This window comes from Mytilus galloprovincialis, chromosome 7 (genome assembly GCF_965363235.1).
Source record: "Mytilus galloprovincialis chromosome 7, xbMytGall1.hap1.1, whole genome shotgun sequence".
Classification (NCBI taxonomy): Eukaryota; Metazoa; Mollusca; class Bivalvia; order Mytilida; family Mytilidae; genus Mytilus; species Mytilus galloprovincialis.
The window spans coordinates 67,383,788-67,510,044 of NC_134844.1; the positions used below are offsets into that span (position 1 = coordinate 67,383,788).

Consider the following 126,257-nt stretch of genomic DNA (forward strand, 5'->3'; position numbering starts at 1 on the left):
CCAATGAACTATGTTTTTACATAAATGATATTAAAATTAGCGGGTTTATAAATACACGTGTGCTTTTAACTGCATAGTGTAGTAAATTGGTTGTCGTGCAGGACAGAAATAAGAAGGTATGTTTTTATTTGTATATTGCACTATTTGTTTGAAGTTTAGTTCAGCTGCACGAATCTAATAAAGATGTATATGCCCACTACACGATTGAAGCCTTACATGCATGTACATGGCTACACACAAAAAAAGATAGTGGTCGTTCAAATGATTGACACTTGTATGCTGATCAGGTTGTAAACATAAGCAACCAGTAGCTGTGGAACATGCATTCATTATAGTTTCAGTTGAAGGGGCGGCTTCACAGGTGGAATGGAAGGGTGATTGTGTAAATGGTTTCATGCCATACAAATTTATTTTGACCAGTTCCTTTTCGGAAGCCATAGAATCCCAAAAGGCGCGCAATGAAACTTTATGTGGAAATCACGATTTCTACAGAGCAGAAAACGACCAAAAATCATATAAATAGTATTTAATGTTACAAGTGGGTTTATGATTATACTGAATGACCAGAGAATAATTATAATAACATTGTATTCTTTTGATGCAGTCGGTTTTTACTATCTTAAGTATTCAAAGTACCTAAAGACTATACCACTGCCCACTGATCTTGCCTGGCTTATTGAACTACTGATGTTTATAAAAATATGGTAGTTCTCATTTTAATAGTGATTCGTGATATTAAAACCTATGAGTTTAATTAGGTATTTGAAATCTGTTACTGCTTACAGATCGAAATAACAAGAACGACATCATGTGTTGGTCATCTTTTTTAAGGGAATGTATCCTGAAAATAATTTTAAAAAATATTTTTTGGAGATGAATTATCTCCATTTTGATTTTTTAATCGAAAAGAATTATTAGTTTTCTTATTCGAAGGGTTGTCTTTTTTTCGGGCTTCTTCCGCTAATAATAACTTACCGCCACGAAATAGCATACCAGTGGCGCTCAAAAGTGGCGTTAAAAACCTGGCTAAACCGTATTCTGCACAAACCGAAAAACTTGATTGTATCATACTATTTATATATAAATGTTTCTTTTTTTTTAAGCAGTTAATGTACTATTATACTGCAATCAGCTATTTTACTATACAGATAAAGCTATACGTATAAGCGTTTGCTTTATATGTCAATGACCTCAACTAAACTATAAGCCCCACCTTCTTACTGGAACTTCTGTATTTCATCAACAACGTCACGTCACAATCATGACAACGTGTAGTAACAATGGTCAAACTTTTATGAATTTAAACTTGTTATGTCTTCAAATTATATACCATGTTTATTAAATGATTAATTATTAAGTTCATTTTTCTAATTCCTTAAAATGTCAATGTCCTACCGCCTTGACTACGGTCATAGGGTAATACCCCAAAATGGTACCCAAAGTGGGAAATTCCAAACACTTTTTTTTACAATATTTGTTACATATTTTTTTTATTCTTTTAAAATTTTATCGATTCAGTATAAAAACAATATACGTCACTGATGAGTCTTATGTAGACGAAACGCGCGTCTGGCGTTCTAAATTATAATTCTGGTACCTTTGATAACTATTTACACCACTGGGTCGATGCCACTGCACTGCCACGTATGACTAGGTTGTTGATAGGAAAAAGTCAATGAAATAAATAAATAAATGAATAAATAATATATAAAAGCTGTTTCTCATACAATTTGAAATGATATTTTGTGTACGACAAAAGATACAGGATGAAAAGTCGAGATAGTCCAAACTTTCATAAAACACTCTTTCAATGACAATATCGAATAATGATAAGGTAAATGTCAGCTTGCATATGGAGTGTATATCTCCAAGTTGATAAGAAATTCCAAGGCTTGTATTTCCTATCATGATTTCCTTGATAGAAGGTTGCTACTCTAAAGAAAGCTATTACACCAAAAGAATTTCCAAGTGGTGAATTTCAAATAATCCCTTCGTAAGTTTTACGGACGCCATCACGAAGTGAAAGACCGTTATGGAATGATATCGGATATGCTCCAAATGTCGTAACTACAATCCCGTCTGTTGTTCCCAAAATACGACCTATTACTATAGATATTGATTTAGTTATCAGTAAGTTAAAATAAAACTAAATATTATTGCTGTATATATATATACGAAAGCTTAGAAGGATGATGCGAGATCCGATATTCGAAATTCGAGATTCAATATCTGAAGTTTGAAATTCGAAATTCGAAATTCGAGATTCGATATTCGAAACTCTATATCCAGCGTCACCAATCAGAAAAATGCTTCTAACTTGGCAATTATTTTAGACTAATGAACTATGTTTTTACATAAATGATATTAAAATTAGCGGGTTTATAAATACACGTGTGCTTTTAACTGCATAGTGTAGTAAATTGGTTGTCGTGGAGGACAGAAATAAGAAGGTATGTTTTTATTTGTATATTGCACTATTTGTTTGAAGTTTAGTTCAGCTGCACGAATCTAATAAAGATGTATATGCCCACTACACGATTGAAGCCTTACATGCATGTACATGGCTACACACAAAAAAGATAGTGGTCGTTCAAATGATTGACACTTGTATGCTGATCAGGTTGTAAACATAAGCAACCAGTAGCTGTGGAACATGCAGTCATTATAGTTTCAGTTGAAGGGGCGGCTTCACAGGTGGAATGGAAGGGTGATTGTGTAAATGGTGTCATGCCATACAAATTTATTTTGACCAGTTCCTTTTCGGAAGCCATAGAATCCCAAAAGGCGCGCAATGAAACTTTTTGTGGAAATCACGATTTCGAAAATTGGTATGCATTTAGTTTTTGTCTGAGGCATTTATACGGTATAGGTAGACTTGTTACATGTCCCATCCTAATTTTCTTTTTCTTTTTCTCCAATTTTACCCCTTTAACAATTTTATTGTGATATAAAGAGATTTACAGTATATTGCATTTAACACATGCATAGGAACCTTTCTCCAAAGCCGATCAGTTTACTGGCAGTTTTCAGTAAACATACATTAAATAAATTAGTAAGAAAAAAAGAAATAAAAGAAAGGGAATTGTAGCAAGTCTATATGTTATACGTAACTTTTTCGCGTCTGACGTACTAAATTATAATCCTGGTACCTTTGATAACTATTAACTGGTGTGTTTAATAAACCATTATCTAACATATTTCACCAATTTACATATAATACACCAGTATGTCATGTCTTATCGAAAGAATGCGAGAAGTGCGTTTAAATCTAATTTCGATTTCATGCGGAATAAAAAATGGAAACGGGATATGTATCAAAGAGGCAACTACCCGACTACAGAGCAGAAAACGACCAAAAATCATATAAATAGTATTTAATGTTACAAGTGGGTTTATGATTATACTGAATGACCATAGAATAATTAAAATAACATTGTATTCTTTTGATGCAGTCGGTTTTTACTATCTTAAGTATTCAAAGTACCTAAAGACTATACCACTGCCCACTGATCTTGCCTGGCTTATTGAACTACTGATGTTTATAAAAATCTGGTAGTTCTCATTTTAATAGTGATTCGTGATGTTAAAACCTATGAGTTTAATTAGGTATTTGAAATCTGTTACTGCTTACAGATCGAAATAACAAGAACGACATCATGTGTTGGTCATCTTTTGAAGGAAATGTATCCAGAAAATAATTTAAAAAAATATTTTTTGGAGATGAATTATCTCCATTTTGATATTTTAATTGAAAAGAATTATTAGTTTTCTTATTCGAAGGGTTGTCTTTTTTTTCGGGCTTCCTCCGCTAATAATAACTTACCGCCACGAAAAAGCATACCAGTGGCGCTCAAAAGTGGCGTTAAAAACCTGGCTAAACCGTATTCTGCACAAACCGAAAAACTTGATTGTATCATACTATTTATATATAAATGTTTCTTTTTTTTAAGCAGTTAATGTACTATTATACTGCAATCAGCTATTTTACTATACAGATAAAGCTATACGTATAAGCGTTTGCTTTATATGTCAATGACCTCAACTAAACTATAAGCCCCACCTTCTTACTGGAACTTCTGTATTTCATCAACAACGTCACGTCACAATCATGACAACGTGTAGTAACAATGGTCAAACTTTTATGAATTTAAACTTGTTATGTCTTCAAATTATATACCATGTTTATTAAATGATTAATTATTAAGTTCATTTTTCTAATTCCTTAAAATGTCAATGTCCTACCGCCTTGACTACGGTCATAGGGTAATACCCCAAAATGGTACCCAAAGTGGGAAATTCCAAACACTTTTTTTTACAATATTTGTTACATATTTTTTTTATTCTTTTAAAATTTTATCGATTCAGTATAAAAACAATATACGTCACTGATGAGTCTTATGTAGACGAAACGCGCGTCTGGCGTTCTAAATTATAATTCTGGTACCTTTGATAACTATTTACACCACTGGGTCGATGCCACTGCACTGCCACGTATGACTAGGTTGTTGATAGGAAAAAAGTCAATGAAATAAATAAATAAATGAATAAATAATATATAAAAGCTGTTTCTCATACAATTGGAAATGATATTTTGTGTACGACAAAAGATACAGGATGAAAAGTCGAGATAGTCCAAACTTTCATAAAACACTCTTTCAATGACAATATCGAATAATGATAAGGTAAATGTCAGCTTGCATATGGAGTGTATATCTCCAAGTTGATAAGAAATTCCAAGGCTTGTATTTCCTATCATGATTTCCTTGATAGAAGGTTGCTACTCTAAAGAAAGCTATTACACCAAAAGAATTTCCAAGTGGTGAATTTCAAATAATCCCTTCGTAAGTTTTACGGACGCCATCACGAAGTGAAAGACCGTTATGGAATGATATCGGATATGCTCCAAATGTCGTAACTACAATCCCGTCTGTTGTTCCCAAAATACGACATATTACTATAGATATTGATTTTGTTATCAGTAAGTTAAAATAAAACTAAATATTATTGCTGTATATATATATACGAAAGCTTAGAAGGATGATGCGAGATCCGATATTCGAAATTCGAGATTCAATATCTGAAGTTTGAAATTCGAAATTCGAAATTCGAGATTCGATATTCGAAACTCTATATCCAGCGTCACCAATCAGAAAAATGCTTCTAACTTGGGAATTATTTTAGACTAATGAACTATGTTTTTACATAAATGATATTAAAATTAGCGGGTTTATAAATACACGTGTGCTTTTAACTGCATAGTGTAGTAAATTGGTTGTCGTGGAGGACAGAAATAAGAAGGTATGTTTTTATTTGTATATTGCACTATTTGTTTGAAGTTTAGTTCAGCTGCACGAATCTAATAAAGATGTATATGCCCACTACACGATTGAAGCCTTACATGCATGTACATGGCTACACACAAAAAAGATAGTGGTCGTTCAAATGATTGACACTTGTATGCTGATCAGGTTGTAAACATAAGCAACCAGTAGCTGTGGAACATGCAGTCATTATAGTTTCAGTTGAAGGGGCGGCTTCACAGGTGGAATGGAAGGGTGATTGTGTAAATGGTGTCATGCCATACAAATTTATTTTGACCAGTTCCTTTTCGGAAGCCATAGAATCCCAAAAGGCGCGCAATGAAACTTTTTGTGGAAATCACGATTTCGAAAATTGGTATGCATTTAGTTTTTGTCTGAGGCATTTATACGGTATAGGTAGACTTGTTACATGTCCCATCCTAATTTTCTTTTTCTTTTTCTCCAATTTTACCCCTTTAACAATTTTATTGTGATATAAAGAGATTTACAGTATATTGCATTTAACACATGCATAGGAACCTTTCTCCAAAGCCGATCAGTTTACTGGCAGTTTTCAGTAAACATACATTAAATAAATTAGTAAGAAAAAAAGAAATAAAAGAAAGGGAATTGTAGCAAGTCTATATGTTATACGTAACTTTTTCGCGTCTGGCGTACTAAATTATAATCCTGGTACCTTTGATAACTATTAACTGGTATTTTTAATAAACCATTATCTAACATATTTCACCAATTTACATATAATACACCAGTATGTCATGTCTTATCGAAAGAATGCGAGAAGTGCGTTTAAATCTAATTTCGATTTCATGCGGAATAAAAAATGGAAACGGGATATGTATCAAAGAGGCAACTACCCGACTACAGAGCAGAAAACGACCAAAAATCATATAAATAGTATTTAATGTTACAAGTGGGTTTATGATTATACTGAATGACCATAGAATAATTAAAATAACATTGTATTCTTTTGATGCAGTCGGTTTTTACTATCTTAAGTATTCAAAGTACCTAAAGACTATACCACTGCCCACTGATCTTGCCTGGCTTATTGAACTACTGATGTTTATAAAAATATGGTAGTTCTCATTTTAATAGTGATTCGTGATATTAAAACCTATGAGTTTAATTAGGTATTTGAAATCTGTTACTGCTTACAGATCGAAATAACAAGAACGACATCATGTGTTGGTCATCTTTTGAAGGAAATGTATCCAGAAAATAATTTAAAAAAATATTTTTTGGAGATGAATTATCTCCATTTTGATATTTTAATTGAAAAGAATTATTAGTTTTCTTATTCGAAGGGTTGTCTTTTTTTTTCGGGCTTCCTCCGCTAATAATAACTTACCGCCACGAAAAAGCATACCAGTGGCGCTCAAAAGTGGCGTTAAAAACCTGGCTAAACCGTATTCTGCACAAACCGAAAAACTTGATTGTATCATACTATTTATATATAAATGTTTCTTTTTTTTTAAGCAGTTTATGTACTATTATACTGCAATCAGCTATTTTACTATACAGATAAAGCTATACGTATAAGCGTTTGCTTTATATGTCAATGACCTCAACTAAACTATAAGCCCCACCTTCTTACTGGAACTTCTGTATTTCATCAACAACGTCACGTCACAATCATGACAACGTGTAGTAACAATGGTCAAACTTTTATGAATTTAAACTTGTTATGTCTTCAAATTATATACCATGTTTATTAAATGATTAATTATTAAGTTCATTTTTCTAATTCCTTAAAATGTCAATGTCCTACCGCCTTGACTACGGTCATAGGGTAATACCCCAAAATGGTACCCAAAGTGGGAAATTCCAAACACTTTTTTTTACAATATTTGTTACATATTTTTTTTATTCTTTTAAAATTTTATCGATTCAGTATAAAAACAATATACGTCACTGATGAGTCTTATGTAGACGAAACGCGCGTCTGGCGTTCTAAATTATAATTCTGGTACCTTTGATAACTATTTACACCACTGGGTCGATGCCACTGCACTGCCACGTATGACTAGGTTGTTGATAGGAAAAAAGTCAATGAAATAAATAAATAAATGAATAAATAATATATAAAAGCTGTTTCTCATACAATTGGAAATGATATTTTGTGTACGACAAAAGATACAGGATGAAAAGTCGAGATAGTCCAAACTTTCATAAAACACTCTTTCAATGACAATATCGAATAATGATAAGGTAAATGTCAGCTTGCATATGGAGTGTATATCTCCAAGTTGATAAGAAATTCCAATGCTTGTATTTCCTATCATGATTTCCTTGATAGAAGGTTGCTACTCTAAAGAAAGCTATTACACCAAAAGAATTTCCAAGTGGTGAATTTCAAATAATCCCTTCGTAAGTTTTACGGACGCCATCACGAAGTGAAAGACCGTTATGGAATGATATCGGATATGCTCCAAATGTCGTAACTACAATCCCGTCTGTTTTTCCCAAAATACGACCTATTACTATAGATATTGATTTTGTTATCAGTAAGTTAAAATAAAACTAAATATTATTGCTGTATATATATATACGAAAGCTTAGAAGGATGATGCGAGATCCGATATTCGAAATTCGAGATTCAATATCTGAAGTTTGAAATTCGAAATTCGAAATTCGAGATTCGATATTCGAAACTCTATATCCAGCGTCACCAATCAGAAAAATGCTTCTAACTTGGGAATTATTTTAGACCAATGAACTATGTTTTTACATAAATGATATTAAAATTAGCGGGTTTATAAATACACGTGTGCTTTTAACTGCATAGTGTAGTAAATTGGTTGTCGTGGAGGACAGAAATAAGAAGGTATGTTTTTATTTGTATATTGCACTATTTGTTTGAAGTTTAGTTCAGCTGCACGTATCTAATAAAGATGTATATGCCCACTACACGATTGAAGCCTTACATGCATGTACATGGCTACACACAAAAAAGATAGTGGTCGTTCAAATGATTGACACTTGTATGCTGATCAGGTTGTAAACATAAGCAACCAGTAGCTGTGGAACATGCAGTCATTATAGTTTCAGTTGAAGGGGCGGCTTCACAGGTGGAATGGAAGGGTGATTGTGTAAATGGTGTCATGCCATACAAATTTATTTTGACCAGTTCCTTTTCGGAAGCCATAGAATCCCAAAAGGCGCGCAATGAAACTTTTTGTGGAAATCACGATTTCGAAAATTGGTATGCATTTAGTTTTTGTCTGAGGCATTTATACGGTATAGGTAGACTTGTTACATGTCCCATCCTAATTTTCTTTTTCTTTTTCTCCAATTTTACCCCTTTAACAATTTTATTGTGATATAAAGAGATTTACAGTATATTGCATTTAACACATGCATAGGAACCTTTCTCCAAAGCCGATCAGTTTACTGGCAGTTTTCAGTAAACATACATTAAATAAATTAGTAAGAAAAAAAGAAATAAAAGAAAGGGAATTGTAGCAAGTCTATATGTTATACGTAACTTTTTCGCGTCTGGCGTACTAAATTATAATCCTGGTACCTTTGATAACTATTAACTGGTATTTTTAATAAACCATTATCTAACATATTTCACCAATTTACATATAATACACCAGTATGTCATGTCTTATCGAAAGAATGCGAGAAGTGCGTTTAAATCTAATTTCGATTTCATGCGGAATAAAAAATGGAAACGGGGTATGTATCAAAGAGGCAACTACCCGACTACAGAGCAGAAAACGACCAAAAATCATATAAATAGTATTTAATGTTACAAGTGGGTTTATGATTATACTGAATGACCATAGAATAACTAAAATAACATTGTATTCTTTTGATGCAGTCGGTTTTTACTATCTTAAGTATTCAAAGTACCTAAAGACTATACCACTGCCCACTGATCTTGCCTGGCTTATTGAACTACTGATGTTTATAAAAATATGGTAGTTCTCATTTTAATAGTGATTCGTGATATTAAAACCTATGAGTTTAATTAGGTATTTGAAATCTGTTACTGCTTACAGATCGAAATAACAAGAACGACATCATGTGTTGGTCATCTTTTGAAGGAAATGTATCCAGAAAATAATTAAAAAAAATATTTTTTGGAGATGAATTATCTCCATTTTGATATTTTAATTGAAAAGAATTATTAGTTTTCTTATTCGAAGGGTTGTCTTTTTTCGGGCTTCCTCCGCTAATAATAACTTACCGCCACGAAAAAGCATACCAGTGGCGCTCAAAAGTGGCGTTAAAAACCTGGCTAAACCGTATTCTGCACAAACCGAAAAACTTGATTGTATCATACTATTTATATATAAATGTTTCTTTTTTTTAAGCAGTTAATGTACTATTATACTGCAATCAGCTATTTTACTATACAGATAAAGCTATACGTATAAGCGTTTGCTTTATATGTCAATGACCTCAACTAAACTATAAGCCCCACCTTCTTACTGGAACTTCTGTATTTCATCAACAACGTCACGTCACAATCATGACAACGTGTAGTAACAATGGTCAAACTTTTATGAATTTAAACTTGTTATGTCTTCAAATTATATACCATGTTTATTAAATGATTAATTATTAAGTTCATTTTTCTAATTCCTTAAAATGTCAATGTCCTACCGCCTTGACTACGGTCATAGGGTAATACCCCAAAATGGTACCCAAAGTGGGAAATTCCAAACACTTTTTTTTACAATATTTGTTACATATTTTTTTTATTCTTTTAAAATTTTATCGATTCAGTATAAAAACAATATACGTCACTGATGAGTCTTATGTAGACGAAACGCGCGTCTGGCGTTCTAAATTATAATTCTGGTACCTTTGATAACTATTTACACCACTGGGTCGATGCCACTGCTGGTAAACGTTTCGTCCCCGAGGGTATCACCTGCCCAGTAGTCGACACTTCGGTGTTGACATGAATATCAACAATGTGGTAATTTTTTTTTATAAATTTCCTGTTTACAAAACTTTGAATTTTTCTAAAAACTAAGGATTTTCTTAACCCAGGCTTAGATTACCTTAGCCGTATTTGGCACAAGTTTTTGGAATTTCGGATCCTCTATGCTCTTTTGTACTTGTTTGGCTTTATAAATATTTTGATATGAGCGTCACTAATGAGTCTTATGTACAATTGAAAATAAAACGAAATTCATCTTCGATGACTTTACTAGTTTTACACAGTCTGTGTTCTCGAGGAATTTAATGTAACGATCATTTTCTATTTCAAGGTCATGGTCACTTGTATGACATTTAGCAAAACAATATTCTTGATAGAAAAAACATTAAACAATAAGTACAGATTTGCTTCAAGTGAAAGTTTTAAGTTTTTCTTTCTTCATTCTATTTCTATTTAACTTTTATATAAATCCTTATAATAGTCATTTATTTCATTTTTAATTTCTGATTGTAAATGGCTCACATCTGTAATGTTCTTACAATTGGCCGCTTTGTCTTTGAGGCTATAATATGTTAAGACATATATGTATACCGAGAATATACACCTTGTCAATCAAGGGACTTTGAAAGTTCAAATGCCTCTTTCAATAATGGGTTCAACATATCAATATTTAGTCTAGCAAAGTATAACATAGATTGGGTTGGAATAAAATTTTCAACTGGAAGGTAATCATACCTCATCTCTTCAATGGGCATTAAGAAACCCCAAAATAATCGGGAGTAATTGTAGGTGCTTCTGGAGGATTACCTGCTCAAAATACACAACTGGTCATGTTGCCTCTATAAACAAAGTTGTTATTTTACAAGGAGATATATATAAATAAAGTTGAGAATGGAAATGGGGAATGTGTCAAAGAGACAACAACCCGACCAAATAAAAAAACAACAGCAGAGGGTCACCAACAGGTCTTCAATGTAGCGAGAAATTCCCGCACCCGGAGGCGTCCTTCAGCTGGCCCCTAAACAAATATATACTAGTCCAGTGATAATGAACGCCATACTAATTTCCAAATTGTACACAAGAAACTAAAATTAAAATAATACAAGACTGAAGTCGTCATTATTGAGAGCCAAAATATCATCCAAATATCTAAAAGTATTATTAAATTCGTTTATCAGATGTTGTTTCGATGGGTCTTTGCTTATTTTTGTCATAAATTGTAACTCATAACAATACAAAAACAGGTCCGCAATAAGTGGTGCACAGTTAGTCCCCATTGGAATTCCGATAATCTGGCGATATACGGAATCCCCAAAGCGAACAAAAATGTTATCTAGTAAAAATTCAAGGGCATATATAGTATCAAAGCATGTCCAATTAACATAGTTTTTTTGTTTATTGCTACTAAAAAATGTCCTAAAAGAGTTTGAACATATATTCACATTCTGATTTTTTGAATGCCCATTTAATTAGGTGTGTGAATTTTTTCTTAATGAGAATGTGAGGCAATGTGGTATACAGGGTAGAAAAATCAAAACTTTGAACAGATTCAGTTTTCTATTTCGTAAATATTTAATAGGCTTACCCTAAAGTAAAAAAAAAATATACGTTCAATTTTTTTTAGTAAAAATATGTAGTGCAATTCCCTAATACATTTAAGAAAATATGTGAAAAAAAAACCGAATCATTTGAGTCACATTTATCAGTTAATTCACACGTAAACTAAACACAATTATGTTCACATTAATAAAACTAAATGCGTATATGTAGTTTAAATCATGTTTTGTCTAAATGCAGTCGGTAGTGAATGTGAGCCTTGTATGGGTAAGTGTACACACATCTAGATATTTAAAACATGAGTTTTACCATGTAAATTGAAAGAAGAAAGTTTTTTTTGATATTTATAACAATTATTAATGAAGTTCATTACTTAATTTTACAATTATCTTAACTTTATATATTGCTTTGTTATATCACAAACAAACTGTATGTAAATTTATAAACCCCTTATCAAGACACAAAACATAATGACTGGCAAACACATAATTCATTTGATAATGTCTTCCCGAATCGACTAAACGTAAATACAAATACTTGTCACTGGTCTTTACTCAATCAACAATTTTCTCATCAATGTATTATTTAAAACTGATAAAATGTATTGTTTGACTTGTATTTAGGATCTGGTAAACTGCACTTACAATCAAACATGCGTCAATTTGCAATATACGAACTGTTAAGAAGCCATGAAATATACACATTAAATTATGGTCACATTTAATGCGGTAAATTTACTTTAAAATGCTTGTTTTTCCGAAACATAAATAATAACCCTTTAATAATGGCATGCAACTTGGAATAAGAACCAACTTTTTGAATCCTTAATTTATTCACATATATATATTATGGTCATGAATTAACCACATAATGGACGTTTCATTTTACCACGGAAACCAAATATAATAGTCATTAAGTTATATTTAATTCCGGTTAATGGGCATGCATTCTGTTTATCTCCAATGCCAAACCCTTATAGTTAAATAGAAAAGGTCTTGTCATAGCAATCAAGCATAATATATGATCTTTGGTGTTTTTTTAAATAATTTATTTGTCAATGGTTATGGTCAGAGATAGTCTTCTATGGTAAACGACACATCGTCTTGAGATGTCGCCCCCATTGGCAAATATAAAAAAAGATCTATCTAAAAGTTATATTCTGGACATGGAAATTAAAAAAAAAATAATCCTGTATTTTGATATCGAGGTCAAAGGTCAAACAAAGTCACATGAAGACCATGATGATAGGCAACAATTCGTCTTAGGATATACTACACGTTCAGGCAAAATATTATGGTTAAAGATAACAAAAAAGTGCCTTGCCGGACATGGTTGTACAAATGAACCAGCAGAAAGACAAACAAACTTTTGAATAATACGAAAGCGCGAAAATAATAATTTTTCTAAAAACTGTTACCCAAAACCACATCATCGTCTTAAATATTAATGTTATATTTGCCACTGGACCTTCAACTAATCACCCAAACCATTCCATCGTCTTAAATATGAATGTTATATTTGCCACTGAACCTTCAACCAATCACCAAAACCATTCTAGCGTCTTAAACATATATGTAATATTTGCCACTAAACCTTCAACCAATCACACAAACCACTCCATCGTCCCAAATATAAATGTCATATTTGCCACCGATTTTCAGCCAATCACCCAAATCACTTCAATCTGAAGAATAATGGGGTAACATTAAATTTTTTAGTTGTCAACACCATGAACGTTCAAAGAGTTTTCGTTGTGTTTGCCAATAGTGTGTCGTTGATTTGAAAGAAAAACACTGGTCAATGAGTAGAAACTCTTTGAATACAACGTAAGAGTTTTTATGGAGACTTTTCGTTGAAAAGTTTTATCTTTCGCTTAAATAAGCTTTGAATATTTGTCACGCAGTGGTAACATTCATGCTCCTATCATATAAATATGCAATAGTCAAAACGACTAGTTCACAAATTTGACCAGTATTAAAACAAACAACGAAGTTAAGACAACGAACAGTAGTTATTGAAATTCACAGGTCAACCTTTCAACATCTGTAAATGAAATACAACAACGGGTTATTCATTGGTGTATTACCATCTTAAATACAACAACGGGTTTATCATTGGTGTATTACCATCTTAAATATAACAACGGGTTTATCATTGGTTGTTACCATCTTAAATACAACAACGGGTTTATCTTTCGTTGTTACCATCTTAAATACAACAACGGGTGTATCATTCGTTGTTACCATCTTACATACAACAACGGGTTTATCATTCGTTGTTACCATCTTAAATACAACAACGGTTTATCATTCATTGGTTGTTACCATCTTAAATACAACAACGGGTTTATCATTGGTTGTTACCATCTTAAATACAACAACGGGTTTATCATTGGTTGTTACCATCTTAAATACAACAAAGGGTTTATCTTTCGTTGTTATCATCTTAAATACAACAACGGGTTTTAATATCTTTCGTTGTTACCATTTTAAATACAACAACGGGTTTATCATTGATTGTTACCATCTTAAATACAACAACGGGTTTATCATTGGTTGTTACCATCTTAAATACAACAACGGGTTTACCATTCGTTGTTACCATCTTAAATACAACAACGGGTTTATCATTGGTTGTTACCATCTTAAATACAACAACGGGTTTACCATTCGTTGTTACCATCTTAAATACAACAACGGGTTTATCATTAGTTGTTACCATCTTAAATACAACAACGGGTTTATCTTTCGTTGTTATCATCTTAAATACAACAACGGGTTTTAATATCTTTCGTTGTTACCATTTTAAATACAACAACGGGTTTATCATTGGTTGTTACCATCTTAAATACAACAACGGGTTTATCATTGGTTGTTACCATCTTAAATACAACAACGGGTTTATCATTGGTTGTTACCATCTCTAATACAACAACGGGTTTATCTTTCGTTGTTATCATCTTAAATACAACAACGGGTTTATCATTGGTTGTTACCATCTTAAATACAACAACGGGTTTATCATTCGTTGTTACCATCTTAAATACAACAACGGGTTTATCATTGGTTGTTACCATCTTAAATACAACAACGGGTTTATCATTGGTTGTTACCTTCTTAAATACAACAACGGGTTTATCTTTTGTTGTTACCATCTTAAATACAACAACGGGTTTATCATTCGTTGTTAACATCTGAAATACAACAACGGGTTTATCATTGGTTGTTACCATCTTAAATACAACAACGGGTTTATCATTGGTTGTTACCATCTTAAATACAACAACGGGTTTATCTTTCGTTGTTACCATCTTAAATACAACAACGGGTTTATTATTCGTTGTTAACATCTTAAATACAACAACGGGTTTATCATTTGTTGTTACCATCTTAAATAGACAGGAGAGTGAATTACTTGTAAACATCGCGAAACAAGGACTCTTTATAACACAAACTTGATTTAATCATAGATGTATAAACCTAAACTTACACACGCGACCACAGATCTTACGAAGTTAAGTATACCTACACGGACGACACATGCATATATCATATCAAAGTATACTTACACGAGCGACCAGCAAATCTAACTGAGCAAAGTGTACTTCTACGATCGACAACAAATCTAACGGAGCAAAGTGTTTGTTGCTCTTGTAAGTACACTTTGCTCTGTTAGTTTTGTGTGTTGTTCGTGTAAGTTTACCTTGCTCTGTTAGATTTGTTTGTCTTTAGAGCAAGTACACTTTGCTTATTTGTGTCGTTAGGTTGCTGTCTAATTGACGTATTTCGTGTTGATGAATTTTTGTTCTTTGTGTCGTCATGTTTCTGTCTTGTTGATGTATTTCGTATGTTGTTGCATTTTTTTTTTGTCGTCAGGTTGCTGTCTAATGACGTATATCGTATTTTGATGTATGTTTGTTCTCTGTGTCGTCAGGTTTCTGTCGCATTGACGTATTTCGTATGTTGATGAACTTTGCTTATTTGTGTCGTAAGTCTGCTCTCTACTTGACGTATTTCGTATGTCGATGTACTTTGGTTATTTGTGTTGTCAGGTTGTTGTCTACTTGACGTATTTCGTATGATGATGTTTTTAAGTTATGTGTGTCGTGAGGTTGCTGTCTAATTGACGTAATATGTATGTTGATGTATTTTGGTTATTTATGTCGTCAGCCTAATGTAAAATTTATGTCTTTCGTATATTTTTGTTATCTGTGTCGTCAGGTTGCTGTCTAATAGACATATTACATATAAACGACCAGAAACTGATTAAACAAAAAAGTACATATTTTGATTTTCAAGTGTTAGTTTTTCTTGCTTAAAAAAAGTGCAACGTAACAAAACTAACTGAATGCTAAACTTATTTGTATGAAAACTAGAGGATCTAAAGAGCCTGTGTCGCTCACCTTGGTCTATGTGAATATTAAACAAAGGACACAGATGGATTCATGACAAAATTGTGTTTTAGTGATGTGTTTGTAGATCTTACTTTACTGAACATTATTGCTGCTTACAATTATCTCTATCTATAATGAACTTGGCCCAGTAGTTACAGTGGAAAATGTTAGTAAAAATTTACAAATTTTATGAAAATTGTTAAAAATTACTATAAAAGTCAATAACTCCTTAGGGCGTCAATTGATCATTTTGGTCATGCTGAATTATTTTTAGGTCTAACTTTGCTGTACATTATTGCAGTTTACAGTTTATCTATATCTATAATAATATTCAAGATAATAACCAAAAAACGGCAAAATTTCCTTAAAATTACCAATTCAGGGGCAGCAACCTAACAGTGGGTTGTCCGATTCATCTATAAATTTCAGGGCGGATAGATCTGGACCTGATAAACTATTTTTAGCCATAGTGGCCATCTTGATTTACGAAAAATGTTAGTAAAAATTTACAAATTTTATGAAAATTGTTAAAAAATGACTATAAAGGGCAATAACTCCTTAGTGGGTCAATTGACCATTTTGGACATGTTGAATTATTTTTAGGTCTTACTTTGCTGTACATTATTGCAGTTTACAGTTTATCTCTATCTATAATATTATTCAAGATAATAACCAAAAACGGCAAAATGTTCTTCAAATTATCAATTCAGGGGAAGCAACCTAACAATGGGTTGTTCGATTCATCTATAAATTTCAGGGCGGATAGATCTTGACCTGTTAAACAATTTAACCCATTGTCAGATTTGCTCTAAATGCTTTGGTTTTTGAGATATAAGCCAAAAACTGCATTTTACCCCTATGTTCTATATTTAACCATGGCGGTCATCTTGGTTGGTTGGCCGGGTCACTGGACATATTTTTAAACTAGATACCCCAATGATGATTGTGGCTAACTTTGGTTTAATTTGGCCAAGTAGAAAGTAAAATCACAAAAATACTGAACCTAGAGGAAGATCAATTGGGAAAGTCCACAATCACATGGCAAAATCAAACAAAACGCATCAAAAACGAATGGACAAGAACTGTCATATTCCTGACTTGGTACAGGCATTTTCAAATGTAGAAAATGGTGGATTAAACCTGGTTCTATAGCGCTAACCCTCTCACTTTAATGACAGTCTCATCAATTTCCGATATTTTTACGTTGATGCGTTAAATAAACAGACACAATAAATAAAATAGTCAAAATATGGGTACATCAGTCATCATCGTTTAACAATTTTAAAAGGAACAATTTAACAGAACACAAAAACATCTACTATCTACGAACACATTTATTGATTTGAGTGTCTGACGTCAGAAAATTTTATACGTCACATAAATTTGTCGTTCAATGTGCGTACAAACAATTTTAAAATTTTCATGGGAATGTTACATGTAGCATACAGGGTTAAAAAATCAAAAGTATGTAAGAATAAATTTAAGAAATAGACCGAGATTTAAACTAGTCCAAAAGTTATATATAGAATTTATAAGAATCCAAAAATAGTTAATTCCACTACGCGATTGAATGATTTTGACGTTTGTGGTTCAACGTATATTGTAATTCATAATAGAAATATATCGTAATGCCATATAATAGAACAATATCATATTGACTGGATCTTTTAAAGAACAGAGTCACGTTATAAGAACAAAAGAAATACAAAAAGTCGCAAATACAAAACAAACCACAAAAAAAAAGAAAGCCAATACAAACACATTGACGAGATGTATAAGTACCGAGCCACGTGAAACGGATATCACATGAAACCATTCAACAGTAAAAGTAATATTAATAATAGAACAAAGACAAATGAAAGAACTATAAAACACGTTGTTAAGATGATAAACAACATCAGTACGCCGAATCTATACATCAAGACCATCGTGTATTATTTGAGAAGTTGATACGGAATATTTATCAACAAGGTCTTGGTACCTTCCGATGAACTTTTTTAGAAAAAGAACGAGACGTTCTTTGACATACCCCTGTTTCATTAACTTACTACTCAGACACTGATGACGTTTTACAAAGTCTGAGTAGGAGCTGCAAGCTCTTGAATATCGAATAAGTTGGGAAATATATATCCCATATGCAGGTGAAGTTGGTATATTGCTACTAAGGTGGGGGAAATTTATAATTTCAAAATTAAAATCGTCTCGTTTGTCATAGATTATGGTACTGAGATGACTGTGTAAGTCAAATTCGAGATATAAGTCTAAAAATGAGGCGGAGGAAGCCGTGTCTGTTGTTTCTTTAATCTCTAGTTCTGGGGGATATATTAATGGAACCCAATCAGAAAAGTTCGGATTGTTTATGGAAAGAACATCATCAATATATCTGAAAGTGAAATTAAATAATCTGGCTTCTTTGGTTCTCTTGTTTTTTACAAGAGTCTGCAGGAACTCCGATTCATATGAAAATAAGAAGAGGTCGACAAGAAGAGGCGCACAGTTTGTTCCCATAGGAATGCCGACAATTTGTTGGAAAAGTCTACCTCCAAACTCAACAAATATGTTGTCGATAAGAAACTCCAGCATACTGACCACTTGTTCTTCTGTGTAGCATATTTTACCTTTTTGTTTGTCGCTATTTACGAAATATGCCTTATCAAATCCCAAAGTAATGAATTTATAGCGTATGCTACCATTTTTATGTTGAAAGGCATTGTGGATTATTTCTTTTAGGCGATTCAGAGGAGAAGATTTTTTGTAAAAGTTAACGACGACGGACGACGACGATGACGGACGCCGGGCGCCAAGTGATGAGAAAGCTCACTTGGCCGTTCGGGCCAGGTGAGCTTAAAAGACATATAGTACTAAATTGAAGTCAAATATACTATCGTGATATATGTACCTGACTTGCTAAAAGAACAAATTACAAAAAGGAAAATTTGGGTTAAAAATGGATAATAAATAAAAGATCAAATGAGTTTTGGTTGGATAATACATTTAAGTTGTATATTTTCACCCCAAACTGGATGCATATTGTTTTAACATTAAAGTTCTTTATTGTCAATACAGTTCTTTCATGGTTTTACAGACAAAAACACATCAGTATGAATAAGAATGCAATGATAGTTGTTGTTATTTCGTCATGTTGATGGGATATCGATACAATGTCTTGGTCTTCTCATCCTATCGGACCATATTTTTTAATAAGTGGTACCATTTGTTTGTAACTTTACTGGTGATCAACTCCGTCGATCGAATATCATTACTCGATATTATTTGGTGTCATTGATAAAATCTTTGTGTCAATAATGAAACGTGACTCTCTGGTCTTTGATGTTAAAATGTTAACATCTTCTCGTCCCTTTTCACACATAAAAATGTCGTTTTCAGAGGGCAAAAAATATAGCGAGTTCAACATTTCGTGACTGGACTAGACGGATTAAGAAAAAATAATACCGCTCAACTGTATCAAGGATTTGATATTTATAAATATGTGCAACTTAACTTTTTTGTCAAGATGTATTTCCCGCCGAGATATTCATTCGGCATCCAACTTAACGTTGAAGTTAGTTTTTCAGACTATTATTAAAAAAAAAAATAACTTCCGTAAGTTTCAAACGGCAGTTTGTGATCAATTCCCAGTCAAATGTAAAAAAAAACCTCATCATAGATACCAGCAGCCAGATGAGTTAAGCAATAATAGAGACAAGTGCATTAAAAAACACAAAATCAGGAATAGATAAATACATTTAGATAGATTAGTTTTATTTTATATAGGGGACCCTTCATAGGCTTAGTCAGTATATTAATTTTTATATCAAACAATTACAAAAGACAATACACAAGAATAGAAAAAAAAAAAAACATGAAATATGAATTGAGTAAATAAGATATGGAGTCACGTAAACCATTATGTTTTGTGTTTATTGACCATGCACCAGAAGCAGCATCATATCCTTTATAAAAATAGTTTTTTAGTCCAGTCCTTTCTTGTGGCTGATGCATCTGAACAAATAGTATTGGTGTTCATATGCAGGAGTTACCAAGATGAGATGCTTAAAGGATAAAAATGATTTCCGATTGATCTCGAGAACACGATCACCAGGTATTAATTGATACAGTAGATTGACGATTGATCTGGAGGACAAAAAGTCAAGCTAACAATAAATTGTCTGATAATGGTGATTTCCGATTGATCCCTAAAACATGATAACCAAGCATTGTCTGATAATAGTGATTTCCGATTGATCTCTAGAACATAACAATCAGATATTGTCTGATAATTGTTATTTTCAATTGATCCCAAGCACATGATGACCAGACATTGTCTTCTACTGGTTAATTCTGATTGCATACTTTGGCAATTGTTATATTATAGTTCGTTTCAGCGTGTGTTACATTTTAGTGTTGTGTTTCTGTTGTGTCGTAGTTTTTCTGTTATATTTGATGTGTTTCCTACAGTTTAAGTTTGTAAAACCGTTTTTTTTTTTTTCTCTCAATTAATTTATGACTTTCGAACAGCGGTATACTACTGTTGCCTTTATTTAACTCAATATTCAGACAATGTCTGAAAAAGTCGATTGCTTTTTCTTCTGCAAACAACAACGAACATCATTTGAAAAACACAGTTCACTATATCCATGGTAATGTAAAAAGAGGTCCAACCGATTAAAAGTATCTGTGTAATATCATATGTGTTATCATAAACTTATACTCAAAAGGTCAACACGCACACATTGCAATAGATTTGTCTCTTCATGGTTTATTGTTTGTTTTCATTTTGGTAAAACAAAAAAACAAAAAAAACAAGAATGTGTCCTCAGTACACGAATGCCCCACTCGCACTATCATTTTCTATGTTCAGTGGACCGTGAAATTGGGGTAAAATCTCTAATTTGGCATTAAAATTAGAAAGATCATATCATAGGGAACATGTGTACCAAGTTTGAAGTCGATTGGACTTCAACTTCATCAAAAACTACCTCGACCAAAAACTTTAACCTGAAGCGGGACAGACGGACGAACGGACGAACGAACGAACGAACGGACGGACGGACGGACGCACAGACCAGAAAACATAATGCCCCTCTACTATCGTAGGTGGGGGCATAAAAACTGGCAAATATTTCAAGCAATACATTGAATTATTAAGACTATCAAACAACTACCTATATTTTTTTAATTTTCCTTTTATTATGAATGAAATAAGATGGTGGATATATGTAAAAAATCTGGGATAGACACATGACAAAACAATATTTCAGCCATAAAGGGGTGCCGAGATAATAAAGCTGTGAATATATATATAGCATCAACACCTGATGCCTTTATGGACAAATATTTCTTATATCTTTCTCATGAAAAACAAAAAGAAAATGCTTTCCTGTTTTGTCTTATGTTTCTCACGGCACTATACAAGTTTTCTTGATTTCACTGTAAGAATACTTATAGATACAAGTTTATAAAGTTTAACACATTTTATTAAAGTATGTTATTAGCTAGAACAGTTCTAACCTAGAACTGACTAAAAGGTGTCAGGCTGACAGTTCTACATACTGTTCTAGAACAGTTCTCCTGACAGATTCTGACAGAATTTATGAGAGGTTAGAACTGATGTCCACTGTACTTATAGATACAAGTTTATAAAGTTTCACACATATTTATTAAAGTTATGTAAATAGCGATTATATGAGTAGTTTGTTATAAGCAATATTAATATTACAGTATTTGCTGCATGTGAATATTTTTGAAAAACCCAGTAATTATACAGTCACATATTGGTCAAATCTTTAACATAAGTCCAATATTTTCCACTTGGTTCACATTCTTCATCTTGCTGTCTATAGTTTTATAAATAGATAGTTTCAAACTGAATTTGACAGATTTATGTTTCTATTATACATGTTATAGATGATCGACTTCAAATCTGTTACTTTGGTAGGCTGTGTTCTTCTTATGATAGGTTTCTCTATTGTGGTTGAACTTTGATTTAGTGCTCAATTTCAACTTCAATCGTCATCCCTAAAATAAAATTATAAGCTACTAATTGAACGATTGTTGTTATTTAATGTCCAGTGGCATTTGTATAATGCACATTTACTGATTAGGACAAGAATAATTTACCAAAGTGCAATTGGTATGTCATTTAATAGGTGCTCCATTTTTTACTGTCGGTTTAAAGAAGACTAAACATGATAATATTTATATTCCTGAGTTACCCTTGTTATAACTGTTTCAAATTATACTTCAAATATTTATCAATGGCAAAATCAGTAGGCGAAGTTAGAATGACTACTCATATCAGGTAACGGAACGCATAAAATATATCGCAACAGGGTCTTAGCAAATCTCAACTTTAATAAATTGTTAAGTCTACATACACTTATATTTTAATACAAACAAGTCTTCATTTACCCGTATTCTTTTACAAACAAGTCTAGTTATGGTCATTGTCATTTCTAGGAAATCACGAAAATAGCCCAGATTATATTACATGTATTAATGGATATTAAACAGTACATTACAGGAAAAACGAAAAAGGCTAAGAAATACACAAAAAAAAAGAACGGTTAAAAACATATGTACCTGATATTTCATTTTCAATTGATTTCACTTCCTCTTTAGAAATAGATTTAGCCAGAATTTCCTTCAGACGATCTGTATACAGCTTTGTTGGTGTGTTATGGCGATCAAATCTTTTTAAAAGGTCACTTGATATATTACTTAATTCATTGAAACGCATGTCGTCAAGTTTAAATAACTGAGAATGTTGTAATTCGTTTCTTGTAAGTCTTATGCGCTCAATATCATCTCCAATAGCTATGTCCGTATTCTTAAAATCTTGCCAACCTCCTCCCCATGGTGCAGGATGACATCGTGGGTGGTTTGAATTACTTGGAACATGTTTATTAAGTTTCCTGTGTTCACTGTATAAGTATGTTATATCACAATCACACCTTGGTCGTAGATGTGGTTTATCTGGTTTTAATAGATCATATAAAACATCAGCAAAAATATTCAATGCTATCATTCCCATCTTTGTAAAATTAATTTCCTCTTCTGTGAACTGGAAAGAATATAAGAGTTAAGAATTGTGATGTAAAACAAGAACAAGATAATCTACAATAAGACTTCACATAAGTTTTGACTGAATCAATTGACAGTCAACTTGGTCAAGTACTCACAGAAGTTTTAGCAAGAAAACAAAAACATAAACAGTCTATATAAATAAGTAAAACTAAGGAGCTGGCACCAAAGCCGAAACTAACTTTTGCTCAATTGGAGAAATCTGTGATTAAAGTTTCAAAATAATTATTGACAAAATCTTGTCGATAACAAATTCAGAAATAGTTTGTTTTAGTATCAATGATAAGGAAACAGTGTCAAATTTATGTTTTTTTTCTTACATAGGAAACCCATAATAATTAAACACATGTATCATTTATTGATATTTGTTAGCATCTGGTCTAACAATTTAAAACATTCATGATAATATGATTGCTTCAACTTAACTAACAGCAGTTTGATGACTATCAAAGGTTCCACAAAGGCAAATGTTGAACCGAAAATAATGCCATTATTTAATGAGAAAAAGGATTTGTGTTGATGAAAAAAAAGTAAAATCACAAAAATACTTAACTTCGAGGAAAATTCAATCGTAAAGTCCATAATCAAATGGCAAAATCAAATGACAAAACATATAAAAAACGAATGGACAACAACTGTAATATTCCTGACTTGGTACAGGCATTTTCAAATGTAGAAAATGGTGGATTGAACCTGGTTTTATAGACATGTAAAAATTCAACAATTCTATTTCAAGCGTTTGAATTTACATTCTTAAATTAATTCACATTAATTTTTGTGGAAGTCAACATTTGTTCAACTTCAACCATCGATAAAAGAACACTTACATTTAATTTTTTAACATTTTTTTTTCTTCTTTTATATATCATGTATATATCTAGTCATCATGGTCATTGTTCAATCTTTAATTTATTATGATATTGAATGAAAAAATGAACTTCTCCTGTTTTATCATTTCGATTTTTAGGAAATGAATATAGCACGAAAATACAAGGTGGTGTTACATACCCCTGCCGAAATCGCTGTTCCCGTTGCTCTTTCATTGACATTCGAAAACACCCTCTCACCAGCTTGGATACGGACACGTACCTCAAAATAAAAACAAGTATGTCATTCATTTTCAATAGAAAATAGTTGGTAATAATCATGAAAAGTTTACGCAGACAATTTGTCCATGTAGGTGGCACCTATTCTTTTATTCTATTTTGATAAAGATAGGTTGAATAATCAACATAGCCAAGCATGCAAGTATGTCTTAAGATAAAGACAGGTTGAATAATCGACATAGCCAAGCATGCAAGTATGTCTTAAGATAAAGATAGGTTGAATAATCGACATAGCCAAGCATGCAAGTATGTCTTAAGATAAAGATAGGTTGAATAATCGACATAGCCATGCATGTAAGTATGTCTTAAGATAAAGATAAGTTGAATAATCGACATAGCCCAGCATGCAAGTATGTCTTAAGATAAAGATAGGTTGAATAATCGACATAGCCCAGCATGCAAGTATGTCTTAAGATAAAGATAGGTTGAATAATCGACATAGCCCAGCATGCATGTATGTCTTAAGATAAAGATAGGTTGAATAATCGACATAGCCAAGCATGCAAGTATGTCTTAAGATAAAGATAGGTTGAATAATCGACATAGCCAAGCATGTAAGTATGTCTTAAGATAAAGATAGGTTGAATAATCGACATAGCCAAGCATGCAAGTATGTCTTAAGATAAAGATAGGTTGAATAATCAACATAGCCAAGCATGCAAGTATGTCTTAAGATAAAGATAGGTTGAATAATCGACATAGCCAAGCATGTAAGTATGTCTTAAGATAAAGATAGGTTGAATAATCGACATAGCCAAGCATGCAAGTATGTCTTAAGATAAAGATAGGTTGATTAATCGACATAGCCAAGCATGCAAGTATGTCTTAACTCATTGGCTATGTATGCATATTAGTAAAACAAGTTAGATTTCTCTTCAGAGATGAGTTACCTCATAAAACTGGAAATTAGTGTACAATTTGGAGTTTAGTATGGGGTTCATTATCACTGAACCAGTATATATTTGTTTAGGGGCCAGTTGAAGGACGTCTCCGGGTGCGAGAATTTCTCGTTGCATTGAAGACCTGTTGGTGACCTTCTGCTGTTGTCTGCTCTATGGTCGGGTTGTTGTCTCTTTGGCACATTCCCCATTTCCATCGTGTTCCCGGACCAGTACTAACAACACAATTCATAAACAAAAATAAGATAATCCGATCAATTTTGTTGATTCAGGGACTTTCCTGCTTGGTTGGATAATTCACGGCTCAGTAATTGGTGTCATTTTTTCAAAAGAATTAACAAATCTATCTTAGTTCGATTTCAAATTCTACCAAAATTTAACTCTTAGATAAGCAGCGTGTAACGAATATATGCATCCATCCTGCAAATACGATGAATATGAAGGATCCTGAGTGCACATTGTATGTCCTGAGTGCACTCAGGAGGTCATTAGCGGTATTCAGACGTACCCCAAATAAAAGATTGGATTTTTTTTCAAACTTAGCGCACATGCAATGCACCACCTCTTTGGAGTCCTCCAAAAAGGTAAAATTCACCTGTATTTGTATATCTGGTGTATGAAATTCATTGTGTATATGTTCCAGACCATGCTGCATCACCATACTGAATATTATTAGTTACACAGTGTGCTAGTGACCTAATACGGTATATATGGGGTCAGTAAATTTCATATGGGGTGCCAGTCCTCTAAATGCTTATTTGTCCTTCTGTCTGGTGGTGGTTCCAAGTTGGTTGTGGGTATCTGCCATCTCTTCATATCACAATTATACGTTAACTTGGTGCATGCATTAGTTTGTGGTGCGTTGGTTAAGTATTCGGTAAACGTGATTGCAGTTTTGTCTGATAGAGTACTAATCTCCTGCTTTCGAATACCATGACTTATAATAGTGTGGTTTTGGTCTTTCACGCTGTCAGACCTTTTGTGTAGACACCTGTTTCTTGTTGAAGACTAAACATGCGCTCTTGATTCATTTATGATGTTTTGTCGTTTGGTTGCTGTCAAATTGAAACATATCCCACATCTCCTATAGTATGTGTTCCGTTTGATTAAAAAAGGTAATTATAAAGAGATAGATTATTTAAATTCCAACGATCACAAATCTAATCTAAATCCGATTTCAATTATTTCGTAAAATACGTTTTTTGACAGACATTACCTTTATCTGATTATCATAATATTCCCAGTTTAAGGAAAAGAAAAGACATTTTTCTATATATGTTTTTACAAAGTTGCTAATGGTTTAATTATGTCGTAATTTGCTAGGTCAGTGTCGGATTCCGGGCGACATAGCGTACACTTTCCTTTTAATTTTTAGCTTTATTAATATCGTAATTTTTGTATCCTTGCTATCCTTGCTAAATCTTCTACTGTATATCACAGCTAGTGAATAAGTCTAAATGTCCGTACAGTGTATAGTAAGATCTTTTTTCCACACATGGACATTTCATTAGTATAGAAAGTTCGCTATAGTGTTCCATCATGGTCTTAGTGCAGTTTCGAGAGCTTATAGTGCACCGAGGCGGCCTAGGTTATTTTTAGACGCACCGTAAAGTCCCAGTCATACCATTGCAACAACGTCCTGTTTTGATAAATTTGTTAAAATGCTGGGACCATGATACTAATAGTATAATATTTCCCTTTTAAATAGTAATTGTTATGAATGATAATATTTTATATGTATGCTGTCTTAGTTTTTAAATAGTTATTTGGTTAATATGGTGTCTCGTAAGTCATTTTTGGACAGGATATTTTTGTTTTATAGTGTATGTATATTCTGCACGAATAATTTTTATCGCTATCATTATAAAAAAAACTAGACTATGTGAACCGTATGAGATCGCACACAAAGACAGCTGATTGGATAAATGGGATGAATTGTTACGCCTACATAAAACTGATATCCAATCGAATGCCAGCAGACACCTGTCAGTAAAAACAAATTGTAAGCGTGGATGGTTAGAGATTTATTTGTGTATTCGATATTTGAAAAATAAGTTAGATAGTCACTATTCGTTTTCCCTTTTTTCAGCCGGATTTCAATAACTGTTTTTACACTTTCTTAATTAACAGAAAGGTATTTAAATAGAAGCGCACCACATGTAACAGAGATTTACAAGCATTTAATATAGCGACTTGTGTTTTCCGGAACGTCCTATTTTCAATTATTCACAGACTTTTGCAATTATATTAAACCTTTATTTTTTACCTTCAAAAACTGCTCAAACTTTTATTCTCAGACTAGACAGCATGAAAGACATAAACACTTTTATAAGTCAGTGTACACACGGTGTTTTCCAAACTTGGTAATTTCTTCGCCCAGGGATATGAATTTGACATTAAAAGTCCCTCAAAGCTTTACAATACCCGGTCGTGTCATTTCCGTATATTGTAGATGGAACGAGTGATATACATACACCAGACATACATGTTCCCTTACAGGTAAATTTTACCTTTTAGGAGGACTCCTAAGTGGGGATGCGTTGCATGTGTGCTAATCTAAAAAAAAATCCAATCTTTTATTTTTCTAAACTGCGTTACATGCAAATGCGAAATAATAAGTGTTGTTTGTTCAGTCCAATTTATTTATAAATATTAATTTATTCTTTTGAATAAAAAAAAACTACGCATGTAAACTTCAATGAATACAATAGTATTTAATACTAGTAGCCTAAATGTAAAACAATTGCAGCAAGATTTGAGGTTGAAGCGGCTCGATCAAAGCGTGAATAGATGAGAAATTGTCATCATTCTTCTAATCAATTACAAAGTATTTTGTGAGAACAAATACTTATATTTTAGTGATGGTGATTCATTGTTGTTTGCCTCAGTCACCTCCAGTGGCAAATATTTCATTCGTGTTCATAACGAGAACACAAGTTTTAAATATAATAGGAAGCACTTCAAATAGTCGTTCGACAATAAGATTAAAAGTAAACTTGAAATACCACTGAATAATGAGAGAAGATTTAATAAGGATAGAAATATAGCCTTGCAACAGCTCGCTACAGTGGGACCACTAACATCATCGAGGAAGAGTTTCAATTTGCAGAGAGCGATGGTCCTCTCAATCTACTCTGATGTCGGCCAGCTCTATTCATACGTGTAGATACCAACATCACATAACGGTATCTAATTTAGATAAGATCATGACTTTAAAATCGCATTAGTAACGGTGATAATTCTGTTAAACTGTATTGTTTATTATGCTCGAGTTTTTGGCATGACTATGCGACCTCTCTCTTGGTTGGTCTCGTGAGAATAAGTTCACCTCGACAGCGAGAGGACTTTAGTCCGAATCCCAAACGGGTCTAACAAAGAGTTTTTTTCTTTCTTTCGAACTGTTAGCTTGTGAACTTACACGTTAAAAATCCATCTCAGTGTGTCGGTCTAGTACAAAGCAGGCTTAATTTTCATATTATATTTCCATATTATAGTTTTGTCCTAAATCTACTGATTTATATCACACCTGCTATAAGTTTCAACGATCGAAATAAAAAAAAAAATGGTACGTGAAATATTTCTACGGAACACTTGCATTTTTGTCTTGAAAAAATCACTGCTCCCGTATTATTTAGTCTTGTTGCGGTTTAGGCTTTTTATTCTGTATAGGTTTCTTTCTATAACAAAAATCTGTGTGTTGACTCTTAATGTTTTGATTGATATGTGTCGTTGGGTTGATGTCGTATTAATGTATACCTTTAAAATTGTTTTCAAAACCAAATGATTGATTGGGTATAGAAATATTCACATCTCCCGTTCGACAGTATATCTGAATATCTTTGCTAAAATTGGGTGCGGACGTTTGGTTGTTCAGTTGTATAAATAAGCAGCCGCATTTGGTCGAAAAAAAAAATAGTCTATGCATGGTGTAGTGAGAGTTTCGTGCTATCTATACGTTAAAAAAAATTGAATAAATCGTTGAAGGGATATACGAACTTTGATTGAAATTTCTAAAAAACGAAAAAGGTCACCTGAATCTCCAAGTAAGCCAGTCGCATGGTTGAATTTAACACTTTAGAAGAAACGAAACGGCCAAAATAAGTTTAGTCTTATTATAAATTGTTGCCAACTTTTTCGTCCGTTTTTGCTTTTATGACAACTTTACCAGATATATATATATAAAGATTTGACAGTAATTGTTTCACCAAAACGAGCTCAACTACATGTCGTTGTTTTACGCTTCAACATAAATGCATATGTATGTATACAATGGAGAATGTTTTCTGTTCTACTGCCCTGGTCCTAGATTGGCTGTATACAATCTAACCCCAGACATGGACTACTTTATTAAATGTTTACAAACAAATAAATGCAAAGTGAAAGATTCGGAAAGAAATTCTAAAATTTACGCTAAAAAATAAAATACACAAAAATGGAAACAGTTTTAGACAATTATCATTTGAGAACTATATATAATTAGCATGCATCACTAAATGAAACTGATAAATTGATTGCTCCCTTAATGTCCAGTGGCAAATATATCACGCATATTCATGACGAGATGCGAAATGGATCGACCTGAAGCAAATGATTGATACATCACCAAGACAGTGAGTTCGCTGAGGTAAAATGTATGCCGTACTAGAATGCTGTATGGATTTTGCTCATTGTTAAAGGCCGTACAGTGACCTTTGAACGACTTTGACCCCCCCCCCTGCAGAGCTATAGAAAAACAGTACATTAAGGGGTGTTACACAGACTCTTTTTCGATGATACACAGACTCTTCTTAATTGTTACAAGGACACTTTTTATGAATAGAATCACTCGTGCATGATCAGTGAGTTCATGGGCACTTTCATTTTCAATTAGATTTGAACTTTTTGGTTCACCGACTTATTTCCTGTCTTTTTATTGGATAAAATATTTACGTTAGCATCAATATCTATTTTCCGAAACATTTCCAGTAAAATACTATTCATATCAGTACACCAAGGGATTAGACATTTAACTGCAAGGGAGGGGGGGGGGAGGGTATGGTATAATAAATCAAATTGTCATCACTGTTGGGTTTCTCGTCTGAATATTTTACATTAACTGTGTCAGATGCCTCATTACAGGCTGAACCTTTTATAGGGTGCTCATTATAAAGTTTTAGTTGGTCATTGTTGAAGGGTGTGCAGTGACCTATTATATAGTGACTAACAAGTAAATCACTTGGTCTACATGGTTTAAATGGTTGATAGTCGTCTCACCATATCTCCTTAGGCCAAAATAAAAATTGTTTGTTTCCCCTCCCCACACCCAGGTAAAAAATAAACCCCTGGGATGGGAAACAGACATTCTTTTAAATGTGGCCTTATTCATGATATTTTTATTGAAATTCTGTAATAAGAAGATTTTACTAGTCTATAAGTATCACATAAACTTTACATTATCAATAATCCATTAAAATGAAGTCCAGTCAAAATAACCATGCCAGACAGATATATGACAGATAATTTCATGAATTTCATGAATTTTTGAATTTCACAGTTCTTCCATACCCCAAATTTATGGTTAAACGTTTATAGTAACCATAGAAACAGAGAAAAAGACTAAACATAAAAACCATGAAAATGGTGTCATTGTCAGATGAAATAAGCCATTCAAAAATGTCAAACATGTACAACTTACATTTATTCCATAATTATGCCAAAAGTAGTGATCCTATACATGTACAATGTAGCTTATAGCTTATGAGAAACATTGATGACCTTCGGCTATTGTCTGCTCTGAAGTTGGGTTGTTGTCTTTTTTGGCACATTCCCCGTTTCCAGTGTCAATTTTATTAGGAAGTATAAACTGAGAAACAAACCTAACCATGTTAACATTGTATCAAACTGAAATAACCTTAATCACTTAAATTATCCATGAAGGTCAAGGTCAGGTCAACCCAACCTGATAGACAAGTAGATCTTTCAAGATACTCATATACAATAAAATGTATCCAATTACATATATAAAATTTAGTATAAAAGAGCATTTCATTGATTAAGTAACAGTATATTTTACATGCAGTCATTGAACCATGAAAATGGGGTCAGGTGCAATGTACATATAATGGCAAACTGAAACATCATAACATATTAATTAGCTACTAGCATCTGAATACAAGACAAGAAACATCCAGCTCTTTTAGCTTTTAAAATGTAAAGCTCTATAAAATAGCTTACATCATCACCCCAAGACTGTAATACATATTTCTTGTATACAACCAACTTTCATGACTTTTGTGTAAGGCGAGACAAAATAAAATGATACTTTGAAGTACATGTATTGTTTAATATGTTTGACTACTATTATAAAATGCCAGTTTCAGAATGAACAGTAATTTAGAAGATTTTTAAAATACATGTAGATACATTCAGACTATTATAACTATACAGCAAGCTGTCATTCGACTCTAACCAACAACCATGCCAGGGCTGTAAAGCTTGTCTAGGTTGGTAAAAACTTCCATCATCATGCATATATATGACACTAACCAATAGTGATGGACCGTGACAGACCCTCATGGAAAGTAAAGGAGGTTTAACACTCCCTGGTGGTACATGTAGCCAACAATAGCAATGGCAGCATAGAAACCCTTATTATATCCAAATTCTTATTTCAAATGAATAATTATCCAAGGTGAATCAGATGATGTATGATCATGATGCTGCACTTTTAGTATTGACAATGATTGATATTCACTGAAACTAGAAATTTCCATTATTCCAATTTTCTATTCTTAATGATATAACTATCCAAGATAATCATGAAATTAAGATATGATGCACTACTAATATTCCTAGAAAACTTTAAATTCTCTTTATTTCAAATTGTTAATATTACTTATTTCAAATATATATATATATATATATATATATATATCAAAGGTATGCTCTGTCACCAAGTAATGTAGTACATTGTATTTCCTACATTTTTTCTATGAATTGTAAGTTTGCTATTTGTTCAATTCACAATTCTCTTTTTGTCCAATCAGATCATCCCATCAACTGTACATCATGACATAATGCTGTTAGCTCTATCAACGTTATTTCCAAACCAATAAGTAACACAAACTTATGAATGAATCCACCATTTCACAATTTATAGCTACAGGTACAAATGAGGTACCATATGAGAGTAACTTAGTGACACTATATATTTCCTATATATACATTGATATACATGATATATATGCCGCTTCATAATCTGGCTGGGAATCATGCTCAAACCAATGTGATATCTTATCTACAAAAAAAATATACATTAAGAATAAAGTATTTATTATATATAAACTTGTATTTATCTACAAGAAAAACTAGCAATCATAATTTGCTTGACAACAAAGTTTAATGATGTAAAGAAATGAATTTATGACTTATACAATTTAATTGATAAGTCCCTTATGAGAAGAAGAATAAAACCCTTTTTTGAGGTTCTATTTCTAAAACAAAATTTTCTCTCTTTCTACATCAATGTTTTCTTAGGTGTATACTTCATTGAAGGGTTACTGTCTAATAGAGGCTATAGCACTATACTTGTTGTGATCAATTTATAATACTTTTTTATTTTAAAATAGAATTTGTTGAATATTACTACCAACGTGACATGGTGACAAAGCAAATAGTATTTATAAGATTCTTCTTCTTCTTCTTTATAATCCATCAACATACTGATGATAACGTGTCGGGCACTTATTTAACTATGCCGCGCATGCGTGGGATCTAATTTTTATTTAGTCATGACAGTCATGACAGTGAATAATATACAAAAGATAAAAATAAAAATTTCAACATAATTTTCTTTTTCTTGTTATAACATATATTTAAGTTCTACAAAATTTAGAGCATAACAAATCATTTATAACAAAATAATGAATCATACCCGGTAAAATCTTAAATTTCTTATCACAAAAGATGAAGTGTTAAAAATTATTGTTAAGGACGCAATGCCGTCTCATCATTTGGAATCAGGCATGTCAGGGCACAATATCAATATACTCTTTTTTTTTTTGCCCTGGGCAATTTTGAGGTTATTGCATATATACAAACCCAAGCCTTGAACATGTTGAAGGTATTCATAACACATATGTGACAAATTATAATTATTGTACATCACCCACCAGTGGCTATATAAATAAAAAATGTAGGTATATCATCGTCGTAACTAGTCCGAGATTACTCTGACGTCCAAACGGCTGTTTTGCCAGACAAGCTTGTCTCGGACTACATCATAACATGTGAAGATTGGTTGGTTATTTATTGGTTAATAAAAAAAAGTGACAAATATTTCATGCAAATTTAGGACGTGACAGTTATCAATACATTAACATACAATATGTAGGATTACTCGATCAGGGGTTTAGGTCTTGTAACTGTTGTATAGGCCATCCCGCACAACCATACCATTGTGAATACCCCACATGTCAATGCATGTTAGGCAATAAACAGGGGTGAATCCAGCCATTTTTAAAAGGGGTTTAAACCATACTAGTTTATATGTAACTTTTTAAATCATGCATTGATCTTCCAAAAAACATGAAAAGGGGGGGGGGGTCCAATCACAGGAACAATTTTTTAACAAGCCCAAATTCTTACTTTGCCTTTGAACAGGCTACTATCCAAGAGTGTGGAGTATTGGAACGTCGATTCATACCTGTATGCACAAATTTAACAAATGTGAACATTTTTCCTTCAAACTCTTGGGTGATGATCCATGATCAATGATTATTCTGATAGACATGTATTAAAATATTCATTTCTACTCACCAATTGCAATTTCCAGCTCAGCTTATATTGTACTATAGTTTCCTTCTACCATGTCAACGATTTTGTGTAAAATAAGTTAGCTATTAGAAGCGCTGACACTGCCGACACACATGCGACATGAATGCAACAAAAATAAAGAGGGTACGGTAACGTTAAATCGTTTACGGGCGAAGAATTATTTTCCGTTTTTAATTAAACTTGTCAGATTTGATTAATTATCGTCGAAAAATGTCCCTAATGGATAGTCATTCAAATTAAACCAGCTTTATTATGCTGTATGCATGTAAAATATATGTAACCTGGTCTTTAAATGTACTTTAAGTACAGTGTCTGACGTATTTATAAACATTTTCTTGATTATTTATCCTATTTCAAATATAAATTTGAATGAATTTATAAGCCTTTTTCTGCTATAATATTCAAACTTTATTTTTTAACGAAGGCTTCTGGTATGTATTTTTTTTACAAAAGGCTCTCGAATTATAGACACATTAAGAAATAAAGATGGAAAGTCAAACGCATGAGTCTGGCAAAAATAAAGTTAACGGACAATGTCACGACAATAAACGGAAAACGAGTTATATCTATATATTTTTTTCCCTGCCTCAAATTTACTCAAATGCAATTTATATAGGTAACATAAAAAGATAAATGATAATGCATTCATTTACAATATTTAAAAATAGTTACATCTTAAATTTAATTTAACATATTAAGATCACGTTTTCAAGTGTTCACGGCCGACATCCGTTATTATTAAATAAGGGTGTAAAAATGAATGACAAATTCGTCACCACGTACGGCAGTCTGTAATTGCATATAAAACGTATTGCAATCACTTGTAAACCATTAAATATAAAGGTTCAGGTGCTTATATTCAATAATCAAATATTATTTCGGCAATCTGTTGATTTTTTTTAGTCAATTCGCGGCGATTTGTGCAGCAGTATGACTTTGAGCTACTTTTTTATTTATATAATTATAAAACAGTGTTAAATAATTAAATAGGAAGAAGTTAGAATTCAAATTGAATATTTGTTTTATTTAAATAACATGATTAAGGGGACGTGGTAGACTTTCAGTTAAAAAAATCGTCTTCTTTCACAGTTTTATTTTATTCTTGAAAGGGGAGCAACCCCTGATAAATAATAGGAAAGTTTCACTCGTTTTGTGTCCAAATTATTAAAATCTGAACACGACTGGACACGGTCTGACAACATCTTGACGTCAGTTTGTATCCATGGTCTGTTTTGGTCTGACACGGTCTTAACGGATCTAAACAGCTCGCTAGAAGATACAGTCTTAAATATCTTGACATGCCTTAACGGGACTAATTTACCTAATGAGACTATCGATCCGAATGGAGACTTAACGATCTGACAAATCTTGACATTTTCCTCTAGCGGTAAATCCAGTCAATTAAGATACGATCAGACCAAAATGACCGTTTCAGACTGAAATCGTGCTACTAGTGGTTTGAACCAAAACTCCCAAAATCAATCCCAACCTTCCTTTTGGGGTCATAAACCTTGTGTCAAAATTTCATAGCTTTCTATTTACTTAAACTAAAGTTATAGTGCGAAAACCAAGGAATTGCTTATTTGGGCCCATTGTGGCCCCTAATTCCTAACATGTTGGGACCAAAACTCCCAATATCAATCCCAACCTTCCTGTTTGTGGCCATAAACCTTGTGTTAAAATTTCATAGATTTCTATTCACTTTTACTAAAGTTAGAGTGCGAAAACTAAAAGTATTCGGACGACGATGACGACGACGACGACGACGACGCAGACGACGACGACGACGCAGACGACGACGCCAACGTGATACCAATATACGACTAAAACATTTTCAATTTTTGCGGTCGTATAAAAATATTCATTGATTATGTTTCTTTTAATTGAAAGTAACATTGGACTTATTGTCTTATGTCCATTAATATTAGTATTTACTCTCCTTGTGTATTCATTTATAAAAATTCTGAATACGTCTATGTTTTTTTTTTGTTTTCTGCTCAGATACATAGTACGACTTATATTGAAAAACTAATAATTGTAATCAAAAAATTTATTGGGTAATACTTGCTGTCTGTAATTTTGAAAAATCTAAATTACTCTTATTTAAGAGATCGTTTATTTGTTGCCAAAATCTTGTTAAATAAGAGCAACTGAAAAAATAATGAGCATAGTCTTCTTCTATGTTACACAAATTACACAAACTGTTATTAGTTATTTTCCATTGTAATAAATGCTTTTTGGTTGGTGCAATAAACTGTAGTAGTTTCCATCTGTATATTTCTAATTTCTTTTAAAGTATTTGAAAATAAAGTTACATGATGAATTCATATTTGAAGCTTTTTACAATGGTAAAATTTTGAGCCACCTGTTTATCCCTACTGACGTTTCTTTTTTACTATTCACTAGAGAGTCATATAATTTTTATTAAAAAAAAGTGTAGTCTCAAAATAACGATCTTTCCATGTGAACTTATTTCTCTGGATATTTACTTAACTTTGGACAGAATTTTCTTGTTTAACTATGTCAATCCAATTTTGTGGAATGGATTGTTTCAATTTATGAAATTCAGCAGTCCAGTTTACTTTACACTTTAATTTGTTCAAAATATAATTTTCTGGTAGTGACATAGTGTCAATTAGAATGTCATTCAAGTATATTATATCACTGTTAATCCAGTTTCTAAAGATATATATGAAAAGCAATAAATTTATTCCCCCGAATTGTTTATTTTCTTATATCAGCATAATATATTATGTCACTGCTTGTTTTGTTTGCCCAACCCCTGTCAAAATCCAAGACTGTATTACTTCTCTATAATATATAATATAACTTAAATATTATTAGACACTTTTAAGTACATTGTATTTAAAAGGTATAACCTTCCAGTGGGCAAATTAACCATTAACTAGTCTATATACCCATGATGTTTTAAGCGATATCAAATAACTTTTAAAATCAACCATTTGTAGGCCTCCTTTTTCATAAGGAAGTGTTATCAGGTTTCTTTTTACTTTGTCTGGCTTCCCATCCCAAATATATTTAATGCTTCTTGTTTCTATTTCTTTGAGATAATTTTCAGGAGTTAAGCAGACACTTCCCAAAAATGTAAATAATGGCAAAATTAATGCTTTAATAATTATTATTGTTCCTAAAATTGATAGATTCCTTTTTTCTCATGTCTTGAACAATTTCATCATTTTCTCTATTTGACAATTCCAATTTAATATTTTGCATTCATCTTTATCATGTCCAAAAAATACCCCTAATAATATGATGGGTTTATCTCCCCAATCAATCCCCGCAATTTTATCTTTACATGATTTCAATTTCCCGATCCATAATCCTTCTGTTTTATTTCTATTTACCAATAGTCCTGAAAATGAGCCAAAAATTTCGAAAATATTTATTGCAGATATTACATCGTCTTTATCTTTACAAAATACTGTTGTGTCATCTGCTAGTTGTGAAATTTTAATGCTGTGACTTTTCCCATCTAACTTGATAGTGATTCCTTTTACTTCGTTGCTGTTCCTCAACTTAAGAGCCATAATTTCAACAGCCAAAACAAACAATAAAGCTGATAAAGGACAGCCTTGTCGGATTCCCGTGAATTTTTGAAATTTTCTGATACCCACCCAATGTTCATAACACATGTTTGAATATCTGTATACATAGTTTTAACCCACTTAATGAATGATTCATTAAACCCAAAATGTTTCAAAATTCTAAGCATAAAATCCCATTCTTAAGAATTAAATCAGATATACTATTACTACTTAAAGCATTATATTCTGTTATTTATAAGTGGATATAATATATATATATTTTTTTTTCCATCTTTTTACTAAACATACTGTGATACTTAAGACATACCTGTATATGTAAAACAATAAGATAAACACGTTTTATCAATTTTACAACAATTTTAGAACTAAAATAGGGTTGTAATATTACGGTAAATGTTGCTCTGTGCCATACTATATTTTTCCAAGTGTAACTCTAATATTTATATTTTGGTAAATATTTTTTAACTGCTGTAACAACATTATAACAGCATAGACATATATCCTAGACATAAAGACAAGGGGTATCCAAAATATTAATGAATACTTGATCTAAACTGGATTAAAATAACCACTAACAGGAATTCCTTTACAATACTGATATGTGTATACATGGAAAAGAAATAATAATCAAAGTATTCTCAATGTGAATTCTTCATAATTTAAAATAAAACGAAATAGATTTGCAATATCCTTGTATGAATAAACTTAATTTAACTATAAGTTTTGTCTCATTGATTCCATTCAAATTCTAATTAATAGACTCAAATTATAAAAACAAATTAACCAATTCATAATTATTCAAATGATTTATAATCATTAACTTGCGAACAAATAAGAACGATCGAGTAAGATTCGATCTCATATTTTCCCTCTATTTTGATAAAATATAAATGACTATGTATATTAAAAGTATGTCAGCAGTTTCAAAGTGCTAAGTCAACACTTATGTTTTAGATCACAAGTCATGAGTAAGTCAAACTTCATGAAAATGCTTTGAATAAGAGTGATTAAAAGGAAGTCTGATCTAAGTTCAAAGGACAACCCATTTGCATTTATTTTTGCACGATTCCTTCATCACAAAATAATATGATGTTAACAATGAATGAGTTTTTTCAGTCATCTAAAGGTTGTGCACAGACAGTATAAAATTCCTTACCTTGTTTGTTTAGTTAACGTCAAACATGTCATTTACAGAGAATAATTAATCTAGTCAAATTCACAGCTGAACTCGCCATTTATTTTTCATTGTGTCATTCTGTTCAGATGCATGTTGACATCGATGTGTAAGACCGAAAAACGTTTTGAAATACAGTTCAAACGGGGTAGGAAGGCACACCTATTTAATTTTGATGTGTTTTTTCTTAAATAGCATGAGCAATTAAAGGAAATATCCAATTACAAATATATGCTTTAATTAGGTGTATAAGTACATTCCTCCTCGACTTGCAATGTTCACCAACACCTTCAAGCATTTCATCGTCTTCTGTGTAATGGATGCTCATTATTCACTATTATTATACTTCCTGTAAGAATGTCCTTCTTAATGTCTTTTTAAAGAAATATATAGCGTTAACTGCACTATGCGAAATTAGTATGCCTTGCTGTTGCAACAGACTATTATTTCACTTCAATCATTGTCAATTTTACTTGAAAAGGCGGAGCTAAGTTGTTTTGGAAGGGAAATGGGTTGGATTTATTAGCCTGACAATGAATCAACTATTACAATTGAACAATAAGAGGAAAATGTAAATGTCATTTACATTTTTCTAATAATTTATGAGACTTTAATGTACTGTAGTTTCTGTTAAAACGATTTTATTATTTGTTAGCTTCTGTTTACTGCCGCTGAAGCCGAAATTGTTTGAATACTTAAATATCACCACATCACAGTATTTTAGTTATTGAGTACTTCGAAAATTGTTAAGGAGAAGAAAGGGGACGGTTATGAAGTAAACATTGTTTAGACAAAATAAAAATAATACCGGACGATATAGTAAAGCTATAACACAATGTACATCATAGCAAGTTTAAGACAACATCTAGCACCACCATAATTCTACTTGTTTAACTAGTCAATAATGATTTATATTCAGATAGAGTTAAAATCAATTATTTCATCTCAAAACACATACTTTTGAAGCTATTTTTTTGTAACGCTTTCTAACAGTCAAGTAGACAAAAATAAAATTTCTGTACGACAGCATATATATATATGCAGAGTTACATAAAGGGCTTCTTATTATAAAGCCTTTTTTACATAGAACTACACAATTAGCACTATTTGAAATAGTAAACAGTCAGTATACTAATGATATTAATGTTGTGTTTAAAATTGACTGTGGAAAAAAGAAGCCAGGGGTTGAGACGATGGACCCTTTCGGGTCGTGCACTATTGTCTATCACCCTGGCTACTATTTTCGCATAGTCAATGTTAAACACAACCTTATTAGATAAATAGTGATCATTGTTGTTCAGTTTGAAACATTATAATATTCAGTATTATATTCAAACTATGTGTCGGAGTGTTCATTACCCCAAACTCCACAGTGTGAAGGGATCCACTGAATTACTGTTGTCAAACATATTTGAATTCATAACATATTCGATATATTAGTTTGTTTAGAACAAAAGTTGTATTTCGCATGAATTATTTTAGATGAGTGATTTTCCCCCCATTTAACATTTATTTTTTGCAAAAAATCCCTTTGATTGTTATAGATTTATTTGTTGTTAGATTTTAAAATGTAAAGACTACCTACTTTCATTTTATCTGCACCAAATGACTCATGAAGAGTAATTTCTGGTTCTTTCCTTGTATATATCATATTGCTTTCTTCTCTTTCTGCCTAGAAATAAAAAAGAAAGAAAAAATTGCTAGATTGGATTATGTTTGATTTTAAGCGTTTTTAGGGATTCTGTGTAATGAATAACTAAACCAACTTAATCCCATTTTCCCCTTTACATTTAATTTATCTGCACTTAATGACTCATGCAATCTCATGAAAAACTAAACCAACTTAATCCATTGTTTACCCTTTACATTGAACTACAAACATAATTTCATTTTCGAAGTAATCGTTTGTTTAGACTAAAAAGTGTATGTGCATGAATACTGTCCGATGAATGATTGTTTTCTTTTTCAATATTTAACTTTTGCAACATATCCATTTGATTGTTATGGATTCATTTGTTGTGAGATATTTTCAAATGTAAAGACGACCTACGTTTACTTTATCTGCACCTAATGACTCCTGAAGAGCTATTTCTGGTTCTTTCCTGATTATATTTCTTTCCTCTCCTTCTGCCTAGAAATACAAAAAAGATGATAAGTTAGATAAAATTGTGTATGGTTTTAATGCGTTTTTAGCAATTCGGTGTAATGAATAACTAGACACAACCTATTGTATTCTTTACATAGAATAACAAACATATTTTTTTCGATATATTCCTTTATTTAGATCAAACTTTGTATTTGCATGAATAATTGTAGACGAGTGATTGTTTCCCACTTCAACATTTGATTTTTACAACAAATCCCTTTGATTTTTATGAAATTATTTGTTGTGAGATATATTCAAATGTAAAGACGACCTACTTTCACTGTATCTGCAGCTAATGTTTCCTGCAGAGCTATTACTGGTTCTTTTCTAATTATATTTCTTTCTGCTTTGTGTTCTGCCTAAAAATTAAAAAAATGATAATTTCTTAGATTTGATTACGTTTGGTTTTAAGCGTTTGTAAGGATTCTGTGTCGAATAACCACACCAATTAAATCCCTGTTTTCCCTTTCAGTGAATTACAAACATAATCTTATTTTCTATGTACATGTATTCGTTTGTTCAGATTAAAAAAGATATATGTGCATTAATACTTAAAGATGAGTGATTGTTTACCTTTTCAATATTTAGGTTGTGTAACATATCCTTTGATTGGTATGGAATTATTCGTTTTGCGATATTTTCAAATGCAAAGACGACTTACTTTTACTTGATCTGCACCTAATGACTCCTGAAGAGCTATTTCTGGTTCTTTCCTGATTATATTTCTTTCTTCTCCTTCTGCCTAAAAATACAAAAAGATGATTAGTTAGATATAATTGTGTATGGTTTTAAAGAGTTTTTAGCAATTCAGTGTAATGAATAACTAGACACAACCTCTTGTATTCTTTACATAGAATAACAAACATATTTTTTTCGATATATTCCTTTATTTAGACCAAACATTGTATTTGCATGAATATCTGAGACGAGTGATTGTTTCCCACTTCAACATTTGATTTTTACAAGAAATCCCTTTGATTTTTATGAAATTATTTGTTGTGAGATATATTCAAATGTAAAGACGACCTACTTTCACTGTATCTGCAGCTAATGTTTCCTGTAGAGCTATTTCTGGTTCTTTTCTAATTATATTTCTTTCTTCTCTCTCTACCTATAAAAAAAATCGATTCTTTTTACATTTGATAACGAACAGCTTTGAAAAGTAAGGTAAACCAGGTGAAAAATAATTATTAAAACAATGATTGTTGTCCCTACTATATTTATTAAGTTATTAATCACATGAGGTTTAACGATCAAACGTAGACTAATTGTCAAATTAATGCTACTATGAACTTGTGCCGTTTGTGTTTGTAATAAGCACATGGCTTGTGATTATGCTTGTTATGATTGGATTGCCTATACCTGACATGCGGTTCTACACTTATATGCAGCTCAAGAATAAGGAGGGTACTTCAAATTACCAACAAGAAAGTTGAAGTACACTAACTATAAGGATCAATGAATAATATTGGATTGGTTTCGTGTGTAGTCTTATTGATTATTTTTGGACTCGCTCGACTGCTTGGACCTTAATTATGAATAATTTGTATTGTTTTCGAGCAGTATTTACTTTATGACACTAACGCATGATGGATATATATTGGTATGCATATTGCTGGTATATACATGTAAAGCGTATTTTTTTTAACAAGGTAATGAATCACTAACCAATCTAGGTAAACATGTAAAAATCGTTCTTAAAAACTAAACAACTCTAAGAGATGATTATCATATATTTTGTTTTACATTTTGACCATAAGGCACAGGTCTGTATGTCAATTTAACGATTTCGAAATCTAAGAATAATTTACAAATATATGTGTGCATTAAAAAATTAGATGTGTACCTGAAATTCTCATTTTTGTTAAATGAATATTATTTAACAATTTTAATAGTGATATAATTTCTTATCATTACAACCATAACAGTACATGAAATTGGAATGCAATTGAAAAGTAGTTTAACATTAACTAAATTACCATAGTATGTTATTTAAAAAAAAATGCTCAATTAAACAGAACAATTACATGGAAAATTAAAAAAACATTTGTTCAGAGAACAATTGAAGGTCTTTCAACATGTAAGAAATTATGAAAAGAAGCTAGTACTGATGCAATACATAAGATATTTCAATATACTTTTGAGTGAAATAAGGGAGATACTTTGCTACTTATTGTGAGGTAAATGTCTACTCCGGTCTGATATGATAGCTTCTTTCACACTGATTCCAAAAATATATATTCTAAATGTAAGATGGCGAAATCTCCCATTTATTGCAATTGTCTATGCACCCTTTCAACCAAAATTTATAAGTTACGACATGTCGCAACTAACAATTTAATAAAACAGTTTGTCGATATGTTATATATAAGCGAAAATAAGCCAACATCAAAATTTATAATATAATCTTGACCTTTGACCTTGACCTAATTATCATTTTTTGGACCAAGGACCTTAAATCAAAATACCATAGGTCTCTATCACTTATTGTTTACTAGTTAGAAATGCATATTACTAATAGAAAATGCATAAGGGGAAATAACCCTCATATGGAGTGTTCATTGCTTCGGTTAAAATAGGACAAATCATGCAAAGGATATAACGAGCAAGTTAATGAAATAAATTTGACGCTTTCTTCAGCGGTTACGGAGGAGATCTACACACAAGGAAAACAGTGTTCTGGGAAATAACTCTTAGAAAGGAAATTGTTCGTCCTAGCAGGGTGAAATTTAAAAACGCATGAACTATACGATACCTTATGAGAAATATCTAAGCGACATATTGCGATACAAATATTTATCGGAAGACCAAATAAGGCGGAAGAAAAAAAATAATCAAAAGAAATACACAGAAAAGTGGATAAACCTGATAATAATCAGAACAAATACATCATTGTACAATAGGTCTTTCCACAGAAAAGTGGAAAGACCTAATAATAATCAGAACATAATTTATACAATAGGTCTTTCCACAGAAAAGTAGAAAGACCTAATAATCAGAACAAATACAATGGGGATTTCCACAGAATAGTGGTGGAAAGACCTAATTATAATGAATTACACATCAATACTATTAAATTTTCAATTAACTCAACTTGACCTTTGAAATGTTCATTCAGTTACCACAAATTATTCATTCTTTCTAAAATTGAAAAGACAATAAAAAAGATAGAATTTAAATTGGTAAATTTATCATGTTTATGTTATATTTTTCAACTACAATAAAAAGAAATGTAGATATGTGGAGTGAACAATTTAAACCGAAAACCATTGGGTTTCCAGTTTGAATGGTTTTACATTATTAATTTTGGGGCCCTTTATAGCTTGTTGTTCGGTGTGAGCCAAGGCTCCGTGTTGAAGGCCGTACATTGACCCATAATGGTTTACTTTTATAAATTGTTATTCATGTTATTTGGATGGAGAGTTGTCTCATTGGCACTCACACCACATCTTCCTTTATCCAATGAATAAAAAATTGGACAAAAATGACAAATGTAATGCAAAATAAAGACGCTTGTTTCTATATCTAATGCAGCAATGTCCATAATGTTAGTCGTGTTAGTTTTAATTTATAACTGTTCGAATAATCGTTCATACAACTGTTTCAAACAGTTCTGGAACAGTTCTACCTAATAGGAATTCTAGCGTAGTAGATCTGTTCTGGGTAGAACTATCACGTCAGGTTCTAAACATCAGATTCAGTTCTAGTTTATAACTTTCTAAATCTGAATTAGTGTTAATCTGCAAGAGTCTGTTATATGGTATAACTCATATGATTTATTTAAGAATGTGATTTTCAAGTGACACAAAGAAGTAATATATGATTTGCTATTAAGGAGACGACAGCTAGCTAGATTTGACCTTTAATGTCATGCTATAGAAAATAACATTACATATTTTAAGTAATTATAGTTAATGAAATACGTTTTTATTCTGTGATTCACGAATGTTTATATTTATTCTAACCAACCAAAGGTACTTTTGTATAGTATTATGAATAAGCAGTGGGACAATGAGGATATTAACTTGTTATATTTTACTTATTTCTGTTCTGAAGAAAGGCAATTGTAGAGGTTCATGATACATGTGACTGTCCCTCTTGTATTACGTTGCAAACATTTGAATAAACAGTGATCATATCGTGTTCTTACACAAAAGTTAACCTGACATTATCAGATCTTAGTTAAGGATACAAGTTAGGTTAAGGTAATGTAACTTTAGATTCCCGAAAAAATACTATCAATATTCATTATCTGTTCTACATGTTTAATGGTAGAACTGTCCAAAAACGATACAAGTTTAAAACTGTAATGATATGTGTTGTTATCAGAATTGTCCCAAAAAAATGGACGAAAGATATCAAATTTATAAATTGAAAATAAACTGACAACGCCATGGCTTAAAAAGAAAAAGACAAATAGACAAAATAGCACAAAAAACACAACATAAAAAACTATAGACTAAGCAACACGAACCCCACCAAAACTGGTGGTAATATCATGTGCTTCAAAACTTTAAAGAGATCCTGCTCCATATGTGGCACTCGTGTAGCTCATGTTATTACATACCTGGTAAATGGTCTAATTCGGAAGGTCACATTTGTGAAAAGGGAAAAGGATTGTAGTTGCGACATAAGGAACATATCTGATATCATCTGTGAAACAGTTATTCTATAACGGTCAACCAACCAAGTCTATACAACCAAGGAAGAACAGTAAAAATCTTTAAGGGTTAGACATATTTTTCCACAAACTGCTCTAAAGGTGATCGAAGAGTAGTTTTTAAGTGTATATTTTATATACATTGAATAGCTTGTTGACTTTTACATCTTTTTATCTTTTGATTTCTAGATAAATTTTCAGGAACAAAATCTAGACGAAAAGTGCTTCCTTTAGTTTAGGTTAGTTACTCTAAAAACAGTTTGTAAAATTTGTTTAAATAAGTTCTGACGTCAATGAAGTTAGATCTGCAAAATAAAATTTAATATTCCGTAGGTACATTCTTGATACAATGTATTAAAATCTTGAACCTTGATCCTTTTAACATGTTTAAGATATCACTCTTGGATTTTTGAAGAATTCTACTATTTAACTGTCTTAAATTTCAATATCAATACTTACAGCATGTTTTAACCATGTGTTAGTCATGTCTTACATGTTGTGGGGGCATCTATGTTCTTTACAAAAGTATTTGTCTTTTGAAATGAAGTCTGTTAAGGTGATTCTACCGTTTGTCTTAGTATAATCGCCAGTACTACATTTTGCTTTCATACTATAATATATATTCTGCCTTAATTTTTCTTGTATGCTTTCAATGTTATCACACAGTTCGTTCAAAATTGTCCGATATACATTATCCTCTACAAAACCCCATTTCCATATCTGCAGGGATATACAATTATGTGAAAAGCAGATAATAAATCTACTAAGTTCGTCTAAGTAAAATACTGCTTTCCCTCTATATATAGATTCAACTTTACAAACTTTATATTTTCGAATGAAATGGAACAAAATGTGATTGAAAAATGCAAAAGGAAGAAATATAAATTCAAGAACCAACCAAGGTGTCATTACGTCATTAGAGTTATTTGGAATAAATTCATTCCTGATAGATTTGATTGAAGGTGAATTTGCAATCATGCACGGCAAGTAGTAAGAATCTGACTTCTGACTATTGTCGATGCTTTTATCTTGAACTTGTAGTCTTATGATGATGTCAAACTTTTCCATGACATTTAGTACATGCGCCTTATGGTCCTCGAACTTCAATTCTGGCTCTTTTTGAAATAGCTGATTGATTAATAAATCTGATAATTCTCCTGAATTTTTCAGCTCATTCCAAGCAGTTGGACAAATTAAATTATGATTTCTTTTCTCAGTATGACAATCACATACAAGGCATCTAAAACATTGCACTAACCAATCTGGCTGCAGAATTATGTATTCACTGATCTCTGTAAAAAAGATTAAATTTCCGATTTGATGCTGGTAATTAAGGAAAGAAACGAGATCATTTTCGTCTATCGAATTCTTTTGAGCTAATTTCTCCATATTATCCCACGAATAAACATGTATGTTTGCATCTTTTAAAACTGCAAGCGCAGTTTCTAGTTGAATCCACTTTGTAGGAAGTTTTTCAGCAAAGTAATTCATATCCAATGCAATGTCTGAAATACGCTTTCTCAATTTCTCAATTTCCATTTTATCTTCTTCTGTAAACTGTGTATTCGAAATAAAAAAGATGCCTCTGTTGTGATTAAACTTTCTTTCTTTGCCAAAATTTTGATAAAGTTTATCTGTATATTTTTTCCTATCTTCAACCTGTTGAAAACAATATGTATAGTATGTTAATTTGCCCAAAACAAAGGAAATAGTTGATGTTTTGGAAATTTATCTATGACGTCATTTTATAACAATAATCCAGTCGTGTGATAGACAATGCGTGGTTCTGTTGTGCTGTTTTTATGTACTGCCCTAAATTGTTTTACGTTTTCTTTTTTATTCTGTGCTTATTCAGCATTTCGGTGTTGACATGGGTATCAATTATAGTGTCATTGTTTTAATAAATGCACTGTTTGCAAAAGTATGAATTATTCTAAATACTAAGGATTTTCCTATCCCAGGCAGAGATAACCTTAGCCGTATTTCCTCAACTTAATTTAGAATTTTGGGTCATCAATGCTCTTAAAACTTGTTTGGCTTTCTGACTTCTTTTATCTGAGCGTCACTGATGAGTCTTGTGTAGATGAAACGCGCGTCTGGCGTATTGATTGATCAGCCTGGTACCATTGATAACAATTAGCATGTCGAAAACTATTATAATTGTATTGTTTATTTGTGTATTATCTGTCCTGAATGTTCTTGAATATGTTTGTACTGTAGTCCTGTCATGTATTAAATTTCCAGTATCAAGCCAGGAACATGACGGGTGTTTTTTTAATGTTACATTTAAAATGTTCTTTTCTCTGTGTGTAACATTATTGTTTGTTTGTCTTGTTAAACTTTAGTATGTCTATTGTTTTGTTGTTTTCATTTTATAGATTTTCCCTCGACTTTACTTTGTAACCCGACGGTATAGTGTTGCCCTTATTCATTAAACATGTTAAAATGAAGTTCATGTGTGTGCATATATTAATAATACGGAGCATGCAATGTGCGTATTAAATATTCAGCAAATCGACTTATATATGACAACAGTTTAATTTACCTGCATCAATGTGAACTAAATAATAAATGTTCTTGAATATAAGATTAACAGTAAAAACACAGAGGAGCCACAAACTCAAACCTTTTGTTACCAAAGTATATAGCTTATAATGCATTTGAGTGAAATCAAATCAATTCACGTTTGCAGTGCAAGGAATACATAACATACAAGTCGTTTCTCTCTTCAAAATGTTCAAGCGTCTTACAACATACGACTTATGAGTTTGAATATCCCAGTGCTGTCATTATCCTTTCATTAACTAGAATATATCCACATCCTTTTGCAACCCACTTGATAAAGTAATTACTCAAATTACACAAACAATGAGTTAACCTTGGCAATGTATAAAAAATGGAATAACATGTGTAACCCCGCTGCATGTTTGCGCCTGTCCAAAGTCAGGAGCCTCTGGCCTTTGATAATCTTGTATGGTTTTTTAATTTTTGTTTCTTATGTTTTATTCGGATTTTAGTATGACGTCCATTATCACTGAACTAGTATACATATTGGTTAAGGGACCAGCGGACGGACTCCTCAGGGTGCAGAAGTTTTTCGCTGCATTGGTGACATTCGGCTGTTGTCTGCTCTATGGTCGGATTGTTGTCACTGTGACACGTTCCCCATTTTCATTCTCAATTTTAACTATAAAGACTCTGCTCTCCTTGTATTTTCACCATTTATTCTGTTTACATTATCTTTATTTTCTATCATACGTTTTATAGTGTTTAACTTGCATATTTCAGCCGGTGTCTTATGAAAAAAACATTCCTTACCTGACCCAAGTATATCCTTCAAATGAAGAGCTATAACTGTTTAAATGTGTAAAATATTAAGGTGTTTTTTTAAATGAAAGCCTTAAGACTTGAAAACAATGATCATGTATGTTCGTCTGAACGACAAACAAACCAATTAAAGGAAAAAGGGTTGAAAAGGGTGAGCGGGATGGACTATGTTGCCCAGATGAGAATTTGTCTTTTGTTTAAGACCTTTTTTTATACAACTGAACCTTTAGAAACACGTGCGATCATGTATGGAATAAAAAGTATGCTCAATGATACATCAATACGGATAGAGTATAGTGTTAACTTGATACATTTTTCACGTTTTATTATAATAGTAATTTCTTTCCAAATATGTAAATGCTCGATATTACAGAACCGAGCATTTAAAAGAAATGGGGGTATGCTTTAGTCGAATTATTGCTATTATTAAAAACCATTCTAAATCAAGTTCAAGTAATCACATCCATTTCAATCAAAGATGATCACGTGTAATGAAAAGAGAGGCGAAGGGAACATTCAAATAAATTTGTAAACAGTTATATTGCAGATAATGCAATGAAAATTAAGTCATGGATAACTGATATATGCTATAAAACTTCATTTACCTTAACATCATGAAAAAATCAATACAAAATATTGATTATCCAACACTTCTCGGTTCTGAAATGCATAGCTTTTTGAAATATATTACACTTTTTTCTTACTTACTATAATATTTCAATGTCTACGACATTCGTCTCAAATCATCAAATGACACAAGAAGTAAAGAAAACGTCTTTCAGACAAAAACCTACAGTATTATAATTTACGTGTACGGTTGTTTAAAAAAGATATACATTTAAGTTGCATTATGATATACATGTATTTACCTTTTCAAACTTGTCGGTACCAGTACAAACCATTATAACAGGTGGACACAATTTGTCTGCTGAATGATCTTTACAAAAACAATGAACACTGTCAAACCAAAAGTCAATATAGTCTGAAAATAAAATCGAAGTAATGTTTGTTATTCCCTGTCTGTTATATAGCACAAGTGTGTTGTAATCCTTGGGCTATACATTGTGACTACAACAAAGACGTTTTCAGAGCCATTTAAGTTTTTGGGTTTTTTTTCTTTGAAATTGTTGATCGATTTTGACAGATGCAACAAACTAGAGGCACCTGAATCGTCACAATGGAAATGCAATTGTATATTGAAAAAACAACTCCCATCATACCTCTTATAATACGTACATCTCAATTTGTTCTTTAATCAAGTCTTCTTTATTCTGTTCTAATTACATTCATCTTCGTTTTACTAAAGGCCCTGTAAGGATCACACACCCTTAATCATTCATTCAGCAAGACATGGCCGTCTTAATTTTTACATTGCACTTGTTTCTCTTTATAACAAGTCCTAATGCATTCAACTCGAGACTATGTTATTTATCTTTTTTATGTCAGGATAACACTAGTTATTCGTTTACCAAATATACAAAATAAACAATTGGCAAAATATTTAATCTCCTTACTTGTGGTTTTGGTCATATGGATACTTGTTTAGATATTGTACTTGTTTTCTGTTTCAACATGTTTATTACATATTTTTAGATAATAATCAAATAGTGTACCTTTTACCCTTAGAACATTTAGCAAAATCTTGTTTGGAAAGGTTTTAAATGTCAAAGAGTAGAAAGATTGCGAAAAATACGGAGACCTTAATGTTCATGATTGTAGGCAACAATAAAATAGAAAATACAAGAACACTTTTTATATGACGACAAAAAATGCTGTGAATTGATAAGACGACCATTGGTTTCGATTTTTTTTTCTTACTTGTCATTATATATGTTACATTTTGTATAGTTAACTTGATCAATAAACCTTTTTACATTTTCCTGTCCAGTAGCTTAAAAAACCATATACTACAGCTTTTCGGGGGACCGGCAACAACATTGACCAACGATTTATATGATCGGTGTGCGCAGTTGTTTTGTTAACAATTGACAATGGTATATACTAAACATCTATATATATTGAGAAATAAAACGCAATCAGTTGGAAACAGGAATGTGAGGCAATACGTAGCCATGACCCAAATCAATTATTTTTAGTGTATATTAAGCTCTTCAACGGTTTCGGTACTTATACATTTTCTTTATGTCTCTTCAACGGTTTCGGTCTTATACATCTTCGGATTTCAAATGTTTGGCTTTGAGCGTTTCTGATGAAGGTAAATCCTGAAAAGCGCTTCTGACGCAAGAAATTATTAAACGTGTTGTTTTCAATTTTTTTTAATTTGTTGAGAAAAACTAGTAGTTTGGAGAATTATTTCAAAAGGAAATATCATAAAGAATTTGTCAACCAAGTTAAATGGTGCGAAGACATTAACTTCATACTTCCATATACTAGTATCTACAATGTGCAAAATATGAGGTAAATGGCCAAAGAAAAAGAGATAGTTCATGCAATTGTCCATATATTTGCAAGACCTTATAACCCCTTTCTTGTAAAAAAATACCAAATATCAAAATATTTAAGATTTATTGGATCCTTCCGTCTAGAAAAAAAAGCAGTCACATAATTTTCAAACACAAATCTTTTAAATATATTTAAATATTTGTTGTACCATGAATGACTCCGTACATGGCGAAATTAAAAGGCTCGTAATTTGTCTATGACGTTTCAATGGTCTGTATTGAAAACAGAAAGAGTTTTTATCACAATGTTATATTTCTGTAAAGTGTACAGGATGACATTGCAGATACATTTACGATGCTAGTACTAAATTTGTAATATTAGTAGATCATCTAACAAAAGGCAAAGGTTTCAGAACTAGAAAACAGCTGAGGATAACTTGTAAACTAGAGCAAAAGAAAAAGAGAATATTGATACATGTAACTGCAACGTACAAGATGCATGTTAAACATTGACGTAACAGTCATAGGTTTAATGTTGAAAAGCGTAAAATTTAATTATTCCAAATCAGTGCTGTTTCTTCTGAATTATGAAGTCTCAACTCATCAGATCATTGAATAAGTCTGGTTATAACTGGAAATTTAAAGATATATATAACTGACCATTTAAGATATTTACATACTATGACTGTATGTATCTATCAAAACACTATTCGTCTAGATTGGCTACGTTTGGTAAGAAATTGTCATACAATGACAAACATGTTCAGTAAAACTCAATTAAACAATTACCATAATTTTTATATTGTAATACTCTGTTTAAAACAAAACATGTCTGTTTACTTAAGTCAGATACTTCACTGCAGATATGTGCAAATAAAACAGTCTACAACAAATAACATCTCTATACGAAAGAAACAGTGGACAATCAGGTTCATGAATCAATATAATGATTTATCAATAAAAAGCTATACAATGCTATAGGGGCATACGCTAGAAACACAATCGTTTGATTATTTTGTAATGCATGATATACATTGGTTATAAATTTACCTTCAATACAGTAACAATCATCTTCATTGTGTGTTATAGGTTTAATATCGTCCTCAATATCTGCAACAAGAAGATAGATTGCATGTTGCGTAAAGAATGTCTGGTGTGTGGCATAATAGTCTTGTTGGCCGGCAAAATCCCAAATACCACATTCTACTAAATCATCGGCCTCCCTTCTTTCTTTTTGTGTCCTTGCACTGGACAGAATTTCATCCATTTTATGAATCATCATTTCAGTAATTTGGTCAACAGACATTGTATGAACATCAGGTACTTCATGATTAATCAAATTAATATTTTCTTGTTTTTCACGTTTGTTTGCATTGCGTAATATATTGACGTCTGCGTTGTTGGTTGCTAAAGAGATTCCTAACTTTTCGGTGTCAATGTCCTTCTTATTAGATAGAAGCGGTTTCTGGCCGTTTTGTTTCTTTTCTATTCCCGATAAATATTCCTGAGAGGTAGTTGGTATCTCTTTATTATGCCTCGTTTCTAATACATATGGTACAGATGCATTCCCTAAATGTTTACATGACCCATGCAAAACTGGTTGTTCCGTATAAAGAGCCAGCTGCATCCTTTTTAATATTTCTTTATTTTGTGTGTCAACTACAATGATATTATATGAAAACACATACATTATAAGTGAATACGCAACAAAAGTACTTTTAACGTAAATAAATTCTTAATTCAATGTTATGACTTTCGGCCTCATTTTACCTTTTCATAACCCTTGAATTAATCATGATTTTACGAAATGGAAAGAAAACACTAAACACCAATCCTTCAAGGATATTCACGTGCTCTAGAAACTTATTCCAAATATTAATTCAACCGCCGTCAATCGAAATTCCCCATCTAAAAGCACTTGTTATAATTGTGTTTAAGGTGGCAATGCTGCTGCAGCCAGATTACTAAATGAAAATGCACGTGGATATCCAAAAATATTTCCGTGCAATGCCAGAAAATGACAATATAAAAAAGAAGAAGTGGTATGATTGCCAATGAGACAACTATCCACAAAAGACCAAAATGACACAGATATTAACAAGTATAGGTCATCGGTCGGCTTTCAACAATGAGCAAAGCCCAGTCAAATATGTAATTCCCTGTTTAAAGTTTACACTTGATAAACTGTAGCGATTGTCCTATATGGAAAAGCAAGTATTCCAATGAAACAAATGCATGCAAAAGACATGCATGTACAGTATGTGTATGACACAAGCCATAGTCGGTATCATAATTTCGAAAATTTTAAATCTTTATTAAAATCATTTTGGTTCTGGATAAAGGATCTAAGAGTCTTTTCTTTTGGCAGTTACCCCAGTATTTGTAGACAACTGTTGTTCTGTGAAAACATAATTTTTAATCAACTATTAAAATTAATATAAAAAAGCATGTACAAAGGGAATGTGTACGCGAAGTGTTTACACTTTATGTTCCTTCAAATGCATCTTTCTCAAGTTTATAAATTGAATGAATACACCTATGTGTCTTCTTAAATGTGTCAATAATGCAACTAAATTAATATTTGATTTGCATCTAGGGAATACAAAGGTTGCTTACCCTCACCAACAAACCATTTGCCATCATTTCTTCTAATTTGGCATCTTCTGTTTATTTCAATTCCATCGGTGCTTTTTCCATCATATGCGCCGTTTTCTAAGAATAGTAGTCTACGTACAAGACTTGTCTTTCCAACACGATCTTTGCCAATGACCTGAATTCTGACATATTGTCTGGTCTCTTGTCTTGATCTAATTGCATCCATATACGTTTCTATGCTAATTGGAGGTTCTAACAACAGGAAAATTACAAATGGACATAATAAAGATTGATGCATACATAACAATAGGTAGTTCAAGTAAAGATATTATAATTATTTTAACGACTGTCAATGATCTACTTGGAAATGAAGACAAAATTCCGACTTTATTGAACAGTTAAATCAATTGTAAATGTATATACGCTGAAATATTTGTTATGATTCAACATCAATATAACTCACTGAAAACTAATCCATAAATGACCTTATATGGTTTCATATGTATTTATCATGCATGTGTTGTATTTGTCAAAAAGTTATCACGTCAATAACTTATGTAATTATTCTTAATTGGTGGAATCTTTGTATTTATGAACAAATAATTCAGAAAACTAATGTTTTCAAATGAGCCCTCATACCGTCATCATGGTTTGTGATTTAATGTTTTAGTTGTCAATCGATCAAATATGATTTGCAAGTAATTGTTTGATATTAAGATTAACCATAGATGCATACTGTCATTAGAGGACAATAACCCATAAATGCAGTGAATTGATTGTATCAGTTTTATGTAGACGAAACGCGCGTCTGGCGTATAAAATTATAATCCTGGTACTATTTACTTACATTTTTGTTGATGTTTTACGTGCCGTAATGAGGATTATTTCTTGTACCTTTACAGTTTCGGTATTCTATTATAGTTTTTGCAATCATAAGTAAATTCAAGTCGTCAAAGTCGTTAATCATCTGTCAATAATACACAACTCAAATCTTTATTTTGTTAGAAACAGATCGAATGTAGATCTTGACATACATTGAATTTTGACCAGACAGGTAATGTCGATATATCAGAGTTTTCAGGTTAACAGACCTGACTTGAATTTTCTCTAATGTTTACCTTAGGATACAACGATAATGTCTGTTAATTGACAGGATCACATACACTGATAAACAGAAGTGCCATGAGCGATTCATACGTCCTTGAAGTTTAAGCATTTAAATGCAACAAGGATAAGAAAAATGTTATGGTATGGTAGTAAACGGTATGATTGAATTGCTATTATGTTTTGAAGAGTAAATTGACAAGTTCGGCCAGAAATACTTATTTGGGCATTATGGTTCACTGACCACATTTTCCGCGTAAATTTCCCCTATTTGTTATACTTAGAAAGATCATTGTCAAACACGCAAATTGGTAAATAAAGGCGATATAATATTTTCAATCGGGACAAAAAAAATGTCATTTGAGGACAATCACTCATTTAAGGACTACATTGAATGTGATAGGCTTGGTGGAATGGAAAAATGGTAGATCCAGACATTAATATGTTTTGATGGTACACTATTGTTTTAGATAAGGGTTAAGGTTAGTTACTAATAAAATGTTTAAACCCGCTGTATTTGTGTACACCTGTCTTAAGTCAGTAGATGAGACAGCTGTTTTTCCCTTTGAATGGTCTTACACTTGTAATTTTTAGGGCCCTTTATAGCTTGCTGTTCGATGTGAGCCAGGCTACAAAGAGTCATTCAAGTCATAAACTACTTCATAGGCTAACCTCTTGCATATTTTGCATAAGTGATTATTGAACAGACATTTCATGAATACTTTGACCTAAATCTATTAAAACAATATCTCCAAAATCAATAGAACACTGCATCTCTTATGATATATTACAAACTCGAGTTAGGAAACGTTTTCATCAATTTAAAGGCCAACAATATTGTGTACCTTGTCACACATTATAAAGTTAAGACTCATAATGGCTTTGGTTTCTGTGGATTCATTTATTTTCGTGGGTATCAATTTTCGTGTATTGCTGAAAACTTGCATATTAGTGGATATTTGATTTCGTGGTTTTGCCAATCTCAGTAGACAAAGCCTATTGAAAATATGATATTCGTTGAACATTTGAATTCGTGGTTCAGCTGTTCCAACGAAACACATGAAAATTGGTATCTAAAGAATAATAATGAATCCACAGTATACTACTAACCAAGTTTAACTTTGACGAGCTCAATAAGTTTCTAAACGGTAAAACAAATATCAAAACTTTCAAAGAAACAACAACCCGACGAAAACTCTACATAGCCGAAGGCCATCAATGGGTCATCAACAAGGCGATACAAATCCCGCACCCGAAGGCGAGCTTCAGCTTGCCCCTAAACAAAAAATGTACCAGTTCAGTGTATTTATATATAAATACTTCTAATTTCCAACAAAGGAAATGGAATAATGTTAAAAAATTATTTGCAAACAAGAAAGGCGTATGAGAGTAATTACTAATGAATCATAACACATCAATGTTTTACTTATAAATATAATTACTTACCTATTAAAGGTACATCTTCACTTGAACCTGAAAATTAAGTTGGAAATAGCTGTTTATTGAATGATAAAACTGATAAACAGCAGGACTTAACATCATCTGCCAGATATTTTTTAAATGTTTCTGGTAGATAAATCGTACTTGTACATAGTTTGAGTGCTTTGTTAATATAGTTTAGTCAAATAAACGCATGAAATACATTCAATAAAAAACAAAACATAACATAACAAAACAAAACAAAACAAAACAAAACAAAACAAAACAAAACAAAACCAAGGCAAAAACTGCCAACACTAGAATCGCAAAATGGTATCCATAATATTTTCATTTTCGTAAATCTATTGATACTGAAAATTATGTTATGGTATGGTTCTAAAACATGAGCAAATATAATTTGTATCTTGATATTTTTTTGTTCCAATAAATTTTTCTTCTAACTTGTATGTTTTCAACTATATGCAAGGCAAACACTGTTCTTGTCTTTAATAAATTTATTGCAGAGAATTTGTGATTTTATAATGGCAGTATTTCGTTGTTTGAAACTAATATATTGGTTTTGATGATATCAGCTAAATCGTTTCTAGAATCAAACGGGTAATCAAGTTTTTTTTGGAATAAACTCATCAAGCAAACAAAAACCTTTTGAAACCAAGAATGTGTTAAATATCAAATTACCTTCAATACTGTTCCTTGTATTTCTGTGTCTTTCTTTCCTACGTTTCCAAAAACAAATTATGAAAATAGCAACTAACACTGCTGTGGAAACTCCAAGTATAATACCAGCACTAGAATCAATAAAATATACTAGAGTCAATGCATAATGACAATAGCTTGTATACGTTAATTGATAATGATAATAATACTCCAAACTTAGTAAACAGTTGGCACGCCATGCATATGAATAACAACTTTCATATTCCTGACATTTTCTAAACATTTATAGATATAGCCTGGTTTTGTAGCAATATTAATCTCTCAGTTGTATGACAATCGTACTCTTAAATTATAACACCTCTAGAACATAAAATTGAGAATGGAAATGGGGAATGTGCCAAGGAGACACAACCCGACCACAGAGCAAACAACAGCAGAAGGTTACCAACAGGTCTTTAATGCAACGAGAAATTCCTGCACCCGGAATTGTATGTTTGCTCCTTAGACACCATCAGGTTTGAGGGCACATAGCAATAAGTTTTTCTTTAAAACTTGACCATTACCAAATTGAGTTAATAACTTATTGAAGAAGCAAGTACTTTATTACTGAGATAATACAAACACAAAATCTATTTGAGGTATTCAAATTTCTTCACTGTGGTTTTATGCACTTCTATCCCTTAGGTAGAGACCCCCTTGCTAAACGTGCACTTCAATTTTTTTTAACTTTGTTTTTATTGCTGTCTTACACATTGTCATGTATCTCTTTCCTGTGTAAAATACTGTCAATGTTTTTATTTTTCATTTACATGATTCGTGCACTATTGACAGTATTGACAAAATATAGAATGTCAGGCTTATAACATTTTTTGGGGCTTTTTCTTCTAAACCGTGTAATGGTACGTTCATAATTTTGGTAAATAACATTTACAATAACGAACATACTTCAATGTGTACTGATCTTTGTAAGTCCTATGAAGGAGAAACTTTCTGCTTTAGAATATATTTAGTCAAAGATAATCAATTTGGAAGCCACTATGACAGTACATCTACCATTTACATGATTTATAATTCTAACAACTCAATAATTTTCGACAAATTAAATAAAAATCAATACGCTCTCATTTATTTTCATAATGCCGGAGATGTTTTTGAATCCACGATTTAATCCGTTGAACAGAAAACAAATTTGAAAAAAATCTGAACAGGATATTTAGATAAAGAAAGTTGAATCGAGGCTGCCATAAACGGCATGACCATTTAGAAATGCCACTCCTGTTTTGTTAATCGGTTAAAGTTGTTGAGTGCCGTCTGATTATCATGAACAACACACGGCCGAATGAACAATACTGCTTATTTTTCGTCATCAAATTCAGACACATGGCAGTCTTCTTAATTTGTTTGTATATCTTGTTTAAGTTACTGTTTTCACAACAAAATACTAATTATCATTCTTAAGTCTAATTTTTAAAATGAAACTTTACTGTCAAGGTTACGGTGGGGTATCCCTGTGAAATACTGTCTTATTGTCCAGAAGAACAATTTGTTTGCGATTTGTTGGAATACAATTGGGTTTTAATGCCCGTCAGCATCATATTTTATTTGGCTATGTAACCTTTTAATTTGACACTTTTGTCTATGAAAAACGCGTTTAGCGTATAAATACAAATCTGTTATCTACAACATGTCCAATGAGTTTTTAGAATAAACAGATATTAAGAAACAATGTTCAAATTCCAACTATGACTTTCTCGAAAAGTACTGAAATTGGCAATTAACGTGTTTCTCTTAATTGTATAACTATATACTGTGGATTATTAATATTCGTTGTATACCAATTTTCGTGTATTTTTCGGGTAAAGTGGAACCACGAAATTAGATATACATGCACGTTGTCCTCAATCCACGAAAATAAAGGAATCCACAGTTTCCGACATATCTTAGTGCGAAAAGGGAACAAAACTTACCGGATTGATTAACTGGGTGTTAAACGGTACATTTAGTCCAAGTCAGCTGTACCGGTAGGATTGTTAAACTCAAACATTAAACTATATATTCTTAGGATAATTTAACATAGTTGTTTCATATTGGTCCTGTAGTTTCAGATGATAAGGTTTGAAAAAAAATAATGACACCGACGTCAAGTGATTGCCATTTTTGTCTAGATCTCATGACCTCACGTATTACACTGGGGAAATTTTCAGTTTTCGGTAGACGGTCAGTATGAATTGATTTAATTGATATACAATATATATTAATTAAAGCAAAAAAAGAAAGAGTCAACGCTTATATAGCAATGTACAGATAAAAAGATAAAATAATCTTATGAATCCATTAAAAGTTAGTTTTCAAACTTACATTGTTCCAGCAGAAAATGTTTGGTTTCCAATTTTACCATTTTGCTGTGTAGTACTTATATCTCCAGCAGAAAAAGTTTGGTTACCAATTTGACCATTTTGCTGTGTAGTACTTATATCTCCAGCAGAAAACGTTCTGTTTTCAAAGGGACTATTTTGATGTGTAGTACTTACGTCTATAAAGAATAGATTATAAAATGAACAATGAATAAACATCAAATGAAGCTTTACGGATCACAAATACTTGGTCTAATATGCAACTTCAAAATCGTACGCAACAGCTTCAACCTTCTGTTGTATTTAAATTTACATTATTGATTTTATTTTCATAAAATTGATAGAATCAGTTTAATTAAGCTAACGTATAATTGTGTACCAAATACAATCCTGGTAATTTCCATGAACTTTTAGAATGCATCACAACGTATGCACTTTAAAGATGGAACGGGCGCCTGGGGTAACAAAACAACTGGTATAGAAGTAAGTAACGGAAACGTTCTCAACAGTTGGACTTATATTAAGTAAACATAACTATAAGAAGATGTGATATTATTGTCAGTGAGACATTTCTCGGAAAGAGAACAAAATGACATAAAAATGTACAAGAAGAGGTCAATGTACGGCCTTCACTAATAACGAAAATCCATACCGCAAAGTCGGCGATAAAAGGCCCCAACATAATAATGTAAATCAATTTAAACAAGAAAACTTATGGCCTGATTTATGCATAGAATAAATTACGAAAGTAAAAAAAAAAGACCACACTGCAATACTCGCTCATGACTCAGGAGAAGCACATACAGAATGTAACTGTTTTAGAATTTAACATGTTGTGTAAAATTGAGAAAGGCAATGGGGAATGTGTCAAAGCGACAATAACCCGACCATAGAGCAGACAACAGCCGACAATACATCAATGAGACAGTTGTTGTAGCATTGACAAATATCTGCCTTTGCTCAATTCTATTTCAACCCAAAAAATGTGCTTATATTATATACTGTTATATACCGCATTATATTTGGAAAACAACATATTTTCTAAGTGGTAACTTTAACTTACAATCAAACACATTCTCTTCTAGTAGATATTGTTGATCACCCAATGAAAAGTCATACACACATGAATATGCTATATTAAGATCTTGTTTAGTCAGATTTCGTATTACTAAGGTATATCCATCTGTTAAAACATATCCATCATATTTTTTATTCGGTCTCCATGTTTTGACATCTATAATTATTGTCCGTTGCTGTGGAGTGTACTTATCCCATCCTGCACTTTTAGGACAGCAGTTTGAAACATTGCAAACTAATGTCACATTTTGTCCATACTCTGTTATCTTTTTAAGAACTTTCCATTCTAAATTACCTACAATATTTGTTGTTTATGTTCTGTATAATTAAAGGGCTGCATTGTGCGTATGGTAACATGTAGACAATTAAAAATGATTATAACAAAAAAACCTATCTTCAACAGCTTACATAGTGTATGCAAGGCCAACACACTATGTGTTTGTCAAAACAAGAATCAAGTTATGTATTGTTATGTGAAAATTCAGATTTATAATGTGTTCTGCACACTGTTCCAATGCTTTAATTATTTGTGAAATGGACCTATAGATAGGTATACGTCGGCAGGAAGTAAAGCAGGAAAGTTTCAAAAAGAAGGCTTATAGTGCGTTAATAAACTCATCGTCAAAAGGTCACTAGTATGTTCGAAATACAAACAAATCGAACTCCTCTTCGATGCTCTCTACAGCAATATAATATCATTGTAAATTTATTGGCCTGGATAATTGATGCAAGCTAAAGACCTAACAAACCCTTCAGTCGCAGCAAACAGCAAAAGTGTTATTTTTCTTGACCGTGATAATTGGATTATGTCAATTATTCATACCTTATTATACATTGATTAGAAATTAAGGAAACGAATTGAAATCATCTCATACAACAGTTTTAATAATGGCGCATTGTTGCACTTGTCCAAGGTCAGGAATCGCTAGCCTTGTGATCGTCTTGAAATAATTTCTTTTTTTAAATATGGTTCATGGAACGTTTCGGAGATGGTGTTGAGTCTATTTTGTTGATTAGAAAATATAACTGTTTATGGGCCAAATGGAGCCAGTCGTTGAGAGCGGAATTTTCTCGTGGTAGACTTTAAAAAATCATTTGTGGCCCTGGGCCACATTCTGCTGTTTGTATCTTTTTTTATTTATCTCTTTAACACATTCCCCATTTTTATTCTCTTCTCTACTTATCAAGAATATTTTGTTTGGCAATTTACTTTAAATCGGTATTCAGTTGGGTTAATGATATGTAAATATTAGTTTCATGTACTCACCTTGTACTAGTAGACATCTAGTTAAAATTATAAATGCTACCAGATACGTCATATCTGTAATGCTTCATGAATCTAAAAAAATACATTATTGTTTTTACTATTAATAACCTGCAAAATGCTATTATTTTGAGTGCTTCTTCAAAAATAACAAGGATACAACAATACGGGATTAGTAAAAAGAAATTATGTATATTTGCAATTCGATTGAAATCAAATGAGTATTATATTCAAACATGATAGATTCATCGGGCATTCAAGTTCTTTCTCTGATTAGAAACAAGTGAAAATAAATTCATTAACAATTTTCTATTAACACAACCAGTGTATATATTTTTTTAGCAATAAGTAAATCTACAGACCGACTGCTGTTTTACAAATGCAGAAATGTCAAGTTTAACCATCTGTTTTCCCTTCCTGTTTCACATTCTTCTCAAATAAAACTTAAAGAATCATAATCGTTTTAAGTCGTATTTTCTAGTCAATGTTTCAGTGTATTGTTTGCAGAAAGCCCAACTGAGTTAAAAATAAAATAAAAATGATTCAATATAATTTGTGAACTTTGTGAGGTAAAGGGCTCTGTAACTGCTACCATTTTGAAATCAATTTAGGGAAATAACATGTAAATCAGATATTTTTCTTTTATTATACAGTGATTAAAACAAGTATAGCTTCCATCTTGCACATGCACAGAGAGTTGTCCTGTATTCGTCTTGCAAGCATACTGAGTAGTCAGGTGTACATTGTATTTGTGGATTTACAATACACGGCCGCTACAAAATGACCTATATGTGCTATATATTTAATTATCATACATTATTGGAGTTGTCTACCCGTTATCTTTTACAAAACATATTCGTTTAAATTATCGAATGACATTAACAATATTATACTCATCTATACTTGCATTAATAATTACTTTATTGTTCTCCGAATGCAGCATATTTTGTTTGTCCTATACTGACGCCATGCTACTGATTTTTGAACACAAGACTTCTACCTGTTCTAACATTTTTTAAACAGTCTGCTTTTTATACATGTTATAGAAGTAAAACATTATCAAAATATTTTTCTGTAAAATACCTTAGATAATCAGTTTTTGCGACAACTTCTTCTTTTGTCGGGAGGAGCACATCATTCATTTGTCATAACTTCAAATTAACAAACAGACTTTCGCCGCCATTTTGGAAGATTTAAAACATCAATAACCAGGTAATATGTGTATTTATCCTGACCTAAATAATTCATCAGGTAAAATAGTAAAGAATACACATATTGATATGATCAAACTTTAAACAAGTTCTTGTTAGTTTGGTCATTTAAATGATTTGTATTATACAAAGTATTTGACATCAAAATCTAATGTATCAAATGTCATGATATGCACTCAAATTAAAAAGAAAGAAACAAATTTTGTTTCAATTTTACCGTCGTTAATTTAGACGTTTATCAGTCATTTCAAAAAAATGTACATTTTTCGGTTATTGTCTATTGTCTGTTTTATTTGTAAGTTTGACATATTTTTTTAATATAAGATAAGAGTTTACATATTGTGCAAGATAGTACATTCAAATATTAGTGTGCAAAAAGTTTCATATTTTTTTTATATTCGTTGAAGTATGAAAATTCGCCAATTTCCATGCGTTCATTTTTGATAAACAACATTTGCATTCAAATTATCTGTACATAAAACTGCATTTAAAGGTAAACAGAATGGTTTTTCTTCATTTAGTAACATCATAATTGAAAATAAATGACTTTCCATGTTTCAAATCATGACAACTTTTATTCCACAGTCACTGGAATGTCTGTTCATCAATATTTGTCCTTCCTGTTACTATTTATTTGTTTACGGAATAAAACTAGTTTCTCCCTCAAATAACGGCGGTTTTTTATGGTGACGTCGTAGGCTTGGATACAGGACGTAACGACATGGTATAATTTTTTATGTGGAAAGATTTTGGTCATCAGAATCAAAAGATCGGTAAGTATTGATGTATGCGTACCTTTTTATAATGTCTTTAATGTTACCAGTTGATAGATAGTTTTTAATTGTATAAGACTAATGAAACGCCTGTTGCCGTAACTTAGGCATGGGTCGGAAGTATAAAAACACTACATCAATTATCAGGGAGCGACTATTTTAAAACCAATTTAAGTTATGTACTAATTTTTCCATCCTGTTACTGTCCTTCCTGTTACAAAGACAGTGGTAACAGGAGGGACAAACATGGTAACAGGATAGACATACTTTGTCAGATAACTCAAAATGCCTCTTACATTATCGTAAATAAATTGTATTACCGTACGGTATATTAATGTGATATTAATTCATAAAATGTACATTTGTATTGAGGTATTTCTAGAACAAGTCAAGTGCTACCTTGACTGGTAACAGGATGGACAAAATTATTAATTGCAACTATTATCTAGAATTCAGTTGCCGATATTACTGTACAGCTTTTATTCAAGCGTGTCATATAGAATACGCATTGTTTCTTTTCAATACTCTTTGAATGCTTTACCCTTTGCGATTAGTACTTAAATGTTTTCTTTAGTACATGTACCTGAACCTAATTTGGTTCATTTTGTTCCTTGATGTGTTATTTTGTTCTGCTTGGGTTGTAAAACTATCCTCATATTTTGCCAACTTTTGTTCTGGTTTCTTAGAGACATGAAACTTTCTCGTTACAGGCAAATAGAGATACAGACCTTGCGAGACGACAGCAACACTTATTAAAAACAAAAGAATGCCTTATATTCCAAAAAAAGGGGGGTTGCGCAACATATAAATGTGTGTATATTATACCTCCTGTTGTGGTTTGAACTCCACTGCCCTATTCATAAAATAACAATGTGAAAAACCCTTCTCCGTCACATACATATTTCACAGCTACCACTATCACACTTAAATGAGATGATATTAGGAGATACAAATATTAGAATACCAATTTTAGTCTACAGTAGGTGCACATTATGTACGTATGGGTCGACCCATTAATTGATATAAGAATTTCTACCAATTGATTTATTGCCTTATTAAAGTTGCAGGTCATTGATATATTTGCCATTCCAAATATAAATACGCACACCAGCGGCATATCTGTGTGTATTATTCATTTTTGTAATTTTTATAATGACATAACTTCCCCCCCCCCTTTTTTTTTACGCCTCCGTGCTTTTCTTTGACAAAATAATTGAGAGACGCTGCTACAACTTCCAGAATATTGGCTATCATTCCGATTCCAAATAAAATCAGAACCTCTTCGTGAACTTATGGAGATGATCCAAAAATCCAAGAATGACAAGCCTTCAGTGTTAAAATGTGTCAGAAACTAGATACATGTATATCAGAATCATTGACAATAAGAAAAAAATATTTTGGATTTCCGTTCATTTGTATTGTTGTGTTCTTTAGCATGTCCTCCTGTTTATAACATATGAAATTAGTTTTGCTTTTTACGCCTACATCTTCAACCTTCTCTAAGACGGTACGATGGGTGGTTGTTCTGGTGATTAGGTAGCCTCCAGTGGACACTTTTATAAAAAGGCATATTCAGGAAGAGAATATGATAAATGAATAAGAACCAACATGCTGAACTTGGTCTTAAAAGTGGTAGTTCACAGAAAGGCATGTCATCTTATGTACTGATTTTTACGACTTGCGGCAACCAAATCTTACTTCATACTTAGCGAAAAACACAAAAATCACCAATACCAACTTTTTTATTTGTTTTTGTTTTGTTTTGTTTGTTTGACCCGGACAGGGTTGATACACGTATAAATGGTTCGTGTATAATGTTTAGATACTTATATCTCCCGTTCGTATCCCTATGAAATTCAAAATCCAGTTTTTTGTTATTGATTTTCGTGACCCAAATTATGTTTTGTCTCTACTGTTACCACTTTGTCCTCCCTGTTACTGCCTTTGTTCGTTCCTGTTACCCCATAAAATGTGTAAAATAATTTTTACAATCAACATAACTGATCTATTGACTAAGTTTCCAGTTAGTATAATTGAAAAGGGACATAATAGTAAATTTTCAATGCCACTGTCTCCACAATATTTTTTTAAGAGTGTTTGAAAAATAAGAAATGTGATGATTTTCCTGAACGTACCGACTATCTGCAGATTTTTTTTTGGTAATCTACATAAATGATAAATGTAAATGTGATTTCAAATGAACACTGCTATGCAAATGTGAGCCACACTTTTCATTGGATATTTTCTTTTCTATTAACACGTTTGCTATCAGTTAAAAAAAGTAACAGGATGGACAAAATCTGACACAAGCTGGCACACAATTTTAAAATAAAATTTTCTCAGGTGTTGTTAAGATTGCATATTTTGAAAAAATATTAACAAATCAATATGCTATTGGTTTTTTAAATTAATTTGCATTTGTTTAAACTTTTTTTTTCGAAAAGTTCAGATTCCGAATTTGTACTTTATTTTGAAATGACTGTTATAACAATAGTCATTTTATATGTTCACAACGTGACATTGTAACAACCAAAACAAAACAAAAGTTCCAATAATATTAGTCATAAAAAGAAATATTGTATTGTTTTTTTTAAATACCGGAGACAGTAGAATAAATCAGTTACCTTGATTACCTTTAGACAATATGATTTTTAAGGGAATCTACTGTAAAGATATTATCAACTTTGTAAACACTGAAACTTTATTTTTTAATGTTGTTTCTATTTAGCGAAGACGCTATTACTAATGAAATTATAAATTTACTAGGACCATTAAGCTAAATAGTTATAATAGCTGATTTAAAAAAGGACAAAATTGCAATATAGTTTTATCATTTCACAGAAAAAATGTTCTATTTGAAAACAAATCTTAGAGAACAAACTTCAATGTATTTTTAAACTGGCTGTATATCTCTTTGGGTTATGCCTGGTATTTGTATATATATATATATGCAGCTAGATCAGAGATTTTCTAAAGGAATCGATTATTAGGTAGCAAGAATTTGACCGCTTATTAAAGGTACAGAAGTAAATATGAAAAACGCATGCACTATCCGTGTTCAGTTTATTAAGGAAAAGATAGTCAACATAGAACGTGAAACAAAGATCATCATTCCATTGACTTGCTTGGTCCAATCCACTTAACACCATTCTTATACAGATAAACCGAATATTGTCATACAGCTTTAATCTATGATATGCATTTAAACAGACAAGAACAAATCAAATTGTACGAGTAAAATATCTATTTATATATAAATTTATTTTCATACCGATAATAAGAACATCGGATGTGAACTCGATGGTTAATTAATTGGCAACTAGACTAAAATTCACATGAAACAACACTTTATATAAACGAGCATATGCCCTTTAAATTGTTTAATTTATACTTTCTACTTTGGATAACTGTTAACAGTGTATTAAATCAAATATGAAAATTTGAGTCAAATCGTTGAACATGGATTTGACAGCTAGTGTCCTTTTAACAGTCATTCTGGTTGTAATATAAATCATCATGTGGCAAAATCTTTCTGTTTATTTATCATTTATTATAGATAAGCTCTTACTATCACATAACAAAATGAGACAAACAGTTCCTGTACAAACCAGCAAATGTGTGCAAAATATGTTATCTTAACTAACATACAAATAAAAAGAAAGAGAAAAACATATATATATAACAATAATATTTTTAAATTTCAAACTATGTTTGTTCATCACTCTGCCTGACACATTTGTTGTTTTTCGAGAAAGGAACATTTTAAGGGACGACATCAACAGTTCAATATAAAATCATATAATATTTCCACTGACTCCCCTCACGCCCGTAACCTCCTCTCTTAACTTATTTTGGGGGGGAAATGATTGACCAATAAGGATATATATCAAACTGATGTCATTAAACAATACTTGAACCAATTTTGACTCCCACCCCCAAACTATTTCAATTATCTTTCATTGATTTTTTTTTTGTCGTCCCTATCCAATACAGTTTGTTTATGCAAAAAATATTATTTAAAAATGCATAACTATTTACTTTGGAATACACAGCAAATCGAACGTTTGGATGGAGAGTTGTCTCATTGGATAGTTAACTTTTTTATTGGAATGTTTTTTTTTTAAATACAATGCCTAGAGTTGGGTATATGATTCATTACGTATACCAATGTGGGATTGAATTCAGCGTTTTAGAATAAAATTCATTGTCGGTAAAAGAACAAAAGCGAACACCAAAAGAGTTTGATGATTTCAAAGAACGTTTCAATCGTTCAAGCTTATGTTTTATGAGATTTCGGTGTGTCGAAAATACAAAGCTTTATAAATGAAATTAAAGTGGTCTTATATACATGATATATATTTAATTCTTTAAATAGGATTCAAAATTTCAAACTTTAAATCAGTTATCATGTGTGCTCATACCGCCGTGTCAGTCAGTAGATGTTGATTAAAACTATTGATTTATTGATAAATGGTAGGAACCTAGCGTGATTGACAACGCTGGTTGAATACACCTCTTTACAATGATTGACTGATTGATTGTTGGTGTTTTTATTGGTGGAGGAAGCCAGAGTCCCAGAAAAAAACGACCAACCTTCGATAGGAAAACTAACAATCCTATTCAACAAAGATTGGAGTCGAGTACACCGAGGCTCCCCTCATTACTACACATGTAATATATTTGAAGGCCGTTTTTACCTTTTAAAAATGTATGATTTGAAATATGAATACAATAGAAAAAAAAAGAAATACCTGAAAACGTTAAAACGTAAGAAGATAAAAAAAAAGGACACACAGGACAGTATCAAATTTACGAGAATTTCAGGGGTTCATTTGTTACAATCATATTTCGAAACAGTACCCGGTAGTTCAAGATGAAGTTCGTGAAATGACAAATGTAATTATAGCTTCAACTTTACACTTTGAACCCATGGTTCAGAAACTTCCTCTATACAACAACATTCTAACAAAGAAATTATGGTAAAATATGAAAGCTGTAGAGTTCGTATCAACTAGGGTATTTACATTCAAAATGTATCTTTCTGCACACCAATAAAATTAAAATTAAGAAGTTCAAATAACCTCTTTTGTCTTAATGTTCTGTTCTAAACAGAACTAATGCCAAATGAAAGCAAGAGATGAAAAACGCAAAGGACAACACACACCGAAACTGCGAAGAACAACAATACAAGGAAACTAAAAATAACAGTATAACATAACCATGAACATAGCAAACTTAAGACTGAACAAGATAAAGGATAAGTATATAGACATATGTCTAGCGATGACAAAGTTGCTCTCAAAACACCTTCTTCCCTTTTCTTTCATCATGTCCCATAAACGTAGAAACCAAACCTCACTGTATTGACAAAACTCAAACAAAGATATCAAGCTTATAGTGTTGTATGATAATAAATACACAGTCTCAATAGAGAAAACAACACAAGCGACATAAGTATCTACTTTATACATTAAATGTGACTTAACAATGGTGTTTGTACGTATGAAGCGTCAACTTCATGTTATTTATACCTTTCAAGCGTCATTGTAACATACATTGTACATATGAAAGTGAAAATTATTAATTTGGATTGTCTTTCTTTTCCCAAAATCATTTCTAGACCGTAAAAAAGGTGAAAACTTATGTATTACGAACTTAATCACTGACTGCATACGTAAGATGGTAAGTCGGTGATTGTTTTTACAGATATTTATATTTTTTTGACAGTAAGATTTTTATAGATAAAATGAAAGGAGTAGGTTCAGTAAGACCCCTTTTTGGCCCCAAAATATAGCAGTTTTACAAAATTGTTGAAATGTAAACCTTTAGTTATTTATTGGACAGTAGAATGCTTCTGCTACATAAATATGGGCTGTTTTTGACAATATAATGCACACATATCCGGTACTAGCACCATTAAGTCATGCTAAATTACTGAAATCCTTATAATTCTAGCATTTTAGTTAAATTTTAGACGGTTTTCGTGTAAAACGAAAGTGGCCGCATTCGTGTTCATCCTTAATATTGAAATGTAAGTTGTATTTTATGATAATACATAACATATATAAAGGTTGAGGATGAACACGGATGCGGCCACTTTCATTTTTACCAAAACCCATCTGAAAAGTGACATTTTTCGGCATATTAGGTAGATTTTTCATCTTTGAGCTTGAATCGGATCGTTTTTAATGACTAAATCTGTTAAAATCTTTTACATAAACTAATTAATTCAAATAAAATAGACACTTAAGTGTTTAAAAAGTGGTCAAAATCTTTCGTCAGATGAACCTGAATTTTGAGGCCAAAATCGGTCCTTACCGGACCTACTCCTTTATCAGTATCTTTTAATTTAAATTGCATATGTTATGACATTACGCGCGATGTTCGTACCTCATTGGAAATACGGTGTAGTTGGCAAGATGTAAGTCTAAAATATATAATTTTGTGATATCATATTCATTGCTATTGTACGTATTTTGAAAAATAACGATTTTTAAAATAAAAACGAAAAAAATTATTGTTGAAAATATGTTTTATGCTGCATGCGAGAAGCTTCATTTAAAAAAACGGCGATTTTTAGGTTGTCCCGCGTAACATATTTCATTTATTGTAACCACTAAACTATGATTTTTGTCAAATCTATTTAATAAACTTTTGAAAAACGTTTTTTCCATTATTAAACAGAATGGTTCATTCAGTCTTTGATGCATTTTTTATGACGTTATGATGATGTCATAGAATAAAAACCGCATTCCATACTACAAGGGCAAATCTGTCCCACGGTGAAAAAACATGGGATTCCAGATTTGAGAATCAAAAAACATTTATCTAAAATGAAAAAAGTTTAGTATTTGTATTTACTACATCAATGTTAATTTGCTTAATTTTATGAATTTAAAGACAAATATCCTGAAAAATGATATATGGTAATTTATGAGCGATTTTTCAAAGGCTTACAAGGTTGTCGCACCGCCATTTTTTGACGTAAAAACGAACTCAACTCAAATTTACGTCAATTGTTTGCTTGTCACTGCTCTTATAATGGTAGACAGTGCTTGTTGTTTGTTGGTACTATGTGTGATAAATCACAGTAGAGCCTTCATCAATGAGCAAAGCCCATACCGTATAGTCAGCTATAGAAGGCCCCGAAATGACAAATGTAAAACGTTTTACAATTCAAACGAAAAAACTAACGTCCTAATTAATGTACAAAATAAAAATGAACGAGAAACAAATATGTAACACGGCACCAAACGACAACCACTGAATTACAGGCTCTAGACTTGGGACAGGCACATATGTACGTAATGTGGCGGAGTCCCAACCCTCCCCTAACCTGGAACAGTGGTTTTATAGTACAACAAAAGAACGAACTGTAAAAATCATTTGAAAAAGGCTTATCTGTAGATATTCGGTCTCAACAGTATGTCATGTACATTGTAGAAACCCGCAAATATATTTGCTCTTCTCTTTATTTCATAGCAACGTTATGTTACATATTTATATATGACTTTTAAAGCCAAGACGCAAAGATATGCTGATTTAGTTTAAGTTTGGTTAAGTTTAATTGGTAATTAAACTAAACTGATTTGTGTGGGACTAGTGCCTAATTAGCTATAAAACATTTTGTTGATTGATATAGATCGTTAATCATCTAGTGTTAACTAGATATATAAGTCCCTGACCTGTGAAGTGGTATGGAACGCCGGAACTGTCTTATAGTGTAAATATTTAATGTGTTCTGTCGCTTTGTCTTTACGTTCTGTCGTTTCTTCTTTATGTTATGTGCAAATGTCTGTATTCTATGACACGGCAACTCTGTGTTATGTCAAATTAGTTATTTGTTTGGTCAAACAGTAGTATGATTTGTCATTGCTGAAAGTTTGTTGTGTACAATAGGCATTACATAATGCTTATACTACTATATATTCTGTGAATACTTCGAAACTTTATGATAAACCACCTTTACATTCTCTCATATTTTATCTATGTTCTATCTATTCTTCTTTTATGTAAGTCAGTTAAAAATTGCGTCCTGTTGCAAGTGTGATTGTTATGCCGAATTCTCTATAGGTTTTGTTTTGATACATTTTTGTTCTATGTAAACCTCATGATATTATAGTCTTTTGGCGTTATGTTGTGTTAATACATATGTATCTCCAGTGAAAAACACAACACATTATGGTATAGTTCCTATGCGTTTTGCCGAACAATTGATACTCTCTGTGAGCATTCATTACGTCATGTGCAAATGCCTTTTACATTATGTGCAAACAACTTATACGTTTTGTGCAATTCTCATTTACCTTATGTGCAAACATCGTTGCTTTAGGTGCAAACATCGTTTACCCTATGTGCAAACATAGTTTACCTTATGTGCAAACACCTATTGCGTTATGTGCAAATACCTATTAAAGGGAAACTTCGCAAAAAAATCAAAAATTGATATTATGTCCATTCTGTATAAAAATGCTCAAATTTATAGATATTAAAGTTTTATTCCGCTAAATAAGAGATCACCATCGATTTTAAATTTTGAGTATCAGTGCTCTACTCTCCGCCATCTTGTCACCTTCTCCGATGAAAAATCACGATATGTCAATAAACCACAAAGGAACAAAACTACAGTAAACGATGTAGTCGTAATTGCGTGTCGATATCTTGTCAATCGTACGGTTGTTTTATCTGACTGACTAACTTGATACGGAAAATGGTCTTATATTTTTAAATAACCATATAGTCTGTTATTTTCAAACTGATAATATTGTAATTAGTTAAAAAGTCAAAGTTCAAATCACAAAATGATAAATAAGTGTTCCGTGGAAATTGTTTTCGAAAATCTAATTCGTTCATAATTCTTTCAAGTAATAAACTTTATTTAAATAAATTCGGATCTTCCCTAACCTGATCGTTGTCTTCCCGATTGTCCCACTTTTTGAAATTACAGGTAAAAAAGTAACGAAATTTTGTGGGACAATCGGGAATATGTTTGTGGGACAGTTGGGAAGTTTAAATGTGGGACAATTGGGAATTGTTTTGAGTTGTTAATTTGTGTGTCATTTGGTCTCTGGTGGAGAATTGTCTCATTGGCAATCATACCACATCTTCTTATTTTTTTTTTATTGAAGTCTAATTCTTCTGTATATAGTTGGTTACGAGTCTTGTCGACAAAGACAAAAGGAATATTGGTAAAATAATCTTTAATAGTGATTATTTAAAAGACAAAACTGGTCAAAATCTAGACAACAGCTTCGTTATCAATAAAGAACGTTGTTGGTTCAGGTGATTTTTTAACAGTCTAATCAATAGCGCAGAGAATGTTGTTAACATGTCCTCTGAAATCCTTAGTAACATTGCAAAGGCACTAGTAGAAACATTTCTCCATCAATAATTTCATATATAGATGCTGGAACATATTAATTGACTGTTAGATATACTGTTCCCTGATAGAGGATAGAACGTAAATGAGTTTATAATTGCATGCATTATTTATTTATTTATTTAAAAACTTTACAAAGAAAATGTTATTAAAATTATGGTATTAACATTTGTTTTATAAATATTAAACGTAACATTGTAGATATATTTCATAAATCAGAGATATAATATTGGTTTTATATTAAAAGTGTTTTTATCTGATGACTTTTTTTTATATACTTTTGTAAAATTAGTATTTTATACCTTTATAAAATTAATATTTAATACTTTTCTAAAATTAATATTTTGTACTTTTATGACATTGATATTTTGTACTTTTATAAAATTTATATTTTATACTTTTATAAAATTAATATTTTATGTGCAATAATTAATTCTTGTTTATTTTGCAAAACAAACAACAGTTACCTTGTTTATCTAAGAACATTTTACTTCATAAAATAATGTGGGACAATCAGAACTTTTTATGTGGGACAATCAGAACTCTAAAATTTAAAAAAGTGGGACAATCGGGAATAAACCATCTGATCACCAGCATGGCTAAAGGTATTACTCCCAAAGGTATTGGAAGGGGTGTAAGGTGACACGTCCAGGTATTCAATCGATTTCCTGTCCGGCGGGCTTGCAAGTTCATGCATCGTTTCACTTCTGTAGGTATTGATCAGTGTACACGACCGTTACTTATAACTTTCCATTTTGAACTATCAGGTGCATGTATAATATACATTTTTGTCTTGCGTGTCCGAAAGTGATATAATATACTAGTCATTACTGAACTCATACGCTTGTTTATAAATAACAGTTCTGGTGTAAAGAATATTATTTATAAAAAAAAAAAAATACAAAAAAAAATAATTGAAGAAATACAAATCTATTTACATATTTTTCCAAGGGTTAATTTGGGAAAATGTAATATATACTCGTTGTCAATAGTTTAGGACAGATTGGAACATACCAGAATTATTGATCTAAAAAAATGTGCGCACTTGTCGACGATTCGTGTATACATACGCCTGGTAGAAAGTTACGGAACTATAGTCAGTAGCGCTATTTAAAATATGTATACATGTATACATTGAACATAAGAAAGAAACATACATTTTGTGTAAATTGTGGTAAAAGTTTTGTAAATAGACTAGTCCACGTATGCCAACAGTATGTAATCAACGAATTCGATAGACTATTGTATACCAAAAGAAGAAGAAGAAAAAAAAGAAACAATTTGATTTAAATACAGGTCAATTTATAACTTGCTTTGGTTCATCGAAGTTAAGAACATAGTAAACTCACAGATTTATATATCAATTAAATTGTTCTCGAATAAAGGACGAAATTCGTCATCATCACAATTGTTCCAACATTCATGTAAAATATATGCAACTGGACGTACACTAATAATCCCCAAGGAATGTGAATATTTTCTAGGAAAACTATTGAGTATCAATTTCGGGATTTATTTTCTTTCTTGATATTCAATGACAGCAATTTAAAGAATAAACTGCTTGTCGGATATTTGTCCGCTTTAGGGGTATTCTTGCAAGTTGAACAGACTTATAATAACATTCAAAAATAGGGAAAGATAACATTAAATTCGTTGTCTTTTAATTTTAAACATCGTTGATCAAATAGTTATTTAAGTATATATATGCGTTGGGAGACGACGATTATTATAGTTGTCTCAGATTTTAATAAGGACGTTCCCGATTATGAATAAATTTGGTTGACGTTTATCACACTTGAAAAGAATATCTATTCGTAATTTTTCGATTCCATTACAAAAATATTTTTTTCTTTATTCGTACATATTATATTCCGCTTCGGTAGAGTTATATTCAGATAGTTTCATATATTAATTAATACATGGCTTTCAAAAGTCTAAATGTAAGTGTTCTCATACATTTTTTCGCCTAATAAAGACAAATAAAAATGATTTAGTAAAGCTATTTCTAATTTCTAAGTCCCCCTTTTTTATGAGACATAAATCAAGGACAAGACTTGTATATCATTTCATTCTGACATATGAATTAAGTTTCCCGTCTTTAACCGAAAATTGTGTATTTCTTAGTAAATTAACTTATTTGAATTCAAATAAATAATAGCACCAAATATAATTAAATAATTCCACGGCGACCAATTTTTATTTGTCACCAACTTGAATATGTATTTTTAATGTGTGTATTAAATGCTACCACTGATCCGAATAGACAGTCACACCTGGCAAGGTGTGCCCTAGAGGCGTGGTTAAATACCGAAGTGCAAATAACAATTTACCTTTCAACAAGCCATCTACGAGTATTGCCACAGAACCGTGAATACACACATCGTATAAACCTAGCCATAGCAGAGATAGTAAAAGGTCAATAATAGTACACCAACATATTGTCTTTACAGATTATTGTACTTTAATTTGTTCACCTTATCAGTCCGAAAATGCATTTATTAAAAATAAATTTATAACTTTTTGTGTTGTCTACAAAAATAATTCGAATATATACATTTAACATAGATAATTTATCTCACGAATGAGTACAATTGAACGTCTGTGCGTTTTATCTTCTTATTATCGGATGGTTATTAGATAAAGCATACGTCATCGGCGCGCTTACGATTACGTTAAAATATGATTAAAAACCAAGACTTTTAATGATTGTATTTTAAATCCCGGCATGCAAAAATCAGGAGAAAACGTCACGACCTACAGGAAGTAGTTGATATTTTTTCATTAATTATTGAATTTCTCCTTTATTACTGCACATATAGCGATAAAACTTTGTGAATATATATATTATGTCATAATGAACATATTTAAACCATAAGTAAAAAATCGTGAATTTTCCCTTTAAGTTATGTCAAGGACGTATAACTAACATCTAATATACGTCCTTGGTTATGTATAACAACTACATCATTATGTGCAAACACTATTACGTTATGTGCAAATACCGCTTACATTATGTGCAAACACCATGTAAGTTATGTGCAAATGCATATTACATTATGTCCAAACATATATTACGTTATGTGCAAACACCTATAACGTTTTGTCCAAACACCTATTACGTTATGTGCAAACACCTATTACGTTCTGGTAAACGCTTTTTTGACACAGATCAAAACAAAACGCATCAGTGATATACACTTTAAAAATTAAGAAAATTATAAGTTTTAGCTTTCGAAAAAGCTCTGAACTACTTCGCTGTATTCTTTTCAAGGTAATATCAGTGGCGGATCCAGGGGGTGGGGGGAGGGGTGGTCCAGGGGTTGGAACCCCCTTTTTTGGCCGATCAATGCATTTGAATGGAAGCATATAGTTGGAACCCCCCCCCCCCCTTTTACTCTGGGTTTTTAAAATGGCTGGATCCGCCACTGAATATCCATTGGATGCTGAATGTGGATTGAAGGTTATATATGTGCATCGGGATGTTGATTTAGTATTGGAAATGTAGTATTTTTATATATTGATTGATATGTTATATAAATATTTAGTTTTTTTTTTTGTTCTACTTAAAGAGTGTGCGTTATACATCCATTCTTTTTATATTTTGTTCACTTTACTTGTTGAAAATTAAAATATTTACAAATATATAGACACGATTCTCGAGATGTGTCTCTCTGGAGGTGTGCCTAGATTGACAAAAGTCATAAAATACATTTAATGCATTTTTGAAAACATTGTACAGGAACATTTTTTAGCAAACAAATCGTGCATATTGCAGATTAGCAATGCAAATAAAGACGTATTAATGATTGATATATCAATTTTCAATTTCAGTGTGTAATATATATGCATAATAAAACGACCATGAATTAATAATATTTGATCTGAAATGTAATTCACATAGTTAATTTTCCGGCATTTGATGGCTTAATATCCTCAGAAGAGAACAGTCTGAAATTATTTATCTCATTTAAGCCAATAGTTGTTGCTGAATATCAGCCACATCATGAAGTAAACAAACAGAATTTATATGTGACAAGTAATTATTTTAAGATGGCGTGTATATCGACTGAAACTAAAAGCTCTGTCCTGTTATTCGAAACAAAAATAGCTACAAGTAAAAAACAAAATGCAACCTCACTTCTTTACGGAAAATGTGAACGGAAAATAAGTTGATATAAAAAAAGAAGACGTGGTATTATTGCCAATGAGACAACTCTCTACAAGAGATCAAAATGACACAGAAATTAACAGCTTTAGGTCACCGTACGGCCTTCAACAATGAGCAAAGCCCGTACCGCATAGTCAACAATAAAAGGCCCCGAAAAGATTATGTAAAACAATTCAAATGAGAGCACTAACGGCCTTATTTATGTAATGCTCTCTTTCATTGCACCAAGCGGGTCATTTCATAGATCGCCATATCTTGCATACATATTCATAACATATGGTTTTCGATGCGCCGAATTACATTTATGAATTATAGACTTTTGACAAGGTCAACACATTATATATGCGTCTATTCAGATTATATTGACCGATGACGAAGATATTTTCCCGCCACCTCTTATCTTGTATTTGTTTTTTGAAGTAGCAGGGAGTTTTGGCAAAACTGAGTCCAGAGCCCCTCTTAATCAAACTGCTTATAGAACCAACAAACGCAGCTTCATGATTTTCAAAAATTCTGGTTCCGCCACTGGTCATTGAATGAGAAATCAAAAAGAGAAAAAAAAATAGGTCCGTGTGTTTGTTTATCTAATGATATCTTAATGAACAACTTCTCTATTCATTTTACATCGGATGACCGTGAGGGCATTCATGTGTATTGCTGTCGCCTAAATTTCCATTACGTAACCTTCTTTTTGATATTGTAACCTATTGTAATCTATAAAGTTTAACATGATAATAACAAGTACGCGGACATTATCGAGTGCAAAATTACATGCCTTATCACTTGTTCTTATTCATTTGAAATGGATACTCCTAAAAATACATTTTTTAACATAAATTAATGATATGAAAATGTCGTTAAACTCGTTAGAAATATAAATAAAGTGAAAAATCTTTAATATTTATACACACGTACAGAAAAAGTGTGTTACTGCATGCGGAAGAATATCTCAAGAATCTGTCACCGGAGAAACAAGGTGACTTGTGATGTTGTGTAACAAGAGCCTGACTGAATGGCCTCTTGTTACTGAAACTGTGTGATGTACCTGATCACACAACGCACGATTGCTGTGAATAGCAATGAGAACTCTGAACTCTGAAACTCTGGTGAAAACTAACTACTGAGACTCTGGAACTAGCGATGAATAAACCAATAATTCAGCATGGAATACTAATACTTGTATTACAGATGGACTGTGTTCAGTGTAAAGTCCTGAGTCCGAATCTTGCTTATCAAAATTATAAGCAAGTATTTATACACAATTGAATTGACAAGTATAGACATAACAAATAACAATTAATTTCAGTAATATTGTTCACTGACAAAGATTAAACTATTTTTAGAACTTGAAGAATAGATATTAAATGATAATCTGATTATGACAATTAAGAACATACATTATGAAAAAGGTAAAACGTCACTAATTAGCTAACAGAGTATAACATGTCACTCAATGTCCAAACTGAGAATTAAATGCATAGCAAAGCATGTTGATTTTAAGTCCTGGATACGAAATGTACATAGAAACAAAATTATAAAATAATATAAATTATAAAACACAGAGAATTAAAGTCTAAAATATCAAATTTGAGAATTTTAAATTAAAGTCCAAAATAATAAACGAAGCTGAATTTTTCCTTGGTCACAAACGTGTGCATCTCCCATGCAGAGTTATCTGTCTTTGCTAACTCTCTCTGCGTGGGACATTGAATGTTTTGCTGGAAAATATGAACGCCCACTCAAATTCAATCTATCAGAAAAATCGAATTAGTACAGAAGAGTGTCCACCATGCACTTACACAGCACTATAATTGATATAGTGCAATAGAATGATATACAAATGGATAAAAATTATAAACTGTAATTTACAAATATTAAAATAATGTATAACAAAAAAACCAGAGTTTACTGATTTGTATCACTTCTACGAAGAGGTTGAAATTATCACGTCACTTTCAGGTAAATAGATGTGATTTGGTTTTCTGAGACAAGTGCTTGTGACCGTCCACTAGAACTTGCGGTCATCCGATGTTCAGTATTTCAGTACTTTGATTAATATCTTTAACATAAAGATGTTCACAAAAACTCAGACTATCCTCTTTTAATAGTGAGGCAAAATATATTCGCCGAGCTTAGCGAGGCGAAATGTTTTTGACGAGGGGTCTGGTGGCCACTCAAGGTCCCAAGAAGCTCTGAGAAAAATAAAGCAAAATCGTGCCTTCTGAGCGTTTCCCGGACTCTTTCTTACATTGAAACGCATTTTTTTAGCGCTTTTTTTTTTTTTACAATATTCTGGTCTCAAAGCAAAAACATAGATTCAATGTAATTTAAGACTTTTACGGGTTTTACGAGGACAACATTAAAAGTAGACCGATATGAAGGATAAAGCAAAAATCGTAATTCTCACAATCATTAAAATCGCATCTGTCTGTCTGTTCTTTGTCTCGTATTGTTCTTAGACTTTGGTGATTTTTTTTGTGACTAGATTTATATATAGTGACAGTGCAGTAGTATATTTAAAGTACTAGTACTGCTTAAGTTGACACTAAGTATCACCTTGACTTTGTTTTACAGTATTAATGATTCTTTTATTGTTTAAGACCCTCCAGAAACTATCAAGATGAAGAACAAGAATAAAAACTTTGACCATTGATCATTTGTATTTTTACTATGCATTAATTTTGTGTGAGATTAGGTCCCGTGCACATTTACTCCATCTTCTTTTATTTCTGTAAAAGGGCCTGCACACGACTTAATGCAAGTTTAGCCCTTTAATGTAAAAGATCATATGGCAATACATTGATGTTTTATAGATGATTTGATACCAGGAAATTGGTGGTCTTACTTTAATTTAAACTATTCAGCTATCTAGTTTTATCTACAACAAAAAGAGCCAATTTTGTATTCTTTGATATCAAGTTCAATTCTCCACGCAGAAACGAACATAGTTTTCTGTGTCCTGTAGCATCGTAAACATTCTTAAAATATTTTCTCGTACAATGTCAGGACATGCAAAATTGCAAAACCACACGTTTACAAATGAAAATCAACACTCAGACTATTTGGATGGAGAGTTGTCTCATTGGCACTTACACCACAACTTCCTATATCTTTATAAACTTAAAGTAGGACAATAAATGAACAAAAGAAAAACTCGGGACACAGAAGTACAAACAATAGACCATCAACTCTGAAAAATAAAAATAAAATAGAAACATGGACCACGATAAACATGCAAGGGCGACATCTGAGAGTAAAGAGAACTTGCGTCTTGCAAGACACTTTCCGTGAAAACAATTTGATATGAAGACAATCTTTTGTTTCACTCCTTTTTTTTGTTGTTGAAATTTCCAACATGAGACATTTGCCTCATTTGCCTCAATGTAGTTACGGCCCTGAAACTAATAAAAAATAACAAGGGTTTTATATTCTTTACAAATTTCTTATTATTCTTATTTTATCTTGATTCATTTTGAGAACTCAAATTGTATCAATGACATATTGCACATTTAAAGATTTTTTAAAACTGGGAGTTCACGGCCGACACTCGGCTAACCGAGAGATTGGTCGGTTAATCTATATTGAGTATGCGGCTATATCGGCAGTGGGTCTGTTAATCGGGTTGGCTATACGTCTGTTAAGAGTAAAACGCACAATTTAATGTTAAACTCGATCAAATATACAGATTTTTGGCATATTATAAGAATTAAATCAAAAAAAGAAAAGTGTCTGACAAAATGATATCTATCAAAGAACCTTTTTTAACCTTTAAAAACATTTCATAGTCTGCGCAGTTTTCAGTAAAAGTAAAAGGCATCGCGCAAGTATGTAGTATTTATGATTACACGCATAGCAATTTTTTAATAAAAGGCGAAACAAACAATTTTAGATATCATTTAAAAGACACAAAATTCTACTTTGGTTCTTAAATATAAATTGACATTAGTAAATATTTCATAATTGTAATATAACGTGAGTAATACCACGTTTTAGTGAAAATTATGTGAATAAAGTCTGTTAATGGGTTGGACAATTGAAATTGTGTCAGTTAAGAGTTATTTAGCCACGAAAACCCATTGAAAATGTTAAAAATGAGATGTTCTTGAGTAAAAAAAAATATTGTAAGAGTTCCGCGGAACCCAGTGTCTCGCCTACTTTTGCTGTAAATCGCAGGCGCAACAAATATGAGGAAAAAAATCAATAAAAATATTCCTCTTGATACTATCTTATGATTGTAAGAAGCTTCTGTCCAAGTTTAGTAAAAATTTAGGATAGTGAATGAATCTAATAAATGTTTTGAAAACTTTAACTGCAGACTGTATGTAATGTTAACTGGAAGAAAATCTAAGTCCATTTAAAAGTAAAATACAGAATAAATGGAGTTATCTTTTTACAATATTTACTTCTGGATACTATCTTATGATCATAAATAAGCTTCTGTCCAAGTTTGGTACAAACCCAGGATAGTTTAAGAAAGTTATTAAAATTTAAAAAACTTTAACCACAGAGTGAATGTAATATTTCCCCGCAAAAAAAACTTAGTCCATTCAAAAGTAAAATACGGAAAAAAATGAATTTACTTAATTACAAAATTTACTTCTCGATACTATCTTATGATCATAAACAAACTTCTGTCCATGTTTGGTACAAACTAAGGATAGTTTAAGAAAGTTATTAAAACTTTAAAAACTTTAACCGCAGAGTGAATGTAATGTTTCCCCGCAGAACAAACTAAGTCCATGATTTATAAGTAAAATACGGAAAAAATGGAATTTTATTTTTACAAATTTACTTCTGGATACTATCTTAATATGATCATAAACAAGCTTCTGTCCAAGGTTGTTAGAAATCCAGTCTAGTTCAAGAAAGTTATCAAAATTTTTAAAACTTTAACCACAGAGTGAATATTTGTGGACGCCGCCGACGACACCGACGACGACGGAATGTAGGATCGCTTAGTCTCGCTTTTTCGACTAAAGTCGAAGGCTCGACAAAAAATAATAATACGATGCAACACTATCCTTCCAGTAAAAGCATTTTTATTTTGACTTTCTTTGCATTTTACTATACAGGGCCGTAACTAGCCTCTTCTAATAGTGAGGCAAAATATATTCGCCGAGCGGAGCGAGGCTACAAAAATTTGACTAGGGATTTGGGGGCCGCTCAAGGAGAAAAAATGCTCTGAGAATAATTACGAAAAATCGTGCATTCTGAAAGTTTCCCGGACTCTTTCTGACTTTAAAACGCAATTAATTGTTTGCTATTTTCCGATAATAATCTGGTCTCAAAGCAAAAACATAGATTCATTGTGATTTAAGACTTTTAGGTTTTATGGATATGTAGGATAAAGCAAAAATCGTAATTCTCATAATCATTAATACAGGATCTGTCTGTTTTTGTCTTAATCGTATTGTGCTTAGACTATGGTTATTTTGACTAGATTTAAATATAGTGACAGATTGTACTTTAAGTACTAGTTCTGCTTCAGTCGACACTACTGAGGGACTATCTTGACCCTGTTTTACGGTATTATTGATTCTTTTATTGTTGAAGACCCTCCAGCAACTTTTTCCAAATTATTTGAATCGGGGAAATTAGTGACCTTACTTTAATTTAAACCATGTCAGCTTTCTAGTTTTATCTAACCCCCCCCCCCAACCCCCCACCCCCACCCCCCCCCCCCCAAAAGCCAGTTTTGTATACTTTGATATCAAGTTTAATTCCCCATGCAGAAACGACCATTTTTTTCTGTGTCTTGTAGCATCGTATATTCTTAAAATATTTTCTCGCACAATATCTGAACATCGTTCGGCATGCAACATTGCAAAACCACACGTTTACAAATGAAAATCATCACTCAGACTATAGTCAACTCATAAAGTAGGACAATAAATGAACAAAAGACAAACCGGGACAGTCACACAGAAGTACAATCAATAGACCATCAACTCTGAAAACTAAAAGTAAAATAGAAACATGGGTCACGAAAAACATGCAGGGGCGACACCATAGAGTGAAGAGAACTTACTTCTTGCTAAACACTTTCCGTGAAAAAAATTTAAGTTTTTTTTTTTTTTTTTTTAATTTCTAACATGAGGCATTTGCCTCATTTGCCTCAATGTAGTTACGGCCCTGCTCAAGAGTGTTACTTCAATATAGCGTGATCTGGGTTGGTCGCTGCTGGAATATGCATGAATTTATTATTAACGATTTCAATCAGCCTTAATTTTTGTGTCTGCTCAAAGTAGCATGTTCTCAAATCCGATTGAACGTGTCTTTCTAATACAACACAGGGTACATATATAACGTGTTGTCGTTTTCATATGCACATGACATTTGTCACTGGACGTTTAGGTGGTACCCAACACTACAGGGAGATAACTCTGTAAAGTCAGTGATACGTTTTAATTACGTTGTGTTGTAAAGGGAATAATAAGCTTCTCGAAGATCAAAATTGGTGTTTGTCAAACTTCTATATAACCAGTTAATTTTTCTGACAAAACGGTTGGTTCAAATTTTTTGAAATTTTTATATTTCTGTTAAAGGTTCAAATTAAATACTTTGTCAAAATTTTATCTAAATTAAACGAACCACATTGATTTTAGTGAAAGTGTTCGGTACCACCTTAATCCTAATTCCTCAGCATCATCCAATTGTTTTTTTTTCTTGTATTACTTAATCATCTGTTGTTTACAAATCATTCTAAAGAAGTAAATGGAAAGGAGCGAATGCAGCTACATTTGGTTGTATTAAAATTTAATTCATTTTATTCCGTTTAGTTCCTTTTCTACATATGTGCAGAGGAGAACTGTAGGTGTCCACATGTAAACGTCAAGCATTTGTCACCAATACGAGTACATCGCAATCCGTTACTGTTTCAACACCCATGGGGGTTTCAAGTCTTTATTCTTAAACAATTTGTTTTCTTCTCTTTTTTAGCAATGCATCACTCTCTACTGTCCTTATCTTTTATTTTGTATTCTGTATCTCCATCCAGATTCTCGTGTATACCATGAGGGTACGGATTGGGGGGTGTTGTTTATTTCTGTATTCTTTAAATGGTTATGTTACTTTTCTCTACATTTTATTTATCTTACCCATTATTCTTTCTCTATTCTTTATATTTAGGCATTCCAATATACTGATGTTTAGTTACATTACGATGTTAATCTCTGATTTATATACTGGTTACCAATGTAGATGACAAATTGGTGTCATTCTTGACAATTAAACAGAATCCACATGATATATGCGACCATTTTCGGATAAAATCAATTTTACTTTAATTTAACACTTTTTGAAACCATTTTTATCAATTTTCAATATCCATTGCCTACATTGTTATTGTTCATGTGTTTTGTTCCGTATATTTTATATTCCATTGCTCATGTTTTGTTTCCGTATATATTTTATGTTCCATTGCTCAAGTGTTGTTTCCGTATATTTTAGCCGCTCGTCTTGAGCCTACCAAATGAACACACCATACAGTAATAAAATTATACTTTTATTGTCAGTCATAACTCTTAACAGACCAATTAACAGACCGGTTTTTATACATCCGACCCATTAACAGACCAGGTTTTTAATAAAGATTGATTTATGTCACCAAAATACAGATTTTCGTGTAGATTTTTCACAAAATGATATAAATTTGGTTAACACTCATAATGTCTGTCTTTTTTCGATGTTTAAAATAGTGCATGCAAGTAAATTCAACCCAAGTGTCATTTTGTGTACATTTTGTGTGTGTAAAATGTGTATAAATTTACTGATGAGTAATTTACCTTTTCATTTTATAGATCGTACATAGAAGCTAGAAAAATAATAATTACACCACTGGATTCAGTACATTGAATAGTTTTGTCAGACATAAATATTTTTTATGATAAACATATATTTAAAAGGTAATACAATGAAACATTCTGAGTTTTCAATGATTTTCTCGATAACACCTGATTAACAGACTTTAGCCAACCCGATTAACAGACCCACTGCCGATATAGCCGCATACTCAATATAGATTAACCGACCAATCTCTCGGTTAGCCGAGTGTCGGCCGTGGAGTTAGCCGGCAATTGTTTCATGGTGCTTTAAACGGATCAATAAGAGGGTTCCGAAATTCCAACAATACAAAACATGACAAGTGAACTTTCTTAATTTATTATCAGTAGCAGGAAAATTACAGAAGAATTTAAGCCTTCCCTTTCGTGTTAAAGTCTGTCACAGTTTTCTTTTCGTTACATAGGTGATTTTTTTAAAAAGAATTTTGACTAAATATGTTCCGTCGATTTCAAGGCGAACAAAATTGCGTCAATTCAAGGTTTTTACCGCACTTTGAGGATAATTTGGATTGAATCATATGAACTTCATGCCTCGCTAGCTATCATAATAATAAAAAACGTCTCACTTTAACAGTAGCCGAGAAAAGGGGGACCGATATATCTAAAAATGGCAATATTTAACGGAAACTGTCAAAACATATTTTAGAATGATAACATTAGATCCAAAAGAATATATTTGTATGAAACTTTATATTTTTTAACATAAGATTTCTCAAAATAATGATGTGCAGCAAATTCCTTTTATGAACATTTGGCTTAATTGTGTATTTAGCTATATTTATCGAACCATTCGCGTTCATAACTAAACGCATCGAAGCTTACCGTATATACCGTATATTTCGCAATAATATTCATTGAATTTATGACTCTCCGTTCGGAAAATATGTTGATGTTCCTAATTTATACGACGATATTCGTTGAAATATTGAACAAAAAGATAAATTCATATCAACAACTGTGGAATAATGTATTGATTAAAAATGAACTTTGTCGGTAAACGTGAAATTTATTTGCACGAGCTTTAGAAACAGGACAAAAAGCGAGGCTTATCGAATTTTCTCCTGTTTCGCAGCGAGAACTAAATTACATTTTGTATTTCTGACAATGTGCATATATTGTTTATAATTTACACCTGGTATTTGAGCATAAGTTGTTTAAATCTTAAAACCATTGTCTTTGATTTTTACAATTATTGAAACGCGGACTCGAAGAAAACCCCAAAATGAACTATTACCCAGAAAGAAATATCCATATTACCGATTGATCATCATGGAAACGGGTAGCAGGAAAATTTATTAGTACATGTACAAACAAAGCAAAAAAAAATGTTGTTTATCTGTTATTTGTATACAATAACTAGCTAATTGCAGGATAAAAGCGAATTACTTAACTGTAACCATTTTTTTTAAACTGGTGAAAAATTATGGGTTTTTTGTTAAAGGCCATAATAAGATCAATTGTTATTTATTTCTTTGTCATTTGGTCTCTCGTGGAGAATTGTCTCATTGGCATTTATACCACATCTTTTTTTATAGATAGTCAGTTTTTTTCTGAAATTCAAAGGGAAAATTATGTTTTGATGACCATTTTAGCAACGAAATTATTTATTTATTCTTATAGAAAACAAATTAAACGATATGCATATCCCCTAAAAGAAAAAATAGAAGAACAAATTTCAATTTACTATAATATGTATTTTTTTGTATCGGTCTTGATGACACGGTTCGAAAAGTAACCGGACCAAATATGGATAAATGAAAGTCATTATCTGGAGTTTCAAGTTGCGGGATTTAATTTCGAGTATGGCCAGCGAAGGTGAAAAAAGGCTGATAACCCTTTCATTTTTTTTGATATTCACAATAATATTCACAACTGTTGAAGGAAATAAACGAAAATAAAATCTTAAACATTTGTAGGATTTCTTAGCTGCTACATGAATCGTGGGAGACGTCATTACATTTGTAGCATTAATCCAGTACACGTTTCTCGCTAGTTGAAAACCCTACTGGGATGGTAATAACAAATCATGCTGGTCTCTTGTGAAGAGTTGTCACATTGACATTCGTACCACATCTTCCTTTTTATATCGTATTGTTCCTTTCGGTTGAACCTCTTGAAAACTAAAGTCGTATCTGTATATTTGTTACAATTTTCAGCAAGAAAAGTAAACAAATTTTTACAGCATGGATGCATAACGCACACTCTTTAAGTAGAGCAAAATAATTTCCCATAAAACTGGATACAATGTATGTATATAGCATTTTTACACCAATCAATATAATTAATATAAAAAACCACAGTTTGTTAGAAAGGTCAAACTTTTAATTTTCTTCATTTTCAAAATGTATATCATTGATGCGTTTTGTTTTAATCTGTGTCAAAAAAGCGTTTACCATAACGTAATAGGTGTTTGCACGTAACGTAATAGATGTTTGGACATAATGTAATAGGCATTTGCACATAACTTACATGGTGTTTGCACATAATGTAAGTGGTATTTGCACATAACGTAATAGTGTTTGCACATAATGATGTATTTTTTTAGACATAACTTAATAGGTATTTGCACATAACGTAATAGGTGTTTGCACATAAGGTAAACTATGTTTGCACATAAGGTAAACGAGGTTTGCACAAAACGTATTAGGTGTTTGCACATACTGTAAAAGGCATTTGCACATGACGTAATGAATGCTCACAGAGAGTATCAACTGTTCGGCAAAACGCATAGGAATTATACCATGATGTATTGTGTTTTTCACCGGAGATACATATGTATAAACACAACAAAACGCCAAAAGACTATAATAGCATGAGATTTACATGGAACAAAGGTGTATCTAAACAAAAGCTTTAGAACATTTGACATAACAATAACACTTGAGACAGGATGCAATTATTAACTGACTTACGTAAAAGAAGAATAAACACAGCATAGATAAAATATGAGAGAATGTATAGATGGTTGATCATAAAGTTTAGAAGTATTCACAGAATATATAGTAGTTACAGCATAATGTAATGCATATTTTGCACAACAAAGTTTAGTAATGACATATCATACAATTGTTTGACCAAACAAATTATTAATTTTACATAACAAAGAGATGCCGTGTCAGGAAAAATAGGCAACTGCACATAACATAAAGAAGAAATGGCAGGACGTAAAGGCAAATCGACATAACACATTAAATATTTACACTATAAGACAGTTCCGGCGTTCCATAAAGTGGAGCTGTAGGAGACTTATTATATTTGTTTGTCTATCTGTCTTGTAGTCTTTTTTGTCTGTCTGTCTGGTGGTCTTGTTTGTCTTGTCTGTCTGGTTGTCTTCTCTGTATATCTGTCTGGTGGTCTTGTGTGTCTGTCTGTTTGGTGGTCTAGTCTAGTTGTCTTGTATATCTGTCTGTCTGGTGTTCTTGTCTGTCTGTCTGTTTATCTGGTGTTCTTGTCTGTCTGCCTGTTTATCTGGTATGTCTGTCTGACTGGTGGTCTTGTCTGTCTGTCTGTCTGTCAGTCTGTTTGGTGGTCTTTTCTGTCTGTCTGGTGGTTTTTTCTGTCTATCTGGTGGTCTGGTCTTGCTGTCTGTCTGTCTGGTTGTCTTGTCTGGCTTGCTGTCTGTCTAATTGTCTTGTCTGTCTGTGCCTGTTTGGTAGTCTTGTTTGTGTGTCTGTCTGGTGGTCTTTTTTTGTGTGTCTGTCTTGTGGTCTTGTTTTTGTGACTGTCTGGAGGTCTTGCCTGTCGGTCTGTCTGTCTGATGGTCTTGTCGGTGTGGTGGTCCTATTTGTCTGTATATCTGTCTTTCTGGTGGTCTGATCTGTCTGTGTATCTGTCTTTCTGGTGGTCTATCTAGTGGTATCGTCTGGCTGGCAAATGTCCATTATAAAATCCAGATCAAGTTCGAATTTATTTGGGTCTTATGAGTTTGACCGAGTAATTCTCTTTTATCACATATTTGTTACGAATACGTTGGGTTTTGCATATGCAATATCCTCAAAATTGCCCGGGGCAAAAAAGACGATATTGATATTGTGCCCTGATTCCAAATAACGTCACGTAATTGCGTCCTTGACGACACTCTTGTGATACAAAATTTAAAATTTTACCTGTTATGTTTCATTAAATTGGTATAATTGAACGGTTCATTCAACCTATGCCAACATTTTGAAATTTAGGTATAAAATTGTATGAAAAAATGTTGGCATAGGTTGATTAATTTATTATAGATTAAGTGTTATAAAAACATAAATCAATTAGGGTCTAATCAATTTACAACCAGTTTAAACCTAGCATTAAAGTTTACCCAATATACAATTTCTTTTACAAGTACTAGTGAAAATATAGGTAATTGTGTATGTTGATGATCTCTATTTCATATAGGAATTAGTTTTAAATTAATTTAAAAAAAAGGATTTTGTGAATTGTTATTAAAGGAACAATCATTAAGTCATATTAAACATCTATCAGTGTCATTCTCAAGAATAATATAAAAATATATGACTAAAAATATTAAATTTTATATAAAATAGATTCCTTCAACTACAATGACATACAACACTATTGAAACTTGTGTATTTCGTAAATACTGACTCATGTAAAATATCTATTTTAGATGTTCACTATTAATTCCAACACATACAGAGAATAAGCCGTGATAAATTTCATTAATTTGATTGTCTCAAAAGTCATACTATAAGATTAGATGCTACATCTGCACAATCAACTGGTGTCATGTTATTATCCTTGAGTCTCTAGGGCAAGTTTCACAAAACTATATCAGGAGTAAGTATTAAAAAGGAAGATGTGGTATGAATGCCAATGAGACAATTCTCCACAAGAGACCAAAATGACACAGAAATTAACAAATATAAGTCACCGTACGGCCTGTAACAATGAGCAAAACCCATACCGCATAGTCAGCTATAAAAGCACAGAAATGACAGTGTGAAACAATTCAAACGAGAAAACTAACAGCCTAATTTATGTACAAAAAAATAAATATGTACTAAAAAACAAACGACAACGACTCAATTACAGGCTTCTGACTTGGGACAGGCACACACATACATGTCAGAATGTGGAGGGGTTAAACATGTTAGCGGGATCCCAACCGTCCCCTAACCTGGGACAGTGGTATAACAGTAAAACACTTTTTAAATTTATTTTGCATTTTTTTCTTATTATTATCTTATTATCAATAAAGGCAACAGTAGTATACCGATGTTCAAACTCATAAATCCATGGACAAAAAACAAAATCGGGGTAACAAACTAAAACGGAGGGAAACGCATTAAATATAAGAGGAGAACAACGACACAACACTACAATGTAACACACACAGAAACGGACCAAGCAACAAACAAAATCCCACGAGAATAACAAATATAACATCAAGTCGGATGATGGAGTTACAAATTAGAGACACAAAATGTAACCATAAATCTCACATTTCAATATAATGAATAAAAACAAACACGGAGTATAGAAATGAATCAAAATTCATTTTATTTGATATTTATTTTAAAAGTTTTTTTGCAAAAATAATTTGATTTAAAATTTTTTTGTTGAAGTATGGTATATTTGTATATGTTGTTGCTTGTTGAAGTATGCTTCATAGTAAATACACAAAAATAATGAACAAAAACTATCATAAAAAATTGCACAAATGCATTAGCTTTTTAACTCTTTTTTCTCAAGTATTGTTATACTTAAGTGTTTAATTTTAGAAATTTAATCTATTTTTTATTATTAATTTAATATTTATTTCAACACAATTTTGCTAGTATCAAGGGTTCTGTTTTACAAAGTTTGTCTTTTTGGAAATTTTTAAATAATTCCATTTTTACTGCAACACAATTTTGCAAATACTTTATTTTTGTTTCTGAATTATGAAAGAGTAATATTTAATGCTTAATAAATATACTGACTGTATTTTACCTTTTATTAATTAACACTTGTTATGACAACACCTATTGTATTTTGTTTGTAGGCATAGGTTGAATATATTTTTATCAAATGTTGGCATAGGTTGAAGACACCAATTGAACTTTGTGTCTCTATTCTGCAGAACTTAGATATGTGATAAATAGATTATAACATGTCTTTTCCATTTTGGCCCTGGTATCCTCGCTCGAGGCCGATATGGGAGTCTCGGGATGATACCAGGGCCAATATGGAAAAGGCCATGTTATAATCTATACATATGCTGGATACTGTCCACGCTAGTCTGTGTCGACACTTGTTTCATTCGATATTTCGTATAAAGAAATTCTTCCCAAAAAATAACTTCGTTATTTATATGTTCAACCTTACTGTGGATACTCGTTTAAAGAGATGTTTGGTAGAATATGGCAAGGAGATAGCAACTCAGATGTTCCGTTATTTTTTTTTTCTAATGTTAACATCATAGAAGGAACGAACCATCTTTTTATGTGTTTAAATATTTGGTGCGGAGGGGCATTTTATTTCGTACAGACAATTTGATGAAGTATATATATGAAGCCAAAAAAAAAATAAACATTAAAAAAAATCCTTTGTTCAACCACAAAAGATGAATCGTCGATATCTAACAGTATTAGCAATTAGATAGCTAACTATCAGGGGAAATAATGTTGATTTTAAGCAACTATTGGTTACCGTATGGCCTTCGTTTTTTAGCTTTGGTCCAGACCCAGGGCTCAATTTCAGATTGCCTTTATTATGTACTGACGACAATAAACAAACAAAAACTATCTTGATACAAGATATACGACACATTTATATGTTGGCGTGAAGTTTTGTATCAACCATAAACATTTATTTGATTTTTTATAATTTCACACATATGTTGATTCTGACTTGACTATAAGGTATATCTGAAGGTTTTTTTTCCTGTGAAAAAAAAACCCTTAAAAATACTAGTTATTATAACTATACGTCAAACATAACTTTAAATTAGATCTACAACCTATTTTGTTTTGAAAATCGTGAATTGACGGTCAAGAAAGTGAGATGATATTTGTATTTTGAGATTTTTTATTTCAATCATAATAGTTTAATGATAATATGCTTTGACTTAATAATTACCCCTTGGCATTTTAAACAAAGTACAACAGATGTATAGCAGTGTCTCCAGTTATTGAATCCTAAACTGGATATCAGCTCTTTATACCTTCCTTTTCTTCCATTAATTACGATTATTTTTCTTAAGGTTTAATGGTCAATAATTTTAAGTTACCAGAAACACTATAAATACTAAAAAATTGAAACTGCTTTTTCAAGTTGAAGACGTGTATGTACGCTTAAAGATCGATTAATTATGCACTGACAAAATCTCTATTTTGGAAAGGGAAAGGCAAGGGAATTAAAACGAGAAAGCAAACATGTGCTAACCAAAAACAAATATTATAAACAGCAACAAAGTCAAGCACTGAGTAGCATATGACCGAGCATAAATTATGGCGGTGGACAAACATGTTTACCGACTCAAAATGCTCTCCTAAGTTTAGAAAATGATGCAACAGCAGTCGGTAAAAATCAATTTAAAAAGACAGTTGCAACAATTTACACTAATTAACTCGTAAAAAATAGTCTAAGCTAGGACAAAGATTAACGATCTGAGATATTAAAGCCCGGGATGACGAAGTATGAAAAAAAAAATGAAAGACGAAAACATTCCAAAAAGACCACACCAGACCATAAAGCATAAAACAGTCCATTAATGGCATTGGGCTGTATCTGGTTTTTGATCGGTTTGTTTCTTATAAACAAAAAGCTGTACACGTACAAAATGTACAGTATCAAGATTGTTTTAATTGTCGAATGTATTCGTGATTCCCTAACTGAAAATAAACGTTTTCCCTATGTTCAACAATGTTGTCTTAATTCAAATATCTTAGTAATTAGATTACGAAAAATATGAAGATAATGGCGAAATTATAGCTAAATGCATTTTGATATGCTTTTTTTTTTTTGTTGGAAAAAGGGAGACAATTCAATCTCAAATATAGTCTTAATTGTGATTTCTTACGTATGCTTTATGTATGACGTTAGTAAAGTCAGATATCGAGAATTCTCTAGTAACTGTTAACACTAACATCAACATGTTAAGTGTATAAAATGCAATGGGTCGTCTAAAAACAATAATTATCGTAGTTATATACATAGAACTAATTATTTTTGACTTGATAACACGTTTGGATGTATGACTGTCTTATTAACAACTATCCTTGTTTTCTTATTCTGTCTTTTAATTTGTATATAACATTAATGTGTATAAGATAGAAAAAAAAACAGTATTAAATGTATAAGTGTACTGGTTGTAACTCACAATAAATAGAAATACGCTATATAAAATCATATAAATATACCCTATTAAATATATCATTAAATCAAAGTAATCACTTAATGTAAATTACCCAAATATCAATATTGACGAACATAAGCCATTGCTGACTTGATTTGTGTTTCAGTACAACACATAACTGTTATTTACAATTTGATGTGTTTTTTGCGTGAAAGTTGGAAACTCAGAACTTTCATATTAACTTAGTTATATATATGAATCTAATTGTCTTTTTCATTAACAAAATGTTCATATTGTTAATTATGTTCTCTGCAGTTTTGTATACCTATGTATTAATATAAATTTCATGTTGCTTACACATGATAATGTTGTAATTTAAATGTGCTATAGCATAATTGTGCTTATTGCAATAAACGTATTTATCTTATAACTGATTTAGTTCGGACATTGAATTGGCATGGCAATGTTTACTCATAATCAAAATTAATTAAATTAATAACAACAACCGTACATAACCAATTTATCTGTCAATCAATAAAATCTTGACAACTATTGAACTACTCACTGTATCACAGCAAGTCGATCCAAAGCCGGTGTAGTGATGAGTGGTTCAGTCAGCTATATATCACAAGTGGATTGATTGAATGTGCTCCAGCGTGTTACCATGACGGATATTTATATGCAGACTTGAGCATCTGAAAATAAAAATATGACCAGCTGCAGACAAAATTAAAAGTAAACCAATATCGGTCAAAGTACGGCTTCAACATGGAGCCTTGGCTCAAACCGAACAGCAAGCTACAAAGGGCCCCGAAAATGACTAGTGTAATACCTTTAAAAACCATTCATACATGTTTGTAAGGAACCCGAATTACTCTAGTCGTATGCAAATATTTATACGCCAAATTAAAAAATGAATCTGGGCGTTGCCCTTAGAGTTTACACCATGTGTACACGGGGATCGTTTTACTTGTGGTGATAGAGACTTGATATCCAGACTTGGATATTTACCTCGTCTGGACAACATTTCTATAGATTGGGAAAAACTATTTTATTTAATTCGATTTCAATAGTCTTACATATTAATTTCTTTATAATTGAACAAGTGTGGACACAGATGAGTGTGGATAGTATGTTTGGAAGTTTGACAGTGTTTTATGATAAATGTAGTTCTATGATTTTCCTATATGTGTTATTAACTGTGTTGCACGATGACAACCAACCGGAGCATTAGGAGTATTGTTTATTTTATATTTAGTTTAGTTTTTATGTTCAAGACAGGCATGGAAGAGACACTAATTGCATTAGTTACCAAATGATTATGATAGAATATGTTCCACATCTTTGATTTTGGATACATTTTATAGCTAGGAGAGCAACACATAATAGGTTCAATTTTTAGAGATTTTTTTAAATTGGGATATGATATCTGAGAACATGATATAAGGAGTCTGTAATTCAATGGTTGTCGTTTGTTTATGTGTTACATATTCGTTTTTTCTTTATTTTTTGTACATAGATAAGCCTGTTATTTTTCTCCTTTGAATTGTTTCACATTGTCATTTCGAGACCTTTTATAGCTGACTATGCTGCATTAGCTTTGCTCATTGTTGAAGGTTGTGCGGCGACCTGTAATTGTTAATTTCTATGTCATTTTGGTCTGTTGTGGAGAATTGTCTCATTGGCAATCATATCACATCTTTTTTTATATGTATTTGCTAACTATTTGTATGGTTCTATTTATATATACTGAGTGCCAATGAAAACGCAACACTTGGTTTTTCAAAAATAAACTTTATATAAGAAATCATAATCTTTCAAAATGAATTGTTCTTGAAAATTAACAATTTTAACAATAGATCGATATCAAACAAAAATGTTTCATTGTCATCTTTCGGGCGCAATAGATAAACGAAACATCCAATGTCGAATCATCAAATCACAGTCCTAACTAAAAATGTTACAACCCTGTTGTGCAGCGCAATCTCGACAGCGCCGTGGAATTGATCATCCCGGACGTTTAATGTGATCTCGAGGAATGTTATTCCACTTGTCCTGTAAAGCAAACTCAAGCTGACTTTATGATATTGGTGGTGGTTTTCATCGTCTAAACCATGTCAAATCTGATGCAAAATTTGCTCTATCGGACCTAAACTGGCGAAACGCACGACTTTTGGCCAAGGCGGGTGCCAAACGTCTATGTAACCACCACTGGCGATTTTTGGTACATAATGAATGATTTTTGGTCTACAGAATTTGATGTTTACACCAGACGGCCGTTTAGATGTCGGCTGGGGTCCTCTTTAACCGTTGAATTTCTGCGCAAATGGTGCTTTACTGAAATTGCTCCATAGGATCTACCGTGACCACCATTGACATCCATCAGAGTCGATATCGGATATGTTAAAGACCAAATGTATCGGTTTTGCTGAGCGTTTCTTGCCTTTTGAACCCCGGGATGTGGCTTATCCTTAACTGATCCATTTTTGTTGAATTTGTGGATGATTTGGGTTATTGTATGCTGTGAAAGGCTTCATTGGATCATGCCCGAAACTGCATGTCGCTGGCTGTCAGAAAGTCCTGGCATTTACTCAGATGTTTATTGCAGTTTCCTAACAATAAGGGCGGGAAAATTCATGACGTTAGCCAAGCTTTAAATGACAAAATCGTGAAAATGGTGCGTATGTTGAAAAGCGGTGAACTCGGTTTATGTCCGTTCAAAATAACCCTTACTTCGCATTTGTTCCAAAAATCACTCAACCGTAAAGTTGTCGACAATTGTCTTTAAAGTCATTTTCAACCAACTTTACAAAGTTCTAATATAGAATAAATAAAAATTATCAGACTTTTTTGAAAAACAAAAGTGTTGCGTTTTCATTGGCACTCAGTATATCTTTGTGGTGGCTTGTCAGTATCATTAGTAAAACACTTTAAAATGTTGAATTGATCCTCAGATTAGAAGACATTTATTGGTTTTTAGTAATGACAATGCCTAACATGATGCTTGGGCCTGATGAGCTAGAAAGTAAGCTTCTGTGCTGTTTTCTATCAATTCTTTGATAATATCTCCTTCAAAGCTGGTGAAAGCAAAACAAATTTGGTCAATGGACAAATAATGTTTGGTTCAAACAAACAAAAAATGCTTTTATCTCCCTGTTACTTACATTGTACATAGAAATGATAATACTTGGAGACATCCTTGTACATGCATGAGAGTTGTCTGTAAAATCTTTATTTCACAAAGAATGAATTGCATAACAATGAACCGAGCTCAAAGCAAAGCACTTTAATAATACACTTTGACAGAGAGCTCAATCCAGTGATATACTTTGTACTACAGGTCCTTCATGAACATCCATCAACCAGAACCATATCTCAATAACATGCCATTCTACATGGTTGGATCAGAAGTCCTGAAAAAGACATGATTTTTTTTTATCGTATTTAAAGTATATATGCATAGGTTAAAACTTTCACAAATTTGTGGTATAATCATTCAGTGTCTGGCAACTATCAATCGCTTCATGCACAAACTGATATAGGTTGAGCATGAGTGCCCCTCTGTTGGAAATTAAAACATACCTCCACCTAATTTTAGTCAACTGATGAAGAAACATTCAAAACTATAAAATGTTATCTAAGACTTGTCAGTGTCTATATATAGCTATTCACCATCGCCACTGAATCAGTGATATATGTACACATTAATACATGTAAGACTAAAATTAAAGTACATATATAAGACTAAAACTGACATTCGGTCTTTACCTTCATTCCCCAAGTCCTGTTCAAATCTGATTCATGATAAAATAAAAATTACAACCAATGAAATCAAAGGCGAATTAAGAGGCCCCCCCCTTGTCTGGAAAAAAAATGGTTGATTATTTAGAGAACCACTGGAGCATGATCAGAGTGGGCCCTCTCTTAGGCAGTCAGTGGGCCCCCACTTATGAAAATTTCTGGATTCGCAAATGGAAATACACCTCTAATAGACTAGCGTTTAAATCCCAGTTTTCTAATATGGTAGCTAGGTGGAACCTAAAACTAAAAAAATTAAAAAAAATATTTTAAATATATTTCAAATGCATGTACATGTGATAATATAAATTCTCGAAATTTCACTGTATTTTCCCTTTTGATGTTTTTCAACTACAGTCAGTTTGGTGTGGGTTGATGTTTGATTGTTGTACATGTTATATATCGACATGAGACTTGTTTATATACATAATACTTATTTCCCTAAATTCAAATAAAATAGATGTGAGAAATTAAAGGAAACCATATGCAAATATTAAAAAAATAATTAGCATTTGTTCTGTTGATTGATAGTGGTACACATATGAAGAAATGGTGAAATCACTTATATATAGTTCTGATCAAAAGTTTAATGATAGACATGCATGGTAAATAAGTAGTAGGTCGTTTGAAGTTTGCAGCATATTCAACTTTGAAAATCTTTTTCAGGTCTACAATCCATATAAAAATCTGTATATATGTGGTATAATTTCCAATAAATTAGCTTTCCAGAGGTTAAAATAACAAAGTAATTATAGGCAACCATACAGCCTTAAAAAGTGAGAAAAAAACAGTCTAGACATGTTTAGTAAGCAACAATTAAATTAAGAAAAGTAATGGCCTGATTTGCAACTTATAAACAACTGGTTTAAAACCCTCCCCCCCAAAAAATCAAAGAGCAGATTGCTCTGAGGGATACAATTGCTGTTGTTTTGTTGACACATGTACATGTATACATGTAGCTGGATAATATTATTTTCAAAACTAATTCAACTGCACATGTAAAATAGTTACAAAATAGCCAATCCCGGATATAAAAGTGTATGAACAATGCAATTAGGCCTATTGTGTTTTATTTTTGTACTATCAATTCCAAGTTTACTTTCCACAGCAGTCACTGAGACTCAGAGTGAGAGAAGGTATTTCACTTCGTATCTTATCACCTATTTTCTTACGTTAATTCTAGGAGGAACCCAATTCCTAACTCTTTAAACATTTAATTTCCTTTCGGTCAGTGATCATGACTCCTTTCTGTACACATTTATCGGTTTAAATTGCGATCGTTTTTAATATAATACACTTTATTGACAGAACGAGCTAATACTCGACGTATTGTTTTGATTCAGAATTCACGGAAGTTACTTCCGGAAGGGAGACAACTCGAAACAATAATATGGAAGACTCCATTTCGCCTGAAGGGGTGTTCTACGATGTGGACTATATTTATTTTAATTTAAATGATGCATATGATTTAAAATTATGCAACAATAATAACCTTCAATAGCGGACATACATAGAAAAGATCCAATGAGTTAAAAATTAATTAATTGAGTGGGGAATCCAGAGCAACCATTCAATCGAAAACCCCTCGAAGTCAAGAAAACTATACCCATGCGCATAATTTCCAAAACAAACCTGGAGCAAGAACGTATATTAAATGTTTATTAAACGACCTAGATAGTTCTCTATTTCTTTATGGAAGTACTATCTTAAAAGGTACCTTCATAAAGGTAAAATATAAGAAAAACTCCACTTCAGTTCTTATATGACAGAAATAGATTTATCGGAATTCAGAGAACTCTTGCATTTTATCAAAACTGGGATTTCCCTCTAACGTGTTTCTAAATTTATAAAAACACTAAATATATATACTGCTTAATTCTGATTTTCTGTGTTGTTAAAAACACGCATATAAGTCAAGGGAATTATCAAACATGAAGATTATGAAAAAAACATTATAGGAAAGTTGTTAAAGTTCAATCCCTTTGTTTGTTTTTACCTTTTAAAGCAAGACAATCAAAGAATCTGAGATGTTCCTTAATGTTTAGAATAAAACGATTGACGTGAGGGCAAAGCTCTGAGCCACCAGTATAAGTCTACAGATTGCTTGAAAGCAATCGTATCCCAAAAATTGTTCCAATGAAGATAAAGGCAAGCCTGGAGGGGATTCATTACATTTGGAACAACTTTTCTGAAGGATGGATACATATAAAAATTAAAATATGTAATAAGATTGCCAATAAGACAACTACCCACAAATGTTCAAATGACAAAGCAATTATAGGCAACCATACAGCCTTCAAAAATGAGGGAAACTGTCCAAACATGAAAAGTATGCATTAATACAATTGAGAAGAGTAATGGCCTGATTCACAATTCCACTAATAAACAGGTCGGGAACATCTACCCTTCAAATAAACCAGATGCTCCACAGGGCGCAGCATGATACTACAGCAGAGGCCGAACCCTGAACAGTTGGGGCAAGTATGGACACAACATTAAAGCCTGATACAGCTCTGAATTTGGATTGTGATCAAATAGTCAAAACAGAAAAGGTTTCTGACACAGAATGAATGTAGTCTAAGAACTTAAAACATTTAATATTAAATTGGACTTTTACCTATTGTGGTCCTTTATCCAAAAATCTTAATACATGGTTTGAGGCACTTGTCGCAGAAAAAAATCCTATATATAGACTTAGGGGTCGACCATTTGATATTCTAGGGGAGGGGGCTGGAGGATTTGTTTTTGATCGGTTATTTATTTTTAAGTGAAAGAAGGGAAAGAAACGGATAAAACCATGTGTGTTACAAACACTGTTTATTCAAGTCAGAATCCTGGATCTCAATAGTACTTTCATAATGTCAAATAAAAACATGAATATGATAGTTACATACAATGCTACATGTATTTAATACGTATTAAAAAATGACATTTATTTTAGTGTTTGGTGATTAGGAAAAATCTGAAATTCAGGCATAAATTGAGACAAACAATATCACTGAATGCAGTTTCTAGTCAAGTGACCAGCAAACATGGAAATCTACCTTTTGAATGAAAGGAGAACTCTTACATTGAAAATGAATGATGTAAATCTAGATTCTAATAATAGCCGAAGGGAGCTCACATTCACAACAGTTAAAGCATTGCTGAATTAGTGAACAAAGCATTTTTCTCATTAACTTGAAAATCCACCTATTATAATGGAAAAAACCTAAATTTTAAGACATAAATTATAAAATTCCTGATAAAAAGCGGTGCCGAGCATGCATGTAATATGCTTGAAACATATTCAAAGAATAAAGTTTTATAACTTCCTAATGTCATTTCCAAAATTTATCAAAACCTAAATTTTACTGTGGATTCCTATATTTTTCGTGGATGTCAATTCTCCTGGATTGTTGAAAACTTGCATATTCATCGATATTTGAATTTGTGGTTTTAACAATCCAGACAGACAAATAGCAATAAGGTATTTAGGAAAGCATGTCTTAAAACCTCCTTCATATAAGACAAAAATACATGGGAACTCATACTGAATGGTCAAATGTGTTCAATATGAAAATTGCAGTTAAGTAACTTAAGATGGTAAAATCACAACTCAGCCGTTACTGTAAATGGACTATGACTTTTGAGCAAATTTAAAGGGAAATGACAGGGAAGGGGAGCAAATGCCCTTTCATTTGGTATGCAGGTTTCAAAAATAGAAGGAGAATAAGAGGGAAAGTTGAGTCATCTTTTTAGACTTCAGTTAAACTGAGACTACTATAATGAAGTTATGTAGACTAACCTCTAATTTAAAAAAAAAAACACAATACTCAGAACTATGTCTAATTCACTTTGACTACTGATATGCAAACCTAAAAACAGAAAAATATATCATAAAATAGTGATTGAAAGATTCATAACACTTTGAAAGGATAATTCAGACACGTGTTACACGGGGAGCACGTTTGTTTACAAATAAGAATGTCACGTGATCGCGCAGACCTCACATGTTGCATCGCCCTTACAATCCACTAATACATAACCCATTAGTATGCAAACATGCAACGTGAATGTGATTGGTTATCAAATAATACAGAAATAATGCATGTACAGTTTATGTAGAAATTAGTTCATCAAATAGATCGATTTTCACTTTTGACACGAATAGGTTTGGTTGACATTTTTGTCATCGGGGATAATATTGAGATAAATGGGATAAAAAGCGGTGCCGAGCATGCATGTAATATGCTTGAAACATATTCAAAGAATAAAGTTTCATAACTTCCTAATGTCATTTCCAAAATTTATCAAAACCTTAATCTTACTGTGGATTCCTATATTTTTCGTGGATGTCAATTCTCCTGGATTGTTGAAAACTTGCATATTCATCGATATTTGAATTTGTGGTTTTAACAATCCAGACAGACAAATAGCAATAAGGTGTTTAGGAAAGCATGACCTAAAACCTCCTTCATATAAGACAAAAATACATGGGAACTCATACTGAATGGTCAAATGTGTTCAATATGAAAATTGCAGTTTGCGTTGCTTTTAAATCATTGAGGCCATCTATTTTTATTACGGGTTTCCACATCTTTAAATCGGAATTATAGAAAAATGGAATGTTGTTAACAGAATCAAAACAGAAATGATGAACACTGCAACATTTTCAGCAAAACATAAATAGGATGGAGGATCTGTGTATTCACATTATTTGTAAAACTCTCCTTATTCCTGTGAAGCGTGTGCTTTACATCGAGGCTTTCTATGCTTATCATCGACGCCACAGTACTTCAACCAATCAGACAACGTTTATTTGGGGCATTCGACCTATTTTAACTCAGATTTTGGAATTTTTTAATCGAAATTATAGAAAAATGGAATGTTGTTTGTACATATAAAATAGAAAAAGATGAATACTATTAGCTAAAGCAAGTTTGGATGGGGTTCTGTGTATTTACATTGTTTGTACAACTCTCCTTACTGATGCCATATTTTGGAATTTCCGTGACCTAAATGGTTCGCGAAAATTAATATTTTTATATATAGTATAGTAAATATATCGTGGTTCTGGTTTAAGAGTTAAACATTTCTAAATTCAAAGTCTATGTTTCCGTTCAAAAAAACAATAAAAAATTTAAAAGTTTATGAGTAATTAATTTAAAAATAGATTGGTTACATCTTAATAACGATATTAAATATGATGGGTAATCCGAGAGGGATATTTTAGAGAAACAGTCGTCAAACATCTGAATCGTTTGAGCATCACTCTGGTAGTAAATGTTAAATTATCGCATGGTTTTTAATGTCTTACCAAAGCCAAATGCTACTGAAAGATAAGTTTCAGACATTATAGCTCTGTTTGGAATAGGACTTTAAAAGGACTTGATTTATTACGAACTTTTTACGTGTTTTGCAGTCATAAAACTTTACTCAGTACTCGGAGTACGAAATGTGTGCGCGAAACACCAAATCGAGTATTTTGATTGGTTAACACTGGAGTCTGAGTACAATAATCGTACTCGAAAGTTTTATGACCGGAAGTTGGAATGTGTGACGTCTTGACATTGATTGATTAAATTAATTTTTATTTAGAACGACTAATAGACAGTTTTTGATATAAAAGCAATCGGTCACGTCTAGAATTTTTAATGTTTCAAAATAGTATTACAAAAAACTTATAGCACTAAGACTAAACACTTTCGTTTTACTTGGTTGATTTATTATCGGTTTTTCACTGCTAATGCATTGCAAATTTTTATCCTAAAAGTTGAGATGCGAAAATGTATTGAAAATTCACGGTTTCATGCGGAGATATTGCGATATTTGTGTTTTAATGTCTTTGTCTAGTAAATATGAAACTGTTTATCGATATTGGTTATATGTTACGTATGTGCGAATGCATTGCATAGCGTAATCGTCAACTCTTTGCACTTGTAGGTTTCTGACACCTGTCATTTGTTTGGCGAAATCGTCACGTCTTGCAAATACTAGGTTTCTGTCACCTGTTGTGTTGTCATGTGATTGGAGGATTATCAGTATGTTGTCCTAAATACCTTGAGCGAAAGCACAGGCCGAACCCTCTCTATCAGTTACAAACATTAACTTTTGAGTTCCCAAGGTATAATTTCATAAGACCTAATATGAAAGGAATTATCAAAACCCTTTTACGTAGCAGTATACACGTATGACAATAACTCATAGATTACACAGTTTCCAAGTGTGGAATCGGTTGTCCAAACGATGTTGGAAATGATCGGAAGGATCTAAAAAATACAAATTTACCATAAATGCTATGCTAACAACTTATGAAAGTACTTTTGGTAATAGACTTTATTAACGAATATGACTTAGGAGAGATTGAAACATAGAAGTATTAATTATCCCTTTGGCATCTATCGCCTCTCTTTTAAATAGAAGAACACTACAAATGCCATAGCATGTAGCGGGCTTTTGACAAAAGACACGTATAACGAACTGGAAGGAATGTTCATTTTCGGCAAACATCTTCAAAACAGTAAAGACGAGGATTTCACATATATTGATCATGAACAATTGACAATCAATAAGTATTTCACCTAATATACAAAATATCGTATCGGATAGTTTGTGCGTAAGGATGTATTGAATTTTGTTTTTGGCATATGCGCAAGAAGTTTCTTTTTTAAAATCACGCTTCGCTATCAAATTTCACAGCCGAACACACATACAAGCCTTATATGATATCCTGTATTAAAATAGTTGAGAAACGTAAACGGTTAACAGAAAAAAAAACTGCGTAAAAAAAACCTATGCCCGTGTTTGTAGTGACGTTTTAGACATTATAGATCATAATTTTTACTTTGACGTTGCTTATAAAGCTCATAAATTTAGAAACGATCCAGTTAAAGACATTGCTTCTTTCAATTGAAAAAAAATCGTAAAGGTTATGTATTTACCAATGTAGTGTTTTGTCAGTACTAACATTCATTTTGATTTTAATAGAGAAAAGCATTATTTAATATGCATTTATATACAGTTATGACAACTTATGGTCCCACTTTCTGTCAATACAATGTAGTAATATTTTGGCACGTGCTCCTGTTTTTTTCAAACTATGTATGGCATTATTCTGTTGGATGGTAAATGAATGATATTTAAGTCTGGGATAACCAAATGTGTTTATCAGCTGTGATAGGCTGCATATATGAGTTACTTCTCAGCAAAAGACAATTATTTTAGTTTTTTTCTTTTTTTAGTTGTTATTTTGTTTGTGATTCGTTCCAATCTGTCCATGTTCAACACATTTTTACTGTGTCTGTGTTATGTTGTGTTGTTACACAACTGTGTCAATTTGAGGAAGTGGTGGGCACTGAGAAGTTCGTTTTATCCCGTCACACTTTGTATGCGCCTTTCCAAAGTCATGATCGAGAGCCTTTGATCCATTACAGACGACTGATTACTATTTGAAGTATTCGTGTTTCGTTTATTGCGTTTGCATTAACAAGGCAGTTGGTTATTTCGTTTCAACTAATTAACATTTTGCCAAGAATTGACCTTCCACATCTGACTTTACGGTATGGGTTTTGTTCATTGTTGAAGTCCATACAGTTGCATGCTGTTGCTAACCATCACATCACACATACATGTGTGGATAGTTGTCTTATTTGAAATCAAATCATATCTAAATATAAAAAATATATTTATGTGAAACTAAAATTAATATATTTATTAATGAAATGCATATTTATACACCGAGGAGTTGAAGGCATATAAACAATACAATACAAATATATGCACAATGCAAACATTATAAAATATCAAAAATCATATATGTATAGCGGTACTGTAGTAAAACAAGTAATAATGCATGTGTTGTGTCCACTCTCCTCAGTCCAAATAACTTTTTAAAAACGGAACAGAAAGCTGCATAATATCAAATGAAGACAGAAGTAATTCTACTCTATTTTTGTCAGATAATTCTGGAAAAAATACTATTTATGTCTGACATGAAGATTTATTAAATTTACATGTTAAGAAAAAGTGGGTTTCATCTTCAACTTCATTAATATTACAGTTTTTACAATTTCTATTTTATGATGATTCTGTCATTCAATCTCATAGTTCTTGCCTTTGACACTATAATAACATCCATAATGATTGCTGATCTCTATATTTTGTTGACTCGTATCCACGTACGTTTCTATTTTCCTCAATTAAATCTAGACATCGCCGTACAACATTTTATTGTTTTTATAGCTTTATACCTGTCTATGTTAAAACAAACTTGCCATGTCACATCACTTGGAAAAGGACTGTTCCTACATTTTTTTTTTGTTTCTAACAAATGATACTTTGTTCAAAAGAAAGTGTGTATGAACTGTCCTTAAATCTTTCTGTGTACTGTACATCAAACCGCTCATTTTGTGCTACTGTAAAATGATTTTTCCAGTCTCCTATTTCCCCTGAAACAGAATTATTGGAAAATCATATCCATACTAACTATGACAAGGAGCACTTTGCCTTTAGTTTTATTTTTTGAATTGTATGTCATCGATTAAGCTTTGGTAGTAACGTTTGGATTTTTAAAAATGTAAAAATCGAAAAAAAAGTCGTATGGTTAGTTCTTATTGAGCTTTTCCTTTTTTTAGGTGCAAGTATATTTTAAACATCAATGTCTATATATTTTTGCAAGTTTATCAAAACAAAATTGATTAAATAACCTTCGTGGTTGTCACAGCTTTGACTTACGTATACGTAGACAGTTTTGACATAAGTATGGAATCCCGATAGTTTTGAATGTAAATGTCGGTTAAACAAGTAATGTGAATTTACATTTCATCAAATAGTCGGCATTCAAATAAGTACTGACTTGGCACCCATGATGGCAAATGAAGGTTTAATTTGATCTGGAGCCGAATTCATGCATTGACTTTTTAAATAAAGACAAAATGAAAAGGCATCTTGTAAGTGTTTAAGCTTCACGTTAAGATATATAGGTGATGTTAGTCCTATTACTCAATAACCCAATTTTCATCGAATACATGTAAAAATGTATACATGTATCATACAAAACAGTGCGCTCGACATTAAGGTACTATTGAAAATAAAATACCTTCTTTAATTTAGTATGTATATTTCGGTCTTGAAACTGACAAAAAATGACGAATTTAAACTGGGATCTATGGTAAACGTTGCTATTTTAGTTTTTAAATTGCAAACTCCCTAATAATGATCTATAGTAACAACCCATCTTCCCCATTAAGTTGTGTTTACAATTACTTAGTAATTACAATAGGGAGTTTGGTTAATGCATAGCTTAAGATGAAATCAGTCCCTTTAATTCCTTTCTTTATCATCTACAAATCACTAGCAACCTAATCCGGTATTGTACAGCAGGATAGAAAAAAGCAAAATCGTAAGGAATTTTGAAATTAAATTAAAAGGTTATTTTACTAATTTGATTGTTAAAACAATGCAAATTTTGTAATCTCTGTGTACTATCTTACATTATCTTACCCTTTCTATATATGAAGCCTTTTCCAGAAACTACTCTCGTGAGATCTAGTTTATTTTGCTGCATATTATTAAAGGACGTTGTTCCGGCAATATTTTCTATAGTCTTTTCGGTGCATGGTATACCCAGGAAATTAGCCAATCGCTGTATCTCTCTTTTACTATCCTAAATAGAATCAAATAAAACTTCATTAAAGCTAACACATTGATACCACGTGACTTTATCTGTAAAGTCCAATGTTTTGACTGTCATATTATGTTAATCAAAAGGTCATTTAAGGAAGATGTGGTATGATTGTCAATGAGACAACTATCCACAAAAGACCAAAATGACACAGACATTAACAACTATAGGTCACCGTACGGCCTTCAACAATAAGCAAAGCACATGCCGCATAGTGAGCTATAAAAGGCCCCGATAAGACAATGTAAAACAATTCAAACGAGAAAACTAACGGCCTTATTTATGTAAAAAAAAATGAACGAAAAAAATATGTAACACATAAACAAACGACAACCACTGAATTACAGGCTCCTGACTTGGGACAGGCACATACATAAATAATGTGGCGGGGTTAAACATGTTAGCGGGATCCCAACCATCCCCCTAACCTGGGACAGTGGCATAACAGTACAACATAAGAACGAACTACATGTATAAAAATCAGTTGAAAAAGGCTTAACTCATCAGATGGACAAAAATACAAATGGACGTGGCCCGGTACTTAAACATCCCGACACAAAAAGACACAATGAACAGATCTGAGAGTACTCGCAGTTATCTGACAGCTAGTTCAAAGCCACTAACAACTAATAAAAAAATCATGCAACTAAGACTAAATTATCGCTCCATACACATCCAACATCCAATGGATTTAGTGTAAAAACGTCATAAACAGCCAGAGAAAAGCATGACCTTGTGCAATGCCAAGTTACGGGTATCGACAGATTGTAGATCCATGAATATGTATATACATATAACATACTAATACGAATATTTAGTTAGCTTTTAATTTACTGATAACAAAATCAATATTTATACCAATAAAAACAATATTCAATTATCTTATTACAGTCTTGAATAGGTAACCTTTTAGAAAAAGTTTATTTAAAGGAGCGACAAGTTTACATGGATCATTTCTAAATTTCCGGGCACGGTTAACAACATTTCCGTAAAAATGAGGATGTGCTATCCCGTTTGAAATAAGTTTTCTATAGGTACAACCAAACTTCAAAACCAAATCTTTATATCTATGCAAAAATTTAGTAAAGGTTTTAAGTAATTTATGGTAACGATATCCCTGGTTTAATAATTTACCAGTAATACATAGGTTGCGTTCGTTAAAATCAAAAACGTCACAACAGACACGGGCATAGCGAACAAGTTGTGAAATAAAAACACCGTAAGATGGTGCCAAAGGAACATCACCATCTAAAAATGGAAAATTAACAATAGGGAACGAAAAATCGTCTCTTTAGTCGTAAATTACTTATTACATTGGAGGGTTGAGATCTCACAAAACATGTTAAACCCCGCGGCAGTTTTTCGCCTGTCCGAAGTCAGGAGTCTGGCCTTTGTTAGTCAGTTTTTATTTATTTTTTTATTTTAGTTCATTTATATGTTTTGAATTTTAGTGTGACGTCCATTTTCACTGAAGTAGTACACGATTTGTTCAGGATCCTTCTTAAGCCGCCTCCGGATGCGAGATTTTTTTGCTGTGTTGAAGACCCATTGGTGGCCTCGGACTAATTTATGCTTTTTGGTCGGGTTGTTGTCTCTTTGACACATTCCCCATTTCAATTCTCTATTTTATTATTACATTGACAATCAAATCACAACCATTCTGCTTTAATCTGAAATTACCTTTTTGTTTCGGAAGACTTGTACGCTTGGTGTGTAAATTATGTTTAACCACCTGCTTGAGCTGTTAATAAGAGCAGCAGTACCTAGATGTAAAACGTTTTTGACTGTAAAAGAGAGGAGAGGGATAACAAAAGGACATCCAAACTCACAAGTTGAAAATAAACTGACAACGCCATGGTTAAAAAGAAAAAGACAACTAAACAACAGTACACAAAACACAACATAGAAAAATAAAGACTGAGCAACACGAACCCAACCAAAAATAGGGGGTGATCTCTGGTGCTCCGGAAGGGTAAGCATATCCTGTTTCACATGTGGTACCCGTCTTGTTGCTCATGTGCGTATTGGAATAAAAATGCACATAATGGAATGATTGCATTATGTCAAAAAAGACCTTTTTCATTTCTTCGAAGTAGCAAGTAAATATCATGCCAGGAAAATCTTTCTCTGCTTGTTCCATTTCTTTCTCATAATTGTACCATGATCCATAGGCACCTACAATTGAATAACATAGTTTTAACAATCTAATTCTACCGATAAGAATCGAAAATACTCTTCCATAGAAATGAGAAAAATAGCAAAAAAATAGTGAACAAAATTTAACATGACATACAATATAGAAACGTGTTCATGATTGATAATAATATTCTGAACTAAATATGTAGTCTGGCTTCTTTTCCATGTTGCAGTCTCTTTGACGTATATCACCGTTTTATAATTAGTCTGAACATGTATGAAATATTTCTCACTGGACGACAAGCAACCAACAATCAATCAATTAATCTCATTTTATTCATAAAAACAAGATTAGTACAAATACATAGATTTTCTTTTTATCAGTTTAACTATGTGGATCATTTGAATAAATGCCACGATAAATTAGTTTTTTTCGTGATTTTGAATGCTGGTAACTCACATTTGTCAATCAATTAATCTCATTTTATAATGTTTATTCATATCACAAGATTCTACATTTTTTTATCAGTTTGAATGTAGGAATGATTTAAATAAATGCCCGGATACATTTGTTTCTTTTCATGATTTTGTATGCTGGTAACTTACATTTGTCTGACATCCACATTTCGAAAAAATCATCCCAGGATCCAGTAAAGTCCAGTACGGGGTCACTCTTTGCGTGATAATAAAACGAGACACAGACATCTTTTGGGTTTCTAATAATATGAATAATCTTGCATCTATTTTCGATATGCTTCTTTGGTAGATATTTAAATGAACAATGAGTATTAAGTAACCTTGGTGATGGCAGTGCATCTAAGACTGAGAGATCAGGAATAACTTCTAACATCGTCGAAATTTTGCTACTGGTATCCAGTTCTGTTTTATTTGTTATTAACATATTGGTAACTTCATTAACCCAATGCGTTCCTTTGGAGTAAAAAAAACACTGGAAAATTAACAACTATAAATACAGGTATTATTAAATTAATTCGTATAATAGGAATCGATCGTTTTTGTTATTAAGACAATTGTGAACGTGCCCTTCCCAAGTCCGGAAGCTCATCATGTGTCGTGTTTAGAATGAAATTCAAAACAGTGTGGCTGTGGCCATTGATTGACACATCAAATTCATCCATTGACTGGGACAATTTACGTGAACGTTTGTCTGTAACGACCACCGTTCACGACGTACCTACGATAGACATTTAATGTGGGGTCACCAAAGATTTCTTAACGCCTTTAATTATAAAATAATTCGAAAAATTAATCAGGAATAACCTTTATGTTTTGATTTATATAATTGATATAAATCAAAACATCGCGTTATTTCTGATTAATTTATCGAATTACTTTATTAAGGTGTTGAGAACCTTTGGTGACCCCATAGTTTAAGTGTCTTTAAAAAGTAAATAGTGAGAAGTGGTCGTTACATACAAACGTTCACCTAAATTGTCCCAGTCAATGGATGAATTTAATGTGTCAATCAATGGCCACAGCCACACTGTTTTGAATTTCATTCTAGTTATATCTTAGAGAGTTTGTCGTGAGAAATTCGCCGTTTCAGAATATAATGCATTCTGGGTAACTTCATTGTCCGTACCCCAAAATGAAAACAACGTCACCTCATTGGTTGAATTTCAATTGTTTGGGACGTTGTTAGCCAATCACAGCATTTTGGTGTACGCTTTTGAAAATATTACCCAGAATGCTTAAGATTCTGAAACGGCGAATTGGTGCTGACGTTTGATTTCTGGTAGCCTATTTTGATCTTATTCACATCTTGTCTAGAACCGGGTGTATTAGAGCCTGATAAATAGTTTACACAATTTAATTTTTGATTCTTACCATGGTTACAGACGGATATTTGTTCTCTAAATTCTTTTGTATTTTGTTTAATTGTTAGGTGACTGACTACTGACAAATACTATGCAACTTCTTTTAAATAAAAAATAAACAATTATAATGAATATTAATGAATGATAACTGTAATATTTAAGTGGCCAGAAAATGGTGATATTTGATAGATAATTAGAAACCAGATACGTACTGCTATATATATAAATACGTGCGTAAAAAGATAAATACTTTTTTTAAATCAATTTTGCACGGTGAAATGCGCATCTGGCACTGGTGCAGCAAAATTGGTGCTGTTTATAGTATTACTATCACTGCTGTTAGTCCCCTAGAGTATTACCAATAGCCAAAACTTCGGTACTGGTATGAAAATACGAATAGTAACATTGTTGTGATTGAAATTTACTGTTATAAAATTTTAGAAATCATTCAAAATTAAGGAATATATCTCCCTCATCATGCTCATGTAAAGCCTTGATTCATTGTCCGGTTTTGGCTATTCTGTAGGTCGTTTCGGTGGATTAGCTTTTCAACGTTTGTATTAGGTTTTGGATTTTTAAATATTTTGGCTTCGAGCATCACTGAAGAGACATGAATTATTGAAATGCGCATCTAGTGCAGTAAATTAGAACCGTTTATATTATTGTGTAATTCTCGAACACATACTCACATTTATAACGTTTTCATATTGTGCGCACAAAATTGTCGTTCTAGTGTTTTATGAAATAAAAATATGTGTAATTTGTTTTAATGCGAGACATTAACATCCGCATGTTATCGATTTGATGATTAACAATCAGTTATGACAGTATTCTAGCAGAAGAAATGAAACTCTGCATTCTAAAAATTGCTTGAATTTATAAAGTTTACCGTAAACGATTCTATTGCACATAATCTTTTGGGAGATATATATGTATATATATATAATTATTTTCTGTGACTGTATCTTACATTAATTTGTAGGATCCTTTACTATAGATAATTTAGCTGATTTGTAACAATAACATCTTCATGCCTTATATATCATGTACTGTACTAGTACGCCGCTAGATTAAAACTGACGTGGAAAGGTAACACATGCTTACCGAAAGCTCTTTTTTTGAGAGCCCAGGTGGTCGTGTGGTCTAGCGGGACGGCTGCAGTGCAGGCGATTTGGTGTCACGATATCACAGTAGCATGGGTTCGAATCCCGGCGAGGGAAGAACCAAAAATTTGTGAAAGCAAATTTACAGATCTAACATTGTTGGGTTGATGTTTAGACGAGTTGTATATATATATATATATATATATAATATAGTGGGCTAAAACTAACTAATGCAGTAAAATAGGTCATTAAGATACAGAAAAGAGAAATTATGGGCAAAAACAAAGAATGAAGAAAAAATGGCTCAAAATTACAGAAAACGGAAATAAAGACAAAGGGAATTTAACTTATGACATGTATAATAGGCAAATAATAGTATGTGATTTTCAGATGGTCGGAAAAAGCTCTTATTTAACATATTAAAAGCTATTTTCTTTAATGTAGATTCATTTGATTTCGTGGGTACCAATTTTCGTGGATTACGGAAAACTTGAATTTATGTGGATATTTGATTTCGAGTTTTTCCTGTACCCATGACATCCACGAAAAATTGTACCCAACGAATAATAATGAATCAAAAGTATGGTGTTTTAATACTATTACCTGATTTTGGATATGTGCAGATCATAATATCTGAATCTCTAGACTGAATTTCCTTTATGTCTTGTAAAGCTTTCTCTACTCCCTTTGTTCTTATTGAAATTACAGCCGGATATCGAACCCCTTCAAACTCTGGTAATGGAATAGGTTTGATGGTATTTCTCAGTTCCTTGAGTTTCTCCAAATTCAGATCCATCATTTACAAAACTTAAAATTAATAAAAGCAGACTTTTGGTTGCATTTGGTCTCTTGTGGAGAGTTGCCTCATTGGCAATCCAACCACATCTTCTTATTTTCTTTTTTAAATGCATTTCATACTAAATAAAAAATGCATAATAGTTACAATGGTTGCCATTGAAAATTATATTCAATAGAACTTAAAAATCAAGTTCAAATATAAAATGATCTTGGAGTTGCCATGATTTTTATAAAACCGTTCCGATGTTTGACACCTCTATAAGTTTATCCCAGAAAACAAAAATCGAATACATTTTGTTTTTAAGTAGGACAGCTTTTTTTTTTATTAACAATTTGTCAAACAATTTATAATTAAACTGATAAAGGCAACAGTAATATACCGGTGTTCAAAAGTCATAAATCGATTGAGAGAAACCAAATCCGTGTTACAAACTAAAACCGAGGGAAACACACATCAACTATAAGAGGAAAACAAAGGAACAACAGTTACACTGAAGTGCAACAAAAACAAAAACAACAAGCATTCTGTGAGTATTGCATGGCAATACATAGTCCCCTACCGGTTAAAAATTTATTGAAATGGAACAAAATTCTAACTTGATCTATAACTTGTCATGGTGTAAACTACATAAAATAATAAAGATTTGTAACTTATCTATAAAATGTCAACAACTTTTATCTACACAATGTAATGTTAAGAAATATATACCTTAATAAAAATAGATTATTAAAATGAATCTAATTAAAGGATTTCACTTCATAATTTTTTTTTTTATATATGTATGGCATTCAAAAAATTAGTTTAAATACAAAAATCAAACAAACCTGACACAAATTTTTCAAGCAATTTACTTAAGAATTTCTTTTAAAATATGAGTTATCTCTCTTTGTATAGAAATATGCATGGTTTAACACATAGTACTCGCACATTAGATATGGATTTTTTTTATGGACCATAACTCTGGACTAAATCATCAGACCGGAACAAAATTCGAACTTGACCTATAACTTGTCATGATAAAAAAATATACCAAATATCAAATCAATATCTTCAAGCATGAAGAAAAAAGTCTGGAAAACTAATTTGCCGGACTGACGGATGGACAGACGGACAGACAGACGGACAGACGGACAGAGTGCAAACCTAAAGTCCCCTTCGACTTCGTCGGTAGTGGACTTAAACAAACGCCAACATACATAGAAACGAACTATTTGATAACAAATGCCATATTCCTGACTTGGTACAGGACAAACTATTTGTAAATAAAAAACATACAATAAAACACTTAGGCTAGGATGAAAAACTTTGTCCTGCCTTTTTTTTTAGTTGTAATCTCTGTCCTGCCTTTTTTTCACTCTATTCTGTCCTGTCTATTTTTCACTCTATTCTGTCCTGTCTTTTTTAATTAGTTTATCGTTATTTTTGTTTACATAAATTGTCATCCTGCTTTTTTTTGGTGCAAAGTTGCTCATCCTGACTTTTTTTATTTACTCAAAACTCCTGTCCTGCCTTTTTTTCAAAGGAGTTGGCCCGGTAAGACCCCTTTTTGGCCCCAAAATATAGATTTTTTTACAAATTTGTTTAAAAATGTAAACTTTTAGCTATATTTGGAAAGTAAAATACTTTTGTTACATAAACATTGTCGTTTTTGACAATACAAAAATGAATGCACATGCATCAGATACTAGCATCATTAACTCAAACAAAATTACTCTAAAATCTTAAAATATTTAGCATTTGTGCTAATCTTAAGACGTTTTTTTGTCTAAAATCGAAGTGGCCGCATTTGTGTTCAGTCTTAATATTTAAATATATGTTTTTGGCAAAACTTTCAGGAATTTTGGTCTTCAATGCTCTCCAACTTCGTACTTTATTTGGCCTTTTTAACTTTTTTGGATTCGAGCGTCACTGATGGGTCTTTTGAAGACGAAACGCGCGTCAGGCGTATATACTAGATTTAGTCCTGGAACATGTATCTTTGATGAGTTTATTTGCATTTGATGATTATACATAACATATATAAAGGTTGAGACTGATCATGAATGCGGCCACTTACATTTTTGACAAAAACAATCTGAAAAGTGACTTTATATGGGATATTTGATAGATTTTTCATATTCAAGGTTGAAATTGAACGTCTTGAGGACCAAATTAGTTCAAATTTTTCACATACACTAATTGAATTGCCTGAAGTAGACACGTAAGTGTTTAAAAAATGTCAAAAATCTTTCGTCAAATGTACTTCAAATTTTAAGGCCAAAATTAGCCCTTACTGGACTTCTCCTTTCATCTTAGACCCCCTCCCGTAAAAATCAAATGGTAACTCCCTTATATTGTATTTTTGTCCGTTGTTCAACAATTGCAATAGACTTTTTTCATTTAACCAAATTTTGACTCCTGAATTTATAATTTTTAGACAGAATACTTAATCTGTGATAGGACATTCAGGTCTTTGGTCAAGTAAAAACAACGTCAAGAATGAAAATAAAGCTTTCAATCTGTACACATTTTTTGTTGGGGGGGGGGGGGCTTTAACTGTTTCATGTTTTCTATACACGCGACAAAATCTTCGAAGAAAATTAAATTTTCTCCCTAAATTGCACCGATTAAATTTTTGATTTTACTTCTTTTGGTTGCTCTTACTTGACCGAGAACCAGGATGTCCTACCACAAAGTTGGTTACCTGTCAAATAATTATATAATCCGGGGTCAAAAGTCGGTAATATGCAATACGTCTATTATAAATGCATCCAAATACATTTCTAAATTTACAGGTTTACTGTAACATGTGTAACTACTTCCTTGTTCCAAAGTGAACATACATTTGTTGAATTCCGAAATATATATGATTTTCAAGATATTATTCTATGTTATAAATGGAATACTCACTTGAAACGAACTTTGAAAACCACTTTGATTAAACAGTCACTTTATATTTTAACCGTGTGAGCGTAGTTGTAACTAATATAAATCTAGCCACATGTACGATCTTACGTTCTACCTTATGAACTTTCAACTTTTTGTTAAATATATAAACAGTTATCTCATTGTAATGTCTTACTGATATGTTTTATTTTTATTTCAAATTAAAGCTTTTGTAATCTTTTTCTTTCACCCTGTTCATGTGTGTACATGGGGTACTATGTGTGGTTCCACCTTCAAACTGTATTTTGTGCATGGTAGTGAATATTTATAAATGATGAATATACACTCAGGCATTGCATTGTAGTACGTTGCAAATATATAGTCTATGGATACTGTGTGTGTTTTTTGTGTGTTTTTGTTTTAATGGGTAAATAACTAAACCTTTACAATCATGACAATAGTTACCTGTTAAAAACAGTAATGTAAAACGACAAACACTTGTATTTCGATACAGTTTATCAGGCATTCATTAAGTAAACAACATGTGTACTGATAAAACCACACTATTTTACGGAAGCCCATTTAGGACCTTCCACAAATATAATTTGAATTCAAGAACTCGAATTCAAATCGTTAATTATCACGAATTGTATAATTCGTTATCACAGATTAAGTTCGTGAAAACGTAATATCGTAAAAGTAATATAGCAATGTTGTTTCTATTTTCAATCATTCTAAGGGCAACAGCTACAACAACATGAACAAAATATTCCCCATAAATCTAATTTTTTAAACATATGTTCAAAACTGTTTTACTTAGAAGATGCAGTTTCTGTCCGAATAAGTTCTAGGGTAGCACTGTCAGACTCAGTTCGAGGTAAGAACTCTCAGAATCAGTTCTAGGGTAACACTGTCAGACTCAGTTCTAGGTAAGTACTGTCAGAATCAGTTCTAGGGTAACACTGTCAGTCTCAGTTCTAGGTAAGTACTGTCAGAATCAGTTCTAGGGTAACACTGTCAGAATCAGTTCTAGAGTAACACTGTCCGACTCAGTTCTAGGAAAGCACCGTCAGAACCAGTTCTAGGATAGCACTGTCAGAGTCAGTTCGAAAATAACATTGTCAGATTCAGTTCTAGGATAGATGTAGGCTAAGCACTGTCAGAATCAGAAAATATGTATATTTCATTTGAAGTTGAATTGTTTTTAATTGCTTTCATGTTCCGATACCAGATCTCTCACCATCCAATAGCAATGCTTGACCACCGTTACTTACTCTTTCGTGGTCATTTTTCTCGATATACCGATGGAAAGCCGCGAGTAAACGAACAGCACAACGAAAGTGGCAGAGTGAAATTTAACTTAATTTGACAAACCATGTTTCTTTTAAGTTATTCAACATTAATGATTATGTTAATTAAAAGGTACATTTTTCTGAAAATGAAACTTTACAGCTGCATTTAAAGCTTCTGCACACGCTGTTCGTGAATTATTCTTACTATTAATTCTAATAATTTCTTATTATTTTTCAAAAATCATAAACCTGTTGTTTGTTTATTTATCATTCTTCATTAGAATACATGATTTAGCAAATTTACCTGACCATATCGGGAAATAAGTTTTTAGTCGGATCTTAACACGTACTTGTGATTTGTTTAAATACAGACAACAGTAGTATACCGCTGTTCAAAACTCATAAATCCATGGACAAAAAACAAAATCGGGGTGACAAACTAAAACCGAGGGAAACGCATTAAATATAAGAGGAGAACAACAACACAACACTAAAATGTAGCACACACAGAAACGGACCAAGCATCAGACAAAATCCCACAAGAATAACAAATATAACATCAAAACCAAATACATGAATTTGGGATAGACAAGTACCGTGACACGTCTTATCGCAATGTGAAATTACATTCAAAAATAAGAGAAAACAAACGACGCAACGTTAAAATGTAACACACACAGAAACGAACAATAATATAACAATGGCCATATTCCTGACTTGGTACAGGACACTTTTAAAGGAAAAAATGGTGGGTTGAAGCTGGTTTTGTGGCATGCCAAACCTCGCACTTTAATGGCAATGTTAAATATAACATTGAAATGACAACATAATATTACAGGACTACAATACAAATAAATAGGAGAACGTATAAGACAAAGAAACACATGATTAATGAATAACAACAAGCATCAGGTTTAAAATTCAAACGCCAAAAACGCGCCGGTTTTGATAAAAATAAACGAAGAAATGTCGAAATGTTCAAGACTTAATTAAATCCGTATTTCGGTAAGATGGTGCAAGCATACGATTTTTATTGCGTCTTACACTTTAAGAAGCGAATAATCTTTAACTACTTTACTCAAATATTGTGTAAAAACGTTAATTATGAGCTATGAAAGTCGAGCATTTTTCTGAGGAAGTTTTAAAAAATTGTGAAGAAATATTTTTACGGTGGGTTAGCTTTCATTAGTCTTCACTATCTATAGATTAACAACTTTTGGTTATATTTATAATTTAGAATCATCATTGAAGGTGGAGCACGATTGCACATGCAGTTAATTAATATACTGATGTGCCATTTGTGTGCAAGAGTGACATATCGTTGTATTATGTGCCAATTCGAAACAGTTATGCGAGTATTGTCTCCCTTTAACAGGTTAATTATTTTATAATTAAGTTTAGGTTTCAGATATAATTTTGAATAATTACAAAATGTATCAATTCAATATATTTCAGTTTTTTGTTATTGGTGTATCAAAAACATTGATATACGAATATAATTTCATAAATTTTAAACGTTTTAAATGATTACATACCAATATAAAGAACCGTTCACCATTTTTGAAAAAGACAATGAATGAAGATCGAATTATTTATCTTCCCTTGACGATATATTGATTGGGAAATGAACCAGAGTTATCTAATGGTAATCACAGAGAGGGACTAGCAAGCAATTTATAATTGTAGCTTATTCAACGTTAAAACAATTTCCCACTATAATAAACGAATGTTACTTTATACAAATATAAGGACTTTGTTAGCTAAATCTACAAATTTTATTAGATATTATGATTTTTTATTGCAATAGATTAATATGCTACGTTGTGTTTCTTTTTGTTTATTTTCTCTAATATTTGAGTGTGAATTCACATTACTATAAGACGTGTCACGGTACTTTTCTATTCATGTATTGAGTTTTGATGTTATATTTGTTATTCTCATCGGATTTTGTCTAATGCTTAGTTCGTCTCTGTGTGTGTTCCATTATAATGTTGTGTCGTTGTTCTCCTCTAATATTTAATGCGTTTCCCTCAGTTTTAGTTTGTTACCCCGATTTTTTTTCATCGATTTATGAGTTTTGAACAGCGGTATACTACTGTTGCCTTTCTTCATGGTTTTAAAACATCAGTATTACATTTTGCTTTGAATTTTCTATCAGATATTTAACCTTGTTTCTCAAAAAATTATAGTTATATGTATCTTTTTTCTTAGGATAATAATGCCGTTTTTTCATGCCCTCCTTAATTTTATCATTTATCCACTCATTGTGGTAGGAATGTTTAACTCGCTTTCTTTCATTCACTCTCATTCTCGCACTTCACTCTCTCTTTCTCGCTCTTTCACTGTTTCACTCACTCTCGCACACCACACTCTCTCATTCTCGCACACAATCTTTCATTCACGCACTCTCTCATTCACCCAATCACTTCTCATTCACTCACGCACTCTTCTCTCATTCATTCACCCACTCAATCTCTCAATTCACCCACGCACTCTTCTCTCATTCATTCACCCACGCACTCTTCTCTCATTTATTCACCCACGCACTCTTCTCTTATTTATTCACCCACTCACTCTCTCATTCACCCACTCATCCCACTCACACTCTCATTCAAACACTCACTCTCTCATTCAACCACCCACACTCTCATTCACCCACTCACTCTCTCATTCACTCACTCTGTCATTCACCCACTCTCCCATTCTCTCATTAACTCACTCATTATCTCATTAACTCATTCACCCACTCACTCTCTCATTCACCCACTCATCCCACTCACACTTTCATTCAAACACTCACTCTCTCATTCAACCACGCACACTCTCTTTCACCCACCCACTCACTCTCTCATTCACTTACTCTCTCATTCACCAACTCACTCATTCTCCCATTCTCCTATTCTCTCATTCACTCATTCTCTCATTAACTCACTCATTATCTCATTAACTCACTCACTCTCTCATTCACCCACTTACTCTCTCATTTACCCACTCACTCACTCGCTCATTCACTCACCATTCACCCACTCACTCACTCACTCTCTCATTCATTCACTCTGTCATTCACCCACTCACTCATTCACCCACTCTCCCATTCTCTCATTAACTCACTCATTATCTCATTAACTCATTCACCCACTCACTCTCTCATTCAAACACGCACTCTCTTATTCAACCACGCACACTCTCTTTCACCCACTCACTCACTCTCTCATTCACCCACTCACTCTCTCATTCACTCACTCTCTCATTCACCCACTCACTAATTCCCCCATTCTCCTATTCTCTCATTCACTCATTCTCTCATTAACTCACTCATTATCTCATTAACTCATTCACTCACTCGCTGTCTCATTCACCCACTTACTCTCTCATTCACCCACTCACTTACTTTCTCATTCACCCACTCACTTACTCGCTCATTCACTCACCATTCACCCACCCACTCACTCACTCTCTCATTCACTCATCCATCCATAGACTGAAATGTCACCTTTCCGTTGACATCATTTTGGGCATTTTTACAACCCAACAGGTCTATTCCCAAAGTTGCAGTGTGTGTCTGGCTGAGGCAATGCTTATGTTCTCCTCCGCTGTGAGTTAACACAGTATATCCAGGAGAACACCACTGTCCACCAGTATGGGGGAAAGGTCGGCATCCTCACCTTCAGTTATACTTCATTAGGGGAGGAGCAAAATCAATATATATATGTGGTGGTGTTTAACGACCTTGACTGGCCTTTCAGCCCTCGCACGGTCGGCTCGGTGCCCGAAGGCGTTTGGTGAGCTTTAAATATTCTGGAGCCATGGGTCAGGAACAAGTAGTGGAGGTCGCAATATGGAGGCCGCCATCTTAGTTTTGGTGAGTTGTTTTTGGTTTTTGACTATTTTGTTGTTTATTCTTCACTAACGGCTGCTTTCAGGGCCAGTTTGGTCAGCTTGGCAGCCCGCTAGCCTCGATGATGGAGTACTGGTAGATGATCTCGGACGTAGTTCGAAAGATGACAGGAAGCATTATCAGGACCAAAGCCGTGAGGCAGTGAAATGAAGGTCGTATCACCCAACAGCCTAGGATACAGCCCTCGGACGTTAATCGGCATAACACTCCCCATAATACAATGGTTTTGGAGTGCATGTTAACGCGGGTACGCCAACCGCTACGTCTATCTGTACGGCATGGATCGGTTTCTGTCATCTTAAGTAGTAAGTAGTTGATATGTAACTGTAAACCCTCATCGAAGATAGCGGGTAAAGGAGAGCTGGCCCAGCACGTCCGTTCAGCTGTAATGACTGAGACGTGACTGATGCGAATGATGGATTGGATTGGCAAAATCAATAAGGTGACGTGAAACACTATATTTCAAACAATATTTTGTATGCTTTGGTATATTTACAATTGATTTCTTGCAGTTTAATTTTTATGAAGAAACTTCGTGTCATGTTGCTATCATCTGCATGATGATTGTTTAGCGTCTGTTTACTTTTTAAACTTGATTTACTGAACATATTCTAAATGATGTGTAATTGAGAAAATTACAAATAGCCATATTAAAGGGAAGTAAGTAAATTTTGTTAATGTAAATTAGTATATACATGTACCAGTCAACAAAAGAAACGATACGCAAGTTTGAACTCCAATTTATCATTAAATATAATAAATGTGAAAAACTGATACCTTATCCAATGAAAAACATTCATTCACAAATCAAATGCATATGATTAACAGATTCGGAGCAAAATTGGAAAATTATAAAATACTGAGTTACATGTATTGAACACAGGGGGCAAATTTATTTAGCGGGAAAAGATGACGATTTCAAAAATGAGTATTCAGTTTTCAAATATGTCCAAATGCATTCAAAATTTGAGGTTCATATATCGATTTATTTTTTTTTGGTAAAAATTACAATTTTAAAATTACAAAAATTAAAATAAAAACTGTTCGCGTTTTGCTTCAAATCAATGGTTTTGATACGAAAATAACACTCTGTTAAAAAAGACCAATTTGGCAGTTATTTACCTTGGTACATTGTGTACTATATATCAAGTTTCATTATTAACAAATGTCGGGGGAAAGTCCATATTTCGTTCTTTAAACTCCTTAATTTTTCAACCAAGATCATAAATTGGCACTTCAGCGAAAACAAGCATACATATGCAATTTGTGAATTGCTTGATTTATTTTTTTTCCTTACCAGCAAAAACTTTTCAAACCTCAAAACATTTAGAGGCAAATTTTCATTACTAGATTATTTTTCGCATTGTCTTTGTTTACATTAATGATGCTTCAGATTTACATGTATATCATAAAAATATAAATAGATGTTTATGTCACTCGTAAAAGAGTTATGCTATAAATAGGTAACAGGTCCAAACGAAAGAGAATTTCATTTAAAACAGCCCATATTTGATGTGTGTGAAGTTAGCAGCCGGTTCGTTATTCGATATTCGATATTCAATATCTAACCGGCTGCTAGCAGTCGGTTGAGTCGGTTGGATATTCAAAATTTTGTTGAAAATCATAAAAAAATATAAGAATACTTAATAACATTAAAAGCATGATTTTCATAGTTAAGAGGACTGATAAGATACGTAGGAAAACGTTTCATGACCTCTGCAAGCAAGCCTATCGTAAATTCTCGTTGTTCTCGAATATAAACCCTTTTCTAACTTGCATATATTTGTCTTTATGTAATATAGATGTGTGTCAATATTTTTTTTTTATTAAAGATGTATATTTATAATCATAGAGTCTATGATTTAGTTGAATTTTATGCACATTAAATATCCAGAGGGGTCTCACCCTCATTTTAGCGGTCTCAGGTAGGTTTTCACTATATATTTTGAATATTCGACTGGCAATTTGGGCGCTCCGTAAACAGGAAAGACAGGAAGTGTACCCAAATATCTTTTAGTTACGTATGTATCTACCTATTGACTAAATGTCAGCTTAATATTAGGCAGATTGGGAGATCAGGGGGCTATCACCATTGCCTTGTGCCCTTTGTCCTAAAATTTTGATAATTTATACCTTAAAAGTAACAATATAAGCCCTCCATAGATAACGAATATGACATTATTCTGGGAAATCCTTCTTATACAACCTTTATATATACAGAGTCTATGACTTACTTAAATTGCATGGACATTGAAAGACCAGGGGGTCTCACCCTCATTTAAGCGGTCTTAGGTAGGTTTTCACTATATATATATGGGTTCGAATCCCGGCGAGGGAAGAACCAAAAATTTGCGAAAGCAAATTTACAGATCTAACATTGTTGGGTTGATGTTTAGACGAGTTGTATATATATATATATATATATATATATATATATATATATACAACTTTCGCAAATTTTTGGTTCTTCCCTCGCCGGGATTCGAACCCATGCTACTGTGATATCGTGACACCAAATCGCCTGCACTGCAGCCGTCCCGCTAGACCACACGACCACCTGGGCTCTCAAAAAAAGAGCTTTCGCTGGCCATGTGTTACCTTTCCTCGTCAGTTTTAATCTAGCGGCGTACTACAGTACATGATATATAAGGCATGAAGATGTTATTGTTACAGATCAGCTAAATTATCTATAGTAAAGGATCCTACAAATTAATGTAATATACAGTCACAGAAAATAATTATATTTATAAGTACGTCCGAGTCAGTGACAACTCTACAACAGATGTATCCATCGGATCGCCATCAATGATGGTGATACATGGCTGTGTACATAATGTATATACAACTCGTCTAAACATCAACCCAACAATGTTAGATCTGTAAATTTGCTTTCGCAAATTTTTGGTTCTTCCCTCGCCAGGATTCGAACCCATGCTACTTATATATATATATATATCTTTTTTGGACTTTCCATAAATATTTCTATTTGTGTTCCTAAATGCTTTCTAGAGTTAGCGGTTTTTCTTTTTGTTTTAAGAAATATCATGTATAAAAGTACATCTTTGAAGTTTTTTTATTGACAACAATCTATATTCTATAAAGACAAATATGCAAGTTAGAAAAGGATTTATATTCGAGAACAACGAGAATTTACGACAGCTGGAAGAGGTCATGAAACAGTTTTCTACGGATCTTATCAGATCTTCATGAAAATCATGCTTTTAATGTTATTAAGTATTGTTTTTTTTTTATTTTCAACTTAATTTTGAATATCCAACCGACTGCTAGCAGCCGGTTGGATATTGAATATCGAATAACGAATAATGAAGCGGCTGCTAACTTCACATACATCCATATTTGAAGTACATTATGCAAGTACAAAGGTATGTGTATTCAGTTATCAAATTGTATTACAACAATGTACATGATGTATTTACATGATGTATTTATCATGTTAAACATTTTGTCAACAAGACAAACCAAAACAGAAATGTACTCATCTATATATGAAATTATGATAGGTAGAAGCGATATGGTGCAATTTGTAAAATATGTTGTATGAAATATGTTTTATTTTCTATTTTTATTATATTCCTTAACCTACCAAATGAAAATGCATATGTATACTGTTCATCCTTTACACACAGACCAAATTATAACTTATACCGTAATTATGAACATAAAGACAAGTTGTCTTCTCGTCTAAACTCGGTCCATGACGTTTCTCTACGAGAGTTGCGAATTCACCCGAGTATATAATTTGTATAATCAGTATGCACTTCTATATTACCAAAGGAAGAGAACGATTTTATTTAGCCGCAACTCCTCTGAAACCATACAAAGTTGAAAATATTTGTGATATGACAGGTAAATGAAGTGTTTTCTACTTCCTAAATTTGTCTTTGAAACTTTTTATTTTGTTTCTTTTCCTACCGATGCAAGAAAACGAGATACCTACTCAAAACGTTGTCGTATTTGTGCATGATCATTTTCTTTTATGCATGTCATGCACATCTGCAGAATTTGGAAGTACCTATTATCTTCATTTTTTTTGCAAAGTCTGTAAATATAATTTAGTGTTGTGTGATAATATACGTTTAGTGAATGAAAGACATAATATCCCTGAACTATATAAAATGCAACTAAATACATGTAGCATGCAAGCATGTGCCAATCACGTTTAGTGGAAATTAGCTGGCTAGCCAATTTTCATACATAGTCAGCTATAAAAAGACCCCGTTATGACAAATGTGAACCCATTCAAATGAGAAAAATAACGGGAGATTTATGAACCAAACATAATGAACGAAAAACGATTATGGTATACAGCAACAAACGACAACCTAACCATAAAATGGTCTTATTGACGATGTCTGTTTAAATCGTTTGACCTGTGTAGTAACCGACACAAAGTACAGATCTGAAAGTATTCCCAGTTAATGTCAGCAAGTTCAAAGACAACTAAGAAAAAATCATACATCTAACACTAAAATAGTAATCAGCACACAATTTAAAAACGTCATTTACGGTAAAAAAAAATACCAACATGATATTGTTCAATGTCACAGGTATCGACAGTTAACAAAGCCGTAAACGTGCATATGTATACTTTTATCCTTTATCAACACATACTTACATTTTATATGTATATAACTCGTAACTTCATTTGGAATCTAAAGACGAATTATCTTCACTCGTCTAAAATCGAGCGATGCCGTTTTTCTACGCGAGTAGAAAATTCACCGAGGATTGACGAACTACCTTACAATATAATTGTGTTCGATCTGGACGGAAGAAAAGCTGAGTTAAACACTTACAAACAATGTAATCATACACTGCCTTAATATGCTTCTCATAAATTCCTGGTGGGTCTACTTTCCGTTGCGGGAGTACCATTGACAGAAAGTAAACAAGAGCTGCTATTGCTGAATTACGGACTATCACTTCTGCGAAAAACAGTGTAAATGGCTAAATAGGTAAATACCTATGTTCAAGAATTCAAATTAAAAACAATTTCCTCACATCTTTTGTCAGCCCAAAAACAAACACATAATATTTATATATCTTTGTTGCATTTAAAAGTATCTGTTGAATGAACTTTAAGAAAAAAAAGATCAATGCATTTGATGTGTCAACTTTTTTTTAAAAACCAAGTTATTTACTTACAAGTTGAACTGTTTGATTTTTTATTATGATATATCCATGCATTATGTTTAGGATTTTACTGATGGTTATAAGGTCATTATTTACGAAAATTAAAACTAGGTGTTTACATACCTACTTAGTTAATGACTTGCATACTATTTTGAAAGTTAAATTTCGTAACATTTTGTTTATATGATTATCTTCATAACGTATTTTTTGTCGAG

General features: G+C 32.2%; 2 protein-coding genes across 2 annotated transcripts; both read right to left on the minus strand.

Annotated features, from left to right (window-relative positions):
- Positions 1-20,959: 20,959 nt before the first annotated feature.
- On the minus strand, positions 20,960-61,936 carry LOC143083525 (uncharacterized). The gene is made up of 11 exons (XM_076259775.1): positions 61,843-61,936; positions 60,562-60,870; positions 59,503-59,677; positions 57,166-57,275; positions 41,621-41,694; positions 41,235-41,318; positions 40,864-40,944; positions 40,399-40,485; positions 24,263-24,343; positions 22,754-23,234; positions 20,960-22,189 (listed from the first exon to the last, which is right to left on the minus strand). The coding sequence occupies exons 1-11, from the start codon at positions 61,892-61,894 to the stop codon at positions 22,158-22,160; spliced, it is 1,566 nt and encodes a 521-aa protein (XP_076115890.1). The 5' UTR covers positions 61,895-61,936; the 3' UTR covers positions 20,960-22,157.
- Positions 61,937-104,971: 43,035 nt separating this feature from the next.
- Positions 104,972-115,850, minus strand: LOC143081898 (sulfotransferase 1B1-like). The gene is made up of 6 exons (XM_076257553.1): positions 115,723-115,850; positions 112,638-112,841; positions 109,700-110,023; positions 109,032-109,132; positions 106,777-106,939; positions 104,972-105,722 (listed from the first exon to the last, which is right to left on the minus strand). The coding sequence occupies exons 2-6, from the start codon at positions 112,831-112,833 to the stop codon at positions 105,598-105,600; spliced, it is 909 nt and encodes a 302-aa protein (XP_076113668.1). The 5' UTR covers positions 112,834-112,841; positions 115,723-115,850; the 3' UTR covers positions 104,972-105,597.
- Between the last annotated feature and the right edge of the window lie 10,407 nt (positions 115,851-126,257).

Coding starts and splice junctions, on each gene's coding strand:
- LOC143083525 (XM_076259775.1), bottom strand. CDS start 61,894: ATGACGTATCTGGTAGCATTTATAATTTTAACTAGATGTCTACTAGTA. Junction 60,871..61,842: donor TAGATGTCTACTAGTACAAG/GTGAGTACATGA, acceptor CAAATATTGTAG/GTAATTTAGAATGGAAAGTT. Junction 41,695..57,165: donor TACAAGGAACAGTATTGAAG/GTAATTTGATAT, acceptor TTTAGGCAGAAG/GAGAAGAAAGAAATATAATC.
- LOC143081898 (XM_076257553.1), bottom strand. CDS start 112,833: ATGATGGATCTGAATTTGGAGAAACTCAAGGAACTGAGAAATACCATC. Junction 110,024..112,637: donor CTGCACATATCCAAAATCAG/GTAATAGTATTA, acceptor TTTACTCCAAAG/GAACGCATTGGGTTAATGAA. Junction 106,940..109,031: donor ACTTCGAAGAAATGAAAAAG/GTCTTTTTTGAC, acceptor GATTCTATTTAG/GATAGTAAAAGAGAGATACA.